The 122,489-nt window shown below is 40.0% G+C and overlaps 11 protein-coding genes across 11 annotated transcripts; 4 read left to right on the top strand and 7 right to left on the bottom strand.

Annotated features, from left to right (window-relative positions):
* Positions 1–5,494: 5,494 nt before the first annotated feature.
* Positions 5,495–16,847, top strand: LOC137273413 (uncharacterized). Its single transcript, XM_067806092.1, has 15 exons — positions 5,495–5,608; positions 7,055–7,199; positions 7,739–7,863; positions 8,100–8,196; positions 8,790–9,166; positions 9,688–9,820; positions 10,198–10,322; positions 10,816–10,909; positions 11,276–11,547; positions 12,465–12,573; positions 12,962–13,077; positions 13,638–13,752; positions 14,314–14,600; positions 15,471–15,635; positions 16,276–16,847. The coding sequence occupies exons 1-15, from the start codon at positions 5,545–5,547 to the stop codon at positions 16,419–16,421; spliced, it is 2,370 nt and encodes a 789-aa protein (XP_067662193.1). The 5' UTR covers positions 5,495–5,544; the 3' UTR covers positions 16,422–16,847.
* A 5,446-nt stretch (positions 16,848–22,293) lies between these two features.
* On the bottom strand, positions 22,294–25,667 carry LOC137272367 (uncharacterized). The gene is made up of 6 exons (XM_067804739.1): positions 25,591–25,667; positions 25,008–25,070; positions 24,546–24,694; positions 23,320–23,466; positions 23,034–23,071; positions 22,294–22,461 (listed from the first exon to the last, which is right to left on the bottom strand). The coding sequence occupies exons 2-6, from the start codon at positions 25,067–25,069 to the stop codon at positions 22,351–22,353; spliced, it is 507 nt and encodes a 168-aa protein (XP_067660840.1). The 5' UTR covers position 25,070; positions 25,591–25,667; the 3' UTR covers positions 22,294–22,350.
* Positions 25,668–26,378: 711 nt separating this feature from the next.
* LOC137272366 (uncharacterized) lies at positions 26,379–30,449 on the top strand. Its single transcript, XM_067804738.1, has 5 exons — positions 26,379–26,555; positions 27,673–27,818; positions 28,625–28,792; positions 29,143–29,228; positions 30,286–30,449. The coding sequence occupies exons 1-5, from the start codon at positions 26,434–26,436 to the stop codon at positions 30,352–30,354; spliced, it is 591 nt and encodes a 196-aa protein (XP_067660839.1). The 5' UTR covers positions 26,379–26,433; the 3' UTR covers positions 30,355–30,449.
* A 4,355-nt stretch (positions 30,450–34,804) lies between these two features.
* Positions 34,805–37,266, bottom strand: LOC137272365 (uncharacterized). Its single transcript, XM_067804737.1, has 5 exons — positions 37,205–37,266; positions 36,963–37,114; positions 35,975–36,103; positions 35,468–35,505; positions 34,805–34,969 (listed from the first exon to the last, which is right to left on the bottom strand). Exons 1-5 carry the CDS (start codon positions 37,264–37,266, stop codon positions 34,859–34,861), a joined length of 492 nt encoding a protein of 163 aa, XP_067660838.1. The 3' UTR covers positions 34,805–34,858.
* Positions 37,267–40,758: 3,492 nt separating this feature from the next.
* On the top strand, positions 40,759–44,988 carry LOC137272364 (uncharacterized). Its single transcript, XM_067804736.1, has 6 exons — positions 40,759–40,831; positions 41,232–41,353; positions 42,463–42,608; positions 43,011–43,178; positions 43,599–43,684; positions 44,824–44,988. The coding sequence occupies exons 2-6, from the start codon at positions 41,232–41,234 to the stop codon at positions 44,890–44,892; spliced, it is 591 nt and encodes a 196-aa protein (XP_067660837.1). The 5' UTR covers positions 40,759–40,831; the 3' UTR covers positions 44,893–44,988.
* Positions 44,989–59,372: 14,384 nt separating this feature from the next.
* On the bottom strand, positions 59,373–61,591 carry LOC137272363 (uncharacterized). Its single transcript, XM_067804734.1, has 5 exons — positions 61,530–61,591; positions 60,955–61,103; positions 60,309–60,455; positions 60,091–60,128; positions 59,373–59,483 (listed from the first exon to the last, which is right to left on the bottom strand). The coding sequence occupies exons 1-5, from the start codon at positions 61,589–61,591 to the stop codon at positions 59,373–59,375; spliced, it is 507 nt and encodes a 168-aa protein (XP_067660835.1).
* Positions 61,592–70,419: 8,828 nt separating this feature from the next.
* LOC137272362 (uncharacterized) lies at positions 70,420–74,429 on the bottom strand. Its single transcript, XM_067804733.1, has 5 exons — positions 74,329–74,429; positions 72,589–72,719; positions 71,561–71,707; positions 71,139–71,176; positions 70,420–70,603 (listed from the first exon to the last, which is right to left on the bottom strand). The coding sequence occupies exons 1-5, from the start codon at positions 74,427–74,429 to the stop codon at positions 70,493–70,495; spliced, it is 528 nt and encodes a 175-aa protein (XP_067660834.1). The 3' UTR covers positions 70,420–70,492.
* Positions 74,430–81,018: 6,589 nt separating this feature from the next.
* On the top strand, positions 81,019–85,421 carry LOC137272361 (uncharacterized). Its single transcript, XM_067804732.1, has 6 exons — positions 81,019–81,060; positions 81,501–81,622; positions 82,631–82,776; positions 83,384–83,551; positions 83,793–83,878; positions 85,246–85,421. The coding sequence occupies exons 2-6, from the start codon at positions 81,501–81,503 to the stop codon at positions 85,312–85,314; spliced, it is 591 nt and encodes a 196-aa protein (XP_067660833.1). The 5' UTR covers positions 81,019–81,060; the 3' UTR covers positions 85,315–85,421.
* A 2,869-nt stretch (positions 85,422–88,290) lies between these two features.
* Positions 88,291–90,914, bottom strand: LOC137272359 (uncharacterized). The gene is made up of 6 exons (XM_067804731.1): positions 90,832–90,914; positions 90,510–90,572; positions 89,965–90,113; positions 88,981–89,127; positions 88,678–88,715; positions 88,291–88,456 (listed from the first exon to the last, which is right to left on the bottom strand). The coding sequence occupies exons 2-6, from the start codon at positions 90,569–90,571 to the stop codon at positions 88,346–88,348; spliced, it is 507 nt and encodes a 168-aa protein (XP_067660832.1). The 5' UTR covers position 90,572; positions 90,832–90,914; the 3' UTR covers positions 88,291–88,345.
* A 5,245-nt stretch (positions 90,915–96,159) lies between these two features.
* LOC137271651 (uncharacterized) lies at positions 96,160–101,833 on the bottom strand. Its single transcript, XM_067804084.1, has 5 exons — positions 101,772–101,833; positions 98,410–98,558; positions 97,790–97,936; positions 97,138–97,175; positions 96,160–96,270 (listed from the first exon to the last, which is right to left on the bottom strand). Exons 1-5 carry the CDS (start codon positions 101,831–101,833, stop codon positions 96,160–96,162), a joined length of 507 nt encoding a protein of 168 aa, XP_067660185.1.
* An 8,185-nt stretch (positions 101,834–110,018) lies between these two features.
* Positions 110,019–114,465, bottom strand: LOC137272358 (uncharacterized). The gene is made up of 6 exons (XM_067804730.1): positions 114,427–114,465; positions 112,363–112,425; positions 111,898–112,046; positions 111,391–111,537; positions 110,678–110,715; positions 110,019–110,342 (listed from the first exon to the last, which is right to left on the bottom strand). Exons 2-6 carry the CDS (start codon positions 112,422–112,424, stop codon positions 110,232–110,234), a joined length of 507 nt encoding a protein of 168 aa, XP_067660831.1. The 5' UTR covers position 112,425; positions 114,427–114,465; the 3' UTR covers positions 110,019–110,231.
* Between the last annotated feature and the right edge of the window lie 8,024 nt (positions 114,466–122,489).

Raw genomic sequence — 122,489 nt, 5'->3', positions numbered from 1 at the left:
AGAGAGTTTTGTTTTACGCAGCTTTTAGCAATATTCCAGCAATATCACAGCGGGGGACACCAGAAAATGCGTCTTGTATGGGTTCCTTGTTGAATGCCCAAGAATATTTGATAGGTATGTACATCAGATTCAGAACAAAGCAGCTTTTAGCTAATTTTTTTAGTATTCTAAAATCAGCACCAGTAACCCACTCCACATCCCGTCGGACCAATCAATGCGAGATAAACAAAACACTGGGGTTATATATCAGCTAACACTGTACACACAGGCATAATATTCAGTATGTCACACATATTTCAAACGTCTTGAACTCATGAGTTATGTTGTATGACAGACAAACAACCCCAGCGCCATTTGTATGGAATATGTAATTATTAATCCTGTCATTAGCATCATCTTCAAAACCAATTGAAAAAATTGAGGCAGGATCGTTTATATTTCTGGTTTCAGATCTGTATGAGTGCGTGAATTAGTCCCATAGTCTCACATCGCTTTTAGCAAAATTCCAGCAATATCACAGCAATGGAATCGAACCCGGGTCTTCGGCGCGACGAGCGAACGCTTTAACCACTAGGCTACCCCACCGCCCCAATTCCTTTAAGGACATACATGGAATTCATGTTATGACCACTTTTTCTAAATATTTGAATACATGGAAATGTCCTATTTCATGCAAAGACACAGAGCGACCTGTAATATGTCTGACTGACATTTTAGAAGATGTTATTTGATTAACAGGGGAGATTTTTCTGGGTTACAGAATAAAAAAGAAGATGTAGTCGAGAGTAATCTCTCTGTTTGACCTGTAATATTCTGTCCCGTTTTACGTCACTTACAGTTACAGTGTAAGGCATATTTCGTAATGTATATATACAACACAACGTGTCTACATAGGAACAGCGGTACTTGATCAGTATCAATATACAATATATTTATTTCGTACTTAAGAGGCCTCAGGCCTGTACTGCCAATACAGTGGACAAATGATCACTTAATTTATGAGAATGTATATTTTTCTCTATTTAGTAGCGTAATAGATATGCATAGATACATTTTCTAAATGTACTTTACTAGGATTGGTTAAACAGGATATGAATTTGTAGATGTCAGGAAGCACGTAGTAATAGCTCATAAAATACCTATTTCCCAACATACAATAGGTTGGATATACACGTCTTCAATTACATTCAGATTACACATATTTCATATCCTCTGTTCTTTAATTGATCCTAAATGCCTGCCAGATTCTATTAGCAAATCATGATGAACGGCGGAATTGAGCATGGCTTATTCTGATTTTTTTAACGTTTAGCACAAACAGGTACTGTTCTTTGGTTACAGATTATTTAATCATATAGTAAAAACTTTTGCTACATACAGAAAAGTTTTCATTCCAGTTTAGTATACACATATCTTTAAGTCGTTGTTTACGAGATAGCAGGAATAACGAGTGAGATTTTATATGCCATTCATACCATGCATTACCAAATCCAATAGAAAATAATTATTTGCATCATATGAGTCATAGCTAGTCATGACTCATCAGGGTTAGAACTGGGTTTCAGCAACCTATGCTTGTCGTAAAAGAAGAGGTGATCGGGTGGGTCAGTCTCGTTGAATTTGACGTTTGCTTGAACCTCAGTTGCGTACATCGACGCCCATGTTGTTGATCACTGGATTGTTTGGTCCAGACTCGATTATTTACCGACCGCCGCCATATGACTGGAATAGTGCGGCGTTTAACAGCCAACCAACTCATGACTCACTTTTCCTTTTGGTATCATAAGACTTGGTCACCTCTTGCTGATCTTAACACGGATGTGGAAATTTACCCGAATATGTGCACTCGTGCGTACGTAAATCAGTGGAATAAATCCGTAGCATTATTTTCATGTAGAATAAATCAGATTTTTGTCAAGAATATTATTGTATTATCTCGTAAAAATATCAGTCACATTTACAGGGTTGATTCCAAATAAGGAGGAGATAAGTCACATGTAAGCATCATATCTTTTAAAATATGATTCAGTTTTTGGGGTTGTTTGAACGTAAACTATCTCTTTGGACAATGTGTCACAAACGCGTTATAGTGAAGCATGGTGGTAGTCTTTCTACATGTCCCGGAACGCCTCAGATTTGCGCGCATGCAAGTCATCATATACAGTAAACACACTTAAGTGCGAGTTTTAACCCCCTTTTCACCTATTCCTTAAAATGTAGCAGAGTTATTCAATGTCACATGAACATGTTTATCAGTACACAGTACAAACATTATTTAAGGATTGACTGTGTATTTCTTTCGTTGCACTGAAGTATGAAACTAAAAACCAATGTGCAAACTGTATGAATCCGCGTATATAACCATGACTAAATGCCATGCTTTGGGTGTACTTGGATGATGACCCGTGAAGATCGGGAGTAGAGTTGGCCTTCAGCAACCCGTGCTAGCAACAAAGGCGACAATGGGTTAGTTTAATTTTACGCCGCACTCAGCGATAATCCAGCTACATGGCGGCGATCTATAAATAATTGCGTTTCGACCAAACAATCCAGTGATCAACGGCATGAGCATCGATCTGCGAAATTGGGAACCGATGATATGTGTCAACCGAGCCTGACCACCCGATCCCGTTCGTCGCCTCTTACGACAAGCATTGATTGCTGAAGGCCTATTCTACTCCGGACCGTCACGGGTCAAACAATGATCAGATTTTTATTTAATTGGAAATCACTGGAAATCTATTACATGCTCATTATACATAGAGCACATTTAAATTGCACTAATATTTCCTGTCATACTCAATTGCTAATTGTCGGGTTTTTTTAAGAAAACGAATTTTATACTCAGTAAAAATGTGATAAAGTGTGAATAGGTACTTGACACGGTTGCTTAGTTTGGTTAAGATTTATAATACATACAGAGTCCTTAACTTCCCAAACAAAAGTTTATGTTTAAAGCATGTTAAGATTTTAACAATTGTGGGATATGTGAGTCATTTCTTAGTTTATCCGTCCTGTATACCAGAGTCAATAAGTCATGAAATGCTAGTCTTTAACCATTGAATCACATGTTTCTATATAATAAATAAACTTCAAAGCTGTCCAACCTAAAATGTCCATATTTTTCTGAATATTACATACCTTTTGATATGCTTACTCTTAAATGTTTTCTTTGTCATACAATTTCCAACAAGTTTAGGATTCAAACAATTTTAATCAATGACATGCGTGTTTGTTATCGGACAAGGATGAATATACATATCATAGAGTAGTAATAAACATGGCGATGATATTATTGTACGACTAATTAGTTGTGTTCATGATGAAGACCGGTTCAGTATATATTTTGAGTGAGTGAGTTCAGTTTTACGCCGCACTCAGCAATATTCCAGCTATATGGGACATCAGAAGTGGGCTTCACACACTGTACCAGGTTGGGAATGGAACCCAGGTCCTTCAGTGTAATCATTAGGCTACCAGCGGGAACTCAAAAAATGCTCTCGTTTTTATCACAGAAGAGAATCTTATTTTGCAGTGGGTGTGTTGGAGGATAAAACTATGTTACTTTGTGTAGTGTTGTTTAAACAAAAATATATATTTTATCCTGATAACTTCACTTACGAAATTTCTCGCCTCTTTCAAATAAGAACAGCGTCGCATGCAGTCATAAGAAAATGCCAGTTATTTTTCTCTTCTGATTTTTTATCACTATGTGGTTAGGCGTGGAGATTTTAAATTTATTTTACCATAAGGTCAGTACCTTAATGTGCAAATGTGTCTAACGAAAGAATGATACAATTACTAAGCAATAGAGACACCCTTGCGATGCCGATGCAACTTTTATGAAACTAAAAAAAATGCGAACAAAACCTGAGAAGCAAATGAAATTTTTAAAATCCGAAAAAAATGACAAACTTTATATAATCTTAAAAAGTGCACGGTGAAATATTACAAAATTGTATGCCTTACCCGTGCCCAAATATAGAAAAAAAACCTTCCTATTCATATTTCAAATATATATTTTTTAATATTGTTACAGCGGAAAAGAACACTGAATTTTCAAGAAAGTTGAAGAATTTATTTAAAATCATGAACAAAATAAATAGCCCACAATTATCCAATCTATTTATACTTCCTTTCCATTATTCACTGCAGGACAGTGGGGTAGTCTGGTGATTAAAGTGTTCGCTTGTCAGGCCGAATACCCGAGTTCGATTCCCCACATGGGTAGAATGTGGAAAGCCCATATCTTGTGTCACTATCATATGGCTGGAATGTAGCTAAGAAACACACTGTAATTTACAACCCGAGAAATCAGACACTGAATAACCGAGTGTGCACGTTAAATAAGTATAAACCGATTCAACAATACAATAAATGTGACAACAGTAATGCAAAGCCTAAGTGAATATCAAGGCAGGATAAGGCAGCTACCATCCCGACAGTGTTTTTCCGTTCTGGTACAGTCAGGTGTATATTTCACTTCCGTATATCTATGCCACGAGCGATGAGATCGGCCAAGTGAAATTGAGAGGTGCAGTACTGTTACTGTCATTGTCTCACATGGCTGCCACACCCCAGTGTCAACAAAGGCATGCGTTATCACGCACAGTCTAGGTAATAAGTGTCTAAGAGGGCTTCTCGGAAACCCATTCAGGTAAGTGCGCACCGGAACAGCGTCAAGTAATCTGAAGAAGAGGCCCTGTTTGGGTTTTATAGTGTTGTCGGATGTGTGAGTTCTTTTGGGTTTTTTTTTAACACAGCTGAAATATCAGTTTTCCCCGGCCCTGTTTTCGAATATAATAACTGTGCTTCAACGATCGTATCCCCTATACTTTAACAGACTTACAACTTCTGTATCATTAACAGACGTTCTATCGACGAGTATCCCAAAAAATAAAAAGGATGATGTTCATCTCAAGCCAAATTTCCTCGAAAGTTGACTTAAATGGATTGGTTGTCATAGACACGGATCGATGCTCATGCTCTCTTTCACTAGTTTAGTGGTACAGCTGGAATGTTTGTTGACTGGGACGTTTTTTCATTCACTCACTCATTCAACTCATAACCATATGATGACGCGGGGAAAAACAGCATTCAAGAATGACAAGCCATTAAAAGTATTCAGTTTAGTGCCGGTTTTCCTGTTCGGTAAAACGCAAACACTGAGCGTCTAAGAGCACGAAATACACGAACGTGTTTATCATTGCTCATCATATCAACCATTGGTTCAGCGGGTCTAAACTAGAACATTTACAGACCTAAATGTCAATGTGGTAACACTGTGGAGTGCTGCGGGTGATTACGTTACACAACCCAAAACGGGCCTCACTGATTACTTGTCCATCAGACACTCATAGTTTGTGTTGTCAAAGGAAAGGCTATGTTGAAATTCAGGATATATTAGTATCTGGCTGCATGATGTTGACAATAATTGAAATAATGACGTCACAGAGACCCGGATGGACACCAGGATGTATTGGTCTATATATACAAAGCTGTCTGTTCAATCTGCATTTATTCATAAAACGCTATCACTCAAAGATGCTTGTTTTTCAACACTCCTGGAAAGGCTTTCTTTTGTTAGCCAGTTTGTATACATGCTCAGGTAAGTTTGGTAACTTACAGATAAGTAGAAGTGGCCATTGTTTTTTTTTTCTTTTTTACTATTATTATTATTTTTTATTATTTTAGTAAATCATTTATTGTGATATGATTTCGTTTAATTCTCTACCTTTGAAGGATGAAAAGTGAGTGAGTGAGTTTAGATGTTTAGTCACTATCCTGAATAAGCAAATAATACACTGGTAACATATACAGTTATATAATAACATCTGTTAAAGAAACCAGAATATCTCAGAGATTAAATATTGGCATGTAACTTAAAAATTATATCACTATTTACTGTCAACATTAATAATCAACTTTAATAATAATTAGCTCTAGTCCTAATTTTAAAGACATAATCATATAGGAAATGAAACAATGCAAAATAATCAGTCGACAAATTTCATCTGTTTCAGTTTCAAACGTAAATTGCTAAGATTAATGCATGTATGTGCAGCTTTAAGTGCTGATCTATCAACCAAGAGTGCGTATTCAGTGTGCTATATAATTCTGACAATAGCTCTTTGTACGGTGTTTGTGCGGTTTATGATGCTCACTGTGATAAATGCAACAACATTCCTAAACTCATTGTCACGAACAATCCCTTCATTGTGATGTTTTCTATCATGTTTACCCTTTACTGCCCTATTCATCGCTTCTTTGTTATACCCAAATAATATGCACTGCCACCGAAAAATCCAATGTCGACATAAAGTAATGAAAATTAGAAATGATTGATAAAATATATTTTTATGTTAGAAGAGAAGTAAGGACTACACAATCAAAGGTAAAATATCAAACAATACATATTTTGATACAACTGTAATGTATTTTTGATGCCGTAATATTACAATGCTCTAATGGCATGATATTAAATATTTGTAAACAGGGGATGTTGGGTGTGCTCTTCCTTGTTGATAGGAGCGACCAAACAGATGAGATAGTCATTATAATCGGTATCCGAAGCATCAATACTCAGTTCCCGTGAAGAATATGCCTTCAGCAACTTATGCTTGCCCAAAAAGGCGACTATGCTTGTCGTAAGAGGCGACTAACGGGATCGGGTGGTCAGCCTCGCTGATTTAGTTGACACATGTCAACGGTTCCAAATTGCGCAGATCGATGCGCATGTTGTTGATCAATGGATTGTCTGGTCCAGACTCGATTATTTACAGACCGCCTCCTTGTAGCTGGGATATTGCTGAGTGAGGCGTAAAACTAAACTCACTCACTCACTCACTCAATACTCAATATGGCTATTAGGAGCGACTGAGTAGCCCAGTGGTTAAAGCGTTCGCTCGTCTCGCTGAAGACACGGGTTCGATTCCCCACGTGTTTGAAGCCCTACTGGTGTTCCGATACTAAAATATTGCCACAAATGCCATAAAACCATACTCACTTTCTCTTCCCATATGTGTCTGTAATTACTAATGTTTGTAATTTCCAGGTGCGCCATTGTCGTGCGACCCCGAAGGAAGCGCAGCATGTTTCTCCAGCTTTAGTCAAGAGATATTTAGGATGGCTTTGCCCCATCTGACACAGAATATCAGCGTCCAAAACGCAAACGTGTCCTTCGTCAGCCAGATATGCAGGTAAATAAACACAACAAAACGTAGACTAACGTCTTGTCCCTAAATATACCATTCCAAAACGTTGATGATGTTCCATTTTGCGAGCATACCATTAGTCAGTAGCCAATGTCAATGCGTATGGGAAAAAAATGAATTGTCACATTTTCCCTTATTTTCCCTTCGTCATCTGTTTCCTCCTTGGCTTCATCATTTGCATGTTATTAGTATCGTACATCCACTCTCCACCTTTTTAATGGCATATAATTATTGTTTTGATAGAAACAAACAGTAATATTACCGATGCCATTCAGACAGTATTACAATAATTTCTGTGAAACTGTAACATTTAATCGTGTGAAATATCTAATTTCGAGTTATTAAATCCAAATTTTCTTCTTTTTTTGAACTGAAGTGATAGTTTCCAGGAAAATATGAAACAGATGTGTTCGGAACAGTGAGATGGTATTACTGATATATGTTTCTCGGATCGCAAGTAACTTGCAAAACACAAAGTTTAAAAATTACTGTTAGACATAGCAGCGAATATTTCTATCATTCAGCGAGTACAACCGCACCTACTTGCCCTGCATTGGCCCAACCCTCGTCGGCTGCCCTGCATGGAGCTATATTACCTACGAGATGACCAGTGCTGCCGTGGAGTACATCTGTCGAATCAGTGAAACGAGTAAGCAGCACACAAGTATATACAAACTTTTAAAATACGTCACTCATTGCAATCATTGGTATTAATATCCACCATCTGTATATCATGTTCGAAATTAGATTCGAACCTGTTTTAAGGTTACGTAAACACTACAGTAGGAGTGCAACTGATCGGACATATTGGCCACCCAATATTCACAACAGTCACTCTTCAGAATCTATATATGAGTTCCAAGAAGTGTTTGTTATTGTTTTCAGTGGTACGGGATGTGCTAGCATGTCTGTCAGTGCCGTCAATCGCTCCCGCAATCATGGCCTGCAACGAGGCAGCCCTAGCGGCAACCAAACCGTGCCAGTAAGTACACCTATTCAACCCAGTCAATCAGCTTGAGAAGGTCACACGCTCCCAAATGATATCATTCAATAAGTCGAAGTTTCTTGTTGTTGTGTATTATTACTTCAAGTCTCAAGTATAATGATATATTTGATCATGCTCATGTGATATTTGGGATAACGACTCAAAATCATTGATGGGTCCGCATGCACAAAGCGATCTCAGCATTAGGATGTTCCTAACTCACATACTCTAACACTGACTTAAGATGAGCGCAGTACTAAGCTCGCTTTGTGCAAGTGGGCCCTGAACCGTTCCCCTTGGTGATTATACTCTCGTTATATACTCGAAAACAACGGAAATGTCTTTTTAACATTACCAGTTTTGGTCATTTATTGATTTAGTGTTACAGAATACTTAGTTGATCGGAAAATGTGCTGGTGATGAAGTGTACTTCACATTTACTTAAAATGTAAACAATCGTCTATTTCCCTTTAGTCTCTCCCCAACTGCGTAGATCTCGATTATTTAGACACGATATTTACAACATTGCTGAGTGCGGCGTAAAACTAAACTCAGTCACTCTCTCGCTCACCTTTCCTCTTTCCTTTCAGCCCTGCTTATACTTGGCAGAGATGCGTAGCTAACATCACATCCAACGTTTGTTCCGTATCTTCTAATGCAGCTTTAAATGACGTCATTGCTCACGGTCTGCAGCCCATGTTTGACTTGTTTCCTTGTAACGATGACGACAATACCACTGCAACGTCAGAACCTGAACCTGAGATCACGAGCGAAACAGGTACCCCTGAACCTGGACCTGAGATCACGAGCGAAACAGGTACCCCTGAACCTGAACCTGAGATCACGAGCGAAACAGGCACCTCTGAACCTGAACCTGAGATCACGAGAGTAACAGGTACCCCTGAACCTGGACCTGAGATCACGAGTGATACAGATACCTCTGGACAGGAACCGGAAGTGACAAGCGGTAAGCTGACTTATAGTTAATTATTTGTACTTACATTATGAAATGACGTTCACCCACAGCCATGCCACTGACCGGCGTGGAACAGATATGTGAGTATGGGTTTTTGTTAGCAATGTTCCAGCTATTTCACGGCATCACAGATCAGAAATGCGCATCAGATAGGGGAATCGAACCTGGGTCTTCGACCTACCACCCACCTACCATTCTGTTTAGAATACGTCCCCATCAACAGACGCTGGTGTTTAGGGAAAAATCTAAAATAATCACGACGTCAGCTCAGTACCCTTGAACCCATGACGGCGTAGACATCAGTCACTGGATTGCTTGATCCAGACTCGATGGTTTACAACCCGTAATCATAATTACGCAAGAGTGCTGTGCAAGACAACTAATATATGAGAACTGTATATAAGAACCTCTGAGCTTGCAGTGAAGCGCATGGGTATGAAAAATTGGTATGAAGGAATGTGTCCAATCATTTGTTTTTTCAAGCTAAACATATTGGAAGCTCCCTTTTTCAGCTCCAAGTGCTGGGTGTGACCTGATGTTCTTCAACACATGCAGCACAGAGCTGAACCAGGACCTTCAGTTGTGGGCGACGAAACTTATCGTCAGTGGACGCTTCAACGGCTCAGACCTCGATACACTTTGCAGGTACATATATTCTATATAATCCTTTTATTGATTCTCGTCTGTGAATCATTTACTTAAAACCAGAGTCCCGCTTCACAAAGTCATAATAGGTCTACGACAATCGTACGTCCTATGCTGGGCCTAGATTTTCGAAGCTCTCATAGCACTAAGATAGTCGTAAGTTAATCTTAATGTATGGCACTAGATTTACCACAGTCATATCGCTACGAAGGTTTGTGAAACTAGGCCCAGGACGGTGTATTTCAGCCTTTCACGGTATTTCTTAAAAATACAAAGGCATTATTTTGTGCTTCATCTGGAATTAAACAAAAGTGTGCAAACCGCCGTTAAACGCCACCTCACTATTTTGTAATTTTCTAACTTTTTCTATGTTTCAGAGTTCATTACAGAAAATACCAACAATGTGTTTTGTCGTCGACCTTGGGGTGTCGCACGGACGTGGTACTTGCTCGTGATATAATGATTGCTGCTTTCGACTTCATCTGCTCCGCCGACGTAGAAGGTACTGTCCGGCGTATTCCAACACTCAATGGAGCATTCGTAACTATTCGTCCCTTTCCGTAACCAACAACGAAACCTGGCTGGCCGGAATGGCACGAGTGGCTGCGTATGTCAACAGAGGTTACTCGTCCCTTCAGGGTACGGAAAGGGACGAGTAGTTACGAATGGAGGTGTTAAGATGATATCATTCTTATCCGTGTGACGTCAGACTGTGTGTCATAGTATTCGTTCACAAAATCGTGTCGTGGTATAATCTTATCTACTCTGCATGGATTTTATGTGTTATCAAACAAAAATCAATTTAGGAAACCTACTGCTACTAGAACATGCTGCGTAATGTGATTATGATTTGAGATGGTGAAACTAGATGGTCTATTGTTTTTTGCATAAACTTGTTTGAGGTAGTTTGCACTGTGCAAGTATTCCCAAATAGAACATATCCCATGTTTGGAAAAATAGAGGTTTTATTTGGAAACTCATCCTTCTTGTTGCAGATCTGAGTAGGATAATTCCCTGTATATCACAACCTGGCTTTGCACAGCAGCTGCGGACATGTGCTCTGACATCATCTAATTCAGGAATGTGCAGGTAAGTGACACTAGGACAGTTACTCCTGTTAAAATTCCGAGGCCGTCACAAACCCTTCAATAAATAATCACAAGTCATACACAATTCCGTGACCAGGCCTCTAGTCAAATAGTGAATATAAAAACAGTGGTTTTAAGTCGCATTTAGCAATATTAGCATTTATTTTAGCAATATTTAGCATTCCAGCAATATCACGGCTCGAGTAACCAAAAACACATATTGTTCGCATGTTGGGGCTCGAACCGGGATCTTCGACGTGACGAACGATCCCTTCAACCACGAGGCTATCCTACCGATCCATATGTGGAAAAGATACAAACTCAAAACGTGAAAACTTACAGAAACTTTGTTCCCGTCCGTTTTCAGTTTTGCAACGAACTACAAGACCTGTGTCACCAGCTTCACTTCCGGGTGCACCGATCCTGCGCAGCAGTTTATCAGTGACTTCGTGGACAGCCTACTGCAACCAGTGGAAGAGACCTCCCCCTGTGACCTCGACACCTCCACCGTCCTACCGGCGTTCTTCACCTCAACAACAGTGAAGACGACGGTGACGTCAACTTTGAAGACAACAACGTATAGTACTCCAACTCCAACTCCAACACCGGAAGTAGTCACTGGCGTTGTCGTTGGCGAAGGTGAGGAACCTTTGCTCATGTTTGGTATACAAGAAATCTGGTGTCGTTCACGACCGGTGGATGAGTGCATGGATGAATATGGTTTAACGTCGCCTTGAACAGTAGCCTATATCTGTTCGCCTAAGCTTGATGGAGGATGAAATGTTTACACGTCCACCTCTGTCGTGAAGGCACTGAAACGGGACGATGGGGTACCGAAATGGTTAAATCGACCTGAAGACCCTGGTTCGATTCCCCACATGGGTACAATGTGTGAGGCCCATTTCTGGTGTCTCCTGTCCTGATATTGCTGGAATATTGCTAAAAGCGGCGTAAAACTATACCCACTCACCCACTCTGTCATGAAACAACGAAGCAATGGTAATGACCAACCAGGAATAATGTGGCGACTCAAAGATCACATGACTCTTGTTCCCAAACCAAATTACCCAATATCTTCATGTGAATGGGAATGTGAATTACTAAGTGTTATTGTGCAACCATAGATTTACTGAACGTGCAACATTTCGCAGTTATCATTGTATCCGACTTAGAGTCGATATCTTTCCTGCCTGGGAGCAATTATCAGTTATATAATTTTAAGCAATGATTTACTGTCATTAGCTGCTAAACAATGGTTTCTCGACCCACGAATATCCGGATAAGAACCTGTCTTCAGCAGCCAATCATTGTCGTAAGAGGTGGCTGACGGGATCGGGTGGTCAAGCTCCCTGACTTCGTTAACATACATCGTATCCCAGATGCGTAGATCGATTCTCGTGGTGTTGAACACTGGCTTAGTCGGTTATTTACAGACCGCTGATATGTCGGTGAAATACTGCTGAGTGTGTCTTCAAACAACCTAAAACATGCTGATTTGTCATGAGAATTATTTTAAAAGAGTCGTGCCTCATTAGGAGTTATATCGATACTTCCAGGAACGTGTGGACGCAAGTGCCTGGATCTGCTGAGTTTGCCGATGTCACGTGTTGCCACTGCATCAATGGCTGGCAATTTTACTCTCACTATCTACACAGACGCATGCCCGTAAGTATAAAAATAAATTTCATTTTGAGGCTTATCATCGTCCAGATGAATAAATATCCGGATTAACGAACATTAGTCTCTTCGAAGGCAGGGTCGGTGTGATTTTACTGTATTTCGGCTAATTCTCTTGCCGTTTCTGTTGGTGTGAGATTTATCAACCATCATCTTCATTCACTGAGGTTCGTTCTAGAGCCTGTCGTCCTACCCTGACGCGGTGATCAGTTACTCATAACATCAATCACTGGATTTCCTGGTCCAGACTCTATTGTATCCTGGACCATTGCAGGAAGCGATATTTAACAAACGCGCATATACTAACAAATGTTTTACATAACCAGTTACACTTTAAGGAAATTTGTTCATCGGAATATTTCCATTCTGTTTTCAGTATTTTTGAAAGTTTCCGCGAGTGCATGGCCTCCCTTTCTGAGCCATGTGAAATTCCTGCTCTACAATATGGTATTGTCTCTCAGTTTGAGTACGCCTGTGGGAAAGCTTACAGTGGTAGGTATATCCTTGTTTTGGACTGGCAATGTTAACTACTGGTAAATTAGTTAAAGCACTGACTCGTCACGCACGTAGACCCGGGGTTTAATCCAAACATGGGTACAATGTTTGAAGCCCGTTGGGTGTCCACCGCCGTGATATTGATGGGACATTGCAAAAAGCGACGTAAAACTAAAATCACTCACTCACTGTAATGTCAGTCGCTTTCAGCCCGTTGGTGATGTATTGCCCTCGACATCTGGTTTAGTTTATTTTTTTTTCATTATTATACATAATGAATAAAATATTAAAATGAATCTTTTTACATGGACTTTCATCAATTTCAAAATATTTCTAAATGTGCAAAGGACAAGGATACCTTTCATCCACCTTCCAACTGGGTGAACTCAATGAGCAAATCATTATGCAGGTTAAATTAGCAAGTTAACCCATTTTCTTACCGCTAGGGTGTCTTTTAGACTCCCCAGGTTTATAGCATGAAACTGGATTCTATTCTAACAGGGTCATTGATACTTTTGTTGATGTATTGGGTCTAAAATTGTGATTGGTGTTTTCAGCCATTATAGAATACGAGGATTGCTGGGAGAGGGACGACATCCAAGCTTCATGGAATTCATGTATTACCGAGTTCACCGCAAGAATTTCCAACAGGACGCAGAATGGCATATGCAGGTAAGCACACCTTCAAATGTCGGAATGGTTTGGTTTCCATGGAAACTCAACCGAATCAGGAATCTCTGGCACTGTGAGACGCAGGTGGTTATAAAATGTCCAAAATGGCATATTTCTTTTCAAACATGAAAAGTTTTTTTTAACGATATAAACCTGAATAACTCGAATTTAGTTAAATAGATGTACGATGTACGATGGACCTGGATGAGTCAGTTGTCTGCTGACATGTCGACACATATTTCATATCTTCAAGTTAAACATGTTTATTGTTGCATTGGATGTATGAAAGGAATGGACTTTGTAAATTGACCAAACAGCCGAATTGATCACTTTCATTTGAGACAAGGATAATCAATTAAGAAAGGTCTGTAAATCGAACTCTTGAAACGCGGATGTTCAGACGAAATGTTGCTTATAAGATCAAATTCTTGTACATGATTTAATGACAAATGACAAAACACTTGTTTATTCATTGATTCTTCCTTTGGGTGTAGTTTCCTATTTAAATGTGTTAACAGTATAAGATTTGAGACCATGATGCATACATATTCTTTTCTTCAGACATCTTGACGCCTTTTCCGTCTGCATAAAGGAGAAGGTTGCAACATGTGGACAGGTTCCATTGGCTATAGTTACGGATTACCTAAACGCCTCAACGTATGGTATAAGGACTCTCTCCAACTGTACTCAGGGACAGTCGGCCACTGGACAAACCTCAGCTACCACCGCTGTCCCAAGCTCACACTCCAACTCCACCACCTCCACCCCTGCTGCAACAACAACATCGGCCTCCACGACTACCTCATTCGCCCCGACGTCCACCACATCTTCACAGCAAAATCAGACAGGTGAGTCGGAATGCTTCAAACCTGAAGGGAACGGTGCCTATCGTAGCAAATATAAATTTAGTTGGAGCTCTAGATTGAGTAATGATAGATTTGTTGATACAGAGATATGTTCAGGTGTAATTTGAAGAACCTTCTCAATCCTGAAAGACCCTTTCCCAATAAACGTGCGCATTTATCCATGCGTTTTGCATGATCAAAGCGCTGACATATTACCCCTGGCCATTTAGCAACAGAACACTCCATGTTGAGTATTCAATCTGTCGCCTGTCAGGCGCTCAACGTTCAAAGTCAGACTACCGTCGCAACCCACCATGTACCACTTTAACTGCTGGGTGAGCAGAGGCAGTTTTAAATGAACTCACTGGCCTAAGGTGGGACCACATATGCTTCGTTGTGGGGCAGGGCTGAAGTCCTTGAAATTCTCAGGAGTCAAGCTGCCGAACTCGGTCACCCACCCAAGGCCTCCAAGGCACCCAACGTTGCTTAACTTCAAATAACTGTGACTAAGTCTTAATCTCATAGCAACTACACAGCAGAGATACATGTTCATACCATCGCGCACGGGTTTAGATGTCTGTGACCATGTAACGGCATGCTTATCCTTCGTAAACGAAGACCCCGCAATACGTCCTTTCAGTGTTGGTGGTTCTCTTTCAAAGGAAACATGAGTAAGGTTCAAGATTGTAAGTTACTGTCGCCAGTCAACTAGAAAGTAGACGGATACCTATAATGGCACGGTGTACCCTCGTGGAGACCAGAATATCATCCACTCGGCTACCCATCCGGGAGCGATATGAACATAGAATCGGCGGATGCACTGATGCGTTGAAGGCACTATGTCTGATAATGTATGTGTATATTTTCTTGCAGTGATCAGTCCCAAGCGTTCTATTACCTGCTTCGACTGCAACAGTGGTCCCAAGAAATGGCCCAACACGCAATGCACCATCGACGGCCACATCGAAGAAGACCTTGTCGGCAAGACCACCTGCATGGACCGGTGTTTTGCTAAAACCAACAAATGGAATAAGGGAGGTAAGCATCGAATGTCAAGTTCAAGGTCACATTGTCACTCTATTTCCATCAATTTTACATCAGCTGCAACCACTATGCAAAATATGTACAAAACCGCATCTTTCACTACTGGTGAATGTATTCACACAGTCATTAATTATGACTATTGCAAGAAGTCCTTACTCAGCGCTCATGATATCGATCTCTTGAGTAGTAAACTATCGGTTAGTTGAAACATTCCAGCCAACAAAAAGAATACTTTGAAACAGGGGTGCATCAATTCACTTTGGAGAGTTATGTCCTTTCCACGTGCAAAGATCCGCTCAGCGATCGAATCAGAGATTTGCGAGATGGTTCTGTGTTGTTCGATATATAGTCTGGATTCCTCTCACAGCCCCGTAACGATCGCTGTTAGGAATGGCCTTCAACGGCCCCTGTTTGTTGTAATCCAGTCCGATGTGGAGACGATAAATGTCATCGTATCCCAACCGAACAGATCGATGTTCATTGTGTCAGTCACCTGATTTTCAGCTGAAATATTGCTGAGCCCATGCGGGGTTATGCTACATATACCACCATATTAACAAAACATGCTGCGACGCAACTGATTTCAATTTTTCACCTAAATGAAATTAATATCCATACTCTGTTTTCGTTGCAGTGATTTTCCGCGGTTGCTCAGCAGGATTCTGGATGCCGGAAGCCCGTCCCCTGCCTCGTTCTGGATGTCAAATGATCCGTGACGAAATGTGGTGTTTCTGTGACCATGACAACTGCAATGAAATGTCCATGGCGCGCTTTGTTTAAAACAAGGTTTTTTTCCTATACGATCTCAGCTGTCGCTTTTGTCAAACAGATGCCAAGGCTGTATTATATATCAGTATTGTACATACCAGTATGACCTTTTGGAACAATTTAGGTAATACACGTCGCAGTAGTCGTAGATGTGGTCCTCAGACAAGCTGTGATGATGTTTCCATATACTCAAATAATCCGCCTGGATATTCGTAATTTAACGAATTGAAAATTACGGAGATTAACATAATGTTGTTCTCAAAAGACGCCTCGACTGAAGCAGAGCGAGATATTACTGGCATGGCCTCTGACAGTTTACTTGTGAAGGAAATCCTCATGCATTATAAGTATGTACAAATTTTTGTATTTTCGATATTTTGTGAGATTTGTTTTTATGCATGTTTTACAATTAAACACCTGTTTCCTGTTTTACAGATATGTTTTTGTATTTACTTATTGACACGTTGCTCATTTTTTACCACCCGATTCCCATAGGACAGCTTTGTCTCTACTGACACCCTGACCGTTGCAAGGTGGTTAAAACAAACGCTAAAATAAACATGGCGATGGGTACATACTCCAAGGCCCTGATCCTCATACTAAACGTACGCTTACGAGCCATCAGCTCTTCACTTTCATGGGCTTACCAGTGTCGTTGTGCTACGAACGCTTTGCTCTTGGCAGCATTATGCAGAAATCTGCGGGAATCGGAAATTCTATAGCCGGAAAGTTCAGTTGAGATACAAACTGCTGGCTATTGTATCGACTCAATCGCGGGCAACAGGTAATATGTGAATCTTTTTAGGGCGCTTCTTCAGGTATCTTGCTGAACGATGATCTAGCTTACTAAATTTAAGCAAGAAATGGGCTTTCTTTCACACATGCGCTACTGTGCCCATAATGTGCCAGCATCTGTTACTTTGCAATTTAGATAAAGAGAAATTATAGATAAATAAACTTGAAAAAGGAGAAACTTGTCGAAACTGCGAAAATGTAATGGAACACACAAAAGCAAACGGAAACAATTAGATAACTATTGAAACAGAGAGGGTTTTGTAAGTGTGGCAGGCAGCATGACACCTTTAGACTTTTGCAGTATCACAATCAGTGTGTACAGTCATAACATGGAAGACACTGACTGGGACTTCATCTGTTTTCCCTACAGTAGTCTCTATCTACGGCCAAGTATCATTTGTCCTAAAGATCATTTGCTTCGACTTTTCTCCATGCTTCAGTCTATATATTTTGTGGCAAATGTTCGATTTCCTCATCAATTTGACTCAATTACTTAATTACTAAGAGAAATCCGACTGACAACAGGAACAGTCAGGATGATATCGACCATAGTCGAATGTTTTCACCATGGGGATGAGGAGGGGGTGGGTTATTTTCGACAAAACGATTTTTCTAAAAGCGTGTTGCCAAAGACGTCTGAACGAATTTGCAATCAAAACACTTTTCGAAATTCTGTCGTGTCGTTTCTTTTGTACATCAGTGTAAAAATAGTGATAAGGTGTGTGTTCAATGTGGAAACACACAGGACGTTTTCGTATTTTATGTGTTTTAGCGTTTCGTAAGTTTTATTTTTTGTTCTCATGTAACTGGCTATAACAGGGGAACATTAAGGGAAAGTGATACTCGTCTTGTACATGGTATCATATTGTTAACTGCAGGTGTATGAGCAAGTTAAACGCCAATCAGGTATGAACATCTGCATACAGGAAACGATTAATTTAACAAATTCAAAGGGACCACTAATTTTAGTTTGTAACATACCAAGTTGTTTTTGCACAGTTACACACAAGCCTGGTCAAAACAAATCCTACAAAGATTTACTGTTTGTGTCATTTTTTCATAAACATAGTTTACAGTAATGTCATGTAGGCATGAGTCGAATATCAGGTTGATGGATTGAGCTTTTAAGCGGATGGACCCACTATGGTTTGGTCGAATATCCCGATGCTGTATGCCGAATATTACTCGAATGGGTGGAATGTCTAAATCGGATGAACCGATACCATGTGGATCGTCTTGAACCGGGTACGATGAACCCACTCAACAATACCCCCAGTCTTCTACTTTGAAGGGATTAAATGTTTTACTACCCTACAGCTGCCTCTTTCTATTTTATCAGAACGAGTTTGTAGATCACGACGTTATCAGTGCAAACTTCACCTCTTCTCTTCCTTCTCCTCCTGCTCAATCTCTTCTTTGCCTTCTTCTTCTTCTTCTTCTTCGCCTTCTTCTTCTTCTTCTCTAGAGCAAGTAATTTCTGCTTCCGCTACTGTAACGAGGAGGGAGTGAGCAACCCCACTCCTACTCCTACCCCCAGACTCAAACGTCAAACGTTTTTTTGACCGAACAAAGAAGTTTTAGACTAATTTAAAGAAACTGGACACTTGCCTCTCCTACCTGACCTTAGTATAGGAAACTGATTGCACTAAAACCTAGACCCTATATTTTAGCTTAGTAACACCGGGAGTAGTCTGAACAAGATAAAAATCATCATTGTAATGTCTATTACAAAACTTCGACCTGGCATTAAGCGTACGACTAGGACCATCAATGCCTGACGCCAATTTGAATTGAAAAAAATATATATCAAGGTTTTTATGCACCCGACGCAAATACTGACACGCAGGGACCGTAAATGTTCTAAAGGGTTAACCAATATTATGATGGCTAAAATAAGGACGAGATTAGAAAACTAACAACTAAAGGACATACGCTTTCCAGTGGTAACTATAAACACTTACAACCAAACATGTACAATACTTAGGGTGTCAAGTTCCGTGATACTGGGCCATGGTGACACAGTTTCTTTTATGCCCGATCAAGGTCATGCCGGCGCCGAGTCGTGCTCAGTGACACATGGGGTATTGGTGAGCAACACTTCGCACTCCTATCAACAGTTTTGCACGTGCTGGAATAAATCGCCCATCTGCTGAGCACACGCATTTGTAAGTTGCTAGTAAGTCAGTTACAGTCCCTTGGCGTCCTAGTAAATGACTTGCAGGTTCAAGAATGTACAAGGACAAACTCAAGCATTAGCAGCAAGAAAATGTCAGGTTAAAACCTGTACAGATTCCTAGGTTGAAATGACAAGACAATATTCGGAAAAGTTTCGTTGCGTATCAATTCTAAGAATAGTATGTACCTTTACTAAGAGATGACCTAAATGTGTTGTAACTAGTGGTGTGACGAAGGGATCCAAGGTTGAGATGACAAGACAAAATTTTGTAAGGTTGTTTGCGTATCAGTTCTAAGAATAGTTCGTACTTTTTACTAGTTGGTCTAACATTGCTGGAACCAGTGGTATGATGACGATTTAATCATATTTTCCAGTTGCACTGAAAAGATCAATACTATAACGGATAAAATGAATAAATGAGTGAGTTCTATGCCGCTTTTAGCAATATTCCAGCAATATCAAGGTGGGGAACACCAGAAAGGAACAGTGCACATTGTACCTATGTTGGGACTCGAACCCGGGCGTTCGGTGTGACGAGCGAACGCATTAAACTCTAGGATACCCCACCACCCATTACGGAAAATGCAGACTTTATCTTTTTCTACACTCTTTGAATCTGTAAAGAGTCTAAGTATGGTATACATCAGGTTCGAAACCCAGGTTGAAATCCCTGAATTGTCGTACCGTTTCCCATGCAGTGAACAGCCTGGCCTAATTCTTTTTCTTATAAGCTGTCAATCCATATTCCATGTACAAATGAACTTTTGTTTAAATCTGTGAGTTTAGTTGTAAAAATATTCCGAGGACACCCGAAGTGGGCTTGATACATTATACTCATTTAAGGAATCGAAATTTTGTTAATTGCATCTTCAAACTCAACCAATTCGCCTCAGAACGAAAACTTTACACATTACATTTTCTCGTAGATGTTACATTTTCAACCAAGTCTGAGAACTGCTTTCTCTTACCTCACCTTTCTCTACTCACCGCCGATACAGCATTATAAATGTTTATTTGTAATACAAACACCTTTTTCGAACTTTGATGTGTCGAACTGATTTGTATTTCGTTATTCATGTAATTTCTCCATTCTGAAACTTTGTATAGAGTGAAGAATTTACGTAATTTTCTTCAACTTCGACACAAAGGTATTTGACTGACTGTACAGTGTATATGACTGTGACTTACGAGATTGGAAAAATGTTTGTCAGATATATCTCACCAGGAAATACATGTTAAACATCACATCACGTGATCCACCAATTTTCACCCAGCTCTGGTCAGGACGCTTGTTGTTTGATTCCCGTATTCCTACATTCGGTTTTAGAAGATACTTTGCTACTAACAGGCGTGGAATCTTTGCAAGGAACAATATGGTCCAATGCCCCAGAGGTGACGGCGTATTCAATGTGAAAACTGCTGGGAAGTTTGCTTACCCTGTAACGAAAATGAGCAGTGAAATATGGATGCATATAAAACAACACTTAAAACAGATTCCATTTAGACATCCTATGAACGGCCTAGTACTATTACCAGTTTTAAAACAAAAAATTAAAAAAAAACAAAACATTTTAACCCCTCTGGGCTTTCGTAGGCCTGGCAGTCATCGACGTGTTTAGTATTACATAACCAACAACTGTGATGACGTTCAGTAAGTGCCACTTGGGTACTTGTGCTCACACAGACAGTCAGCTTGTGGCAGGTGTGACGCAACTCAAAACATCTGACTGACACGTGTCATGACAAGTAACAGACACAGCAGTAAGTTAGACATGATGGCTTCATTTACCAAAGTGTGGTCACAATCACAGGTTTTCTCAACCATGAACAACGCGCTTACAAAGGAGGGATGCGAAACAAAAGCAATGTATGATCGTATCTGTAAAAATGATGGGAAAAGATGCCCCTGACTATTCCACAGTTTGACGCTGTCTCTACAATTTGAAAGTGGGAGATAATCTAAGGTCAGGGTGGCCTTCACATGTCACCCAAGCGGAAATTATCCACCCTACACATCGAACCCCTTCTACGACTAGTTCCCGTTTTGGAAAATATATTCTGCCATCAGTGGAAGACGCTTCTAGGATGACGAGGACGTAAAAGCTGCCGTGATGTATGGCTGGAGGACCAGTCTGAGGGTTTCTATAAAAGTGGTATTAAAAGTTCGAAGGTCAAATGGAGTGTATTGATGTGAATGTTAAAAAAAATGCGGAACCATTTTCTGCGACTTGGCCTCATGTTGAAATTACTAAGTATATTGAACACCTCTCGTGTTTTTCTGTCTTATCCATACCAGATTTGATTGCAACACACCTTGAAGGTGCAGTTTTCATGATTGTTATTTGTTTTTCATCTCTTGTTTCAAGAGTTAGTGAGTGAGTTCAAATTTAACATCAGCATACTGTCATATGACTAACTTCAGGAGCTATCTGTTAGCCTACATGTGTGTGTGCACGCGTGTTATAACCACGTTATAGTGTAGATCATACAGACAAATAACTTTGTTTTGGGGGTTGTTTACGGAACTTGTAATTTAATCACGTTAACATTAAATTATTTTGAGATTCCAAGTATTTTTCGAACTATGCTACGCTTTCTGTTAACCTGACATAATGAGTATAGCAAAATAACAATATATTTCCCTATACTTTCAGTATGTTTGGCTGTGATATCTACACACCTTGTACAATGAGTGCTTGTCTGTATGTATTCACCGTTGCCAGTGAGTGCGAAACAATGGTTTTAGCCCGGTTTGGAGAATACTGGAATAATCCTAACCTCGAGGTTGCCTTACCATCGTCAATCATCACCATGAAAACGACCAAAAACAAAACAAAACCAAGAAGAGAAAGAAGAAGAAAACACCCTTAAATCACTGCAAGGAAACTAGACGACGATGGAGTACAAACCAGCTGCAATTATCAACATTTTTATTGCCGTTACTACATCGCAGGTGAATCAAGATTCTGCTTATGCACACTTGATGTCCGCTGGCTTCAGCTTGTCCACCTCGTCACATTGAAGCATGTCAATGGGGCTCTCCCTGTTTTTGGGGTCACCACAGTAGGCGTTCTTGAAGCGCTGTGGACAGGAGAGTGATTGATATGAAGATCGACATTTAATCAAGGTAACCTATCGACGGGATAATACTGGGTGACTAAATGCTGTTTTATGCCGCTTTGGAAATATTCATGTCCAACTGGAACAGGATACACGATCAAGGGACTTTCTACAAATGACATGGAAAGACGATTTGGCCTACGGGCACTTCGGTGTGTTATGGACGTTTCTGATAAACTAATCTTAGGCATTAATCACACATCATTGAAATGCAACCAGTATTGGAGAGGTATGCTGAGAAGAAGCGGGAGCACTACGTTCTAACGGACAATATGTAATGACCTTCAATATCAGTCCAATACAACTAAGATTTGATTTGTAACTTAACTAGGTTCGTTCGAGAGGTACTCGCGTTATAGACCTTCGCAATAGCAAGACATGTCTATCTATTTACTGATGAACTCTGATAATTTTTTATGGATATACGGCTTCATTTGTTCTGTGAAAGGCGACGTAGATTCTTGACAACGACATTTTAATCTGTGTCACCATCCTTCATCACCTCATCTTCTACAGTAAAATTATTTACTTACGCTGTATTGCGCCATAAGGAAGTCGGCATTGGTAAAATCTGAAAAGATACCATTATACGTTTTATCCCAGTTATTCAGTTCAGTCATTTCTGAACAGAAATGTTATTGTGATGTGCATTCCACGATTGATAAATTACACTTAATCTGTAAATCAACCCCGATGAAAAAAACCACTAACACCTTCTTTAGAAAAGGAGGTTAACTGACTGTTAGGGTCAGATATCTCCCCTGCGTAGGAAAAGAGAGCCACTGACGGAAGGACACACAATTTGAAAGTTCCTCTTACTGAATGTAACGAAGTCGTCTGGAGTTGCACGGCCATCCTGGTTGACGTCAAAACTATTGTACATATATCTGCCGTACTCTTCGGAAAATCCATACCGACACGTCCACCTGTTCACGACCTCCCATTCATCCATGAGACAAAGGTCACCTGTAAGTTGAAAATGAAAAATACAATGTTTCTTGGTTCTTCAAGTTCTCCTACCACCATCTTTAACTCCACCGCTATCAACAATCCCACCAGTCTTCATATTCTCTGGATTATCAGATACATAATAAAGAAACGTTGTTTTAAATAGACATATAAAATCTTGATCTTACATCAGTCCTCAAGCTACCAACATGTGCTAAGAGGCAATCTTTTCAATGCAATATTTGTTTCAAAATGAAATGAAATGCAAAATCTAACTCTGCATATTCGTTTTTGGAAATAGATTCGCTAAACGTGGTTTATCAAATCGTTTCTTGTACATGGTCAGAAGTAAAACATAGTCTTGTCATACTCCTTTTCATGATGTTATTATGTTTTAAAGATGTTCATCTTAGCTGGTTAGAAGTTAAACTTTGATACATTCACAAGGTCTACACAGTGCAGACGATCTCTATACCAAAATCAAAATGTAGACAGTGCAGGAACACCAGGAATGGTAACTTGGGAAACTTACCAGTCCTTCCCAAAAGTTTCCAGACGAACTTTAATTTCACATTTCAGCTCAGTAATAATAAAAAGCTATTGTGCATATTTGTTTTCATATTTATTGAAATGTCCAACAAAAGAAACAATTTCATCACAGTGCTTTTGCTCCGCTTTCGTTGCTTCTTTGGTGCTACTAGAAGTAATATGATTGATAAAACATGCTATGAGACTGATTTTAGACGTTTCAAGGAAAATTCACCTGATTATTTAACATGAAGGGGTGTTTAGTTTTACTCCAGAAATGGAATTCATATTTTGTAATTATATGAGGAATCGATCCTAGGACTTCGGGATGGCAAGTGAACGCGTTTACCACTGGGCTGCCCCACCGCCCTTATTTAGCACGAGCTTCAATATAATAATATAGTTTATTGATCATGTCATAAATTACGTCATATCAGGTAACTTTTCACTTTCCGGAGGACGAAAGGTTACACTGACATAGTTATTTTAAGGAGTGTTTTAATTTAAATGAGTTCCCCTCCTCCTGTTGTATCCCTTTCGGTTTCGGTCGGTGGCTAAAGAGTGCTTACCGTCATAGTTGTATTTTAGGACATCTTTGCCGATGTCACTGCCGTCCACCCTGCCGTCACCGTTGACGTCGTTGTCTAGCACAGCAGCACAGAATTTCCCCACCAGCTCCTCGGGAGGGTCGCAGTCGTTTAACAGGTAAAACAGGAACCTTCAGTAAGAGACAGTGAATGGTGGAGTGAGCCAAAATAGGTTTCAACTTATGGGATGTTTAATATAAAATAAATTGTAACAATATGTTTTGATCGTTTGTTTGCTGTTGAAGGCTACACTTGGCAATATTGCAGCTCTGTGGTGGCGGCCTGTAAATAATCGAAATTGGACCTGCCAATCCAGTGATCAACAGCATGAACATCGATCAACGTAACTTGACTACACAAGGATCCTGACCGCCCCATTCCGTTAGCCGCCTTGAGGAACATACATGGGTGGCCCGGATCGTGTTTGGTGATGTGGTGATGTACCTGGAAAAACCACAGGTCCCACAGAAGAGGATGGCGAAAACTGCAAGTCGGAGGGCAAGCATTCTGCAAAGGAAAACCAGACTCACGTAGTTGTCATAAAAATTTCAAAATATCAAAAGTGTTATTGTGCATACGATAAACAAAAATCAGTGGTTGATGACACGACCACCAGTCATGTCAGTACACATTACACATCTGTCAGGAAGCATATTCACCTCGCACTAAGGGTGTCAATTTTTTATGCCCTAAGACTGAAAGGGAAAGGAATTAGTAATTAGTAATTAAGCAATGATAATTGATTGACTGATTGAATAATTGATTGTTGCTGATAGAGTAATTGATTGTTGTTTAACACAGCGCCCTGCAATATTCAAGACAATTCAGTGATCAACATCGTGAGCACCGATATATGGATATTTGGATACAATGACGTGTCAGTAAGCTTGACCCAATCCCGTTAGTCGCCTCTTACAACAACCATGGGCTCCTGGACGAACAATTCTACATCGAATCTTAAACGGGTTCAGCACTGATGAATAAAGATCAAATTGAATATTGTAATAACACTAGGAAGAATACAAACCTGTCTCAATGTACTGGATAACGACTTTGATGTGCTCAGGTGTGAGACGATATGTTTCCCACCGCTGAGTCTGTGTTATAGCTCCGCCCCAAGGGGAGGCTGACCCAAAGAGCTTTGGAAGGTGAGGGTGCCGACGAGGGGTAATCCAATTTTGTTAACTGAATTTTAAAATCGTCACCGTTTGTGGATATATTGCACGTGAGTAGTACAAGTAACAATATAATGAATCGGTATTTAGCCTAGATGCACAAGGTATTGCCTGACAACCACGGCCCTAAATATTGCAAATAGGTACCAGCGTACGTCCTGTCTAGAGCCCTACTTTGAGTGACAATTTGTTTGCTGACTCTGTGAGTAGTTGCAATACGGTATCAGGTATACGCTCCGAGAAACAAAGCCACCCGGCGAAGTTGTGTAGTTGAGCGGTATAAGAGAGGACAGTGAACTTCAAGGTAAGCTTTTGCCGATGGTCAGAAGGTAGGAGCGAAGCTCGAGTAAACGCCTTATTGAATGTTATCTAACATAAAATGCTATACATAATTTCTCATGTTTGGCTGTAGATGTTTGTTGACTTTTACTCTCACTTTGTAGAAAGTCCTGTTTATGAATGGTCTAAGATCCCATTCTGGGTTTATAAAATTATGTACAGATTTATTTAATTATCTATATCATCTACACCCTGACGTAAGTTTGTTCGTTGCACTAAGTATGCAATAAATGTTTATGTGGATATTCTTGTATTATTCTGTTGTGAATACTGTTTATATGTGTTTTTTGTTATTGTGCAGTTAAAGGAGCAATCATTTGGAGTGAATATCCAACATACTGTACACCTATCCACAGATGATGTACAGACCGTTGTTGTGTCTGGCCCTATTCGTGGCCTCTGCATCAGCCTTAGGAAAGAGGTTCAGCAGCAACAAGAATACAGAATGTGGTTCCTTTCAAATTCAACAGGCTGGCCGGTGAGAAATACAAAATAGTATTTCTGTCTTTCAGTCTCTGCCTCCGTTGACGTAGTCGTACACTCATAATTTAGTTTATAAGAACAACGATACCTTAATAATTTAAGTACAATTGCTTCAGCCTTTAATAATTGCAACTACGATAACCTGTAAGTAGAACACTACCATAATCAGTGCAACTACTGCTACGTGTAAGTCCAAAAATATCTCAATAATTAAAAGTAATACAACCTGCTAGTACAACAATAACTTAATAAGTACAACTACTCCAACTTTTAAGTACACCTTTAATAACTGCAACTATCACAACATGTAAGTAGAACACTACATTAATCAGTGCAACTACTGCAGACTGTAAGTCCAACAATATCTTAATAATTACAACTAATACAAAATGCATGTACAACAATGTCTTAATAAGTACATATACAGACACTTCAGCCTTGAAGTACAAACATACCGCGTCAACCTAATGGAAAAGGAACAAGGCACAAATATCAGGGCCCAGATTTTCGAAGCTCTCTTAGCGCTAAGATAGTCGTAAGTGCCATACATTAACATTAACTTACGACTATCTTAGCGCTAAGAGCGCTTCGAAAATCTGGGCCCTGATGCACATTTGGACGTAGTGGTCAACAGAGCGACTGAAACCCCGATCGTGCGTAGAAGTAGTCATGTATTTATATTTGGTGGTCGTGTATCGGTTCATTCAATAATATTCCAGCTATAAGTTATATAGGGATGGTCAGTAAATGATCAAGTAGCCAATCCGTTGATTGACATCATGTGCATCGAACTAAGAAACTGCGATACGGTAGCATCAACAACAAAACCAGCCAGCTTGACCACCCTTTCCCAAGAGTCGTCTCATACAACAGACATAGGTTGCTGAAGACCTATTCAAACCCGTGTCGAACACCGCTAATGGTGGCTTTACATCATTTTCAGACAGGCATACCTCCAACCCATAAATAAGATTTCAGGAGCAGTTTGAAGCAACAACATTCGGCATTAATTCGATATCTTATATTGTTCTATGTTTTGAGGAGACTGTTGTGCGTATTACATAGGCAATATTACACGTCACTTCTGAGCCTGTGACTCTGTATTCACTCAGACCCACCAACCAGTCCATGACTGATGTTGACACACGTCAAGTTCTGGATGACCTCAAAGCTCTGGACGCTGACAACGATGGCAGCCTGACTTCCGCCGAGATGAACGACCGTACATTTGCAGGCACATTCGACAGTTCCCTCACACGTAAATAATAGTTTTAGTATTGATACAAAAGTTATTCATAATCACCGTGTTGAAATTGTAGGACAGCTATGTTTGTGGTAAGTTCTTGTCCTTCTTAACTATCAGTTTGGTCGAGCGTTGCGTTTAACACTGGAGCGGATGGTTTCACCTACATAAAGGATGTTTTTATTGGGTATAGTTTTAGTACTGATACAGAAGTTATTCAGAATCACTGTGTTGAAATTGCTAGACAGCTGTGTTTGTGGAACGGTTTTGTCCATCACAGCTATGAGCCTGGTCGAGCGTTGCGTCTAACCCTGGAGTCGATGGTTTAACCCACATTTGGGATGTGTTTATTGGGTATTTCTTAACGTTGGAGTTGCACCTACATTTCTCATGTTCTTGTCCTGTGAGGTTAACGATGGAGTCGACGGCTGCTGTTACATTTGGCATGTTCCTGTTCTTGGCACTGAACGCCATAGTTTTTCTTGTCCTGTACCGTTAATGAGTGAGTGAGTGAGTTTAGTTTTACGCCGCCGCAAAATTCCATCTATATGGCGGCGGTCTGTAAATAATTGAGTCTGGACCAGACAATCCAGTGATCAACAACATGAGCATCGATCTGCACAATTGGGAACCGATGACATTTGTCAACCAAGTCAGCGAGCCTGACCACCCGATCCCGTTAGTCGCCTCTTACGCCAAGCATAGTCGCCCAGGCAAGCATGGGTTGCTGAAGGCCTATTCTACCCCGTGGCCTTCACGGGTTTGTACCGTTAATAGGTCCATAATTGCAAATACATTTACCATGTCCTTGTTTTGTGCAGAAAATGCCGGGGTCGACCGTTGCACCTACGCGATGCTGGAGAAGAAGCGGTATGACATCAGCAGGGGCGTAGCAGGCCGTGTCTTCGACGTTGTCGACGTCAACAACGATCTCAAACTCAGTGCAGCGGACAAGGACGATGCTGCATTCAAGTTGCTCGATAAGGATGGTGGGATATATGATGCTTTACACAGATTTTCCTGTACAAGATTACAAAACCCAAAAGCATTCAACTTCACCTGTTAGTATTATTTAACGTTATTGCGCGATCCACCAGACTGATGTGCATTAGTTCGTTGAAGAGACGATCTGTCTGTTAAAGGTACAAGAGATGCATGATCGAGGGCTCAAATTCCAGAGTCGTTATCATTTTTGGTTATCAGCACAACATCCGAACTCCTGGATTTCACAAAACAGCCTCAACCTGTATAATTCCTAAAAGTCAGTGATATGAAGCTTTCTTTCGGGTCATCATTTGTAATAACGATGTCACAACAGAATGAATGTTTCTATCTGTAGGTGATGGCAAAGTGTCTGTGTGTGAAGCCTTCCAGGAGTTCATGGCCGTGCTGCAAGATGCGGAAGAAAAGGCCTACATGCAAGAGGTATTTATGACGTTTCGACAATATCGAACACAATCGGGAAACTGTAGCTATGTACTTCTGTGCATTGGCTATTCTGTATCCACTGTAATAGATAGCAAGGATTTGTTCCACACACTGAATGGCAAAGTGTACTGAGAGGACACGGAAATCCCCAATATGGTCGTCGGTTTAAATTAGTTGACGAAAACTAAAACAGTGGATTTTGGTAGAACTGACCGGACTGACGTCAGTTTAACGTCCTTCCACATTCTGATGCTACATTTAGTGATGCTTGTTTCGACAGGTGTCGAATTTGCTTCCTCGGCAAAGAATCATAAAAGCAAACTCGACAAAAACGTACTTACAAAGTCACGTTCATTGGTCTTTTTGAATACCGGAAAAAGAATAGGGTTGACTTAATCAAAAGTACATTGTACGGTAACAGTGGGGTTTAAAATTTCACTTTCCATAAAGTTGTGTGGTTTGCTTTCTGAACTAGCTCGGACAGGAGAGTGCAATGAGTACCGAACGTGGAGCAATATTGGCCCCCGATTCCCCATGTAATTTTAGCTCTGGACCTTCTACACACTCACATCAGAATCCTTGCATCTGCAATAATCAGTGATGGTAATAATGCGGGCTGTGGTTCGGGGATGTTGGGTGTAGAATGTATGGCGTTGGGTGTTGGGTGTTGGGTGTTGGGTGTTGAGGTTTAGGATGTTGGTTACAGTGTTTACAGTATTCTGTCAGAATTTTGAAAAGCACGTGCATTTCACGATTTATTATAATATAGAGTCGCAGATGTCCCAACCATAATGGGTTTTATATAATGAGATCCCTATCACAATGGATCACTCATTCATTCAAAGCTATGTTTTCACATTTTTCGTGTGGTTTTAGTGGGGCACGTTTCTAGTGTTGTTCAGTATATATCTTTTGCATATCATTCGCATGGTAGGTAAGTAAGTATAAATTCTGTACACTAGGAGATCATCTGTATCAGTCAGTTAACGAAAAACAGAGCCAGAATTACTGGATTTCGTAGAACTGAAAACCCAACCTTTGCCTCTTTTCTCAGGTGAAGTACACGGACATCGTCTACAAGTACAGGAAACGGTCCCCCATATATTTCCCAGGGTCCGATTAAACCAACATGTTTGTCCTGGCAGGGCAAGGGGCAACGATGACCTGACTGCAGGGACGTTAACCGTAATGTTTTGTCAATAAAACAAGTGGAAAATACTGATCTTGTCTCTTTCATTGTTATTGGCTGAGCACATTGTCTAGGGTGAATTGCACAGACACGACTAGCGTTGCATTATATACTCTTCAAAAAAAGTAGGGGATCTTCATTTTTTTTATTTACGATTAACATATTTAGGAGATTTATCGGAGTCAATCAATGTTGATATGATATTATTGAATGTTTTGAGAGTACATCGCCATTTGCATATCTTTACAACCATTGTTATTTGGAATGTAGTCGCTTTTGAAAGATGATTGGTGTATGACATGTAATTTGCATGTATAGGAAACAAACACTAACAAATGTGTGATGCAAGATGGGTGTCAAAATTAAAGTTCTAAGTGATTTCTCGACCTTCTTGAAAAATGTCAAAATCAAGAATGGGACCCTATACACGTGTATAGGGCTACTGCGTTGTGTACGTGCATATAACGCGTTGTGTTTAGGGGTGGTAATAGAGGGAAATGTTGGTGCGTTCATTAGATGTTTGTCCTTGAAACGTTTGTTGACGTTTACACTTCCTATCCAAATTGAAAGTTCATTATCCCCTACATTTTTATGAGTATATATTCGTAATAAGGCCCTGTGATGGTAGGTTCGAATGCTAGTTGGTTGGTTTGTTGTTTAACGGCCCACTCGACTATATCCGTAGGCCTCCTTTCACAAAGCACCAAGGTGATAGTAGATAACCAAGGTAACCCTCGTCCAATGTTCAGAAATGGGAGTTAATCTTAGTAAAGGTTTGCGTCTTGAAACAGCGCCGGACTGCAAGGACAATAATGCTTTGTTAATCAAGTGCTACATACTGTTTGGAAGAGTCAAATATCACCTCACAAGGGTGGTCTCATATATTGTTGGATTAATTGAAAAACACACACTCAACAATTACCTCCATTCTTCAGCTTCAAATGTCAAACTACAAAATAGTTGTCTCTTTCTGTTCTGTTAGAACGAGTTTGTAGGTCATGACGTTATCAATACAGATCTCTCCTCTTTTTCCTTCTTTTTTCTTTTATCTTCTTTCCTCTTCTTCTCTTATCCTAATTCATCTCCTCCTTCTAAGGAGCAGCTAACCTCTGTTGTTGTAAGAAGGAAGAGAATTTGACTCCTGGACAACTGCATACTTCTTTGTAACATACCAGAACGTGTTTGTAGTTCATGATGTTATCAGTACAGAATTCTACTCCTCCTTGATCCTTGACTCTCAACAATGAAAAGGGAACTGTTTGTTAACACACAGCTCAAAAATAGGGTATGGGGTACTGGTGACCTACTCTTCGCAGGGATTCCTGTCAACGGTTTTCACGTGATGTAATAAATGCGCGCCATTTGCTGAGTGCACATTTGTAAGGTGATGACAAGACAGTTGCAGTCCTTTGGTATTCTAAATGACTTGCAATCTCAAGAAGGTACAAGGACAAGCTTTACTGTCATTGACAACAAGGAAATTTCAGGTCGAAAACTGTGCACACTCCAGTCTTGTGATGACAGGGCAATGTTTTGAAAAGTTTCCTTGCATCTCGTTTCTAAGAATAGTATTTAATTTTACTAAGCGCTTGACATTGATGGGACCATTCAGATCAATATCATAACGACAAAAAGAATGAGTGAGTTTAGCATTAAGCCGCGTCTTAGCAACATTCCAGCAGTATCGTGGCGGGGTACACCAGGGGTACATGCTGGGAAGAAACGAATCCGACAACAAATTCGCTTCAAAACGATGTTAAATTTACATACTATTAGCATTTATCAATATTTAATTGTATTACAAACCTCGTTGTGTCGAACTTTCAGGTGTCGAAGTTGTGCGGACGAAAAATGTGCCGTATTCTTTCGTTGTTCTTTATATTTTGTTTTCTCCAACTGTTTTCTTGAAGTTTGGATAACACGAAGTATGTACACAGTTCTCTTCAACTTCGCCACAAAGGCATGTGATTGAATTTTCGGACGTTAGAGTGTAAAGAAAAGCTTATAAAATATATCTCATTAAATACATATTGTACAAGGAGTTGTCTCGAAGCACCAGTTTACTCTCAACTCGGGTCATTTTCATCAGGACCTTTTTGAAACTTGCAAGAGCGACATAAGTAAATCATTGAGTTCAAAGTTAACTTAGAATCGACATTATGCCAACTATACAGGCACGTGACCAAATGTAAGTATGTTTGATTATATGTGCGCGCGCGCGCGCGTGTGTGTGTGTTTGTTTGTTTTTGGTTTATTTTTTTTGTTAATGTTTAGACTTAAAACAAGTTTCCTAAGTTTAAATTGCGAGTAACATAAATAAACTGATGGAAGATTTGTTGCCAGAAGTCAGAGAAAACTAATTGCACACCATAATTGTTCTTTGAGATATTCATAATGTCAAGACTTAACAAGGTAAGCAGTGTTATTTTTCTAGAAAGGGCAGTTCCTGATATGTCTTTGCAGCTACTTGGTATCACAAAGTTGTCAACTATACCCACAAGAAGCTTAAAGTTTGGAGGTCGTTCCTGGAGCTTGTGATTTCATCACGTTGACATTTAGAAACTTTATGGTTTAAATATCTTTCTACGCATTACGCAGCTATTGCTCTCCAGTACTGACATGACATAAACTGTCTTTGAAAAATTAGTTTTGCAACCAAATAAGAATAATGTTTTCTTTCACTTTTACTATGCTTGAATATGAACATCGTAGATCTCTGTGAATCTTCTGGTAATGGGTTTCTAGATTTACTCTTCTTTAAGGATAAGTGATCTACTGTTACCCCTGGGTGATTGAAAAACTATGTTTTTTTAATCTCTGTTGGGTTTTTCCCAGACAGGCCATTCTGTTTATTACGCCATGACCAAATTCAGGGTCCACTCCGGGACTGTTAATGGAAGTTTCTGTAAATATGTACCTTTAATTTTCTTGTTTTCCGAAGCTGTTAGCTGATTCCTGTGTAAGCTGAGGAGGAAGTGGTTGTAATAATTCATCTATATTTTTTGTGTTTATTCTCTATTGTATTTTTGCTATAAGTAGACATCTGGGTTAATGCTGGTCATATCAACCACGGCTCAAAAGGGAAAGATTGTACGTGGTCGAAAGAATGTATTTGATGTTTTGATGAAGGGATGCAGGTGTAACAAGAAGCAAAGCAGAAATGGCACATTGGCTGTGACAGGTTGCCAGACAACTATGACTAATGGTTCTCTTCACATAAGTGAGTGAATATGGTTTTACGCCATTTTAGCAGTATTCTAGCTATACAACGGCGGGGGACACCAGAAATGGGCTTCACACTTTTTAACAATTCAAACCCGGTTCTTGGCGCGACGAGCGAACGCATTATCCATTAGGCTACACACCACCTCCTCTTCATTTCAGAGGGAAGGGCCACACCCATTAGTCTGATTATTGAAATGACTGCTGCCCACGTGATCACAGCTCCTATGATGAGGATCTCATCAGCGTCCTTTAGATATATGAACACGAGGGAGAGAAACTATTTGCAGATTCAGCCGACTCAACACTACTATAGCATGTTTGCAGTGGAAACGTATCGATGAATTACGCTTTAGACAAATAAATAAATCAATTAAAGTGAAATTAAGATTATTTGTAATACAAAGTAGTAACAGCTCTTTGAAACGATGATTCTTCCTTAAACAACTGTTCTCCTAAGTTGAATTAAAATCTGAGATTTACATGTTCAGTTAGCAAGGTAAAATTATGAGAATTCGCAATTCTAATTTCACTTTATTTGATTTACATGTGCATTTAAATTGAAATTCATCGGTATGTGAAGTCTTGGACTTGAATTTGTGATGTGTGGGAAGAAACATATATTGATATTTCTATTTCCACGTGAAATTTAAGGCTCATTTAATGAGCAAGTGTTCATTTTTAATATCATGGACATAAATAATGTAAATATATATATCGTAAAACAGTCTTTTTTGTTCTGCTTCTTTTTCATCATGGTATTCAGAGCTGTTCCAAACTACTATGCTTTCGTAATTAGTCCAGCTGCTGGTAATTCAGCCGATTGGAGAGAGAGTAGCCAGTGCGCGAACACTTAAGTGTCCATGGCGTGAAAACTCTTTGACCACAGTGGGAAAGGTAACTCTGGGCATATATCTGAGGAGGTGTATGACCCAAAACTCCAGGGTGCCTTACCATACGTTAGTCATCTTCATAAAGCGACAACACAAACAAGAAGATTTAGAGTAGGAAGAAGAAGAAGGAGGAGGAGGAGATGAAGGGGGAGGAAGAGAAGATGAAGGGGGGAAGCAGAAGGGGAGAAGAAGAAGAAAATAGCAAAATCACTGCTAAGAAACTGAGCCACGATGGTAACCAGCTTCTCCAATGAGAACAACATTATTGATATTACCAACAGGTTTATTGGCGTTTCTACATCACAGATGAATGTAGATTCTGCTTATGCACACTTGATGTCCTCTGGCTTCATTTTGTCCACCTCGTCACACTGGCGTTTGTCCACAGGATTCACCCTGTTTTTAGGGTCACCGCAGTAGGCGTTCTTGAACCGCTGTGGACAAGAGATTGTGGGAGTCAAATGGATATCCTGAGTCATTAAGGTAGTAATCAAAATATATAATACTCACAGATTGTGATGTAATAATATGTTAAAGTCACGCCGATTATCAGCGTGATTATCGGCTAAAGGGATAGAGCACAGTGAGTGAATGTTGTTTTACGCAGCTTTAAGAAAGGTCACGTTCACCCGGACGAAAACTGCCTTTTTTACAAATGAAATGGACCGATGTTATGAATGAGCACTTTAACTTTTGGCCTGTAAGAAGGTTTTTGATATGGACGTTTGTGACAGTATCACGCATCATGAAATGCAACTCTAGTACTGGAGTTGTTGGCAAGAAGCGTGAGAATAACACTGCTTTTAATATTCTACATGTAATGACTTCCGGTATCAGTTCCTAATAACTGTCACTAGATTTGTAAATTAACTCAAATTTGTTACACGTATTCGCGATATCGAATGGCAACAGTTGTCTGTCCATTTACTTACAGTGTACTGCATCATTAGGAAGTCGGCATTGCTCATATCTGAAAGAGATACAAATATATGAGAAGGCTGTTGTAAGTTTTAATCCTAGTTTACATTCCATTCTGCCTTTTCTCTATTGGAAGTTATTGTTATTGTGATAAGCATCCTATACACTGTAACTGATTCATTGATTCAAATGTCAAATGTCCCCTGCTGGATGCATCAACATTTTCTTGGGGCAAAGAGACTGATGACTGTTAAAGTGGAAACTGGGAATTTATAGTCAGTCATCATCTTGTCTCACGTACATCAAACCACCAACACCTTCCTGGGGCAAGATGGTTGACAGACTTTAAAGTGGAAACTGGGCATTTAGTCAGTCATCATCTGATCCCGGATACAACAATCTGACAACATGTTCCTGGGGCAAGAAGGTTGACTGACTTTAAAGTGGAAACAAGACAGTTATTGTTAACTCAGAAATTGAGCCACAAACAGAAGGACACCCATTTTGAAAATCTATCTTACTGAATGAAGCAAATCCGCCTTGGCTGCCAGAAAACGATGTGGCCATGTATATACCGTACTCTTCGGAGTAGCCGTACCGACACGAGAACCTGGTCACGAACTCCCACTGTTTACCGACACAAAGGTCACCTGTATATATAACATGAAAAATATATGTTTTTTTTTTTAAAAATAAACAAACAAATAAAAAACACAACAAACCGTATGCCACAGTTGTTCTCCGGGTTCACTTAACATCATCCCCATTACTATCATCATTAGTATCAACTTCACGTTTTTAACATTATCAAATATAAAATAAAGAAATGTTATAATAGATACATGATATATTCAAATTACATCTGTTCTTTAGCTATCAAGATGCGCTGTGAGTCAAGCTGTTTTCAAAATGAACTTGAACTTGATATTTATGATGTTACAATTTTTTTAGCCAAACTATGTAATGAAGTACTATGAAAATACACGTTCCCCTATAAGCGGGATACATTCACAAGGTCTGTACAATTTGAGAAAGTATAGCTATATCTTTACCAAACACAAAATGTAGTAGTAACGGTTTTCATATTTATTTCAAGGTATGTTTTCCTCATTATTTAACATGTGTGAGGAAGTGAGTGAGTGAGTTTAGTTTTACTCCAGAAATCAACTTCATACATTGTGAGGAATCAAACTGGGGTCTTCGGCATGACTTTGCCACCTTATTTAATATAATAAATAATAATAAATTGATAAGTAAAGACGGTACAAAGTAAAGGCGCATCATTAACATCGTTAGATCTCAGCTTTAACTGAATTCACCATTGTTTGAAATTCACATTTTTGGTACTTGATCACGTCATAAGTCACGTCATATCCGGCAGCTTCCTCACTTTCCGAAGGGGTAAAAGGTATAATACTGATATATAGTTATTTTATGGAATGATTTTATTGAAATGGGTCCACCTGCCCCCATAGGTTTTCCTTTCGGTTTTGGCTAAAAGGCACCTACCGTCGTAGTTGTAATTCAGAAGATCTTTGCCGATGTCACTGCCGTCCACCCTGCCGTCACCGTTGACGTCGTTGTCCATGGTCGCAGCACAGAATTTTCCCAACAGCTCCTCGGGAGGGTTGCAGCGGACAAGCAAAGGATTGAAAAAGAACCTTCAAGAAGAGACAGGCAGTGGATGAGTAAAAGTCAAAAAAGGTTTCTGAGGTTCTAACTTGAAACGTTAACACTTTGTTTTGGTTTACCTGGAGAAACCACAGGTCCCATAGACGAAGATGGCGAACACGGCAAGTCGGAGGGCAAGCATTCTGCAAAACAAAACCAGACTAATGTGATGGGGGGTTGAATGTGCCACTACAATTTCAAAATATCAAAAGTGCCATTACGCATGCGCTAAACGCCAAAGTAGCGGTTGATGTCTTACCAATGAAAACGAAAAGCGCCATTAATCAGTACTGATGAAAAAAGACCAAGTTAAATATTGAAAATATATAAAATATGGAAAATATAAATATGGAAAATTCGGAAAAGTACGCACCTGTCTGAATGTGCTGGATAACGACTCGAGCTATGACCAGATCTGTCTCCGACTATTTAGTCTGTGTTACAGCTCCGCCTCGTGTAGGTGGACGCAAGGAGCTTTGGTAGTGAGGGTGCCGACGAGGGGTAACCATATTTTGTAAACTGAATTTTAGAATCGACCACGTTTGTGGATACGGTAGTGAATGGTACAGGTATCACTATTGTCATTTCTTTGTAATATTTTTTTTGTGATTTTAAATGGCACATTCAAGATCCTATAAGTACCTGATTACATAAGGTGCGTGAGCATGTACGGGTGAGTGGGTGGGTGTTCGGACCCTGAAGTCTCCAGTCGTTGTTCATACTATCAATCAGTGGATGATTTGACCAAGACCAATCATAGGAACCGAGATTACCTCTCGTTGCCCTGATATAATCTGTTTCTAGACTGGTTCTGAATCAGATGACATCGTCCTCGTTGAGCAGTAAACACAACCACCCGCCTGTTCAGAATGATATAAATATAGTGTCCATGAAAATGGAATAAAATAAAATTCACTCTCTACCAACGTGGGATTTCGAATTTGGGTCTTGGTATGACGAACGAACGCTTCTACCCCAGCTTCCCATAAAACACACTGATAAATCACACTAACACCATAAATATATATATATATATATAGATATGTTAATTGTTGCAGATGTTTATATACTGTGAATGGCATGCAACCCAAGATTCGGTAATGCACGATGATAATAATTCGGTGTGATTAGGTAATTATTTCAAATACTATTGTAATCGTAATTTATTAATTGACGATTAAGTAGACTGTGCTGGACATCAAAATCAATAGCACCAAGTGTTCTCAGAGTGCAATATATGAAAGGCACCGAATCATAATTTTGACTTTGTCGCGTCTCGATCATCCATTTGTCCGCTATAAGAATGACTGTCTGTAAGAAGAGTGTGAGTGAATCTACACCTCATTAACACGTGCTAAACTTTCCAAGCTGTATTTCTGAGAGAAAAAAGACAGAAAAAAATGTGCCCGAGAAACATTGACTTGTTTTTATTCAGCCTTACATGCAGTGGTACCGACGGGGGATTCTTGTACAATTTGTCGTAGTTTTCACACATGATACACATGTGGCATCACGACATTTATGTATGCCACTAAACATGTTTACTCACAGTAAGCACATACATATTAACAGTGATAAGGAGGCGGACCCACTGTTCACGTGCCCTGAATGACTTGCAGTTTAAATTAATTAGGGCACTCGAACAGAATATACAGGTTAAAATGTGGTGACAAAACTTTTTTTCTTATTATTTTCACTTCGTTTCTAAGAATAAGATATGTTTTCACGAAGAGTGCAGCTGACCTTGCTAAGCATGACAGTTGTCTCATTAAATGTTCCTTCAGATAAGCACTGGTACAAGTCTTATGACAAGTTGAAATGTGGAATGGTAATACATGTAACCCAGAAATATATCTGCAGAAACCAAAAGCAAAAAATGTATTTTCCTTACTGTTTGAATAACTGTATTAATGGTTCAATGATGTAACAACCCTTGAATACCTACAAACTGTTACAGAAGGGTTCAAATCCGAGGACTGCATCGATTACGATCATTGATGTTTCAGCGCCTCACATGTGCAACTGGCGGGAAGGACCTGATCTAACTCTTCAGATTCAAAGCAGTTGAACCAACTTAACTCACTATGAACAAAACAATATTAATTTTCAAGCTGAATTTATTGATGATATGCATATCTTCATTTAAGCCCATAATCGTCGCCATGCTAATTTATTTTCAGCTTGACATGTGCATGTGTAGAACGTGGCATAAGTAATTGGAAGTAATTGTCAATTCATGAAGTTTGGTTCATGTGTATCCTGCGTTCATAAAGTGTGTTTTCACACAGTTTGGTTAGTGTTAGTGTTCAGTATATTTTATCCTGCACGGGCCTTGCTGGGAGTTAGTCAGTCTACCTAGCAAGAACACAGTTACAATGTTAAGGAAACATGTAAATCCCAGGCTTGATAAGAAGATGCCATGACTGCCTTCTAGACGTGTGTTTTAATCGGATTAGGTGATTATCCCTTGTTATAAGGATCATTTCAGTGTTAGGATTCTAACAGTGTTCTAAGAGTGTTCTTATCCTGTTAGCTTGTTATATTTTCACACGTTTTCAATTATTGTTGTGTTCCTGTTGGTATTAAACAGCCTAATATGTAACCTTGGCAAAATAAATGATTTTACGCAACTACACGAGAGCGTAAATAGGACACATGAACCACTAAAGATCATCACTTCAGTCGGTACACTTAACCAATGTATGTAGTTGGCTTTGTTGAGGACACATAAACCACTAAAGATCATCACTTCAGACGGTACACTTAACCAATGTATGTAGTTGGCTTAGTTGAGGACACTGGAACCACTAAAGATCATCACTTCAGTCGGTACACTTAACCAATGTATGTAGTTGGCTTAGTTGAGGACACTGGAACCACTAAAGATCATCACTTCAGTCGGTACACTTAACCAATGTATGTAGTTGGCTTAGTTGAGGACACTGGAACCACTAAAGATCATCACTTCAGTCGGTACACTTAACCAATGTATGTAGTTGGTTTGTTGAGGACGCAGAAGCCACTAAAGATCATCACTTCAGTCGGTACACTTAACCAATGTATGTAGTTGGCTTAGTTGAGGATACATGAACCACTAAAGATCATCACTTCAGTCGGTTCACTTAACCAATGTATGTAGTTGGTTTGTTGAGGACGCAGGAACCACTAAAGATCATCACTTCAGTCGGTACACTTAACCAATGTATGTAGTTGGTTTGTTGAGGACGCAGGAACCACTAAAGATCATCACTTCAGTCGGTTCACTTAACCAATGTATGTAGTTGGTTTGTTGAGGACGCAGGAACCACTAAAGATCATCTCTTCAGTCGGTACACTTAACCAATGTATGTAGTTGGTTTGTTGAGGACGCAGGAACCACTAAAGATCATCACTTCAGTCGGTTCACTTAACCAATGTATGTAGTTGGTTTGTTGAGGACGCAGGAACCACTAAAGATCATCACTTCAGTCGGTACACTTAACCAATGTATGTAGTTGGCGTAGTTGTACAAGACATCGCCTGACAACCACGACACTGAATATTGCAAATACGATGAGATGGGCGTCCTGTCTAGAGCCCCGATTTGAGTGACAGGCGGAGTTTGCTGACTCGGGAAGCAGTTGCAAGTAGCTTCATGTTCCGAGCAACGAAACCACCCGGAGAAGTTGTGCATTTGAGGAGTAGACGAGTCGAGAGTGAACTTCAAGGTAAGCTGTTCGCGATAATCCAAATGAATTGAAAAGTTATTCAGCGTAAAACAGTCATTGAGTTATACAAAATTTCCTATGTTTTACTGTTGATGTTTGTTGGTCGGCATTTACTTTTTTTCTCGTGGATAGTCCTCTTTGCAAACGGTATATAAACTCATTCTCATTATGTACTGTCAGAATGTATATTAGTAATTTTAAATCATCCATATCATCACCGTTTAAATGTTAAGAATTTGCTTTTTGACGAAAATAATGTGTCCTATAATAGCGTGATTACTATTTTCGCGATAGAGTTATTGTTCATATCATAGTTTGTTATTGTGCAGTAAGATATATACTAGCTATGTGGAGTAAATACGTAACTCGTGTATATCTATTCACGCCTATCTACCCGCAGATGATGTACAGAGCGTTGTTGTGTCTGGTCCTATTCGTGGCCTCTGCATCAGCCTTAGGAAAGAGATTCAGCAGCAACAAGAATACAGAATGCGGTTCCTTTCAAATTCAACAGGCTGGCCGGTGAGAACTACGAAATAGTATTTCTGTCTTTATGTCTCGACTTGCCTTGACGTGGTCGCACATGCATAATTACTTCATCTTATAAGTGCAACTATGCCTTACTAGCTATAACTACTACAACCTTTTAATGTCACACATTGTCGACAATATTATATCTATTTTCGGGCATATGCGCTTACTTTAAGTTCATGTTGATGCTATACAAGATTTACTATCTTGTCTGAGACCGATTACTGAAACGAATAGCTTCCAAACACTTGACATATATGGAACTGCTTTGTACATCAAAAGCTGTCATTTACCGAGCTGGTTTTAAATCATAGACTGGGCGTTGGACATTTGTAAAGAGCGCTCCATGGTAGCGCAACTCTATGTGATTATGGAAATCTGAACTTAGTAATGTTTAGGCCTCAGGTTGATTAAGAACAAAGTGACGTATTACATGTTTCACTCTGGAATTACACTGGAATATTCTTATTGTGCTGAGTCACCAAAGGTGATGACTGAGGGTAAGCTAGGATTCGCACCCATGATAACGAGGTCCCGACACAAACATCAGAGTGTGGGAGACATCCACTGGAAAACCACTCGAGTTCTGATTCCGCGTAGAAGTAACGGTGTATTTAGGTTTGTTGTATTTGCTCCAGTCAGCAGTACTCCAGCTATATGGCGGCCTCTGTAGATAATCGAGTTACAAATCCAGTGGTTGACATCATGAGCATCGAACTACAAAACTGGGATGCAGTGACATGTGGCCACAACCAAGTCTGACCCCCTAGTCTCGTAGTCTCTTACGACAAGCATGGGTTGCTGCAAGTAAAGTTTAACCCGTATCTCCACGTGTCCTGTCATTAATAACGATTTGTCCGTACTTTTTACTTAGGTATGGCCTAAGGGATATACCCGAAGAAAGAGAAGCATATGTTCTGGATGCTTAGCCGAATTAGAAATTATGATCTTTGGGGCGCGACCACCATGTGCGTGCTTATGGAATTCAGTAAAATTCGGCATTTATTTGATTTTGTGTTTATGTTGTACTATTATATTTATGACTGTTCTGTTCTGTCATTAGACGTGACCTCTACCTGTATGACTCTGTATTCACTCAGACCCACCAACCAGTCCATGACTGATGTTGACACACGTCAAGTTCTGGATGACCTCAAAGCTCTCGACGCTGACAAGGATGGCAGCCTGACTTCCGCCGAGATGAACGACCGTACATTTGCAGGCACATTCGATAGTTCACTCACACGTAAATGATAGTTTAAGTATTTAGTTATTCAAAATCACATTGTTGAAATTGTAGGACAGCTATGTTTTTGGTAAATTCTTGTCCTTCTTAACTATGAGTTTGGTCGAGCGGTGCGTCTAACCCTGGAGGGGATAGTTTCACCTACATAAATGATGTTTTTATTGGGTTCTTTTAACGCTGGAGTTCATTTCTCATGTCCTTGTCCTGTAACGTGTACATGGCTGCAGTTTCATTTTGGTTGTTCTTGTTCTTGGGACTAAATGTCATACTCATTTCACATGTTCTTATCCTGCACAGGTAACCTTGAAGTCGATGTTTGCACTTAATTTGGGATTTCCTTGTATTGAACAGTTTCTATGTCCTCGGTTGCAAATACATTTACAATGCCCTTCTTTTGAGCAGAAAATGCCGGGGTCGACCGTTGCACCTACGCGATGTTGGAGAAGAAGCGGTATGACATCAGCAGGGGCGTAGCAGGCCGTGTCTTCGACGTTGTCGACGTCAACAACGACCTCAAACTCAGTGCTGCGGACAAGGACGATGCTGCATTCAAGTTGCTCGATAAGGATGGTAGGATATACCTTGCATAGATATTTTTGCACAAGATCACCCAACCCGAAAAGCATTCACCTTCTGTTGCTGGTAATCATATAGTTTAGACATTATTGCACGATCCACTAGTCTGATAAGCATTAGTTCGTTGAAGAGACCATCTATCTCTTAGGGGAACTAGGGGAACGAGTTACATGAGCACGGGTATAAATCATAAAGTCGTTATTCAAACTCCTGGATTTCACAAACAGCCTCTACAGTTTCTTTCAATGAGTTTCACCAAAGATTTGAATGGAGAAAATGCATAATTCATATATATAAGTCAGTTACATTTTCTTTGTGGTCATTAATTATAATAGTTTGGAGAGTGGCGTTAAAAGCAAATCAACAAATCCAAAGATGAGAAGTCACAATATAAGGAATGATTTTTATCTGCAGGTGATGGCAAAGTGTCTGTGTGTGAAGCTTTCCAGGAGTTCATGGCCGTGCTGCAAGATGCGGAAGAAAAGGCCTACATGCAAGAGGTATTTGTGACGTTTCGCCAGTATCGAACCCTATCGGGAAACTGTAGCTATGTACTTCTATGCATTGGCTATTCTACATCCATTGATGTCTAATAGATAGCAAGGATTTATTCCACACAAGTTTATTGGTCCCATAGAATGCTAGGAAAAAGAATAAGCTTGGCTTATACAAAGTACATATTAACTGTACAAAGTAGAATAAGATTTCAACTTCCACAAAGTCTCTGTGTGGTTTGCTTTCTGACAGAGCTCTTACAGGTCGATGCAAAACTCAGTAACGGACGTACGTTGAACGATATAAGGGAATGTATCGCAGGTAAGGGCTTGGGTACTGGATGTTAGAGTGTAAAAGTGGAGCAATACTGACAGACAAGTTCCCATTTTAGCTCTAGTCCTTCAGCACACTCACAACAGAACCTCTGCATCTGCTATAATCAGTGATGGGGATGACACCAGCGGGATGAGGTGTGGGGTGTAGGGTGTAGAGTGTTGAATGTTGGGGTTGAAGATGTGGGTTACAGTGCAATAATCAGTGATGGCAATGACACCAGTGAGATGGAGTTTCGGATGTAGGATGAAGGATGCAGAGTGTTGGGTGTTGGGTGGTAGGGTTGAAGATGTGGGTTATAGTGCAATCTTCAGTGGTGGCAATGACACCAGTTGGATGAGGTTTGGAGTGTAGGTTTTTAAGGGAGGGTGCTGGTTTTGGGTGTTGGGTGTAACAGGATGTGGGTCACAGTGCGTCGACGTCGAAAAAGAAGGGTTGCTAAAGTCATCTGACAAACTGTTCAAGCACACTGCTATCTCGTGCTTTGAAGGTTTGCCTCAGGACATGGCAGTTGTTACCCTAGACTTTGTGACAAAACGTTTGGAGCTCCTTATAAAATGTTCGGGCAATGTGTATTGAAAGACTTTCTCCGAGAGGTAGTTTAAGCGCACAGACCCTTTGGCCTTGGAATATGTTTGGTATTAAACATCTTATTATTTTGCACATCATTTGCATGTAAGATATGTCGTTATGAATTCCGTGTGCAGATTGTATCACACTCGAAGATCCTCTCGAAGATCAGTCAGTCAACCAAAACCAGAATTACTGGATTTTGTAGAACTAAAACCCCAACCTTTGACTCTTTTCTCAGGTGAAGTACACGGACATCGTCTACAAGTACAGGAAACGCTCACCCATATATTTCCCTGGGTCCGACTAAACCAACATGTTTGTCCTGGAAAGGCAAGGGACAAAAGTCACTTGACCGCAAGGATGATAACTCTAATACGTTGTCAATAAAAATGTGGAAACCACTGATCTTGCCTCTTTCATAGTTAATAGTTAAGTACATTCTCTAGGGTGGATTGCACGGATACGGGTGATTTAGTCGATTAAAGTTGCGTTACACATTTGTACTAGCATCCTGCAACGGTGAGTTCGAATCCTAGCTGGTTGGTTGGTTGGTTGGTTGGTTGGTTTGGTGTTTAACGCGGCACTTGCCTATATACCCGACTTCAAGAACGATACTGATTATTTAACAAAGAGGTATGTACTGTTTGGAAGAGTCAAATATTATGTTGATGAATCGAATATTTCATCGGGTGAAACGATCACAAGGATTTTCTTATATAATGTTGGATTAACTGAAAAACATATCCCCACTCAACAATAAACTTCAGTCATGATTTTTGAAAAATTTGAAATTTGAAATTTGAAATTTACAAGACAGTTGCCTCGATCTGTTCTCTTAGAACGAGTTTGTAGTTCTCCAAGCCCCCTTCCTCCTTCAATAGAACAACTAACGTCTGCTATTGTAACGAGGAAGGAAGGAGCACCCGTAAAATATGTCTTATGGACAACTGCTTCTTTCTATTTTCCCAGAACGTGTTTGTAGTTGATGACGTTATCAGTACAAAATTCCACTCCTATTCCTACTCCCCCTTCCACCTCCCCACCCCCACCCTTGTTTTCTTCTCCGACCTTCTTCACCTTATTCTGTGGAGTTGAAGAAGTGAGCCCAAATTAGGTCTCCCGGACAATTGAGATGAGATCAAGTGAACTCGTCTAAGTAAAATCTTTGTCTGACTGACTAGAAAAAGCTTGAGCTAAACGAAGACTTTCTAGCAAAAAATACAGTTGACTCGCAACAATAAAACTGTTTGTTAACAGGTCATACATGGGGTATTGCTGACCTACTCTTCGCAGGAATACCTATCAACATTTTTGCACGTGCTATAATAAATAAATAAATAATGCACCCCATCTGCGTGAGGTGATGATAAAACAGTTGCAATCCCTTTGTGTCCTCGGTGACTTGCAGTTTCAAGATGGCACAAGGACATACTCATGTACAGGCAGCAAGGAAAGCTCAGGTTGAAAACTGTGCACAATCCAGGTTGAGATGACAGGGCAATACTTTGAAAGGTTTCGTTGCAGAGAATAGCCTGTACTTTTATCTATCGCTTGACACTGCTTGAACCTATGGTGTGATGAAGGGTTTAGTTATAGTTTTTCAGATCAATGTCATCACACCAAAGTGAGTGAGTGAGTGAAGGATTATGCCGCTCTTAGCAATATTTCAGGAATATTATGGGTGCGGAACACAAGAAATGAACTTTGCTCATTGTACCTATTATGAGAATCGAATTAAAGAAGTTAAATTTGTACGTATTTGATTGCTGACATTACATTTTCTACCTAATCTGAGAAGTGTTTTCTCTGAACTGCACGCCGTCGATAAGTATAAATATTTAATTCTAGTACAGTCTAAAACCCCTGTGTCGAACTTTGATAAGGGTTCTCAGGGCGAAAATGAGTTGTATTCTTATTTATTTAATTCATGTTTTCTCGAATTTTGGATGGCTCGAAGTATTATTTAAGTGGGTTACGAGAGGCTAAAGAAATACTTCTAAAATATATCTCATCAGAAAATACAAGCATAACAAATTGTCGTGAAGCACCAATTATCACTCCGTTCTGGTCATACTCATCGCGTGTTTATGCATAAAACCCATAGTCATCCACCACGTGTATGGTGTATTGTATAACCGAAAACTACCTGGCTGATTTCTTACGTCAGCATAAGTCCAAATCTGAAACACCTTGAGCGTGTAATTTTTATGTATGTGCTTGCGTGTTTTGTTTTTGGGGTTTTTTGGTTCATGTAAGACTAAGGTTTGATACTGAGTAACATTAAATACTGATTGCAAATTTGTTGCCAATAGTCAGTGGAGGCTAACTGAACACAATAATTGTTCTTTGGGTTATTCATAACGTCAAGACGAAAAGGTCGTTCACACACTTAACAAAGTAAGTGTTATTATTTTAGATCGACAGTTCCTGATCTGCCTGTGGTTTTGCTGCTTGGCATAACACCTTATTGCAGAACATACCGAAAAATACTTTTGTTATGGAAGTTGTATGTGATTTCGTCAAGTTGACGTTGAAAATCGTTCAGATTTAAATGCTTTCTACGAATTATGCCACGGTTTTTTCTTCCGGAATTGAGATGACATAATGTCTTGATAACTAGGTTTCGCAGCCAAATCAGAATAATGTTTTTCGAGCCACTTTCACGTTAAGTATGGTTGAAAGAACATTGTAGATCTCTTTGAACAGTCTGGTGTGAGTGTATGAGTATTAATCTGGACTTTCTGGGGCCTAGATGAGGGAGGAAGAAGGACAGCAAAACGCCCCGAAATCATTTCCTGGAAACTGGACGATGACTTGCATGGCCACTTTGTAGTGGATGACAACCATTTACAGCTTCCCAAATAAGATGACAAGAAAACACTTGTTATTACCTACATTTTTATTGCCGTGTCTTCATCACGGGTGAATGTAGATTCTACTTATGCACACTTGATGTCCGCCGGCTTCAGTTTGTCCACCTCGTCGCACTGGAGTTTGTCCACAGGACTTACCCTGTTTTGGGGATCACTGCAGTAGGTATTCTTGAAACGCTGTGGACAGGAGAGTGAGTGAGTGAAGTGGGTACTGAGCGTTATTTGGGTTGTAGTCAAATGTCTAATATATGCATATCATAATTTAGGCAAATCTGAAAGTCACATAGACCATTAGAGACTCCAACCCTCGACTAAGTGGATAAAGCAGAGTGAGTGACTATTGTTTTAAGAACGCTCTTAAAGTCACGTATATCGTGAAGGCGAACAGATACAAACGAAGTAGGCCGACGTGGGCACTTGGGAAGTTTTTGATATGGACGTTTGTCTGCGTCAAATCTGTGACAGTTTCACACTTCATGGAAATGCTAGTACTGGACAGGGACGTTGGCAAGAAGTGTCAGGATAACTCAGGTTTTAACGGGCTACACGTAATGACTTCCACTATCAGTTTCTAATAGCTATGACTTGATTGTAAATTAATTTGGTTTGTTCAAAATGTTTACGGGATATCGAAAAGCAAGAGTTGTCTGTTTACTTACAGTGTACTGCAGCATTAGGAAGTCAGCAGTACTAACATCTGAAAAGAGATACAAGATGCAAGAGATTGTTGTTGTACTCTACAGAAATGCTGTTGTCATAAGCATCATATGATTGTTTCCCCAGCGGGATCCACCAACATTAAGAAGGCTGACTGATTGTTAAAGTGGAAACTAGACATTGACAGTCAGTCATCATCTTGTCTCGGGTACATCAAACTATCAACATCTTTCTGACTGAGTGGCAAGAAGGTTAACTGCCTGCTTAGGTGGAAACTAGACATTTATAGCCAGCCATCATCTTGTCTCGGATAAACCAAACTATCAACATGTTCCTGAGGCAAGAAGATCAACTGGCTGTTAAAGTGGAAACTTGGCATTTGTCGTCAGTCATCTCGGGAAGTAAACTACAAACCGAAGGATACACATTTTGAAAATACATCTTACTGAATGAAACAAATCCGCCTGGGGTTGCGTCAAAGGATCTGGCCATAAACCTGCAGTACTCCTCGGAGAAGCCGTACCGACACATAAGTCTGGTCACGACCTCCCACTCGTCCCGAGCACAAATGTCATCTGTTGGTTAAATTGAAAAATACGTTTTTCACAAGAACGTATGCCACAATTTTTCTGTTCTGCGGGTTATCTTATCGCCTCCAAGATCATTATCGTAACCATTAATAGCATGAGTCGTCATATTCTTAAGATCATATTCAGTTATTAAAGAAAGAAATATTCAAATTTCAAACATGAACTAAATATTGCATCTGTTACAAAGCAAGATAGTAAGGAAATTAAATGAAACATTATACTTACAGGACATTTATATAGCGCATATATCCATGCATGTATCAATATCAACTCCCTGGGGAGTATACATAAGATATTTTACTTTTCTACGTGTACCTTGGGGAAATTTAAGATGTGACAATATTTTAGCCGAATTGTATTATAAACTGGTATGAAAACGCAAGCTGTTTGTTCCAACAAAAGTTTATAAATTGAGCAATATATCAAGTCTTTACTTTAACGCGGAATACGTTCACAAAGCCTGTACAATTGAGAAATCTCTGCAATATCTATACCAAACACAAAATGTAGAAGTAACAATAAAACATACTATCAAACTTATTTCAAACGTTTCGAGGAATGTTTTCTGATTATTTAACATGAGTGAGTAAGTGAGCTTAGCTTTACTGCCGAAATGAACCTGACACAATGTGCCTGGAAATTAAACCAGGGTCTTCGGAATGACTGAGCCACCGTCTCTATTTAACACGTGCTTCCATATTCCATCATACATTATTAAGAAAAGATAGTACAAAGTAAAGACAAAACATCAACATTGTTAGATATCAGCATCAAATGGCTTTACTATTTGTTTACGCCACCTTTGGTATTTGATCACGTCATAAGTCACCTTCCGGAGTGAAAAATTGACACTGACATACAGTTATTCTACGGAATGATCTATTTAAAGGTGTTCCTCTACCCTCATCGTTCCCCTTTTGGTTTAGGTCCGTGGTTGAATGGAGCTTACCGTCGTAGTTGTAATTCAGGTAATCTTTGTTCAGGTCACCGTAGTCCACTCTGCCGTCACCGTTTAGGTCATTGTCCATCGTAGCAGCACAGAATTTCCCCACCAGCTGCTCAGGAGGGTTGCAGCGGAGAAACAGATATAAAAGGTTCCTTCAAGAAGAGATGAACAGTGAATTAATGAGAGAGTCAAATTAGGTTTCTAACTTGATGTTTAGTGTCATTAAATGAAATTGTTACACTTTGCTATGCTTCTTGGTTGTTTAATGGTGCATTCAGCAATATTTCAGCTATAGGTCTGTAAATAATCGAGACAAGCCAAGCCCTGATCGTGTCTGCTAAATTGCTTGATACCTGGGTAAACCACAGGCCCCACAGAAGAGGATGGCGATCAGGGTATGTCGGAGGGAAAGCATTCTGCAAAAGAAATCCAAACGGTTCAATTTGCCATTACAATTTCAAAACTTCAAAAGTGTCATTACGCATACGCTAAACCACAAAGTAGTGATTGATAACATGATGGTAAGTCAACATCAGAAGTTACATTCAGCTGCCAGTGAGGGTCGCAAACATACATGTACACGACTGAAAACGAAAGGAATCATTAATCAGCACTGATGAATAAAGACCAAGTTAAGTATTGTAGTAAAATTCGGAGAGTACGAACCTGTCTCAATATACTGGATAACGACTCCAGATGTGGCCAGATCTGTCTCCGACTGTTCAGCCTGTGTCATAGCTCCTCCTCATGCGTAGGCGGTCTCAAGAGGCTTTGGCCGGTGAGGGTGCGCACTAGGGTTAACCATATTTTCTAAACAAAATTTTAAAAGCGTCTCCGTTTGTGGATACTGTAAATGAATGGTACAGGTAACACTATTATCAATTGCTTGCAATACTTTTTATATTGTTTAAAATGGAACATTCAAGATACTCAAACTGATTAGTTGCTGTGCGTGCGAGTGTGCGTTATGTACAAGCAGCCGCTGTACACCTGGAGTTTTGTTGAGGGAAACATTAAACCAACAATGTTCGAATATCGGTACAGCCCTGCTCGTCGTGGTTTTAAATATCTGTAAGACGTTTTAAACACATACATAGTCCGAGGAAACTAGATTTCCTGCAATGTCCTGACAAAGTCTGTAAAAGGATGACATCATCTTAATAGTGGGCTGTAATCACAACCATCTGCCTGAACAGAATTACGAATAAAATAAAATTCGTTGTGTGAGTGAGTGAGTTTAGTCTTAACGCAGTGCTTAGCAATATTTCATCAGTATCATGGCTCGGGACTCCAGAAATGTGATTCACACATTGTCTTGGCATGACAAGCCAATTCTTTAACTACACAGCTACACCATAAAATGAACTGATTAAATACATTAACACCATAGCACAAATTATACAATATTATAATATTAATGGGTTGCACGTGTTTACACACTGTAAATGACGTGACCCAAGGTTTTGTAAATGCATAGTGCTAATAACTGGACGTGGTGGGCGAGATGTCTCAGGCGCCAAGTTTGATTCTTGGGGTTCGAGCCCATCTGTGACAGGTCGTTAAAACCTTGGAGTCAACTTCGTGCACAAAGTCTTTCAGTATTGTCACAACTAGGGTTCAGTACTCAACCCTGTGCACATATAAGTACCCACGAATCCGCTGGTACATGACCAGGTACATGCACACACCTACTTGCGGGTATAGCCACTTGCTGTACAACTGGACGACGGACTTTGACTATATGTCCCAGTCCACCCAGCTGTGAATGGGCGCCTAGTAAGGATGAGAAAACCGCGATATTTCGGTGCGCCTATAGACCCTTTAATTTGTTTACATTTTCAGTGATCCTCAGTACGGATGGTTTAGTGAAGAGGAAGTTGATTTTAAAGTACAAGTGATTTCAAGTAGAACAGGCATCCCTGTGTCTACTGTTCATCGTGTTTTGAAAACTGTTGCAAGTGGATATGGCACTGAGGGAGGCGCAGGCATCCCCAGAAAATTGACTGTCTGTGACAGGATGCGGCGGCTTGGTATTCTTGATTCTAAAAACAAAAGAAGACTGGATTTACAGGTACCTGTTTGAAATCCCAGCTTAAATTAAATGAGATGTTTTTGACACTTGCTGAAAGTGGACAGACCGTAGTCCTCTTGAACCCATGCTTCTTCTGAAACCTACGATTGTCGTTTGATTCTCAACGTTTGACACTAACGAGATCGAGTGGTCAGACTCGCTGAATTGGTTGACACTAGTCAAAGTATCCAAACTGCGTTAGTCGATGCTCATGATGTCGATCACTGGGTTGTGCTTAGTGGGGCGTTAAACAACGATCAGACAATTTGTGACGGAGAAATCACTCGACGTTGTTGATTTTGTGTACGGGGACGCATGGGTAGCTTAGTGGTTAAAGCGTTCGCTCGTAACGCTGAAATCCCGGCTTCGAATAGACACGTATGTACAATGTGTGAAGCCCATTTCTGTGTGCATGTTATTGGGCTAGGCTTAACACTACATGTACGTTGATCAATGTTTTGAAGGATATCGATGTATTATGTCAGGTAATGCAGATTTCAGATGGTTGCTGTATCAAACATAACAGGGAAACCCTGGACTCGAACCCCCGTTTGGAATCCGGCATACGCAAGGGACAAAACTCTGAACAGCTAATAGCGCTCAACAGTGAGGCGTTCATTAACTAACAAACAAGGAAACAAACGTAAAAGGTTAAACAAAATAACAATTTTATCCCAATATGAACTACATAGCTTATATACTGACAGCAGGAACTTATCGCCCTTAATTCAAAATGTAATCTGTTTTGCATACTAGCCAATATGTACAGACTATTCGTGAATATTCAAGAGAATGCTTTTGGCGTTTATAAGTACTGTTATGAGAATGTTTCGTTATTTAAAAAAATGTTCTGATGGGTCACAAAAGCTTATTTTCAAAACGCTAAGTGTTATGTGAATTCACATCTTGAACTTGAGTTACCTGCCTTCTTTGATATACTCCCGCTGGAAGAATTCGTTCCAGTTATTTCTATATGATTCTGTTGTGGGGTAGAGTTTACTTGGCATCTCCAGAACTGTATTATAGGTATGGGTTTTAGATGAACGGGGCACTACTAAATTGGATTTATGCTCGTCTGTCTCCTTGCATCGACATTTTAAAGTCTCATCTACATTGATGTGATCTACCATTCCTCTACACTTATTTTAACGACTGTCAATAATCACCACGCCATCGTCATTCAACTGCTGCACATCTGTTTGTGTACCTGAAATATCCAAACTTTGGCGAATTAATATGCTAGATTTGTGTCCCAATATTTCAGTGGACGCCACCATTTATTGTGCTATCATTCGTTGTAATCTTGTTTATTGTTGCAAATCTTATTCCCTTTTTATGTTATTGAATATCATATACTTGTCTGTGGTCTGTTTTGTTCGGTTAAAGGGGAATCATAAGATAATTTCACCGTACACATATTTTACACATATATTTCACCGTAGGAGTAGACAGTGTGTATCTGAGTTTGTGAGCCCATGACTGATGTTGACACGCGTCAAGTTCTGGATGACATCACCGCTCTCGTCACCGACAAAGATGACAGCCTCACTTCCGCCAAAATGAAAAAGCGTACTTTCGCAGCCACTTCAACAGTTAACCAGCACTAAAATAGATATTTTAGTATTGATGTCGAGGTTATTAAGAATCCCCCTGTCGACCATGCATCACAACTAATTGTTCTTGTCTTGATGGTGGACCGTTGCACTCAAGGTGGGTTTGGTCGTCTACATTTGGGATGTTCTTGTCCTGAACAGTTCACGTTAAGAGTCGATGGCTGCACCTTCATTTCGGATGTTCTAGTTCTTGGCAGTTAACACTGAGGTCGATGGTGTGGTTAGTAAAGTGCTTATGGATGATCAGCGTCATGATTGTACAATTTCGGTAGATACTTACACTGCTGTCAGGCATGACAATTGCCTCTTTCTACTTCTCCAAAACGCACTGTTAGATCATGACGGTATCAACACACGTTTCTTCTTCTTCTATGGAGCAAGTAAATACGGTTATTGTAACAAGGCAGTAAAGAGCACTCTTAAAATGTCTCCTTGACACTTAAGGTCAAACGAAAGGCATAAGTAAGAGCCTAGTGTAGCTGAAGTGAACTGTACCGGAGAAAGAATTTCTAGACTTGACAAAAAAAACGATACTTGACTCGCAACACTGAAAAAGAATAACTTGATACCACACAGCTCAGACATGAGGTATTGGAGACCTACTCTTCGCAGGAATTCCTCTCAACATTTTTTGCACCTGCTCCAATAATTGTGTGTCATGTATGCGAGTACTGTGTAAACACATTATTTAAGTTGAAAGTAAGGCAGTTGCAGACCCTTGGTGTCCTAAATGACTTGCAGTTTTAAAAAACACAAGGGCAAGCCTTAGTATTGACATCAAGGTTAAAAGCTGGGCCTCCTTCCAAGGTTGCACTTGCAGGGCACTAGTGTATATGCTACATCTAACATCAAGACATTTTGGAAGGTTTCTGGGGGCGATTATTGTCAAAACACAAGAATGACACAAGGCAAAGTTGTAACCAAAATAATTTATTACAAAATTCTAAACGGAAAGAATAATCCCCCAAATACCCATTCTAACCCACATCTATGCCACATCCACAATCATACCACTGCACAGACATACCACCAATCTACTTTCATCCTCATCACAAATAACCCACTCGTAATATGTCATTGGTTCTATCCTTCTTCAAGCAGTCTGCGTTCTGCTGTTTATTTTGTTGACCGTTACATAAACAGATTCTCTCGTACAAATGCATAAAATCGGTGATTTACAATGTGATTAGGTTGTCTGACAAAACACCCACTTGCAAAATTTGAGATCGATTGGATCATTGGATGAAGAGCTATTTACAACAAAACCGGATCCACATGCATTTTATGTCAAACTATACACTCAGCAGTCCGCAGTTCAAACACACTAACATCTTGCACACAGAGTTAAACCAAATTAATGTGATCTTGACAAAAATACAGAAAACGTGTTCAAATATTTTCACTTTATTTCATGACCGAACATGCTACTATTAAGTTATATATATAGAAAGGCACAAAAGCTGATACATTTGTTCAGAATGTAATAGCCAAATAGTTATTGCAGTTGTGGTACAGATAGTCACATTAATTGTTCTATTGGTTATTCATAACGGGCCGTTCGCGTACTCCAGATATTCTCAAGTAATAAGAATAAAGAACAATAAAGAAAACAGATGTACAAAACAACCTCCATGAATGTAGGTAACCATTTAAGGTTTCACTGGGGAGTTAGTCCAGTCATCCTAACTCATATACAGCCCAACCTTGGACAAAATGCAATAAAAGCTGACTCTTCTGTTTTGTAATCCATATAATGTGTATTTTAAGATACAAAAAGTATAGGACTGTATAATGAACGAAAATTGTATTTTTCCCGCCAAAACGCACGTGCATGTTTGTTGTCACAAGACGATTGAATGAGCACACTATACAGAGATTTGTCACGAAAAAGGGCATTTATCACTGAAATTAAATTTAAGTGCACAGCCTATTTGTGATATATATATATATATATATATATATACATACACGCACGTGTAATATAAAACTTCCAATTTACCGACTGTTGTAATTGGTGAGGACACAGATCTGCTGGTACTTCTATGCTACCAATTTACCGTATTTAACATAAATACAAGCAACAAGGTCATAATTCTGTGTATAACGCACTAGTTCATAGATACATATAACAGCAGGTTGATCCATGTGTCTGTTACCGAGGGATTTCTAATCATCATTTCATTTTATGTGTATGTTGAACACCAGACAGTATGAACTAAACGTATGTAAGTATTTACCGTATTTACAATATTACCCGAACTTAAATCAGTATAATAACATTGTCAGAAAATGCAGAAGGTACAGTCACGTCACATAAACTTTGATAAGACAGGATGTAGTTAGTGAACGGAATCAAATGTTTTTAAACAAACCTCACATGATGATATGAAGCCAATAGTGATGCATCGTGTGACTCTAATATTATATTAGATGTCATCTTCAACATGCATTGAGTTGCTGCAGCTGACTCCACTACATTCACCACATCCTGGAGAGCATTCCAAACCATGTTTCTTACAGCTGCACTGTGCTGAGCCGCAGTCAGTCTTACAGTTACATCTGATAATTCTAAGCAGGTGCTCGGGGGCTGGTGGCAGATCTGTGAGAATGGGATATAGACGACCATTTCGTAGTTCCCATCCCCAGTTCTCAGGCAACATGTCCGACGACCTCTGTCCCATCCACTCCTGAACTTGATAGTAGACACGCATTGAATGATATTTTGCTGCAGCTGCAGTTGGAGGCAATTGTTTCGGCTCGACGAATGTTGAATATGCTCCCACTTTTTCACAAAAGCGGACATGGCGCAATTTGTCCAGACCTATGTCTGTGTCATCATTGAGCGGTTGTATCGAGTGTTCAAAGCCTCAATTATCAAAGGGATAATGGAGAGTGATTGACTTTTGGGTTTCGTCGCTTTAAGAATATTTATGTCCAAATGGATATGGGTACACAGCAGGCAAACTGTAGCGCAAGTCTCCTTATATGCAAGCAAAAGCGAGCAAAGATTGGCAACGTAGTTCCCTCGTTTTGATTCGAAAAATATTTTTCATGTCAAAATAAAATATATCCATCGTCAAAGGTACACCCCAATTTCCCCGCTGGTTGTGCTCTCAGATGTCCAACCCCATATGTAATAATCACTCACGTGAAATATGTTTTCTTCAACACTGTAAACGTCACTCGTGGTATTCAGATCGTTCTTCGCCTCCATTCCCCCCTGCCAGCTTCCGATTCAACAGAATAAAGGAATAGAAGGTTATTATTGCATATGGAATACCTACAGAGTTACCTCTTTTGCTTCATTCGCCCACTACGCCAGAAGTGTTTTTATTGTAGAATAAAACTTACGAAAATTCTAACAGTAACCACAACAGTTAAGACAAATAAACTCCAACAGGCCCATGATAAAATTATTCAATGTAGTATTTCTCTTTAATTTCCTCTTATTCTTGTTCCTTCACTCCTATGAACCGGAAGCTGGCAGGGGAATGGAGGTGAAGAACGATCTGAATACCACGATGTTGAAGAAAACACATTTCACGTGAGTTATTATCAGATATGGGGTTGGAAATCTGACAGCACAACCAAGTGGGGAAATTGGAGTGTCCCTTTGACGATGACAGTAGATTTTACACAATGCCCTGACAATGCAATGGTGACGTCACAATGTCATGATATCGTTGCACTGAAAATATAATACCAGTGCTGTGTCCAGAAATGTATATTTGTAATTGAAAACAAATGAAGAATGATGTTTGGATGATAAATAAAATCTCACCCTCGTGTCTATTGATATCAATTCTAGCAACACTCGTTAATAACGGTAACAATATCCTCGGCAAGCCGCTGATATTTGTTTCTTTATGAACTCGTGTTGATATATTTGATATCAGTAGACACTTGGGTGAGATTCTCTATTTATTTTGAAGAAGCATGAAATATTTAAAAAATATGTTCTAAAAGATATGTAAAACACCCATACTACATTTGTTCTTATAATATTAACATATAACGAAAGGGAACCTTTACAACGCAAGATCTTTTCCGAATTAATTGAAATAACTTGCAAAATCGAATTCATTATATTCAGTTTAGAAAACATTTGTAATAGTGTTTTTATGGAATCGTTTTTTGTACTTGGTCACAGGTACAATAGAGTCTTGTCATTTTATGACGTTATAATGTTTAAAAGCTGTTCATCTTTGTTAGTTAGAACGTAAACAAATTCTACACTTTTAAATTCTCTTGTGTTTTCTATTTTCATTTTCTATGTTACAGTCGAAATCTTGAGATAAAGTGTATGTAAGATGTGACGAATTCTGTAAACTACTATGAAAATGCACCTTGTCTGTCACAAAAGTTTTAAAATGGACCAGTAAATGAAGTACAAACAGGACAAACTGTTATGGATAACGACTTCTTTATTGCGTCAGTGCGACGTTTCGATACAGTATACGCAATAAAGAAGTCGTTATCCATAACAATTTGTCCTATTTGTACACATCAACTTCTAAATGCCACTCAAACAATAAATAAAGCCTTCAACTGAAGATTTACGGTCCCGACAAATATCTTGATATATCTGAAGAAACCACAGGTCCCACAGAAGAAGAGGACAAACATAGTAAGTCGGAGGGCAAGCATTCTGCAAATGAAAACCAGGTGATGAAGGATGAATCTGACACCAGAATTTCGAAATCTTTAACGTGTTTTTGCGCATGCGGTAAACGACAAAGTTGTGATTGACGACATAAACACCAGTCAAACCACTCACACATCATCCGGGTGCAATCATTGGATAGGGAGGGTGGCAACGTTATATATGCCCAAAGATTGAAAAGGGAAAGAGTCATTAATCAACACTGATGATGACCAAGTAAAGTACTTTAGTAAGTTCGTGCGTTCGATCCTTGGGAATGCACTACATAACGACTCGAGTTGTGGCCAGAAAGCTTTCGGACTATTCAGTCTGTGCAATAGCTCCTGTGCAGAAACGTGCATGTGTGGGTCCTATCTATAGCCCTACTTTGATTGACAGATTTAATTTGCTGACTCAAGAAACCCTTCAAATTAGTGATTTGCTCCAAAAAACAAAACCATCCGGTGAAGTTATGGAATTGAGCTGTAGAAGTAACGAACTTTGCTGTCCTTTACTGAATGGTAATCAACATAAAATATTCAGAGTCAATTACACATAATTTCTATTGGTTTGTTACTGGTATTTGTTGGCCGACCTTTAGTCTTTTATAACAGAATGCTCTGTTAATATACAATACTGCAAGAGAAACGCCAATAGAGGTTTCTTAGAGCACACACTTTAACTCATTCTAATCAACAATCAAAATTTAGGACAGAGTTCAAACTTGTTCAACACATGCTGTCAAACTCGACGTTGAGAGAGTGAGCATTCCAACAACTCGTCACCAACACTATTTTCAGAGTTGTCAAAATGTTGTTGAGAAATAAGATCGGTTTCTATTCTTGTCAACCTTTCTATAAATCTTTCGGTGTTGAAAGACTCAAGTTTGACATGTGAAGTGTTGTCAAATTCGTGTTGTTCAATAATATCCAATCGCAGTCAACGAAGCCGTCACCATCCAACAAAGGCCGGACCAACAAAGACATTTAGAAACATGTGTTGTCAAACTTTAGTTTATCGTGTGAAGGCCGCTTTAATCTGGACTTTTCTATTTAGCTCTGTTACAGAAATTATAATCAGATATACAAAAGACTATAGTTTCATCCCTGTATGGTGAATACTGGAATTACCCGAACGTGTAGGATGCCTTATAGCCCGTCAGTCATCACCATACAGAAAGTCCCTACACAAAACGAAAACCTAACGAAAAGAAGTGGAGGTAGACGGAGAAGAGAAACAAGAACAATACCAAGAAAACAGCAAAACACCCAAAAATTACAGATGATAGGTTAGGATACGATGGTAACCATTCAGTTTCCCCACTGAGAACAAAACACTTCTCATTTCAAACAGTTTTAATGCCGTTTCTGCATCACAGGTGAATGTAGATTCTGCTTATGAACACTTGATGTCCTCTGGCTTCAGCTTGTCCACCTCGTCACACTGGAGTTTGTCAAGGGGGCTCGCCCTGTTCTTTGGGTCACCACAGTAGGCGTTCTTGAAACGCTGTGGACAGGAGAGAGAATGACATAGGGTTGGGGCGTCATTTTGGGTAGCATATCGTGTGATATCACTTCGGTCAGTATCTTTATTGGAGGAATTATGAACAACCATTGACAATTTGTATGATTTCATCCTTGTTTGATGAATACTGGAATAACTCAAATGTAATTAAATCTAGACGTTACACGGGGTTTCGATGCTTAATTAGGAATTCGATCCAACGCCATAAGGGATAATGCAGAGTTAGTGAATCTTATTTTACGCCGCTTTAAGAATATTCCTGTCAGGTTAGAACACGGTACATGGCTTCCAACATATGACGTGAACTGCAGGGAAGGTGAACCATTTTACGTTTAGCCTATGGACACATGATAATGTTTTCGATATGGACGTTAGTGTTAACCAAATTTTTGGCATTGTCACATATAGCGAAAATGTAACTCTAATATTAGAGAATGGTGTTGACAAGAAGTTTGAGCATAACTCAAAGACTAGATTTAATGATTTTCATAATAGCTATTCCTGGATTTGTAAATCAGTTTGCTCGAGATGAATTCAGGATATCCACCTGACATTCGTTCTATCAAGACTTGTGTGCTTGTTTACTTACCGTGTATTGCATCATTAAGAAGTAGGCATCGCTAATATCTGAAGAGAAATTAAAATGTAAGAGAATGTTGCTGAACGTTTCGAACTTAGTTTTAATTCAATTCAGACATTTCTCTACAGATATGTCATCGTGATAAGCATTTTATGACCAGTTATCGCCTTTGCCTCTGGAAAATGAACCTCTTGTGGAAGGGCACACATTTTCAAAATTCATCTTACTGACTGGACCCAAGTCGGCTGCCGTCGCAAGGCCATCTCCGTTGAAGTCAAAGAATTGGTACATGTATCTGGCGTAACGTTCGGAGAAGCCATACCGACACGTCCATCTCGTCACTACTTCCCACTTGTTTGTGATACACAGGTCTCCTGTAGGTTAAAATACAAAAACACAATGTTTACAAGAAAAGTGTGTTAAAGCATGTTGCCTCTTCTGGTTCTGCCACTTAATGAAGTCTTCTGGTTCTCTTTATCAGCACCACGAACGTCTAAGCCATTATCATTAGCATCCAAGAGTTGCTATTCCGGTGATTACCAAGTATAAAATGCACAAAAATATGTTATAATACATATATCAAATGTCCATATTATATCTGTTCTTAAGATGTTAACATGTGGGAAGATGCAATCTGTAAAGCGTATGATCTTTCTGAAATGAATTGAAATGCAAAATGGATTTCAACAAAATCACTTCTGTAAACATTGGTAAAATAAAGTCTTGTCAAAATCCCCTCTTTGTTTAGAACTGAAAGAAATTGTAACTTGAAATTTATTACACTACGTCTTATTTGAAGTGCCGTTTTTATTCATATCAGTCTCTTTACACCCACCTTATTCCTTCCTCGGATAGGTCGGTAGCTGAACTTACCGTCGTAGTTGTAAAGCATGGTGTCTGTGGCGATGTCACTACCGTCCACTATGCCGTTACCGTTGATGTCATTGTCCAACATAGCAGCACAGAATTTCCCCACTAGCATATCAGGAGGGTTGCAGTGGTTGACCAGATTGAAAAGGGACCTTCAAGAAGAGATAGATAGGGAATGAATGAGAAAGTCAAAATAAGTTTCTGGGGTTCTAATTTTGGGATGTTTTGTATGAATTAAAGTTGTAGTGGTTTGTTGTGTTTCTTTTCTTGCTTAACGCCTCACTCATAAAAATCCAGCTATATTGCAACTGTCTGATTGATCAATAGCATGAGCACCGATCTATGCAGCTTGGATACGATGACATATGTCTACCATGTCAGGGTGCCTGACCACCCGATGTTGATGGCCAATTCCAAACCAGATCGTTACGGGTGAGTAGTAGCAGTAGTAGCAGTAGTAGTAGCAGTAGTAGTAGCAGTAGTAGCAGCAGTAGTAGTAGTAGTAGCAGCAGTAGTAGCAGCAGTAGTAGCAATAACAGTAGTAATGTTACGGTTTTAGTGAAAGTTTTTTTATATACCTGGAGAAACCATAGGTCCCACTGACGACGAGGATAAACACGATAAGTCGGAGGACAAGCATTCTGCAAAAGAATCAGACTCAGGTGAGGAAGGTTGTATTGGCCGTTAGTAGTTCAACATTTCTTGGGTGTAACAGCGCATGCGCTAAACGACAGAGTAGTGGTTGATGACACGAACTTAGGACAGATCAGTTCATACTACATTTGTCAGGAAGCATACTCGGCAGTCAGTGAGAATGACAACTTTATGTGCACTATGACTCAAAAACAGAGTCATTAATCAGCACTGATGAGTAAAAACAAATAAAATGTTGTAGGAAAATTCGGAAGCATACAAACCTATCTCAGTGCACTGGATAAACTACTCGATATGTGACCAGATCTGTCGTTCACCCTGTTATAGCTCCCCCATGGGGAGGCTGACGCAAGGAGTTTGTGAGGGTACCAAGGAGGGGTATCCATGCTTTGTAAACTGAATATCATATATAATCGTCTTCGTTTGTGGATACTGCAAGTGAATGGTATTAGTAACACTGTTTTCAATCTTTTGTAATGTTTTGTGTGATTAGAAATGAAACTCAAAATAATTTATCATGTAGGGTGCGTGCAAGTGCACTTGTGTGTGACGTTACCCTGAGGGCTGTAGTCGTTGCTCACAATATCAATCCCTCTGTGTTCTTTCGAAACACGTGGAATATTGCTGAGGGCGACATTCAACCACAATTGAAGGTAAAACATGCAAAGGCTGTTGTCCAGTAAATAGTTGTGGAATGGGTGAATGGCAGATGTAGTTACCCCATCTCAACATGTCGTTTATTACATCTTAATTTCGTTGCCCATAAAAATAGTTTACATGGGTAAATTCCTGGTATATTAATGTGTGCATGAGGCCTTAAGCATATACATAGTCGAAGGAAACGGGATTGAATGTATTGCCGCTGCCCTGGCAAAAACTGTCACTAGCAAAAACATATCTGAAAGAAGCAACGATAAATGTATTGTTTCACTGTTTCAATAGATGCATTGATGCTTCAATAGTGTATTGCCCCTGAATACTTACAAGCTACTACAACAGGGTTCTAATCCAAGGTTTGTATCGATTATAATCTTAGGTGTGTTATCCTCACACGTGCCCTGCAAGGCAGGACCAGATCTGATTCAGGCTCTTTTTAAACATCAAGCTGACACACCATTAAATTAACTAGATTAACTCACACTGAATAGAACATTTTAAATTCGCGTGGAATTTGCTAATGACTTCGCTTCTTTATGTAATCTCACGCCACCTCCAGTATATAGAAATGTTGCTAAACAGGACGCTGGAACCACAAAAGATCACCACTTCAGACGGTACACTTAAAGGAGAATATCGACGTAAAGCTGATATATGGAAAAGGGCATCCTAAAGATCACTTTCCGTATCAAAATGTCTCAAAAAGTTTGTAAAATCGCAATAAAAACATGAAAACGACCACGGATTTCCGCTTATTACGGAAACGCCCGACAGTTAATGAGCAGAGGTGGTTTCACGTGACATGACGTCAAATGTGACTATAGCCGGTGGCATCCTCTTTGGTTGTATACCAAATACCAGCTGATTTTACATCGTGCAGCAGAAACTTCCAATTTATGTAATCGGTAGTTTAATCTTGTGACCCAAAGTACAATTGATTGTGACGACATAGCCATAACACGTGACAGGAAGAACATATGTACATCTTCGTGAAAAGGAAAACACATGTTTCATGAAAATGGCGACAGAAGTTATGGTCAAAATCCTTTAACTAAGGACAAGACGTTATTCTCCTTGTTTACCAGATTTTGAACTGATTAAGACCAAGAAAGTCTATATGAAACAATAAAACCAAATAATTATAATATGTAGAAACGGCTACCTTTTGATCTCCAAGGTAACAGGATTCCTTACCGCCTTAATTTACCACCATTATATAAAGAGTAACACCTCGATTTTCTCAAAATTTACAGACAACCCCCATTCTTTACAAAACAGAAATAATACAGTGATCTTCATCGGCAGACTAATGGCAGAATCTGCTAACAAACATAAATCGTCTCCATACAGTAGCAAATACCACACTACAAACCCTTTCTCAATAAAGTAATTATTACCGTGTACATAAACTCTGGATAAGTAAATACCCCACAAGTAATTATTGCCGTGTACAACTGATAAACAAACAATGCAAATGCACTAGCACTTAAAATGCAGCCCTGCCAAACCCCACTCTAAAAATCAAACTATTCCAACACATTTAAATTATTTAACCTAACACTAGACATTGTTTATATAATATGTTTATATGTTTGTATATATACAATACACATCTCTGTTGATGTTGAACTTGGAACCATGGATACTATTTGACACCAGGACAAGCCAAAGAAGATCTCTGTTTACTGAATCAACAAACAAACAATAGAATCTACCTTCTGTTTTTGACAAATATTTCTGTATAACACTTTTGAGTGTATATGTGTTCGACCGTAGCCCTTACGGAATCCTTCTTGACACTCATGGTGTAGATCTAACACGTCAACAACCTTTCAAACGCCTGTCCTAAATGGAAGTAACACCTTTGCCACAAATATCCATGAGAGAGAGTTTTATTTTCGTTGAGGTGGAGTACCATATGGACCAGGACTTATATTAGGCTGTGCACAAGAGCAAAATCGACCTCTTCATATTATTTATATCATCATAATTACAGATTTCACTCGCTCATACTGATTTACAATGAAATCCTTTCTAAAGGTTAAAAAATCTCTATCAGTATGTGTATCTTGAAGATTTAAAACATCCTTGAAATATTTAACACACGAAAAACAGTCACTAAATACTACAGATGAAATGAAGCGCTTCTAAAATATCTTATATGAGACAAAACATTTTACCCTTTTACCCCACGAAAAATCTGATAATATTGAGTTGGTTATATATGTTGTATAGTCCTTCGTCTTCTGAAAGTCCTCTGAATTTGTTTCGTTTTTATGAAACCTTTGAAAGTAAGAAAAGTCCCAATACAGGCGACATCTATCCAAAAGATCATATTTATCATATTTTAAATGTTCGCAGTTTTATCAAGCCTTGGATGTTTATGATTCTGACTTTTGGATTATGTCAGTCAGCAGTTTGGCACCCAGAGACAGATTATCCATAGTAATCAGATGAAACACATCAAAAGGCAATTAGTGTAAGTTTACTTCTAAGGTAGAATCAAGCTTTTCTGCATGGGAAGGTCTCCACTTACTCCTCTACCGCAATTGTATTATAACACTCCGTCCTCTGTAAGAAGCATTTCAGCTGAGACACAATAGGCAAATGATCTGATGCTACTGATGTACACATACTAACCACCAACTGAATTGAATACATTAGCAGAACACAATCCATAGTCAGCTAGATTATGTCCTTTGCAGTACATTCATATGCTCTATGTGGATCACTCTTTGATCTACCATTGAGAATGTGTATTCCATATCTGAAACATAGACCAATAAGCTCCTTGCTATAAATATTTATCTCGAAGTCCCTTGAAAAGCGTGGAGTATCGAATGTATCAATGATGTCACTAGCACCGTCTACCTCTCGAATAAGGTCTGCTTTACCAGGAATGATATAATCTGCTAGGCAACCTGTCCTGTCATTAAGGTCCCCACAAATGATGATATGTGTGTCCTTATAGTGGCATTTCAGATCTTGTATAGTGCTTTCCAGGTATTCAACACCCTCCTTATCTCTAGTATCAGTCACAACAGAGGAGGCCTCGGGATGATTATAAACAAATCATAACATGACAGAAAATGTTGCATCCAAAATATGAAAAATGCAGTCTTTGTATGTAGTTATAACCTTTTCACATCTTCATACAAATAATTCATAATCACAACGAGGACTCCACCCTCTATTATTGTAAACTTTCAAGTTGCAATGACTACTGAAAGTTCCAGCTGGAAAACTGTTCTTAAGAACTCCCTGTTTGCTCAAAATCTCTAGAAATCCAATATCAAATTGTAAACAGTATGTACCAAGGTCAAGCTTGGACAGTTTAGACTGTATGATCCATGTGAAAAGGGAGGTAACTTCAGCATGATATATTACTACCTGACGCCTGTAATTTGTATTGCTTGGTGAATGTTTTCTGCCTCTGTACTGGAAAGCATAATAACAGGACTACGTAAATACACAACTGTACCCACACAGCATTCTACCTATTGGATTATTAATTGCCGTCTACATATGTCAGCTTGTCCTAATTAAAGCAGACACTGCACTCGGTGCATTAGTATTGCTATCTTGTTTGAACTGTAGTCACTCAACAATATTCCAGCTAAATGACGGCGGTCTGTTACTATCCGAGGCTGGACTAGACAATTCAGGGATAAACCGCATGAGCACCGATCTACACAATTGGGTACCGATGGCATGTGTCAACCAAGTCAGCAAGCCTGACCACCCGATCCCGTCAATCGCTTCTAACGAAAAGCATGGGTTACCGAAGGCCAGTATTCTAACCCGGACCTTCTGCTGTTCGAACCTGTAACTTCAGCATGGTGAGCCAGGCTCCTGTTCTGGGTCAGTGGGGAGTGTTCATCGCGAGGACTGCTACCACTCCTGGAGAACACATTTTAATATTTCTCGTTGTTCCAGTTCACAACCTCTCCGTCATCAACGATTCATCAAATCTATGTCTTAATCTTCGATTCTTTTCTCTTTCAGAATCCATGATAGTTTTCATCATTATCTTTTTTTTGCATGAGTCGAACTCTAAAGGAAACCTCCTCTGAGATGTAAATAGCTGTATCCATGAGTTATCGTGCATTTTGCAGACTCTCATGGTAATCCGGCAACTTAACGATAATGATTTACCACGACTGACTTTGTGCGATCTCTCAGTAGTGATAGTGAAGTCGCCAATGTCCATCACCTCACGCAGTACCTTCCGCACTGAATCTTCACAGTCACTACAGTTTTCATTAGAATAAGACTTCGGGATACCACGGATAAGGAGATTGTTTCTCCTACCTTAGTTTACCTGGTAGTCTAACCTCTCTGAGAGATGTGGAACGTTGGTCAGATGTAACATAATCTTATATTTGAGAAACGTTAGTTCAAAGTACAGTTTTCTTCGAGTTTACACATTCTGTTGATAAATCCTTGACTGACTCCTTCATTCTAAATATAGAATCTGAGAATTCATCAACTAGTTCAGAGAGATCCATCTGGACATGATCGACTTTGGTCATTATCTTGTGTAGTTCCTCCATGAGTCTCTCGAACTCAGACTTGATATCGGTGTCACTGTTGGTTGCTTCTGCTAGTTTAAGTTGTTTCTGATGCTCGTCAGGGCATGGATTTGACCCAACACCAGCACAAAACAGTGGATTAGTGATCAAAGTCATCGACACAGTGTACACAAAGCCTCCGTTGTTGTTGGTATCTGTTGATATTGTACGAATGCTTCTTCCGATCAATACGAACGGGACAAGTGACGAACACATTTCCTGCTCACGTGTCAAATTATGTATTTAGGAGATAAACATCATGTGTTGGCCAATTTCCGGGTCTTACTGAGTATTTGAAGCACGGGAATGCATTTGGAGCCGACGGCATGATGTTTATCGACATTGTAAACACAAACGTAAACCAAAGGGTTTGGCAGTGAATAAGAAATCAGAATTCTAACACGTTAACAAAATCTTACGGTTTTATTGAGGTTGTCGCATATAATGGCGGGGAAAGCTGCTTCGTTTGAGAATTAAAACATTCTCAATAATTTCAGTATTTTCTGGGAATACTTTATATTATATATCTTTTCAAATCATTTACATCGTTAATATGTCAGTTTTAGTTGGTTCGGCACGCTCTGTTCTGTACACTCGAAGATCATCTGTATCAGTGTTATGAGTAGGCATAAAACAAGAATTATGGGATTTTGCAGAACAGAAAATCCAACTCTGTGAAGAAACCTGAACAAATATAAAGGACCACGAGTTCTTTGTCTCTTTTCTCAGGTGTTTTCCCATGTATGTCCTGGCAAGACAAGGGGCAAAGGTCACCTGACTGCATAGACGATAATGCTTTGTTAATAAAGTGGCACATGTTGTTTTGAAGAGTCGAATATTTAATCGTGTGAACCCACTATCGTCTTGTTTGGTCAGTTATCATGAAGCGATGGGTCGACTATCACGCTAATGAATCGAATAACTAAACCGGGTGAAACGAATATGACCTGCATGGTCTTATATAGACTTGGATGAATGGAAACTCATGATCCATTCAACAGTTACATTCATTCCCCTGATTTGAAATGACGAATGCTTCAATGCTCAAAAACTGCAGCTTTCTAGTTTGCCAGCGTCTTTAGGTCATGACCTTATAAGCACAAACTCTCTCTTCTTGATCTTCTCCCCTTTTCTACCTTTTGTTCTTCTCCGCCTTCTACTTCTCATCTATTCCATCTCCTTCTACCCCCCCACCCCTTCTTCTCCACAGCCCTCGCCTTCTATAGAACAAGTAACCCCGGCTATTGTCAGAGTAAGGGGCACTCCCATTTGTCTCTGGACAGTTAAAGGCTGGCAAACATGTTTTAAATTAAGTAAATGCCTAGTCTCACTGAAAAAGTCGTTTGGATTGGACAAAACAATGTAGACTGAAAAAGAATAGCCTATTAGCCTAGAATTACCTATCAACACACAGCTCACATTTGTGTATTGTGACCAACTCTCTGCACTCTACTCTATCTACATTTTTGCAAGTGCTGTAATAAACGGGTGCAATCTACTGAGTACTATGGAAACACATTTTTAAGCTGATAATAAGATAGTTGGTGTTCAAGGACAAGCCTAGGTACTAGCAGTAAGGAAATACCAGGTTAAAGGCTGGTCACGTTCCAAGGTTGAGATGACAAGGCTATTCTGAAACGATCCCTTACATAGCATTTCTAAGAATAGTACTCACGTTTACTGAGACTGTGCTTGCCATTGTTGGGACCAGTGGTGTGATGATCAGTTTAATTGTTTATTCTCAGTCTCAATGAAAATATCAATATTATTACCGAAAAAGCCAAACATATTTTTCTAGATGCTTTGATTACTAAGTAAAATGTATCAGTACAGAAAAAGATTGTGCGGTTCGAATTCTTCTTCAAAATGAAGCTGACTTTCCATGTACAAAACCACTACTGTTAACTAACTCATTTGAGATGACGTTATTCCACATACTTTCTGTTGCTGTCATTGCATTTTCAATGACATTTGATAGGTGCTTTCACTGAACTACATACTGTTGAAACAACATTTATTAATATTCTGTTTATATACTGAGGGAAAAACAAAGGATCACATGAAAGCACAAATGTTCCCATATTTCCTTCCATTTTTTCTTCGTCTTTCTATGCGATACCAAGCTTGTGAAGAAACCTGAAAAAATAAAGGAACACTAGTACCTGTCTTTTCATGTGATCCCTTATATTTTTCTCTAAGTATATCTACAAACTACGTTGTGTCGCACGTTGATGTATCGAACCTGTATGGAAGAAACTGTGTCTTATTCTTCCGCTACTCATTTACTTTCTGATTTCTTGGACTTTGGATAAGTGGAACTATTTTCGCAGTCCCCTTTAACTTCGATGCAACTGTGTTTGAGTGTACATATGTGGGTTGTAAAGAAATGCTTGTCAAATATCTCACCAGGAAACCCATGCAAGAGGTGATAGTCCTCCTGAACGACCAGCTCTGATCAGGGTTTGTGGTAAGATTCCCCATTAACGTTATGCATAAGAAAACAACTCACTTCATTTATTCCATTTCAGAAACACTAAATCCAAACGTCATTCCAGGAACGCATCACATTAGGGTTGAGTCTTTTTTTAACAACAATCACAGGCCTGGTGTCTGGTAAAGATTAGTGTGGTTAAGTAACTTGAGACAATGAGACACGCCCTGGATGCATATAAAAACCAAGCGCTTGAAACAGGCTGCATTCACACATCCGCTGAAAGACCTTATCACCGACGTATGTCATGTTACGTGATCAGTAACTGTCCCGCTGGTTCTGAAGTCAGCTTTCTCTGTTCTTTGAAGATGAAGTTTTCGAGTTTTTCGAAAGTATGTATGCGTGCGTGCATGTATGTATGTGTGCGTACGTGCCGCTCGTGCGTGCGTGTTTGGTTTGTTTTTTATGTTGTTTTTACGTCTGGCAAAATTTTAAACTTAAATGCGAGTAACATAAAAATGATAACTCATGGCATAAATAGTCAGGGAAAGCTAATTGCTCTCTAATTGTTCTTTGAGTTATTCATAATGTCAGGACGAAAGGGTCATTCACAAACTCAACAAAGAACATAATGTTATTCTTTTAATTATAAAAGAAACAGCGACCCATCCTGATGTGCCGATATAACTGCTTGGTACCACAAAGATTGTATACCATACAGACAAATAGATTTGTTTTGGAAGTTGTTTACAGTCTTTGTGATTTCATTACATTGACGGTTAAATGCCTTGAGATTTAACCTCTATTTATTATGCCACGTTTGACCTGACATAATGAGTATTTGAAAATTTAGTTTTGCAAGCAAATCAGAACAAAGCTTTTCGCGACACTTTCATTTAAATTATGTGTGGATCGAGATGAACATTATGAATCTCTATGAACATTTTTGCCTCAATTCACCTTTCTTTGAATAATGATGATCAACCGTTACCAAACTATGGTTTTATCTCGGTTGAGGAATATTGTGTGCTCAACCGGAACCTTTAAGTCTTTCCGCCAGTCAGTCACCAACATTGAACAACACACAAGCAAGAAGAAGAGGAAGAGGAAGAGGAAGAAGAAGAACAACAATAACAAAACAGACAGCTACCCAAATCAGAGCAAATCACTTTTTTATTACCAACAGTTTTATTGCCGTTACTACATCACAGATGAATGTAGATTCTGCTTATGTACATTTGATATCTGCTGGCTTCAATTTGTCCACCTCGTCACACTGCATTTTGTCAACGGGGCTCTCCCTGTTCTTTGGGTCACCGCAGTAGGCGTTCTTGAAACGCTGTGGACAGACGAGTGAGTGAGTGAATTGATATCTATTCTTATTTCGGTAGCATATCGTGTGATATCACTTCGGTTATATTAATGTTTATTGTGTAATCAGATCTAAAAGTTACGACGTAACGACGTTGAATCAGAAGTTCGAACAGAACACAGAAGGGCTAATGCAGAGTAAAACAGTCGTGGTTTTCACCCCAATAAGAAAATTCATGTCAGAATAGAACGGTTTACACGAACAAAGGACGTCCAACAAATGAAGTTAATAGAAGTGGTGAGTGACCCCTTGAACTCTTGGCCCTATATGGACATGACGTGTACGCTCATGAAATATCTGACCGTATCACGTGTCATGAAAATTCAGCTCTAATACTGGAGAGGGTAGTTGACAACAATCATGAACATAACTCAGGTTTTAATGACGTCCAATATCAGGTCATATAACTATAAGTAGATGCCTTGTTTTGTTTGAGATGTACTCCGGATATCGACCTTCGTTATATCAAGATTTGTTTATTTACTAGTATGTATTTACTTACAGTGTATTGCGCCATTAGGAAGTCAGCATTGGTGAAATCTGAAAAGAGATACAAATATAAGTGATTGTTGGTATACGTTTTAATGCCAGATTCCATTCAACAATTTCCCTGCAGAAATGCTTCTGTGATAAAGATCCCATGACTGATGAATTATTCAAATTGTAAATCTCACGCTCCCCACTGCATCCACCAACATGTTCCCGAGGAAAGAAGGTAGACTGCCTGATAAATGCCAAGGTGAAACTAGACATTTATAGTCAGTCATCATCTCGTCTCGGGTAAAACAAACTATCAACATCTTCCCGAGGCAAGAAGGTTGAGTGACCGTTAAAGTAGAAATTAGTCATTTATAGTCAGCCATCATCTTGTCTTGAGATGTGAACCACAAACTGGAAGACACACATTTTGAAAATATATCTTACTCAATGTAATGAAGTCGCCTGCCGTCACACGGCCATTTTGGTTGACGTCGAACTGTTTGTACATATAAGCGCCATACTCTTTAGAGTAGCCGTACCGACACGTCCACCGAGCCACGACCTCCCACTCTTCTACGATACAAGGGTCATCTGTAGGGTAAATAGAAAAATGAAAAATGAAATGGTTTTCAAAAAAATTCATACCACAACTGTGTGGTTCTTCGGGTTGTCTTTATCACCATCATCACCACCACCACCGCTCATCATTATCATCATCATCAGCAGCAGCAGCAGCAGCATCTTCTTCATCTTAAGATTATCAAATATGAAGTAAAGAAATGTCATAGGAGATGTCCATGATGATTGTTGTCAGTTTCATTTAGGTACAGTCAAACGAATGGATGGGTTTAGAGTAATAGTAATAGTCCACACTGCCTGCTTATCGCGCTACGTACATTGCTATACAGCAGGCATAGGACATTATCTTACTTTCCGATACTTTATTTCAGCTCTCTGGTGATCATACATCCTTATTGGCTGTTAGGCGCAATGAAAAGAAGACTAACATTGCCAGGACATCCTAACGGGTACCCATCTTACGGCGTGGTGATCTAAGTATGTTGTGGACAAGTATTTTGTATCTAAGAGAGTGTGGGTCTAAATATCTTGTCAAAGGATACAACGCAGATGTGACCTAGTTGCCTCAATCGGGGATCGAACCCGGGCCTTCAGCGTGATAGGCAAACGTTGTACCATTGTACTACTGCCATCCAGTATACTATCATAGATTATTAAGAAAAGTCGGTACAAAATAAAGGCAAAACATCAACGTTGTTAGATATCGGCCTCAAATGACTTCACCATTGTTTCACATTTCCGCCATTTTCGGTACTTGATCACGTCATAAGTCATTTAATAACCGGTACATTCTCACTTTCGCAAGGGCTAAATTGTTTTATGGGGTGATTTTATTCAAAGGAATTCTCCTGCCCCATCCTTTTCCTTTCAGTCGGTGACTAAACGGAACTTACCGTCGAAGTTGTAATTCAGGAGATCTGCGCCTATGTCAGTGCCATCCACTCTGCCGTCACCGTTGACGTCGTTGTCTTCCATAGCAGCACAGAATTTCCCCACCAGCATCTCAGGGGGGTTGCAGGGGAGCCTTCAAAAGAGACATTGTGAAAGAATGGGACAGTCAAAACAGAATTCTGGGGATCTAATGTGAGTACACTCTTCCAAAAAAGAAACGGATATGTGTTCCCAGCAGTTCATTTCGATATATTTTGACAGCAATCCTCATTAAGACCATTCCTATTGAAACCCTTTAATTATGTCATGGGTGTTGTGTATTTCTCGCAAACATATTCCAAAGCAAACGTTTGCCATAAAAAATGAAATCGACAGCTGATCAGTGCATGCAGGAAACGTTTTCCACGTTTCCATGTGTTGGACAAGAGTAAAGCCGTCGACTATAAAAGGCAAACCAAATTCATTATTTCGTCACCACATTTACGACGTAAACGAAGATTTAAAAGGCTGAATGGCTACTTACTGGGCTATCGCCACTGGACGTTTGGAATCATCGGAGTCTTAGTCTGCCCTAGCAAGATACTTCAACATCAACAACAGCACCAAATCTCGATTATGACAGCGACATACCCGCTTCAGTTCGCCCAGAAATCGTCCCAAAAGTGGAAGGTCATGACTGACCACTCGTGCTCAGGGCGCATTCATCCGGGTGTTTCACCTACGTATTTCACCGATTTGCTAAAGGAACAGACACTTCCGGACAGGTGTCTGGTCTTCGAACAATTTCCGACCAAATCATCACAACGCGTCTGAGAGAAGTAGGAATTCCAGCCAAACCAAAAGCTGGGCCTCTCCTGACAACGACGTGTCTAATGGTGTAACAGAGTACAGGCATGTGCAGCACGTTTTGTTCAGAGATGAATCACGTTTCTGCGGGATGGGGGACAACGTATCTATGAACGTCAGCAAGAACGTTCTGCGCCGACCTGTGTTCCACAGTTGGACGGATTTGGTAGAGAAACACTTCCGGACAGGTGCCTGGTCTTCGAACAATTTCCGACCATATCATCACAACGCGTCTGAGAGAAGTAGGAATTCCAGCCAAACCAAAAGCTGGGCCTCTCCTGACAACGACGTGTCTAATGGTGTAACAGAGTACAGGCATGTGCAGCACGTTTGGTTCAGAGATGAATCACGTTTCTGCGGGATGGGGGACAACGTATCTATGAACGTCAGCAAGAACGTTCTGCGCCGACCTGTGTTCCACAGTTGGACGGATTTGGTAGAGAAAACGTCCTGATGTATGCAGCCATGTTCTACACGGGTAGATCAGAGCTAGTGGCAGTCTTACAGCAAATCGCAACATCGACCAAATCCTGCAACCTCTTCTCTTCCCTCTTCTTAACAACCAGAGGGAGCTATTTTTAAGAGAAAGAGGTATGTAGCAGGTGCAGATCTCAACAATGCAAACGTCTGTTTCCTTCCCAAAGGGTCTGACCTTAACCCGTTCTATTGGACGAACTTTATCAACATGTCCGTAAACGTCACTATCGTCCTCAGACACCTGACGAGCGGATGTTTTAATGTTTTAACATTAGGTCACCCCACCGCCCATAGTAGTAGTAGTAGTAGTAGTAGTAGTAGTAGTAGTAGTAGTAGTAGTAGTAGTAGTAGTAGTAGTAGTAGTAGTAGTAGTAGGAGGAGGAGGAGGAGGAGGAGTATAGTTACAATGTATGTAGAACATTTTACAAATCAGATTTACAGTCTGAGTTTCAATATACCTGGAAAAACCACAGGTCACACAGAGGAGGATGGCGAACACGACAAGTCGGATGGAATACATTCTGAAAAAGAAAATAGACTCAGGTGCCATGTGTATGCCATAAACGACAAAGTTGTGGTTGATGAAACAAACACCAGTCAATTTCAGTACACATTAGAGCTATCGGGAAACATAGTATGACAACTTTATAGGCACTTTGACTGAAAATGAAAAGTCGTTAAATCAGCACTGATGAATAAGGACCTAGTAAAGTCTTGTAGGAAAATTCGGATAAGAACGAACCTGTCTCAGTGCACTTGGTAGAGACTCTAAATGTGGCCAGATGTGTCTTCGACTATTCAGTTTGTGTTATAGCTCCGCCCCATGGAGAGGCTGACGCAAGGAGCTTTGGTAGGTGAGGGTACAGACGAGAGGTATATATGTTTTGTAAACTGAATTTTAGAATCGTCTTCGCTTGTAGATACTACAAGTGAATAGTGCGGTTAACAGTATTATCACTCTTTTATAATATTTTTGTATAATTTGAAATGTAACATTCAAAATTCAAGGTAACTGATTACGTAAGGCGATGTATGTGCGTGAGTGCATGCGTGTTATAGTACCCTGAATGCGACAATGGCTGCTCACAATATCAACCCCTGTGATGTGGATGAATTGCACATGTAGAACATTTACCCTTTGAGTTTACTTGTTCATCAGTAAATTCCTGTTCCTGTTCGTCGCGGTATACATCAGTGTGTATGAGGTTTTAAGCACATATATAGTCGGGGGAAGGGAGACTTGATTCCCTGTCCCAGGATTGGATTTCTTGCTCCTAACAAAAAATGTCAAAAGACGGCTTCCGCATCAGATGACTTCGTGAGCTGTAGCCATAACTACCTGCCTGTTCAGAATGACTTGAAGGTAGTGTCAATAAAAAAGAGTCAGGGAGTTAGTTTAATTTTAGAAAACGTTTAGCAATATTCCAGCAACAGAAGGGCCGAAGAAACAAGAATGATCTTCAGACATTGTACCCACGTGGAGAATCGAACCCGAGCGAATGCTTTAACCATTAATAATCGCCTTCCCCATCGCCCCAGAAAATGCACTGATAATATGCACTAGCACAAACACATATAGAGCATTAATAGATCCGTTGAAATGGTTTTGAAGACGTTTAAAGAATTTGGATACCAAGGTTCTGTTATGCATAGAAATAATAATTCGGTGTTACGTGATTTTCCTCAGTGCTGTTGTAATTGTAGCATATGTATTTATGTTTAAGGGGGTTGTTTGCTAAATCATCCCACAGTCGGGAGAGAATGTAAAATAAACAATTTATTCCAACGTTGTAAGAATGCGTGTGCCAAATGCTAACTGGCGTTTCAGTGACAGGTGGCCACGGTTTTATGCGATTCGGCGGTTTTCTGATGACGCCAGGACTCATTTGAAGAGCATTCGGGGCGTACTGGCTGCCTTTGTATTTTTAGTACATTCGAGCTGTATTCCAGTCTCAGTTGAAATATTTCGACTCATTCGAAGAATATTCCACCTGAGGTCCAGCAGCAATCGAAGTACATTCCGAGCATTCGAGGCGCATTCGAGACATCCTGACTGGATTTGAAGTAGCTTGTCTCTTCAGTTCTCCTTCGTACATGTTCAGAATACTTAGAATGCAGTTAGAATACACCTCAAATGTCTTTCGATATTTTTCCTTAAAGTCAGTACCGGGCGTCACCTCCGTCTTTGTATCGATGGCGGCGTTGAGTCGTCTGTAACATGAGTTAGCCGCTTGATGAAGGTCATAGGCACCTAGGCCCACACTCTGCGAAATGATAGATTGAGTCCAACCGCAGTTGCCGGCCTTGGTCGGAGGTAATTCAGTCTTCTCAATCCTGACTGAAGGCAGGCCATTGTATAGGTATGATGCCATGTTGTCTTAGGAAGTCCAGTGTTTCCCTGCTGGAGGATGTGATTTCCGTGACGTTCAAAATGTGGTGCAAAGTGGGCTCTTATGACTTGGTCAGGTTTCAAACCATTCCTCGTCCTGGACCGATCTTCTAGAACACCACGGGGCCAACTCTCTGGTTCAAACCCAATGCAACCCACACCATGATGCTTGGAGCACCTCACGAACCTCTTGCAAGAATACACTCAGGAGAAAACCATTCCCTGCGCCTTGTGTCATCAGCTGTCGGAACAAAATACTGAAAAAAGCACAGTTCTACGTATACATTGTTGAAAAAGCCAATTATGATGGTGAGTTGAACATTAACGAGCGGTGAGGATAGTACCACGATATGGCCTGTGACAGCAGAGGTTCCTTTCGCGCAAACGTCGACGCACTGTATCGGCACTATTGGGTCTCGTGTGCGTCCCAATGGTCTGGTGAGATGTTTCTGTGGCTCTAGTGAAGCGATCCTGAAGGTGGTTGTCCGGTGTGATGTTACAACAGGTAGTCTTGGGTGCTGTTAGTGGTTCCCCGTAGGAGTACGCATGTGACTGCTTGGTTGCCTGAAGAAGTACAAACGTGACTGATTGGTTGCCCGTAGAAATACAAATGTGACTGCTTAGTTGCCTGCGGAGGTGCACATGTGACTGTTTGGTTGCCTGTAGGAGTGCACATGAGACTGATTGGTTGCCTGTAGGTGTACATATGTGATCGCTTCATGTACACATCATTGTGGAATGTTCTCTATAGGAGTACAAATGTGTCTGAATGGTTCTCTGCAGGAAAACAGGGGTAACTGAATGGTTGACTGTAGGAAAGCACATGCAACTGAATAGTTATCTGTAGGAGCACGCATGTGTTTGAATGGATGTCTGCAGGAAAACACATTCAAGTGAATGGTTGTCCGTAGAATTGCACATGTGTCTGAATGGTTGTCTGCTGGGAGACACATGTAAGTGAATGTTTGACTGCAGGAAAGTACGTGTGTCTGAATGGTTGTCTGCAGCAAAACACATGTAACTGAAAGGTTGACTGTAGGAGTATGTATGTATCCGAATGGTTTTCAGCGGGAAAACACACGCAACTGAATGGCTGGTTGTGGAGTACACGTGTGTCAGAATGGTTGTATGTAAGAGAATACATGCAAGTGGACGGTTGTCTGTAGGAACACACATGTGTCCCAATGGTTGTTTGGTGGAAAACATACGCAGCTGAATGGTTGTCGGCAGTAGTACACGTGTCTCTGAATGGCTGTCTGCAGGAAAGCACATGTAGCTGAAAGGTTGACTATAGGAGTACACATGTCTCTCAATGGTTATCTGCAGAAAAAAAGCACACGCATTTGAATGCTTGATGGTAGGAGTACACATGTGTCCGATTGTTTCATTTGCAGGAAAACAAAAGCAACTGAACGGTTGTCTGCAGCAAACACATGGAACTGAATGGTTGTCTGCAGGAAAACACTCGCAACTGAATGGTTGTCTGTGGAGTACACATGTGTCAGAATGATTGTATGTAGGAGAACACACGCAAATGAACGCTTGTCTGTAGGAGTACGCATGTGTCTGAATGGTTGTTTGGAACAAAACACACGCAGCTGAATGGTTGACTGTAGGATTGGACATTTTTCTGAATGGTTGTCTGCTAGAAGACACATGTACCTGAATGGTTGCCTACAGTAAAGTACACGTGTCTGAATGGTTGTCTGCCGCAAAACACGTGTACCTGAATGGTTGACTGTAGGAAAACATATGCAACTGACTGGTTGACTCTAGGAGTGCACATGTGTCCGAATGGTTGTTTGCAGAGAAACACACGCAACTGAATAATTGTCTGTAGGAGTACACATGTGTCTGAATGGTTGTTTGCAGGAAAACATACGCAACTTAACGTTTGTCTGCAGGAAAACACATGCATCTGAATGGTTGTCTGTGGAGTACGCATGTGTCAGAATGGTGGTATGTAGGAGAACACATGCGACTTAACGGTTGTCTGTAGGAATACACATGTGTCCGAATGGTTGTTTGGAGGAAAACACTCGCAACTGAATGGTTGTATGTAGGAGAACCCATGTAACTGAATGGTTGTCTGTGGAGCACACATGTGTCAGAATGGTTGTATGTAGGAGAACCCATGTAACTGAATGGTTGTCTGTGGAGCACACATGTGTCAGAATGGTGGTATGTAGGAGAACACATGTAACTGAATGGTTGTCTGTGGAGCACACATGTGTCAGAATGGTTGTATGTAGGAGAACACATGTAACTGAATGGTTGTCTGTGGAGCACACATGTGTCAGAATGGTTGTATGTAGGAGAACACATGTAACTGAATGGTTGTCTGTGGAGTACACATGTGTCAGAATGGTGGTATGTAGGAGAACACATGTAACTGAATGGTTGTCTGTGGAGCACACATGTGTCAGAATGGTTGTATGTAGGAGAACACATGTAACTGAATGGTTGTCTGTGGAGCAAACGTGTGTCAGAATGGTTGTATGTAGGAGAACACATGTAACTGAATGGTTGTCTGTGGAGCACACATGTGTCAGAATGGTTGTATGTAGGAGAACACATGTAACTGAATGGTTGTCTGTGGAGCACACGTGTGTCAGAATGGTTGTATGTAGGAGAACACATGTAACTGAATGGTTGTCTGTGGAGTACACATGTGTCAGAATGGTTGTATGTAGGAGAACACATGTAACTGAATGGTCGTCTGTGGAGCACACATGTGTCAAAATGGTGGTATGTAGGAGAACACATGTAACTGAATGGTTGTCTGTGGAGGTACACATGTGTCAGAATGGTTGTATGTAGGAGAACACATGTAACTGAATGGTAGTCTGTGGAGGTACACATGTGTCAGAATGGTTGTATGTAGGAGAACACATGTAACTGAATGGTTTCTGTGGAGGTACACATGTGTCAAAATGGTTGTCTGTAGGAGAACACATGTAACTGAATGGTTGTCTGTGGAGCACACATGTGTCAGAATGGTTGTATGTAGGAGAACACATTAACTGAATGGTTGTCTGTGGAGGTACACATGTGTCAAAATGGTTGTATGTAGGAGAACACATGTAAATGAATGGTTGCCTGACTGCACTGTTTCTTCTTGATAGTGTGCATGGCCGTCTATAGCACTACATGTGTGTCTGCATGACTACATTGCTAATTGTGATTTCTTGTAAGACAGAATCCATGTTTATTAATGGATAACGGTCTTTGTCTGGATGGGTGGGCGGGTTATGTGACACCTAGTGACAATGTGGGAATGAATTAGCCCATGTGTAAGCGATGCGTAACGCACAAGTGATGCAATGATCAATATGGCACTACAATCATCTCAATAACACAGATCAGAATCTAGCATGACTTTCCTTAACAGTTCCGAATAGCGTGTCCTAACGTGTGTCACATATAGTGAACCGACGGAAGATTCACTACAATCTGTCGTATTTCCCGCACCCGCCACACCTTTCTCGTCACGACATTCATTCATGCAGCTACACATGTGATCAAATTTCATTTCTTATTCACATTACGTAGACATGCGCTGATAGGAAGACTGACCTCTGAATGACTTGCAGATTACAACTAACCAGGAATGTCGAACATAATACATGTTTTAAGGGTTAAGTTGACGAAACACCTATCAAAAAACTCGTTTTGCACTACATTTCTAAAGATAAGATACGTTTTCCCAAAGAGTGCAAGTCAAGTGTATTAATGTTATGTCAGACAAACAGTGGCACACGTGTTTTGAAATGATGAGAAAAAGAATGGTTAATGATTTGGCATGCCACGATACATCGATGCATAGGTACTTTTTCCAAGACGATACAATTATCGATACCTTCAATATCGATAATTTATAATGTATCGATATTTAATCGGTTTAGATATGCGTATGTCTCGTTTACTTTTTGCATTTTTATCGTGTATTTTTTATGTCATGAGAGTTATAAATGACCATGTTTAATGTACAAAGAAATTTTAACTTTTAATCTCTGAGAATAAAAAAAAAATCTTTTCATGAACAATCATAAAATATGAACTATTAATGTTCAAAATGAACTAAATTTACGCAATAATGACGCGAAATTAGATATCGTCAGACGTGTCGATTCATGAGACATGTGTATCGTGACACCCCTATTAATTATGTAATACAAACAGATGCCTGCATAAACAAAGAAAGAAAAATAAATGTATTTTCTTTACTGTTTGAATTGATGCATTAGTGGTTGAATGCTTACAAACTGCCTCTGTACAGTAACAATTACCTTGGATTTTCAACGTCAAACCTATGTCCCATGTTGGAAACGACATGATATAATTTCTGCTGTTTTTTTGGGAAATAGATCTGACATTTAACTAAATCATAGTCAAACCAGTAGAACCCAATTAAATCACTTTGACAGGAACTTGATTAATGCACGCAGATTTTATTAATGAGGTGCATAGTTTCTCAGAAACTCCTGTCTTCATGCACTATAACAGACATGTTGCTAATTAGGACAGAACACCATCAACAGATCACCCCTACGACGGTACACTAAACGAATTTCAAGCTATATGGCAGAATGTTGCAAATACGTACAGGTGTGTGTCCTGTCTAGAGCCCCATTTTGATTGACAGACTGCGTTTGCTGACTCAGCAAGTAATTAAAATTAGTGATTTGTTCCAAGAAACAAAGTCACCCGGCGAAGATTTGCAGTTGAGCGGGCGACAGTTGAGACGAGAGTGAAGTGCAAGGTAAGCTGCTCGCCATAGTCTTAATGTCAAAGGAACATATCCTGGGTAAAAGTATTATTGAATATTATCAAACACTAAATACTAATTAATGTGAGTTATACAAAATTTCTTATTGACGTTTGTTGGTTGACTTTTACTCTTTTCTAGTGGAAAGTCCTGTTTTCAAATGGCATAAGACATCATTTTGTGCATGTTTGGGAAACTTATCTACTTCTGCCAAAATATATAACTGTTACAGAAATTTTAAAAGTCTATATAATCAGCACTTTGACGTTAAGAATTTGTTTAATGGCGAAAATAATGTTATTTATTAATTTATTTAATTATATTATTCATTATGTTTTACATGATTATTTTTTTACAATTATTTATTTTATTATTTGATAATCCTTTTAATCAAATAACTAAGTTCGTGTAAATGTATTTACACCTATCCACAGATGATGTTCAGAGCATTGTTGTGTGTGGCCCTATTTGTGGCCTCTGCATCAGCCGGAGGCATCAGGTTCAGCACCAACAGGAATACAGAATGCGGCTCCTTTCAAATTAAACAAACTGGCCGGTGAGGAACAACAGATACAGTATTTCTATCTTTAAATCTCTACTGGTGTTGACGTTGTCCCACATTCAGAATTATTTCAGGTCATACCTTAATACCTAATAGCTTAATAAGAACAGCTACTACAGCCTTTAAGTACAATACCTTAGTACAGCTACTACAGCCTTAAAGTACAACAATACCTTGGTAAATGCAGCTACTACAGCATTTAAGCACAATAATGCTTTGGCATGTGCAGCTACCTCGGCTTTCAGTATACCAAACCTGATATTTAGACATCAGGCTGATTATTCGAAATGGAAGAGAGTCGTGTTTCAGATGCTTTGACTCTGGATTAACACCTTCATATCAATATAGTGCTGAAAAAAAACAATGTTGATGATTGAGGGGAAGCTGGGATTCACACCCAGGGTTAATAAGATCCCGTTACAAATATTTAAAAACATCACTAGATGTGGTAGACAACCGATCCCACGTAGATGTAGTCGTGCATTGATGTTGGCTTGTTTACCGCCCCAGCAGTATGAAGCTATTCTTATATTGCGGTCTGTGAATCATCGAGTATCCAGTGACAGACATTATGAGTATCAGGTACGAAATTCGGCTTCGGCGACATGAGTCAACCACCAAGTCAGTGAACCTGACCTCTCGATCACGTAACCGCCTCTTAAGACTAGCACTGGCTGCTGAGAATCTCCATGAGTACGTACATTGATTAGGTCATGTTATTTAAACACACAGCCGTGACAGGTTTACTTCCGTATGAAGGACCTCAAGTGCATATCTAAAGAAATGAACCTGTAAGTAACGGGTGCTTAGTCGAACCATTATTGATTGTGATTGGAGTATGATCTTTGGAGTGTAAGCACTATTTGTGTGATTGGGGAATATAGGAAACATCAGCATGAAGTCGATTTCTAGTTCCTGCTGTTTTATGATGTTTATGATGGGATTGTTGTGTGGGGTGAATAGGCAATATTACATGTGAAGTCTCACTCTGTATTCACTCAGATCATCCAACAAGTCCATGACTGATGTTGACACACGTCAAGTTCTGGATGACATCAAAGCTCTCGACGCTGACAAGGATGGCAGTCTGACTTCCGCCGAGATGGACAAGCGTACTTTTGCAGGCACATTCGACAGTTCCCTCAGAAGTAAGTAATAGTTTTAGTATTTATGCCGTAGTTATTTAGACTCACCTTGTCAACCTTGTGCGACAACTATGTTTGTGATGAGATTTTGTCTTAAACAGAGATAAGTTGGGCTGGTCATCGCACCTAACGCCGGGACAGATGGCTGCACCTCTATTTGGGATGTTCTTGCTCTCCATTGTAACACTGGGTTGTTCTACATTTGGATGTTCTTGTCCTGTATAGTTAACGCTGAAATCGAAGGATGCTCTACATTTTGATGTTCTTGTCCTGAATACTTGTCCTACATTTGGGACTTGCCCTGCATAGTTAACGTTGGACTCGATGATTGTCCTACATTTGGAATGTTCATGTTCTGTATAGATATCGCTGGGATCGATGGTTCTTGTCCTGTATAGTTAACTTTGGCGTCGATGCTGTCCTACCTTTTGATGTTCTTGTCCTGTATATTCGACTCTGGAGTCGATGGTTGCCCTACTTTTTGATGTTCTTGTCCTGTATATTCAACTCTGGAATTGATGGTTGCCCTACCTTTTGATGTTCATGTCCTGTATAGTTAACGCTAAAATCGATGACTGATCTACATTTGGCATTTTCTTGCTTTTTGCAGCCCCCACAGGATCCTATCGTTGCGACTACGCAATGATGTTGAAGACGCGGTATGACATCAGCAAGGGCGTCGCAGGCCGCCTCTTTGACACTGTCGACGTAAACCATGACTTCAAGGTCACCGCTGCGGACGAAGACGAGGCTGCATACAAGCTGCTCGATAAGGATGGTGAGTGGTGGAGAAAGGATATATAGTACGTTCCACAGATGCTGTTGCACACGATTACACAACCCAAAAGTATTCAGCCTCTGCTTTTGATAGTCATATTGTTTAAAGATTAATACACTGGATTGTCTCGTTCTTATTCATTTATTTGCATGACGTTTTAATATTGTGGAGTGTGACGTTAATAAAACAAATAAATAAACACGACAATGAGTAGTCACAACATGAATGTTTTGTGTCTAAGGTAACGGAAAAGTGTCTGTGTGTGAAGCTTTCCGGGAGTTCATGTCCGCGCTAGAAGACATGGAGGAGATGGCCTACATGCAAGAGGTATTTATGATGATTCACAAATATTTTATTCACTTGGGAAACTGTAGCCATGAACATCTGTGCAGTGGCTATCCCACACTCATTGATCACTAATGCATAGCAAGGATTTGTATGCATAGTTTATTAAGAGCACACTGAAATTCTCGATATGGGTGTAGTATTGAATCAGTATGAATCAGAATGGCGGGATAAATAACATCCTACCGCATTCCGGTGCTGCAATTCTCCTTCAGTATTTCAAAGAGATGATTATGGCCTTTGGTGGATGGTGTCGTGTTTCCTTCCTTGCCAAAGAACTATAACAATAAACTCGGCCTAAATGTAGTTACATGTCCATTGGTGTTATTGGACCCTTGAGAAAGAAAAGGACTGGCGCATTCACCATTTACATTGTACATTAACAGTGGGTGTGCAACTTCAATTTCCATAAGGTTCCTGTGTGATCTGTTTTCGGACAGAGCTCGTACTGGCTAGTGCAAAAATGAGTACCTAACTTGGCAACGCTATGCATCGTGATTAATGGATGTTGGATTTTAAACGTGGGGCAATGTGGAGTGATGGTGATGACACCAGTGGGTTGGGGTGTTGGGTTTAGGGTTTGGAGTGTATGGTGCGTGGTGTGGCATATATGGTGTAGTGTAGGGTAGGGTCGTGTAGGGTAGGGTAGGGTTGATTATACATAGGATAGGGTAGGGTATATTGTTGGGTAGGGTAAGGTATTGGGTATAAGGTAGGGTAGGGTAGGATTTACGAAGAGTAGGGTAGTGTATGGTAGGTTATATTGTAGGGTAGGGTTTAGGGTAGGGTAGGGTAGGGTATTGTAGAGTAAGGAAGGGTAGGTTATACGTAGGGTAGGGTATATTGTAGGGTAGGGTATGGGGTAGGGTATACGTAGAGTAGGGTAGGGCATTTTGTACGGTAGGGTAGGAATTAGGGGAGGGCAGGTTAGGTTAGAGTGGTGTGTAGGGTGTGAGGGCGTTTCGGATGTCGGCTACAGTACGTCGACGTGACCAAGGAAAGGTCTTCTGACAAACCTCAAACTATTCAAGGAAACTTAGCTCAGGACAGTTGTCACGCTAGGTTTTGTGACAAAATAATGTTTGAATCTCATTGTAAAATATATTGGTAATGTATGCTGAAAGAGATAGATCTCATGGAGATAGTTTAAGCGCACATACTTTTCGGCCTTTGATAATATTTGGGAATGAATCATATCTATATAACATATATATTTTATAGTGTTTATATTGTTAATTTGTCTGTGTATGTTGGCTTTGCACACTGTATCAGTGTTATACGTCAATCAAAAAAAATAGAGTCACTGCATTTTGTAGAACTAAAATCCCAACCTTTGCCTCTTTTCTCAGGTGAAGTACGCGGACATCGTCTACAAGTACAGAGCACGCTCACCCATATTTTTCCCTGGGTCCGACTAAACCAACATGTTTGTCCTGGTAGCTAGACAAGGGACAACAATTACCTGAATGCAAGGACGATATTGCTTTGTTAATAAAGTGGCACATGCTGTCGAATATCAAAGAAAGAGTCGAATATCACTTTGATGAGTCGAATATTTCATCAGCTTATTATCATTATCATTTGCATTGGAGGTATATCATGCACAGATGTGCCGAATATTACGTGGATTGGTCGAATATCGAAATCGGGTGAGACGAATATGATGTGGATGGTCTTGTATACTGTTGGATGATCCGAAAATCATGTTCCACCATTCTTCTACTTTGTCAGATAGTAAAGCCTCAAATGAGTGAAAGCCTGGTCTCACTGAAAAAGGAGTCGTTTAGACTGAACAAAGTATTTCAAGTCTTAACAAAATTTCTCTGGCTCGCAACAGTGAAATGGAATTACTCGAAGTTATAAAATCTAAAGCATTGGCCAATATAATTAGATCAATTTCACCACACGTAGTCAATAGAAGATCATAACCGCTCTTTTAATGCCAACTACAAGTAAGAGTACGACCCGTAATGGACGAGCGGTGGCTGATGTTAATTACGGTTGAGACAAAACCCAGGTAGTAAACGGCCATTGCGCACGAGCAGAAACCCTTAAGTGCCCGTTAAGATTAAACATAATTCTGTTGTCTAAACTAAGGAAACCAAGATTAGAAAACTAAGTATAAAACGATAGCATAGCACAAGCTACACAAAGGTAACTCGAATTATTTACAACCAAATGTGTACGTCAAGGTGTGTCAAGCTCAGTGATACCGTTTCATGCCAACACACAATACATCAGGGGGTATTGGTGAACAAATCTTCGCAGGAATTCTTGTCACCATTTCTCTGTAATAAATGCGTGTCATCTGCTGAGTACAATGGAAACGCATTTTAGCCTACAGTATGACAGTTGCAGGCCCTTGGTGTTCTAGATGACCTGCAGCTTGAAGAAGGTACAAAGACATGCTTAAGTACCATCAGCGGGGAAAGGTCAGGTTGGTGGGTGGCGGTGTTAAAGTCGGGTATATCCATCCGTTTGTCCGCCATCTTGGATCTAAAATTGGTCATTTGAGCGTCGGTATAGCAACAAAGGATAAACTGCGAGTGTTTTCGACAATCTCTCGCCCTCATTTATACCAGTAGGAGTTTGCTGATAATTTGTTTTCATCTGAGGCACGTCAAAGGCATGACTGTTTGGTGCTTAGATGTATTTTTAAGCATTCATTGAGCTAGCTGAAAGAAGTACCTTGTATATCCGCCAACAACGCCAGCTCGCTCGCTTTCCTCAAGTTAGAAACATTGTAACGTTAACTGATACGGACTAAAGAAATACAGCGCTGAGCGTCAACATTGCGACTGCTGTTGACGTATAAGCTGAAATGGTACAGTGTCTACAAACAGGTAAATCTTGATCACGGCATATCAAGTACCTCTATCAGTAGTCTATACGATTTCTTTCAGTCATCACCCTTCTAAGTGTTTTACCGTATCAGTCTCACCTGTACCGTATCGGTCTCAATCTCCATAGGAATTTTTGGAGGCCGACTGTAGTGATGTGTTATCAATGTCGGTTAAAGCTGTTGACATTGGTGGTTGAGTTCGCGCCTTTTATCAAACAGGCAAACAGAGTTACCTCCCTTTAATATATCCCTTTTTTCACCCGACACACATATTCTTGTGTCCAGATACAAGAATGTACGCTTTGCAATAAACTGATCTAAACTGACAGGACGCCCAGTACTTCCGATTGAAAACTATTCAGCTGAGCAGCATGAAAACATAACAAAACTGGCGGTTATTTCATCTATGCAGATAAAAGAAATCAATAAGGTGAACGTACAGCCATATTCTTTTTCCATTAAAGTTCCAATAAAATCAGCTTCTTTTTCCAAAACCACAAGTGCCATTATTTACACCATACTGCACAATCCTCAGTATGTAACTTTGGACCATAAGAATTCAACGAATGAAGGATTTCTCATTACTGGCAGTGATATGGTCCATATTAAGTGTACACGCTACTACTTTCAACAGCCACGTGACAGATACGTTTATCTAGATAGTATTGGAGCCAGTGACCTACATCGTTGCTTGCAACTGTAGTTGTATATTACCGTTTTGTCGAACTTGAGGTCTGTGTCGATGAAAATCTTTACTGTTCATTTCTTTTCTGTCTTCTCAACTTTAACTCAAAGTATTTATGTAGTTCAACTTCGACACATCTTCACCAACTGTACAGGTGTGGGATACGAGTAAAGAATACTTATAAGGTATACTAGTATTTCATCAGGAAATACGAGCAAAACAAGTTGTCGTGATCCACCAATTTTGAGCCCAGCTCTGGTCATGCTCATCTGGGTGTTTGTGATTCGATTCACCTGAAACTGTACATGTATGAGGGAAAGGAAAAAATCCACTCTCATGTTCATTTTAGGAACACCCTGCCCAATCGTCTTACCAGAAAAGCATTTCATTTGGATTGGGGTCTTGTATCTTCAGTCAGAAGTATATGCAAAGACTCGTGCTGTGCAATACATTAGAGGTCACTATGCGTCAGCGTACTCAATGTAAACAACTGCCGAGGGGTTTGATTTACCGTGTAAACAAACATGCTGTGTAGTGAAAGACGCCCTTGGTGTATGTCAACCAAACGCCTAAAATAGACTGCATTCAGACATCCTCTCTGAATGGCCTATATTAACTATGGTACAAAACCAATAACTATCTTGCTGAATTTTGAGTCAGCTTACTCTGTCCTAATTTGATTACGACACGCTTTGAAGTTTGAAGTTTTCGTGTTCCGTATAGACGTTCCCATTACTTGTTTAAATAGTTACCTGCATGAGTGAATGGGTTCAGCGTGTGCTTGTACGTGTGCGTGTGCGTGTGCGTGTGCGTGTGTGTAAAACATAGCTACCATTTACAGGTTCCCAAGTGAGAACAAAACACTTCTCATTACCAACAGTTGTATTGCCGTTACTACATCACAGATGAATGTAGATTCTGCTTATGGACACTTGATGTCCTCTGGCTTCAGTTTGTCCACCTCGTCACACTGGAGTTTGTCAACGGGGCTCACTCTGTTCTTCGGATCACTGCAGTAGACGTTCTTGAAACGCTGTGCAAGGAGGGGGAGTGGGTGAAATTGATAGGTAATTTTATTTTGGGTAGCGTGTGGTGTGATATCACGTCGATCAGTGTTTATTATATAATTAAATGGAAGAGTTAGAACTCAAGTTCAGTAACCACTTCTGAATTTGTAACCTAACTCAGCTTGTTCGAAATGAATTCGGGATATCGACCTCCGTTCTGTCAAGATTTGTCTGTTTATTTACTTACCGTATATTGCATCATTAAGAAGTCGGGACTGGTCATATCTGAAAAAACATAAGTAAGAAAATGTTAGCATACGCTTTAATTTCATTTAAAATTCCATTAAGCCTGATCTCTATTGAAATATCAGTGTGTGATTAAATGATTCCATGATTAAGTAATTCTTTAAATGGTACACCAAATATCTCCGGCTGGGTTCATCAGTATTTTCCTGAGGTTGTCTGATTGGACATTTATAATCAATTATCTCCCTTGTCTAGAGAAAGTGCACCCTATCGGATGGACACGCGTTTTGAAAGCTCCTCTTACTGAATGCACCGAAGTCGTCCGCCGTCGCACGACCATCTCCGTTGACATCAAAGAATCTGTACATGTATCTACCGTACTCTTCAGAGTAGCCGTACCGACACGTCCACCATGACACGACCTCCCACAAGTCCGTGACACAAAGGTCTTCTGTAGGTTAAAATAAAAAATATATTGGTTTTCAGAAAATAAACCGTATTCCACAGTTGTTTGGTTCTCCTGGACATCAGTAGCATCAATCTGCATTATTCTGAAGATTATCAAGAATAAACTGCACAAATATGGCTTGTTATAATAGATGGATTATAACCCCCTTATTTAATTTACATGTAAAGCATTTCTTGACGGTCCTTTCAGCGTGAACCGGAAAAGCTTAAATCTTGCCAAGTCTTTACAACATTATCAACTGAAATTTATTTCACGTATCGTGCATTTTAGGCTAAGTGTGTCAAGATTCTAGCTTCTCTCTCTCTCTCTCTCTCTCTCTTTCTCTCTCTCTCTCTCTAATGTTATAATCCACTGCCATTTAGCTTATAAGACAAATGGATTTCATAAACATTTACGACTTGCAATTTAATTCTTACCAAATTATGGTCTCTAAACGGGTGTCCTGCCTATTCGGGAAATTACTGCCTATTGGGGAAATGGTAGTTGATGACGGTCAGCTTCCGGCTGAGCATGGACAGGGCTTACCCCTAGTGAACATTTTAGCTGGATCATAAACTACTAATATGAAATTGTACCTTGCTTGCCTCAAAAACAAAAATTATAAGAGGGCCAGTAAATTAAGTCTTCACTTACAGGCGGGATACGATCTCAAGATGTTACAACTTAATAAATTATAGCATATCTAAATGTGAATTTGTAGAGCATGTGTTTTCCTGATCATTGAACACGAGCGATATCAAAGCCTCGGTTGACTTGGTACTTGATCACAAACCCCTATCTTAATTTTTCTTTTCCGTGTAGGTCCGTGGCTAAACTTACCGTCATAGTTGTAAGGCAAGGTATCGATGGCGATTTCTCTGGCGTCCACTATACCGTCATCGTTGACGTCGTTATCCAGGAGAGTAGCACAGAATTTACCCACCAGTTTCTCGGGAGGGTTGCAGTGGTTGAACAGATAGAAGAAGGGCCTTCAAGACGAGACAAATAGTGAATTTATGAGGCCAAACCATAATAGGTTTCTGCGGTTCTAATTCTGGTGATGTTTAGCATGAAATAAAATTGTAGAGGTTCCTTTTGTTCGGATATGTAACGCCGCACTCAAATTCCAGCGGTATTGCGGAAATTGCGTCTAAAAATAATCCAGTACGTAGTAGTAGAAGCAGCAGTAGTAGTAGTAGTAACAGTAGCAGCAGCAGCAGCAGCAGCAGTAGTAGTAGTAGTAGTTGTAGTTGTAGTAGTAGTAGTAGTAACAGCAGTACTTGTTTTTGCTAGTGGTATCGGTATGGTTGATATAGTTATACATAGTGATATATATATATAGTTTACACATCAGATTTACGGTTTTAGTGAAAGCTCTGATATACCTGGAGAAACCACAGGCCCCACAGGTGAGGAGGATAAACACGATAAGTCGGAGGGCAAGCATTCTGCAAAAGAATCAGACTCAGGTGAGGAAGTTTGAATCAGTAGTTAAAAATCTCATGGGTGTATAGCGCATGCGCTAAACGATAGAGTAGTGACATTAAACTTCAGTCCAGTCAGTGCATAGAACTGAAGCATATTCAGCGAACAGTGAGGGTTGTAAATGTACATGTCCCTGCCAATGAAAAGGAAAAGGATCAATAACCAGCACTGATAAGTAAAGACCAAGTAAAATACTCAGGTAAACTTCGGAAAAGCACAAACCTGTCAGAATGCTCTGGATAACGACTCTAAATGTGGCTAGGTCTCTCTCCGACTGTTCCCTTTTTGTTATAGCTCCGCCCCATGTGAAGGCGGGACAGGAAGCTTTGGCGGATGAGGGTGACGAGGGGTATCTGTGCTTTGTAAACTGAAATTTATAATCGTCTTCGTTTGTCGATACTTCAAGTGAATGGTACAGGTAACATTATTTTCCATCTTTTGTGAGGTGAAGTATGGTTTTCAGACATACATGATAAGTCGAAACATTTTTTTTCAATTACGAACGGTGGTTGGTAAATTGTTCCGAGAGCATACTGTAGATGGAAAAAGGATTCTTTTGAATGTTTAAATCTTGCAATAGGAATCGATATATTTAGAGAACTGTGTAGATTATTCTTTTATTTAGAACCAACATTCAAGGGAAGCAAATTTCATTTTAAATTTTATACGTCAAACATAGTTGTCGTCTTCTTCGATGATCTTGTAATGTTTCCTATCCAGTGTCAAAATAAAGAAATCCACAGGATGTATTCTTTAGTAAACCAGTAACTATTCTCGCTGCTTGTAAATGTAGCTGTTCTAATTATTTATTTGTTCAAAGATACACACGTTCCACATGTGTATTCAAGATGCGGTCTGATGAACATGATATAGATATTATTAAGAATACCCCAACACAATACATACTTCAATAGTAGCATGGAGGTAACCATTTCGGAAACCATTGGTTGTTCAATAATATAATATAATGCGCCTTGAATACTTACAAACTACCATAGCAGGGTTTAAATTCAAGGTTTGTATTGATTATAATTATTGTTCTGTTAACGTCATACATGTGGCCCTACGGTGAAGGACCTGATGTAATTCGGACGCTTTTTTAATTATTAAACTGATACAGTCAAAATTACAGTCAAAGAAGCTAAGCAAAGTTAACTAACATTGAACAGCACATGTTGATTTCATGTAGAATATATAAACGGCATGCACGTCTTCTTATAATCTCATGTCACCTCCAGTATAATATATTTTGTTATGTAATGCTGCCAGTAGGACGCAGGAGCCAGAAAAGATCACCACTTCATACGGTACACTTAACGAACGTAAGATTTTAGGTTAGTTAAACAAGGTATTGCCTGAAGTACTTTAGCCACTGCACTAAATATTGCAAATACGTACAGGTGTGTTCTGTCTAGAGCCCCTCTTTGTGACAGACTGCGTTTGCTGACTCGATACGGAATTGCAATTATCTGTATGCTCCGAGAAACAAAACCATCCGGTCGAGTGTGAGGTTGAGTGGCAGGTAAGCTGTTCGCAGTAGTGGAAATATATAAGGACAATTTCTAGCGCAAACGCCTTATTGGATGTTATTTAACACAAATACTCATTATTGTGAGTTACACATAATTCCTTATGTTTTGCTATTGGTGTTTGTTGGTAAACGCTTAGTCTTTTCTAATAGAATGTTCTGTTTAGAAATGGATCGAGGCATCATTTTGTGAATGTTCGGGAATTTTATGCACAGACTCTTAAATTGATTGCCGGAAATAATGTGCCCAAAATATTCAATAAATATTTATTTTTCGCGACAGATGTTTTGTTAATATTATCATTATTTTTTTGTTTTTGGTTTTGCTGGCTTGCTGTAAAAGGAACCTCAGTTAGAGTAAATAAGTAAGTTCATGTATACCTATTGACATCTATCTTCCCACAGATGATGCACTGAGCCTTGTTGTGCCTGGTCCAGACAGTTGGCTCTGCATCGGCATTGGGAGTCAGGTTCAGCAGCAGCAAGAATTCTGCAGAATGTGGTTCTGCCCAAATTCAACAGGCCGGCCTGTGGGCTTTCAAGAGTAAGCCTGACACGAGACGTGAGTAATCGTGACCAGGGACTTGAGGAAGCGTGACAAGGGACTTGAATAAGAGTGACCCGGAACTTGTGCAAGCGTGGCACGGGACTTGTGCAAGCTCGACCTGGAACATGTTCAAGCGTAACCTGGGACGTGAATAAACGTGATCCGTCACTTGAGTAAGCGTGACCAGAGACTTTTGAAAGCATCATTTGGACTTTGGGTAACTGGAGCCCCATTCTCTTCCTGCTGTGGTTACTTGCCATATCTTCCGACGTAACCTCTGTTCTAATACGACCCTTTCATGATGCGTGTGTTCAGGACTTGTGATTGGAGGCAATCAGATTTAGTAGTGCATTCAGCGACCTTGTTTCAAAAGTGATCGTTCGCAACATCTCGGTAATTTCCGGATGCATGGTGAAAACTAGAACCTCTTCTCGTGCGCGATACTCCGATGTTTCTTCTAGAAAGAACTCAGTCATGTCATATTTGTTTCTCCACATTGCTTGCATTTGTCAAGTTGAATCTAGGTCGATGTAACACGTGTTCTGATTGGACAGAAAAAAGGGAGATAAATCTGCTGCCAGTTTTTGCCGCTAGGGGATTTTATGAGAACGGCAAAATATGGCCGTATTAGAACAGAGGTTCGTAGGAAGATATGACAAATAACCTCTGTAGGAAGAGAATGCTGGAACCCGGGACGCCTTGCATCTGCAAGGACTTGTGTGTGCGTCGCCGTGCCCTCTCAAAAATGACCAGGCCATTTGGGAAGGACAAGACAATTGAATTAGCGTGCCCGGGCCCTGTGTGTAGTCGCGAAAATAACCTGAGGCTCCTTTCATAAAGCAACCTTTACTAACGTTAACCTCTACTCCCATTCTTTAACACTGCCCTAACGTTACCTTAGACTTAGGTAACCGTAGGGCAATGTTAAAGAATGAGAGTTGAGGTTAACCTTAGTAACGGTTGTTTTGTCAAAGGAGCCCCTGGGCCTTATGTAAGCATGACATTGGCCTTATATATGTGTAAGCATTACCTGGGCCTTGTGTAAGTTTAACCTTGGCCTTTGATAAGCGAGACCGGACATGGTGGAAAGTAAGCGCTCTGTGTAAGAATGAATGTGGCCTTGTATATGATATGCACCACCCAGGCCTTGTGGAAGCCTGCCCGGGTCCTGGTCACACAAGGTCCAGGTCATGAACACACGCACAGAGAAAGTTATAAACCTCTTTGCATAATGCGGAAGTAAATTCGTGAACTTACGATTGTCTTAGGGCTAGACACTGTCTTAGGACTAGATACTGTCTTAGGGCTAGATACTTGATCAACGCCTGTCACTGAACTATTTCAACAGGGTATCCAGTACAGGCATGTTGTTTGACTCGCCTCAAAACCACTTCTCAGCAGGGAAACCCAACCTGGATCGATGTTTACTGAGACGCTTGTGTGAGCAAACGCTTAGAAATGACGGCATTCAAACACCGCCTTGAAAGCTGAGGTCACTGACATGTTTGGGATTGTATGACATGTAGTTATCGTTACGACATGACATTCCATTAGCCACTTGATTACATTTGGACGCACTTTGAAAACGTACTTTTCTGATTCTTTTTACATTTGGAGGTATTTTGTTTCTGTGAAACGAAATAGCATGGTGAAGTTGTCTCTAACAGCATAGGACAAAATATTATGTATGTATAACTTCTTTTTTTGCATACACACAATTTCTTGGCCTTTCCTTGCTCCTTCTTCATGTGAATGGAAAAGGAAAATACCAGAGACGTTGTGAATACAATATAGAAGAAACTGAGGCCTAAACTAAACTAAAATCCATAATATTTTGTATTATACTTGAATACCAACTTCTGAATACTTCTCAAGAAACCGGTCTATGTCCCCAACGCCATATTCAACGTGAAACTAAAATAGGTGTACCAACTTGAAGTATAATCATTATTAATCTTGGCATCTTAGGTGCTTCCTTATCATCAATACGTGCACGTGTTCTTCCTGTCACGTACGCGTGGTACGGCTATGTCGTGACAATTAATTGTAATCAATTGTCACATGGCCAACGTACCGAAATTAATTGAATTGAATCAAGTGGTGCCTCCGTTGCGAGACATTCTTCTTTCATCGTCACTAGAAGTTTCTCTCATGATGTAAAATCTGCTCGTACTGGTACAGTCTCTAACATCCAGTTCAAAAATGACATCGGGAACATCTTCTATTGCTTCAGGATTCATGAACACTGTTAAGTTGTTAAATATAACGAAAGCAGAAGCCATCGGCAAAAGGCACATCTGACGTCATGTCATGTGATACCCGCCTCTGCTCATTAACTGTCGTGTGCTTCCGTAATAGGCGGAAATTCGAGGGCGTTTTTCAAGGCTTTTTGTTAATTTCAATAACGGAACTGGAAGGTGACTATTAGGATGCTTTTTTTTCATTTGTATATAAAAAGTGCTTTATATTCAGACAATCTCCTTTAGAATATGTTTAGGATTGGTGGTGGTATATGATCCTATGCACAGAGCTCAGTTCACAAATGAGTTATAGTAAAGCAACGTTTGGCACGGAGAGTCCTTGGATGGGTTACGGCGTATGGCAGCTTGACTCCCGAGAATTCCTAGGACTTCAGGCCTGTCCCATAACGAAGTACATGTGATACGTATGGTTTCACTTAAGGAACTCAGTTTGTTCACACTTGCATCGTTTCACAAAGCAGACAATGGGTACCCTGTGGGATGACTATTGACCTTCCTCACAATCAGCTTGACTTATCCGGTTCGTAACAACCCTGCGCTATGAGCATGCTGTCGGTGTGGATTTAGCGCAGTATAAGGGGACTTACTGTTATGTTATGATGTTATTATAAATAGTATGTGTGAAAGAATCTGCTATTTAAACTAGTACAGTTGTAAGTTTTAAAAATTACGATAACTGAAGTGAATGAGAGAGTGAATATAGTTTTACGCGGCTTGACGACGTATTCCAGCTCTTACACAGTGGGGACGCCAGTGTGGGCGTCACACATCGTCATCATGTGGAGCACAGACTTCGATGTGAAGATTTAACCCCCACTTCTCGTCTACTAAAACACAACACACACAGACAGACAGACAGACACACACGCGTGCGCGCACACACACACACATTTCTCAGAATTTCTCACGCAGATTTCTCAGAATGTACAAAACACTAATTATTACACTACGTTTTATTAAAGTTTCTCATTAGGGACCAACCATTCGTTATTCTAGATCTGTTGAGATTTTGTAGGAAGAACAGAAATTTGGTAACTGAAGCAATGACATTCATACTGTTTCACCAGAGCATGTGGCTTCAATAATGTTTTATAGCCATACAATGTCTTAGTTGTTCTACAAGACTATTTTTCGGATATTTTCGTATTTATTAATATGTTTCCTTTCCCAAGAAAAACAGATGGGCGTCCCTTAAAGATCAGTGGGGATCATCCTTATGGACACTTGATGTCCTCTGGCTTCAGTTTGTCCACCTCGTCACACTGTACTTTGTCAAGGGGGCTCACCCTGTTTTTCGGGTCTCTGCAGTAGAGGTCCTTGAAGCGCTGTGAACAGGAGAGTGAGTGAGTGAAATGGATGTCAGCCCTATTTGGGTAATATTTGGATTTTTTCTTTGGTTTTTTTTTTTTTTCAAGCAACTCTAATCAATATTCAAGTAAATATTCGACACTGGACCAGACAATCAAGTGATACCATCATCATTGATCAACGCAATTGGGATACGATGACATTATCATTATGTTCATTATCCGTCCATCTTAGTTGCCTCCTTCATGTAACACATTGGACCGCCACAGATGGTGTGATACCAGCTAACACGCATTGTTTCCACAAAACTGTGATGCTTTTGTAGATTGGTAACGTCATGACAAAGCGGCGCCACAACGGCAGTATTACGTCATTTTATAGCCTTATTCCGCAACATTACAGTATAGACATGTATACGTTGTCAAAACGTTATGTATCGACTATTACACAGCGTTATGTTGCGTCATAATATATTACTCGGCATAATAATGATACTATAATCATACTGTGACGTCATAGAAACGTAATTTCTTTTCTTACCGAAAACGTTAGCATGTTGCACTGTGCAACGTCACGTCACAACGTTGTGACGACGTATATGGGAATCTACAGAACAACGTTGTAGCTACGAAAGGATAACGTTGTGGGAACATGGTATTGAATTGTTTGCTGGGATATCACTTCGGTTAGGGTTTATGTGTGAACCGATGTGGAATTATTCGATCTGCTGATGTCCGGACAAATGCTTCCAACATTATCAAAACTTCATTTGTACTCTAACCAAATCATGGTAATTGCACTTTCAAAATTTCGGTAGGCATGGTCGAGATATATACATGGCATCGACCTTAACTATATCTGGACTAAACTGTGCATTTACTTACAATGTATTGAAACGATAAGAACTGCGCCTTGGTAAAATCTGGAAAAGATAAACATGTGAGTTTTCAGTTATTCCCAGGTAAATGAAGGTTGCTTGTAATTATTTATGTTAATATCCGATAAACATGGTATCAGAATATCTAGGAGTGACTCTAGCCTGCGGGGTACGTCAACACGTCACCAGCATGTCTCCATCACTCCTCGCCATAAGGCTCTCATAGCATACATGGTGTTTGAAGCACCTGTTCTTAATCCAAACTGGGCACTGATGAGAACAGAGAATGGGTAATTCTGTCGATGAGTGCCTTGACTATTACACTGTTAACTGATATCATGCACCAACTCTTCAGATCACAGTGTTCATATGCTTTCATTGCGTCCTTCTAGTTCTTCAGGGACTGTGGGGTAGCGTTGGTTAAGCGTTCGCTCGTCACGCTGAAGCCCCGGGTTCGAATCCCCACATGGGTACAATGTCTCCCGCCCTCATATTGCTGGAATATTGCTAAATGTGGCGTAAAACTAAACTCACTCACTCTTAGTTCCTCATTCCTGGGTCATTGTGATCGCTTAAGTCTGAAATGTATATTCCTTGATGAATTAGTTGATGGATCTGTGCACTAAATGTCCCCGCTATAACCGTCAGTTGATGCTTACTGAATGTGCTGAAGTCGTCTGCGTTCACAACGCCATTGTCGTCGCTGTCGAAAAGACCGTACATGAATCGACCGTACTCCTCGGAGTAACCGTACCGACATGTCCACCTTGTCACGACCTCCCACTGTTGCAGGGTGCAAGGGTCATCTGTAGGATCACCATCATCATCATCATCATCATCATCATCACCACCACTACCACCACTACCACTACCACCACCACCAGCAGCAGCAGCAGCAGCAGCAGCACCATCATCCTTAATCGTATTACAATTGTGTTTCTTGAAAGTAAATCTTTACAAAGCAATCATTTTTCCATATTGAAAAACCATTACTTTAACAGAATAGTGTAATTTACAGCTATACATATACACTAAGTTACCCTTGTGTGTTTTGACCAGAGTGTTTAGAATGGCCATGCTATGGAACCTTCCTACAAGTAATTCATTTCTCCTCGATCATTATCAAGATTTTTACTCTTGGTCCATTAGTCTCCGATAACTAAGAAATTATAATAATGACCATCAATAAGCAATAATCGGTAGCCATGCAAAATGCGAGGCAAAATATGACAATTAACGTTTTCAGGAATGGGTCGGTGGCTAAGAGATCTAGACTTACCGTCATAGTTGAAAAACAGGATCTGTTTGTGGACGTCTCTGAAGTCCACCCTTCCGTCGTTGTCGAAGTCGTTGTCCACCACAGCAGCGCAGAACTTCCCCAACAGTTTCTCAGGGGGGTTGCAGTTGTTAAACATGTTAAACCAGTACCTTCAGAAGAGAGTGAGTGAGTAAATTAGTGAAATACCAACACCGACCTTTAACCTCTATTGCCATGGGGTGTTTTATATTGTTGTTTAAAAGTCACTTTTAAATGATTTAGAGCATTTATCAGATCCTTTTCTCTGAATGTAAGTTATAGCCAACATTTATGAAATTGTCACGACACTATGAGGAGAAATTAGAAATCACATCTCAAGTTCTAAATCTTTTTAAACTTTGTTAGACCTGCTTCATCAACGACTGTAGGATCATCATCATCATCATCATCATCATCACCATCATCATCATCATCACCACCACCACCACCACCATTAGTAAGACAGTACATTCACCGGCAGTCATTTGTACTGGAAATAAAGTTGGCAGACAACCATGTGGAACACAAGTGACTGTAGCGGTAACTGAACGGATATGTACACAATTTGTCATCGATCTAAGAAATGTTCAACATCATCCCCGTTCTCTGATTATAAGATTTTAACTTTTGTTCGTCGTTTGGAAACTCCGGTAGCAAGAACAAACCGATCCCTACCAGTCTTTGGTGCAAGCTAACTTTCTCATCAAAGTAGTATTTAGATTAACCCTTAAAAGTTCTCCAACTTCACTAAATGGATTTCCTGTTGATATTGTTCTCAAATATGGCTTCTGTTTGTTGAGTTCTACTTGTTACATTGTACACTGTTCACTGGTCCCTCAGGGCCCATGGGTTGATATACTCTCGATGTTTGTTTTGTTCTCTGAGTTCGGTATTTATCCTACTTTCTTAATTTTGAACTGTTTCAGTTAAGCATGGGTATCGGATGGTATAGTATTCCCAGAAATTATTGAGAATCATGTTGCGTCATGTAACTCATTACGTTTATTAACTTCTGACGTTTTACTTACATACACATGTTAAAACATCATCCTTTTACAGTCTCGGTCTTGCTTTAGTATTTTGTTAGACCTCCTCGCTCAGCAATGCATGCCTGAATACGCCTAGGCACACTACCCATCAAAGTTTGTAGGTAATCGTGTGACAGGGTATCCCAATATTGGACCACCTCGGCCTTCATATCTTCAATATTTCTCAGTCCCTTTTGGTTTATTCTGTCTTTCATGACTCCCCACACATTCTCAATTGGGTTTAGGTCTGGGCTGTAACTGGGCCAGTCTAAAACTTGAACATTTTCGCCCGACAACCACTGTTTTGTGTAGCGCGCAGTGTGTTTTGGGTCATTATCATGCTGGAAAATCCAATCATCTTCATACAATGTTTGTGCTGTCGGAAGACGGTGACCATTTAGAATGTCAACGTATCTTTCTTTTGTCAAGTTTCCCGTGAAAACACACAATGGCGTCACTCCGCGAGCCGATATGCCACCCCACATGTGAAACTTCGGGCTATGTTTTGGTCGCTGGTAGATAGGTTTGACAGTATCTTTGGTCCAAATTTTCACACAATTAGGGAAAAGCCAAACAGAACTTTCATCCGAAAAGAAAACATTATCCCAATCTTGATTTTCATGAGCCCGACACCAGTTTAAACGTTTTTCCTTTTGTGCATCTTTCATCAACGGCGAGGGAATTCCACGTTTTTTCACCCAATTAAGTCTCTGTAATTCCTGCCTAACTGTTTCATTGCATACCTGAGGACTTCCTCTGCTAATCATTTCATTTCTGATGTTCTCAACACGTTTCAATTTGCCCCTACTCACAATCTGCCCAAGTCTTCGGCGATCCACAACACTGAATTTCCTAGGCTGACCTGCCCCTGCTTTGTGCTCTATCCCGGTTCCTGTTTGAATATTCTTCAAAATTCTGTATACTGTAGACAGAGGAATACCATGTCTACAAGCTAACACTTTAGCATCAGCCTCACCCCTTTCAAAATCATCTAGAATGAGCTTTCTTTTCTCTCTTGCTGTAAATTTTGCCATGTCAACACAGGAAGCCGTCTGCTCAGATAAGGGAGATAACTCTTGACGTAATGAGCTGCCGTCTAAGCCTTCAAGAGTTGTCTCCCTTATCTAGTATGCTCAGTGCATAGTGAAAGCCCTTTTTCCAATCTTACCATCATTAGAAAAAAAACAAAGATTTTCTCAATAATTTCTGGGAACACTGTACACTTCAGCCAACCTGTGTGAATCAAACGATTCCAATGTGGCATCTTGCTGTTTTTCCCTCGCCTATTGTCTTAATGAAGTCCCCACGGTGTAATTCCCCTTCTTAATATTCACAGGGAGTACATTTGAACGTTTTGTCGAAATTTATTTATTGGAGAGAGAGTCAAATGTTTAGGTGGCCATCGTTATAGTTTGCAGACGACACAAGAAGACACATTGGTGTAATCTCCCTTCCAGCGATTTCCATTCGCAAAACATCGGTAATTTCTGTGCATCATGCGTCGTTTAATGTTATTCAAGATAAAAAAAAGTAACTACCACGAACTACCGAATGCGTAGCAGTGGGGTGTATTGCAATGCAACGGAGTGCTCAGCCAATCAGACAGCGACATTTATGTGTGAAGTAAGATAAAACGTTTTCTAGCCATTTAGTTCAAAAAGAATTTGAGTTGTCTCCCTCCCTTCCCTTGCTATTTGCATTCGAAAAACATCGGTAATTTCCGTACACCATACGTGATTCAGTCATATTCGAGATAAAAGATTACTACCACGAAGTACCTGATGAGTTCGACATTCCCAGCAGGGTACATGAAAATGTTACTCGCTCAACGCTCTGCCAATCAAAAAACGACATATATGCGTGGCGGTAGGTAAATAGGTATGTGTTCCTTATCATGTAACACAAATTCACTCCAAACAAGAAGATCAACTGAGACAAATATCAAGACGAGAATCGATTTCTAGGGAAACTGTAGCAGTAATGGCACCATCTTAAGAATATTCTATAGTGTTTGGACCGGGGAATATCTTATGCCTGGTTCATCAGTAGCCCATTCCAGTGCGGTCGTCGTGTGGCGTGTACCGTGGAATCACCACACAATCACCGATCACCGTAAGATCTCTGTACGATTTCCGTGCAGCCTCCATGTAGGTTTGCCTTGGCCTGTCCCCAAGGAAATCGCACGATGCCCGGGCACAACATGAACACAATGTGGCATCCTGCGGTCACCCATGATACCTAAATATTCGTACGGAAAACCGTACGCTACTTTATCGAACGGCGTCCATGGGAAATGTAGCGCATGTGTTACTGTACCTGGAGAAGCCACAAGTCCCGCAGAAAAGAAGAGCAAACAAGCCAAGTCGGAGGGCGAGCATCCTGCGAAAAAGGCATAAACTGTGTCTTTCATTGATGAGTGCTCAAAAAAGGCACAACACAAAGCATTCAAATTTGACACAAGGATAGTTCGGTAATTACTCTAAATATTGGTGTATTTTGTTTTTCGTTTATACAGCAATGATAACTTAAACTTTGATCTGTGTGTGCATCTTTAAGAACACAGGCTCATGTACTTGTATGATGACGGAAGGGAGAGATATTTGGTGGAACTACGCACATATGTCCTCTATTTTACAGAATGAATCAAGGGACGATGTGGCCTATACAAATATAGACACTGACAATTTCTATACACCGAAAAATTATGAACGTGACAATTAGTAATAAGAACATGTGTTCATAGTGACAGTATAAACACATTTTATTGATTCAGCGTGTTCTGCTTGACCTGAACTACTCTGCATATGACCCGAGAGGTCAAATGGCACGAGTTAAGGTCGAGTTAAATTTATTATATAGGGGAGAAGAGAATGTTAAACGGCGACCTTGTCTCGGGTGTTCGGACATATTGACAATCAACTCACAAGGGTGCACACCTTCACAATAACAGACCCAACCAGTTGTAATGCATTCGTATTCACTTGATCAGGTCAAGCTGACGAAGCTGTAGTTATACCGGGCTTACACAAGTAACATTTTAAACTAACCGGACTTAAAATACAGTCTACACTGACACTATTAGTAGGAAAAATGTAAACGTACTGTACCAATAGAATTAATAGGTCAGTCATAAAATAAGTAATTATAGTAACCGTATAAACTAAATGTATTAATAACCACAGCATAGCAGTTTCACTATAACTTAACTATATAATTAATATGAACAGTAAACTGTACAAAAGTACATATTGTTACAGTATGAGCGAACTCTAAAAAAGAGTGACGGTGTAGTTCAACTGTATCAATATTTCTTGTATAAAATAACATATTAACAGTGTAGAAATCAACAGCACAAATGTCAAAAGTATAAACTAACTATTGATATTAATTACATAACTAACTTATTTACAACCCCAATAGTAGACCAACTGTGTTAATGATCACAGTGTAAACTAACCACATAGATAAGATGGAATAAAAAACATTTCAGTCAACAAAATTCATAGGTCCTGAGCACTATCTTACAACCCGCAACAAATGTCGATTAAACTTAAATCAATTCGACAAGACAGTCGACACGATGATTGTCTTTCAGTACCAAAACATGCACATTAACAACACAGACAGTTTCATAGCTACCTCAGTACTACATTTTCAGCGGAGAGTACTGCTTTCTATTGAAAAGTGACAGTCATAAATTCTAATGAACATAGATATAGTGAAATATTCTAGCAACATTTCTATAAGTACGAACCTGTCTCAATACACTGGATAGTGACTGGAAATATGACCAGATCTCTCTCCAACTGTTCAACTTGTGCTATAGCTCCGCCCCAAATCGAGGAAAAAAGCTTTAACAAGCAAGTGTGTCGGCCAGGGACATCTACATAAACTGTGTGTATGTCTGCATGAATTACCCCCAAAAAAGGTATGACTGCCTGTATACCTGCATGAATTACCTAAATGAACGTATGGCTGACTGTATGAGTGCATGGTCCCCAGCCTCACTAGTAAATCCGTATGGATACATGTGTGCCTGCATTATTACCTGAATGAATAGCTCTCTGTATGTATGCATGGTTACCTAAATGAACGTAGACTGTATGTATGTCTGCAGGGTAACCACAATGAACGTATGACAGTATGTATGTCTGCAGGGTAACCACAATGAACGTATGACAGTATATATGTCTGCAGGGTAACCACAATGAACGTATGGCAGTATGTGTGTCTGCAGGGTAGCCTGAATGAACTTACGACTGTATGTATGTCTGCAGGGTAACCACAATGAACGTATGACAGTATGTATGTCTGCAGGGTAACCTGAATGAACGAATGATTGTATGTATGTCTGCAGGGTAACATGAATGAAGGTATGACTGTATGTATGTCTGCAGGGTAACCACAATGAACGTATGACAGTATGTATGTCTGCAGGGTAAGTTGAATGAACGTATGACAGTATGTATGTCTGCAGGGTAACCACAATGGAAGTATGACAGTATGTATGTCTGCAGGGTAAGTTGAATGAACGTATGACAGTATGTATGTCTGCAGGGTAAGCTGAAAGAAGGTATGACAGTATGTATGTCTGCAGGATAACCTTTAATGAAGGTATGACAGTATGTATGTCTGCAGGGTAACTACAATGAACGTATGACAGTATGTATGTCTGCAGGGTAACATGAATGAAGGTATGACAGTATGTATGTCTGCAGGGTAACCACAATGAACGTATTACAGTATGTATGTCTGCAGGGTAGCCTGAATGAACTTACGACTGTATGTATGTCTGCAGGGTAAGTTGAATGAACGTATGACTGTATGTATGTATGCAGGGTAATCTGAATGAACGCATGACATGACAACAAACTGCACCGCTGTAAACCGTGACTATGCATCACGATAAAACCACAGCCAAGCCCTCACGTTCTCTGTTTACGTAGAGTATTTATTCACAGTACATTTACTCAGGGCATATTCACAATGACAGGAATACAGGTCCAGAGTGACTTGCAATTTGCAAAGTTTATGTATTGAAGGAAGGCATGTCGCATTGGGGAGAGAGTGTGTGCTAATTCCGTTTTGTTGCATGTTATATATGCTATTAAACCGGAAACGCATAACCCCAAAATCTTCTGTGAAATGTATTTTCAAACATATAACTATTTTTATATAGAACAGATTTTTTAATGAATGGTTCCAGTCGAACCAAATAGTCAATAGTGCTTATATTTGTACGGACACCACACTGAATGTTGGAAATCAGGTTATTGGTCTCCAAATAGCATACTGAACAATTATTTTCATTTTCCATAGCTTTACAGACGCAGCGAGTTAACGATATAGGTCGATAATTAGATGCATTTGAAGGGTCTTTACCAGGCTTAGGTATAACGGCGAGGGTATAGCAACAACAATAGAAGAAAGAGGATATGTCCCTGAAGTTTGTACCATATTACACACTTGTGATATAGGTTTGCAGGAATTAATCTTGGAGACGTAGGTTCTCCATGGCTGACGTTTACTTTGCTTGAATGTACGTCGAGCTTTACCTCTGGTTATCTTAACATTATTCAAATTATTTACAGTTGGATATTTGCGAAATTACTTTTTCTACCTTCTTCTTCTTTTTCCTAACCTGTTTGCAATCGCCATCAAATCGTGGCTTACGAATGTGTGGGATTTACAGCGGGCTTTGGAATTGTGTCAGTAGCTATAGTATTCAGCGTATCTGAAAACAACTGAATGGGGTCAGCCATATTCTGTAAGGTTTCGTGTTTGAATTTCTCAGTACACAATGACGTCAACTTAGACCGGCTAGACTTTGAAAAATTCCATCTTGATAAGGGTGCAAGATCAGATGAGTGTGGTTATTGATCCATAAATCGTCATGAACTGACCATGAAAATCCATTTAGAAGATTTTTGCATCTGTGAGTGTAATGTTCATGGTAGAATAACTACCTGTAGCAGAATGTAAGTATGGATGGGTACCATCATTAAATATACAGAGACTGTTATCAGAAAGAAAATCTTCTAATATTTTACTATTGGTTTTGATAACACGACCTCCCTATAAAGGATTATGTCCATTCCAATCGCCAACGAGAATGCAGGGTTGAGGGAGATGATCATATGGATCTTGAAGGTCAGATTTCTGGAGATTTGAAGATGGAAGGACATACAAAGAACATAAAGCAAATGCAATGTGTAAAGATGTACGGTCTGCAACGGCTTGAATGTCAGTAATAATGTGAACTGAGCTATGTATAATGCCCTGCCTCAGCAAGATAGAGGAGCCTCCAATGGCTTTGTCGCCCGTAGGAGAAAAGGAATGGTTAGAGCTGTACTGACTCATTTGTCTGTCAAACTCATCTGTCTGTTTGAGGTATGTTTCTTGGCGAGAGAAAACCGATGGCTGAAAATCGTGTACTAGTAACTGTATTTCATTTAAGTTGGTCCTAAGGCCTCTGCAGTTCCACTGAATAGGTGCATTACGTGTATTCATGTTGCTTTAGGTGGTAGTACAGGGGATCTGTTCCTGGACCGTGGCGAACGACTTTTTGGCGCACATGGTGGTGAGGGGTGACATTAATATCCTCCAGAAGTTGATATTTTTGCCGGATTCCATTGGCCAGATTTTTTAAATAGTTCACTGTCTTATTAGCAATTACTATAACAGGTGATGGTGAATAAGATTGTTGACAGGATTGCGATGTTGTTTGCGTTGAAGCAACAGTTTGCATTTCACATGCAGAATATTTCTCAGTATTCACTCATGTGATTTCAGTCAGGCATTCAGTTGACTTAGTAGACTGACGGGTAACAGCTGCAGAGTGTGACACAGTTGCAATTGGGGTGTTATCATGTGTAACAAAATTTTTAGTCTCTTCAAAAGAAATAGTTTTTCACTGTTTCCGTTTCACAATCTGATGTTGTAGCTGCCAAACGGGGTCGCCACAGCAATTAACGTACATTTTATAGGGCTGTTTGGACTGTCTAAAATGGCATGTGCACGTTCTCCACAGCGATGTCATGTCTCCTTGATTGGTAAGCGATTGGGCACCATGACCAAACGTTTGACATGCGTACACCAAAGCGGGTTCGGTATGTACTTATCTACATTGATATTGTAGTAGCCCGCTCTGATGGATGACTGTGTAACAGGAACAGAAAAGTTGAGCAGATAAGTGTTCAACTTTACAAACTGACCATTTTGTCGACTTGTAAAATGTTTAACACCTGCTACACCCTGGTCGTTTGGTTCAAAGGCCATATCATCTTCAGACATGTCTAACAGACAACATTCTCTGTCTCTGACAACGCCCCTTGAATTGTTGAGAGAGAGCGTAGGGACACGGTAGCAGGTACAGATACGGGATTTTTAACAGCTTGAAGTGTCGATGATTGAAATGCGTATTTGCATTCAAGTAATAGGAAACCAGATCGCATCTTTTTCATTGAGACAACGTCACCAGCAATGCCATAAACCGCTTCAGAGCAAACGGATTCAGTTTCATCATCCGAAGACGACATCACCCAATAACGAGACCGATCAGATTTGCCTTTAGAGACTGTGTCATCATCAAAAGACGAACTATTCCCTACAGAACGTTTGGTTGTTTTCCATAGAACTCCATCATCCCAGCTCCCCAGCTCCCCACCTCCCCACCTCCCCACCTCCCCACCCAACACGGAGTATCATTAAGACAATGCTGTATGCCAGTGGGTTTCCAGTTGGCAGCATCAAGGATACTGGGGCAAAATACCCCTGCAGAAGTATAAATTCAAGATCAATAAATCCACCAGACTGACCCATGACCCATAGCCTTCTTGACATTAAGACTGTAAGTAATGACAGATTGATTAATGTATTATCAATAGATATTACAGGTCTTTAACCTACATGATCAAGACCCATTTGAAGACAATTGAAAAAAATCAAAGTTGAGCAAGAACAAGTAGTATGCTCAGAGCTCGGCATGACCAGGCAATTTGTTAGAATGGGGCCCATTCGACCAACCCGTCTAGGTGAAGTCAGGGGCAAAGTGGCGTTTTGAGCAAAAACAGCGCTAATCCTGGAACCAATGCCCTCAACCACCATACACCCTTCCTCCACCGACATTGGGGCGCAACCTAAGGCAAACAGGTTGCCTTGCGACCATCAATGGGGTGCTATGGACCTAGTTGACTCCAGATTCATACCTGGAGACCTGACAATTAAACCCCCTTCTTTACTTTCATGACATTACGAGTCTGGCCGAACAAAATACTGTCTGACTTACATGCAAATATTCCCAGCATTAATATTTGATGTAGGTAGAAATGTGCACCCTGACTAGCTTACGTTTTGATTATCCAAGAGATAAAACCGCATCGCCTTAATGTGAAGAGAGACGAGTTCTTAATGAAGATAACTATTTTATGCAACAATCGATATAGCTCCGAGTCAAGCCTTATTTGGTATAATGTAATGAAACTACTGAAGAATATTGTGTATATATACTGAACAGCTAAAGAAACGCAACTCAGTTTCTTTCCAGTTTTTTAAAAGAAGACATAAACATGAACACTTACTTTTGTGGAATTTCATCTTTTAGAAACTTGCGTTTCTTTAGCTGTTCAGTACATAACACGTAAGGATTTGCTATTGGTATTTATTTTCATGTGGTCCAAGTAGAATGCGCTATTGATCAGTCAGCATCTGTCTGTGCGTGTTGGGTGCTGTTACAATGTGATTCTTATCCAAGCAACATGTCATAAGTTACATATTACTCTGATATGCAATTCAGATCTCATTTCAAACGATTCAGGAGTTTCAAAGACTTGTTTCCAGATGTACACACTGCATAGATTAAATGCATCGTGATGAAAATTGTGACACTGTCTCTCAAACACCCATAGTTCTATTCAAACCTGGAGCCCCGAAGAAGAAAGTCCAAAACATGTTGGAAAATGACATTGTTGAACAAACTGATAGTGAGTGGAGTTCATTTTGCGTTCTAGTGCTGAAGCTTGAAGGTAATCACAGATGCTGTAAAGAGATAGAACAGGTGAACGATTTTTCTCCAGCCGAATCTTAACCAGTGCCATTAAATGATTCAAAGGAACACCCATGAATGAGTCTTGGCAAGTTCCAGTGGGATCGCCAAATTGGGCCTGTGTGACTCCAGATGGATTTACATATTCCATAGTTATCATTTGTACATTTACTATTATGTATTGTATTTATTACGTTTTATTAGTATAGAACAGGTCTGTTTGGAGAGTTTTGAATGACAGGCCAGTTGAATGTTTTACATTGTTTGTTTTCAGAAGGTTCTTGCCCTTGAAAGTGTCAGCAACTGCATGAAGCGAACGTAATAGGCTGCATAAAATATTCGTAATAGGCACTATTAACTTCTTGACTTGTTAACACTCTGATACCACAGAAAATTATTATAGCATACAGTTAATTCCGTGTGCGATCTGTGTGTAATCTTATATGTACGATACAAATGTTTTATTCATTCAACGCTGTTAAAGTGAATCCATTAATGTCTTCACCTTATGTTAGGGTAATTATGACCCAAGGGATGTATATTTATCATATCAATTTCATTTTAAAATATACAGCTCTGTAGATAGTCAGGACTACAGTGCAAAATTTAAGTCCCTGCTTTTGATGTTTTGAATGCGATGTTTTTCAATAGCCTTTTTGTCTCTCCGTGTCTGCCAAGTTGGACCTATCAAAGCGGTTTGCACACAAAAGAAAATGTTTATACTATGAACAGTTATAGAGAGCGAAAGGAAACCACACCGATTGATTGATTGATTGATTGATTGATTGATTGGTTGGTTGGTTGGTTGGTTGGTTGGTTGGTTGGCATTCTTAACATACGCTTGTCGTCATGGCAATGATTGTCCCAATGTCTGAAGCAGAATTCGAAATAATCACCGGCTCGGAGGCCCAGGGCCAGTTGTTATAGTATCGGGCCGGCATTTTCATATTTGCCCTTTTGGCCTTTAGTGAATTATCTGCCAATATCTTTTTGAAACAGAATCTTTCCTGTATTTGTTTTATTAACTTTACAGAACCACCCACGATTCATCATGTTACGATAGCAGTTCCACTTCCTGGTATTTCAGCTTTGTGCACAGGAATGGCAACACCGTACCAGTCTTGACTAAAGTACAAATTTCTCTCTGCGCCATGGTCTTTGCTAATTGATTTTGTAGAAACAGTGTGAAATTGTCTACAGAGTAGTATATTTTGTTTTGTATTGGTTTGACTTTAACAAAATGGGTGGATCCGGGGTTAGGATTGGCTCTCAGTAGCCCATGCTTGTCGTAAGAGGCGGCTAGCTGGATGTGGTCAGCATAGCTCGCTGACATGGTTGACACGTGATTGTGTGCCAGTTGAAAGATGGCCTTAAACAAAAAACAGAACTACAGTCTAAACAGAAACATGTACCCTCGGGCACAGTGTTCGCTGACAATGTCCCCAGTGAGTTCAAAACACATGCTATAATGATTGCCAAATGCTTTATTGACTTCTCTATATCAGGCACATTGTGCTGGGATTTAGTCTGAAGACGAGGTACTTTTTTCACCTACATCTACACAAATAGATATGTTTTTTTTCGAAGATATTAACGAAAAAGGTTACCTTTCATAACAAAGCATTTACTCTGGCAGACAATGTCAGAAGTATATTGATTAATGACTCCGCGTATTCTTCGACAATTTATTAGGCTTAGAGAGTCGATCCTTTACTGATGAGAGTGGGTCATCCTTATGTACACTTGATGTCCTCTGGCTTCAGTTCGTCCACCTCGGCACAATGGATTTTGTCAAGGGGGCTCACCCTATTTTTCGGGTTGCCGCAGTACATGTCCTTAAAACGCTGTAAAGAGAAGAGTGAGTGAGTGAGATGACTATTCAGTGTAATTTCGTAGTATGTGGTGGCAGTACTTAATGTGTGATTAAATCCGACATCAACACAGGTTATAAACTTTTGGTCAATGAGTAACTTAAAAAATTGTGAAGGTCATTAAAATATGTGTCACTCCGGCCTAGACGTACATATGACGCCCACTATCAGTTTAATAGAACTATAATGTAATTTGCATATGATCAATAACACTGGTAACCGCTATATAAAATCATATTTTTCGTTTGAAATCTATTCGTATTGTTAACCTTTGATAGATCCGGAATCTACGTTTCTAATTTACTTACAATGTACTGAATCGACAGGAAGTCAATAGTGCTAAAATCTGGAAAAAACCATTGTTAAAAAAATAAGTGATTTTTAAAAAATGGATGTTTTAAATCGCTTTGTATCAACCTGCTGATGATTGATGGCAATACGTTTTCCGATAAACACGCGATTAATTGCATAAGCATGGTTTAGAGATGGCACATAATGAGGCAGCTCCCAAGTAGTTCCTTTCACCTCATTGTACAGCACTTGTGACATGCATAATGTTTCTGGCGACTTTTCAGATTCCAAACGGAACTAATAGGTTTAGATCGTTATTCTGACTCTGTCAGACGGGACAATGCCATCCACTAATATTACTCTGTATATAGCTGTGAATGTGATAGGTATTTCATGATTCAGTAATTCTTTAAACTGTACACCAAACAGCCACACCCTAACATCCGGTAGCACTGGACAGACATATAAGACGTTTCTGGTATGGTGAACTGCTTTCAGTTGCATTTGATCTACAGTCTACGTGTACTCTGTTTTCACTTAAAAGTTTATATGTCCCTTAACTAATACTAGTTATACTGTCATTTAGCGACAGGAGATGAAAACCGTTGAATGTATTTCATACCCTGTATAAGGTTCTCTCGTCACGATATGACTCAAATATTGCCGATGTGACGATACATTTTAACTCACCCACCCACTCACTATCATATATAAGATAAATGTATCTTACTGAATCCATTAAAGTCGTCCGCATTCACAACGCCGTTTTTGTCACTGTCATAGAGACTGTACATGAATTTGCCATACTGCTCCGAATAGCCGTACCGACATACCCACCTGATCATGACTTCCCATTCTTTCAAGGTGCAAAGGTCATCTGTTGATTAATCATCATAACTGTTAGTGTGTTCGAAGATTTTCAATTTCTAGAAAATTTGAACATTCAGAATGTGAACAAAAGTGTCATTTTTCCATTACCTATTATAATTGTACAACCTTTTTATACTTCTGTGTGTGTGTGTGCGTGTGTGTGTGTGTGTGTGTGTGTGTGTTTTGCACTTGATTACGTCATGACTAAAAAACGCATTTAAATGTTTTCCATAGCTTCATTATTTTTTCCAAAAGGATCTCAGGTATGCTTACATTTGGCTGTTCCTTCTTTGATTCTCAAAACTTGGGGTTTTTGGAGGGTTTTTGTCATGAGTATCAAATGATTTCGTCTCTGAACAAAGCTTACCGTCGTAGCTGAAATCTAGGATTTGTTTGTGGACGTCTCTGAAGTCCACTCTTCCGTCTTCGTCGTAGTCGTTGTCCACCACAGCAGCACAGAACTTCCCTACTAACTTGTCAGGAGGGTTGCACTTGTTCATCAAGTTGAACCAGTAACTTCAAGACACAGCAGTGAGTGAGTGAGTGAGTGAGTGAAAGAAGGAATACCAGTGAAGACAACATATGCTACATGATTTCATATTTAGTTGTTAATGTTTATTAATATTGCAGCAGCATCCCCGCCTTGACCAGAATTCCAGTGACTGATATCATGAACATTGATCCATGGGAGTTTATTGGTCTGCAGTCAGTGTACTATGCTAACACCCCAATCCAGATGATGAACGAAGTCGCCTTTCCCGAATAAATTTTGGATAAAAGTTCTTCAAGAATATTTTACAAATTGAAAGCCCCCTTGAATGTCTTGATATACCTAGATAAACCATATGTCCCACAGAAGAGGATGGTGAACGCCGTAAGCCTGTGGGCAAGCATCCTGCAAACCAAACCGACGGAGTCAAAGATATGCTATCAATAGGCTGCCTGTTGATGATGACAGCCTGTATGATTTCGAAGTTGCCAGACCAAATTTGTAGGAAACTAATCACGGTGTCCTTAGACTGAAATCTCATTAATCAAACTAAGTATATCATTATTGATATTGACAGACTACAAGGGAGAATGTAAGGATGTAAACCTCAGTGAAAAGATGCCGTATTGTATTCACAGTACAAATTGTATTTGTATGAAAAGTTACTGTCTGTGTGAGTTTAGTTTTATGCCGCTTACAGCAATATTCCAGCAATTTTCCAGTGGGGTACAACAGGAATGGTTTTCGATACTGAGTATATAGTATGACCAGAAATTACTGGGAACTTAAAGATAGTAATTTTTTCACTCATTACTAACGTATTAAATGTGACCATTATCAGAACACAACTCCAGATTCAAAGACAGGCGAACAGTTAGTATTTGGTCAAGTGACCATGGGCAGCAAGACAGGCTACTACTGATCAAAGAAGTTCTGGTCAGTGCTGTCCCAATATCGGACCACTTCCTCTTTCATTTCAGCAATATTTGTCAGGTTTTTCTAACTGACATTTTCCTTCATAAGTCCACACACATTTTCTGTTGGATTTAGGTCAGGTCTACAGCGTGGCAAGTTTGGGTCCGAAACCTGGTGAAAGCTTTGAACGATGTTTTGGGTCGTCGTCCTTCTGAGCAGATGGAAGTAAATGTCCCTCGAGAATATCTGTGCACCGGTCACTGTTCATATTCCCTTCAAATACACAGAAGGGTGTTGCCCCTAACACCTCACATGTTAAATTTGGGACTGTACTTTGGACGCTGATACAAAATGTTTTTCAATTTGTTAGGTCCCAAATTTTAGTGCATTAGTAAACAGCCACACAGAACTTGCATCTGAGAAAATCACAATGTCCCTGATAACATGTCTATGCTGTAAGCACCAGTTCAACTTACGCTCCTTTTGTTCAGGTTTCATGATCGGTGGTGGAATTCCTCGACAGTGCTGCCAACCCACTGCATGCAGTGGAATTCCTCGACAGTCTTGCCAACCCACTGCATGCAGTGGAATTCCTCGACAGTCCTGCCAACCCACTGCATGCAGTGGAATTCCTCGACAGTCCTGCCAACCCACTGCATGCAGCTCAGTTCTAATTGTCTCTTTACAGACAGCCACAGTTTCAACCATGTCCTGCCTTAAGTTTTCTAAACATCGTTTGTTTTTAGAAACAAGAATACCAAGCCGTTTCCTGTCACTGACAGTCAGTGTTCTGTGCCTACCTTCGCCTCCATGGTGCTCAGTGCCCTATCCATTTGTAATATTTTTCTCAACACGATAAACGGTGGACAAAGGGATGCCTGCTCTACTTGAAATCACTTTAGCCAATCTGATGTCCTTGTTATAATACTCTAAAATCAACTTCCTCTAAATCATCCATACTGAGGATTACTGAAAATGTTGTTTGCTAGCAAGTAAACAAAGGGGGATAACTCTTCATAAACTAATGAGAAAGGATTAACGGAATTGTCTCTCATGAATGAAACCAAGCACTTGATAGCTGGTCTGGGCTGTTTATATCAGAAATACAATTAAACATTATTCCTAAAATTCTCAATAATTTCTCGTAATTCTATACTAATAAAATATATGTACACTGTAAACTCACGGTTTTAATATTAAAAACATTAATGATTTGTATGGAATATGTCTCCTTTTAATCGTGAAAAATGCACAACACTGCTTTTGAACAAAATCTCCTGCTCTCTAAATCGATTTGAGTACCCGACATGTTATTTGGTTGTGAGTATCCATACAACAATAACTGAGACTGTGTCATGCTAAAAAATACTCAGCAAATAGTCAGGGTGACAACAATCTATGTTCTACAAATGAAAATCCAAATAGTTATTTATCAATACTACTGAAACAGGATTAGTAACACACTTCAGTACAATGCGAAAAAGTACGAACCTGTGTGAATGCTGTGGATAACGATGTGGCCAGATTCGTTTCCCACTGTTCAGTTTGTGTGATAGCTCCGCCCCAGTAGGACGGATGCACTAGGGGCTTTACAGATGAGGGTGCCAAAGAGGGGTAACCATCTTTTGAAAACTTTTTTGAAATAGCGTACTTTTGTAGACAGAAGATGCAATGCCTTGCTGTGGTTACTTTTTTGGGAACTATATTTATGAGACAAAATAGACACATACTACTCAAGATACGAGACAAAATAATGTCACTGTGTGTGTTTACATGCCTGCCTGCGTATAGGTGATCTTACCACGACTGGGTCAGTTGATTAATTGATTAATCCGGCTGGCTTATTTTTCTTATTTCCAATCAGTGTGTGTATACATCCAAGCATTCATGTAACTGATGAATGTGCAAGTACACCATTAAAAAGGGGGGATATTGGATTTACAAGACTGATTTAACACAAATGATGAAGCAAACGAGGAAACACATGATGAAAATGCGACAATTTATTCCACTGCTTTGCAAATGTTTCATCTGTAAGGGTATATATTACTTTCTCTCACATGCACTGACATTGGCTAGGGGTATGCTCGGAAAATGGAATATCCCCTACTTTTTTGGAATGGTATATATACTTTTTGTCCTCTACAAAATAAAGTTGACAACCAATATATCTGAAGCTGCCTACAGCTGGGCCTTCTTGCACAAAGCACTAAGGTGATTGTGAGTGCCTAAGGTACACTGTGTGCAATATCAAAAAATGGGAGTTAACCTTAGTGAAGGTTGCTTCGTGAAAGAAGACCCTGGACAGACTTGTTCTTGAGTTCCTTTCTGTTCCTTCCAAGCACTGTGAGGGCGGTGGTGTAGTCTGATGGTTAATGCGTCCGCTCGTCACCCCGAAAAGCCGAGTCTGATTCACCATGTGGGCACAATGTGTGAAGCTCATTTGTGGAGTCCCCCGTCGTGATATTGCTGGAATATTGCTAAACGTGTCGTAACACCAACCTCACCCCAACCACTGTGCTGTCATGAACATGGTCCTCCCGCTCTACGCCCCCCTCTCCCACCCCAACCCCTTCCACCCCATCCCATGCCTTAAACACACACACATGAACAAATGGTTGTCTGTATAACCGCATGTTTGTATGACCGAATGCTTGTCTGTGTGACTGCATGTCGGTTTGACCCAGTGGTTGTGTGACTGCATGTTTGAAGGACCAAATGGTTGTGTGTATGACCGAATAGTTGTCTGTGTGCCTGCATGTTGGTATGACCGAATGGTTGTCTGTGTGCCTGCATGTTGGTATGACCGAATAGTTGTCTGTGTGCCTGCATGTTGGTATGACCGAATAGTTGTCTGTGTGACTGCATGTTGGTATGACCGAATAGTTGTCTGTGTGCCTGCATGTTGGTATGACCAAATGGTTGTCTTTGTGACTGCATGTTTGCATTGTACACATATGACTACACAATGTACTGCATGACTTCATGCATTCCTGGATGCTTGAATTGCGGTCGGCCATATAGCTATCTATATTACTGCATGTTTCTTCTGTGTGACCTCATTGTGCTTGCATAAGCTCAAGGCTGTGTCTATTACGGCACAATCATCCAAGTTTAAGCACATTCTTGTCTGCACGGATGCAGAGGTATTTGTACGATTGTATCAGTCGCTGTTTAACGTCACGATAGATCATTCGTGTGTAAGTGTTTGTGACCGTATAGTTTCAGTGACTATGAGTGTGTGCCTTAGAATGAGTGAGTTTAGTTTTACGCCGCTTTTATCAATATGCTAGCAATATCACGACAGGGGACACCAGAAATGGACTTCAAACATTTTATCCATGTGGGGAATCGAACTCAGGAGTTCGGTGTGACAAGCGAATGCTTTAACCCCACCGCCAAGTATGTCTTAGAACTATACAGCCCATCAAAGGTTTAGCCTCACTCAAAAACACTAATTATATGTTATGCAGATAAATATGATTACATCGAAGATGAAGTTCTCTCATTAACTTGAAGGAACCAACTGCAAACTTCATATAGATGAACTCTAAGGGGATCTTGCCTCAAATAACTGAAAAGCATGTGCAAATATCGTGCATGTGAACAACTGCGTTTTGGTGTAAAGGTTTCGCCAATTTTCACTGAGTCTCAACTTGGAACGATACGATTTTGTTTTAGAACATATCAGATGATGTGTAAACATACACAGTATTGAATATTTTGCAAAATTAGTTTAGAACAGTTAACTGAAGTAATTGACTACATTTAGACCAGTGAGTCTAAATTTTTGACGGGTAGTATATAGTGTGTATTGCATTGTTGTTATCTAATAAACATGTGCTTCAGCACAATGATGGTTACAAAGTGTAAATTGCACACGTGTATTTCTGAATTAATGCTTTACATTTCAAGTAATGACTAGCAAGACTGATCAAACAATGTATATACCGTGATTCATGAGAGCTTTTGTACACTGAATCTAGCATGCATCATGAGTACATCGTGGTCACAAACTGTGTTAGTGTTTATCGTCACGACATGGATGCATGCATGCCCCTCTTAGGAACGAAACATATAATCATGCCCCGTTTTTACTAACAAAGCAAACAAATATTTACGTTGAAGGAAAGAAAGGTCTGTTGTTCTGATGCCCTAAATGACTTGCAGTTTAGAAGAAGTGCGAAGGGCGAGAAAAATGCTGACAGCGAACCAATTATCCGGGTTAGTGCTGGTCGTGTTCACCTAAATCAAAGATAAAGATGCGTGTTTACAAAGACTACCATTGTCTCCTCAGATCAACACTAATTGTTACGAACAGGTTTCATCGCAGTATGTCAGTGGCATTCAAAATCTCAAGCTATTATAAGTGCAATACAATAAGGACCCTGAATTGCAATAAACATTTCAAATTACATACGAATACGCGACCGTCAAGACCCCCAATTTGATTGGCGTGTTGAGCTGGCTGACTAAAAGTGTCAACATGCTGAATACAAAGTCACTTCTGGGTAAATAACGAAGGCTATTAACACCTATTGACCAACAGATGATGGACAGCACGCTGAAGTGTCTGGTCCTACTATTGCTTCAGCATCAGCCTCTTTAATCATGTCCAGCAATTGGTCCAGTGGATACTACAAATATACAAATATAGTATTTCAATCTTTAAGTAGTAGTACACTATAATTACTACAGCATTTCAGTTAGGGTACTACATCGCCCTCAGTGGTAGTTTTTGGCTTATCAGCCTGATATTGGAGAAAGGAAAAAGATTACTTCCTTATATATGTACAGTGTGATTAAGGAAATCCGTGAGCAGTTATACTTAGTCTACAATTATATTATGGAAACATTTACAGAACAGGATACCAGCAGGTAATAACAGGAGCAGCTGGTCCCATGATGACAATTTGCAATAGCAGCAGTGTAATCACGAAGTGGAAGAGTGGCAATTGGGACGACTTTGTGCAGAAAACAATATGTTTCTCGGCCTCAAGGCCAGATTCCATATAGACCTTTTTTGAAGGCTTGTCCTTTCAAAATTGGTGGGTGCATTTAATAATACAATACTTAAAAATTATGATTAAAAGAGGCGCCTGACTCGTTGACTCTGTATTCACTTAGGCCCACCAACGAGTCCATGACTGATGTTGACACACGTCAAGTTCAGGATGACACCAACTTCTCGACACCAACAGAGATGGCAGCCTCACTTCCGCTAAGATGAACGACCGTACGTTTGCTGCCGTCTTCTACAGTTACCTCATACGTAGTTAATTCTTTCAGTATCGATGCAACAACTATTCAGGATCACATCATACCATGCCACAACTAGTCTTGTAACACCAGTTTGACACAGGTCCAAGCGGTATAGTGGATACACATAGGTGTACCTGGAAACACTCCCCTTTCTTGTACAAGTCTGAGACATGAAACAAAATTGCCGCTGTCTCTCAAGTTTCTTTTGCGTCGGGGGTGTATCTCCAACATCATCGTTGGTGTTTATCGGAAGAAATATCTATCCATGACTAAGCTATGTTGTATGTTAACGTTCTAGTCTCAAGCACTTCACACTGGCGTCGATGGTTTCGCCTTCATTTATCATGCTCTAGTCATTGAACTGGACTGAACAGGAACTGCTGGGGTCGACCGTTGCACCTACACGATGTTGGAGAAGAAGCGGTATGACATCAGACGTCGAGGGCGCCTCTTCGACATTGTTGACGTGAACAGGACGTCAAACTCAGCGGTGCAGACCAGGACGAGGTTGCATTCAAGGCGCTCGATAAGGATGCTGGGTACTGGATGATGATGAAGGTTACCTTGCATAGATTACAGACCTTTGCTTTCTGCATTTACACTCAAATGGTTACTTTGTCTTTTGAAATGAATGCCATTTCAATATAAAAATATAAAAACAAAACATTACAAAAGTTTTCTAGAGTTGAAAACACGTTGGGCGAAAATCATGTTTATAATATAACGAGAAATGTTATAATAGCATGTGCAGGAATTACTTGAAATATGTTTAGTCATCCAACATACACCACACGCCAAAAGAAATAGTACCCTCCTACCTCTTTGAATTACTGCACTCATACCTAGGTGAAGTGCATCTTTTCCAAGAGAATTAAATTGTCCTATTTTCGACCATGCCGCAATATAACCAGTAACAATTATTTACATGTATAAAAGAAAGGTAGGAATAACATTCTGCTTTCAGACAAAAGTAGTCATCATTTAAAGTCATCATTTTCAACTACATGTATTAAAACAAGAAACACCTCGTGTAGAGTGTGTAAACTTGTGAAAGAATCATCCTTATGATTTCAGTCATTTAAAACAATGTCATTTTCTGATGATTTGTAACAATGGAAACACGTACAGCGTGACTTTGATGCTGTGAAAAAGTATTTAGGAACTTGCATATTGACCTTTGTTAACATTTGTGCTTGAAAAGTAACATTTTCTATTTTCTGTTTACACAGAGCAACATCAGTTACACAAACGTAGCAAAATTCATGTAGTATTTGCATAGAATTTGCATAGAATAATAATACAGGGTGTAAACAGAGACTAGAATGCATGATTTGATACATAAATAGAGAAATATTCCCCGAAAAGAAAGGGAAAGCCATTGGGATGGTGCAGATGGGTTCGACATACAATGCTCACGGATGCCACCGGGGGTCACTGTGTACAGACCAAGAAGTGGACATCCACGCATCACAACGCCAGCTGAAAACATGTCATTTAGGAATGAGGGTATCGTTTCTTTGGGCGTGTAGTAAATATTGAAGCAATCGTTAATTATTGTTAATTATTGACGTCTTAGTGGTCCTCAGATATTTGCCTTGACTTCACCCAGGCACAAGAAAATCAACCGTGAACATTCTGCTCAGCAGTTAACTCCTCGCTCATGATATCAATGACTGGACTGTCTATTCCAGATACAATTATTGAAAGACCGCCTTCATATATTGCTGAGTGTGGTGGTAAACTACAAACATACATTCGCGACCCACTCGTGTTATTCCGGGACAACCCGTGAAGGTCCCGGGGTAGAATAGGCCTTCAGCAACCCATGCTTGCCATAAAAGGCAACTACGCTTGTCGTAAGAGGCGACTAACGGGATCGGGTGGTCAGACTCGCTGACTTGGTTGACACATGTCATCGGTTCCCATTTGCGCAGATCGATGCACATGTTGTTGATCACTGACTCGATTATTTACAGGCCGCCGCCATATAGCTGGAATATTGCTGAGTGCGGCCTAAATCTAAATTCGCTCACTCACTATTCCGGGAGAAGCCTTCTTGGAGGTTGCGGAAGAGGTGAGTGGTAATGAATGACATACAACCACAGAGTTATTTGCTCTTGGCCATGTCAAACGGACAATGGCATGAGCAACTGAATGAAACGGACGTAAAATACTAGGGACGTTGTCATTTTGAAACTACTACTACAACTCTTCGCCATCAGCAGGAAATTACCATTATTACAATATTGCAAGTGTATTTTCTGTATATTTTTGTTATTAATTAAGTAATAATTTTTATTGGGTCACGACATTTAGTGTTTTGAATAATAAATATGATGGGTCACAATTCGTTTTAATAGCTGGTCAACACTTTTAGGTTCTGGTTTTCCGGAATTTATCTGCTCCTAGTTTTCTACGTGTCTACTTCCGGGAGACTTATTCGAGGGCATTGACGATGTGATGACGATGTTAGTTTGTGCCCGAACTTTCGGGGAATGACTTAGTAAATATATATAACGGCTGGTTGCCGTGCGGAGGGGACACTCATTCATATTTGCTGGAGTTACATCACTGCCACGCTTGATCATCAAAACCCGTCAACGCCCGATGTACATTATCTTCTGTAACACTGATCGTTGTGTTGACATTCTGCATAGTTGATTACCTCCCGTACTGCGACTTTGGTGAGTTTGATATATTGTATTTTTTGTGACCCATTGACTTAGATTTTGTCTCATTTGCATTGAATTTGTAACCAGCATTGTTATATTGACTTGTGACTTTGTATACCTTGCTCTCGTTGCATAATAATACAATTTGAAGGTTTACGACTTGTCATTGTTCTGTTTTGCTGGTTCACAGGGGGATTTCTTAAATCGTTTGTCACGGTAAATTCTTAGCCGTAACACAAGTTGTTTTGTAATGTTACATGTACCACAAAATCCCAACGTTGTTTAAAGGTAATTTGTTTGGTAATTAAATTACTTAATGAAGGGATCTGGAATGACCCCGAAACGTTATGTGTAAAAAATTAAAGAAAATTTATCCATAAAAGATCTTGGTAATATATAACAACTTCTAAATGCCGCTAAAATACAGTTCCCTTCGCTGTACACGCCTTGTACATTACCATGCCAAAACAACGATGTAGAACACATCTGTATATCAACTCTACATAGATGGACCGTTTGGATCATGTAAGTAATTATTCATTCAAACAAACATATATACAATGCATACACTCTTACATTCGCATGGGCGTTGAGGTAGACCAGTGGTCAAAGCGTTCGCTTGTCACGTCGAAAACACGGGTGCGATTTCCCTTCTGGGCACCACATGTGAAGCCCATTTCAGGTATTCCTCCCCTTTATATTGCTGGAATATTGCTAAAAGCGTTGTAAAACCAAAACTCGCGCACTCTCGCATGCGTGGGATCATAATATCGCTATATGAATGATATTGTATTTACCTTCAACATCTTAAACTTCATCTAAACGTATTTAGCTGAATGACATTGAAGATTGTATATAACAAGAGTCCAGTGTCTGTATGTGTTAGTATATCTCCACTAGCAAACTCCGAAAAAAACAGGGTGTTATACGGGCGCGTGAATGAAAACCTTTCAAATCAACGTTCAAGCACAACACCCCTTCCCATAAGATATATTTAAACCCCAATAACTGTACTAAATCGAACCTAATTCTAAAAGTTTAGTTCATGAGTTAAAGAAAGTGAACACTTTTTATTTTTTTACTTTTGGCAAAGGTGTTCAAGTTAGCAAACGGTCCGCCCAGACACATACTAATCGTTCTCCCAAACGTAGCATGTTGGCTGTGTAGAAATGTGAATTTGCGAAAAATGGCTAAACGTACAACTCTAAAGTTTTGCAAAATGCTTGTCAAGAACTGGTGCAATAAGGCAGCGAATCGGTGGCCATACATCTCAGCTGACGGAAAACCACAGAAGTTATGCCACGGTTAACAGCGCAAGAGAGAGGGCAAATACCATAGGTATTGCCAGGACCCTGGGCTGTAAACGTGGTACTATCGTCAAGCCGTTCCAACGCTACAGGCAGCACCCAAGACAGGTCACAATCAGGCAGACGGCGTGTGACGACCCCACAGAAGACCGCCCCCTGCATACTAGTCATCTGCTCAACCGGTTCATCGCGGCAACGGAAATGGCGACAACGGCATTAGACGACGTACTGTGCTACGACGTGGAAACCAGGAACGTCGTGGTGAGCCAGGCATAACGTCGTCGTACAGTGGGCAAAGACTTACGTCACCGCC

This window comes from Haliotis asinina, chromosome 2 (assembly GCF_037392515.1).
Source record: "Haliotis asinina isolate JCU_RB_2024 chromosome 2, JCU_Hal_asi_v2, whole genome shotgun sequence".
In the NCBI taxonomy this organism is placed as follows: Eukaryota; Metazoa; Mollusca; class Gastropoda; order Lepetellida; family Haliotidae; genus Haliotis; species Haliotis asinina.
The sequence above is the reverse complement of the archived record's forward strand: the minus strand, read 5'-3'. Positions and strand labels throughout refer to the sequence as shown.

What these genes read in the sequence shown, in the direction of transcription:
- LOC137272359 (XM_067804731.1), bottom strand. Translation starts at nt 90,571, where the DNA reads ATGCTTGCCCTCCGACTTATCGTGTTTATCCTCCTCACCTGTGGGGCC. An exon ending in GGACGACTTCGGTGCATTCA is followed by an intron (nt 88,716 to 88,980) that starts GTAAGAGGAGCT and finishes ATGTTTTTTCAG; the next exon opens with ATATGACCAGTCCCGACTTC. An exon ending in TCTTAATGATGCAATATACG is followed by an intron (nt 88,457 to 88,677) that starts GTAAGTAAATAA and finishes CTCCTTGCACAG; the next exon opens with CGTTTCAAGAACGTCTACTG.
- LOC137272367 (XM_067804739.1), bottom strand. Translation starts at nt 25,069, where the DNA reads ATGCTTGCCCTCCGACTTGCAGTTTTCGCCATCCTCTTCTGTGGGACC. An exon ending in CCTAAAATACAACTATGACG is followed by an intron (nt 23,467 to 24,545) that starts GTAAGCACTCTT and finishes TTCAACTTACAG; the next exon opens with GTGACCTTTGTCTCATGGAT. An exon ending in AGACGACTTCGTTACATTCA is followed by an intron (nt 23,072 to 23,319) that starts GTAAGAGGAACT and finishes GTATCTTTTCAG; the next exon opens with ATTTTACCAATGCCGACTTC.
- LOC137272364 (XM_067804736.1), top strand. Translation starts at nt 41,232, where the DNA reads ATGATGTACAGAGCGTTGTTGTGTCTGGTCCTATTCGTGGCCTCTGCA. An exon ending in ATTCGATAGTTCACTCACAC is followed by an intron (nt 42,609 to 43,010) that starts GTAAATGATAGT and finishes TCTTTTGAGCAG; the next exon opens with AAAATGCCGGGGTCGACCGT. An exon ending in CAAGTTGCTCGATAAGGATG is followed by an intron (nt 43,179 to 43,598) that starts GTAGGATATACC and finishes TTTTATCTGCAG; the next exon opens with GTGATGGCAAAGTGTCTGTG.
- LOC137272358 (XM_067804730.1), bottom strand. Translation starts at nt 112,424, where the DNA reads ATGCTTGCCCACAGGCTTACGGCGTTCACCATCCTCTTCTGTGGGACA. An exon ending in GGACGACTTTAATGGATTCA is followed by an intron (nt 110,716 to 111,390) that starts GTAAGATACATT and finishes GGTTTTTTCCAG; the next exon opens with ATTTTAGCACTATTGACTTC. An exon ending in TCCTGTCGATTCAGTACATT is followed by an intron (nt 110,343 to 110,677) that starts GTAAGTAAATTA and finishes TTCTCTTTACAG; the next exon opens with CGTTTTAAGGACATGTACTG.
- LOC137273413 (XM_067806092.1), top strand. Translation starts at nt 5,545, where the DNA reads ATGCTTGTTTTTCAACACTCCTGGAAAGGCTTTCTTTTGTTAGCCAGT. An exon ending in CTGCTCCGCCGACGTAGAAG is followed by an intron (nt 10,323 to 10,815) that starts GTACTGTCCGGC and finishes TTCTTGTTGCAG; the next exon opens with ATCTGAGTAGGATAATTCCC. An exon ending in CAACAAATGGAATAAGGGAG is followed by an intron (nt 15,636 to 16,275) that starts GTAAGCATCGAA and finishes TTTTCGTTGCAG; the next exon opens with TGATTTTCCGCGGTTGCTCA.
- LOC137272362 (XM_067804733.1), bottom strand. Translation starts at nt 74,429, where the DNA reads ATGTATTCCATCCGACTTGTCGTGTTCGCCATCCTCCTCTGTGTGACC. An exon ending in CCTGAATTACAACTTCGACG is followed by an intron (nt 71,708 to 72,588) that starts GTAAGTTCCGTT and finishes TTTACCCTACAG; the next exon opens with ATGACCCTTGTATCGTAGAA. An exon ending in TCCTAATGGCGCAATACACT is followed by an intron (nt 70,604 to 71,138) that starts GTAAGTAAATAC and finishes GTCTGTCCACAG; the next exon opens with CGTTTCAAGAACGCCTACTG.
- LOC137271651 (XM_067804084.1), bottom strand. Translation starts at nt 101,833, where the DNA reads ATGCTCGCCCTCCGACTTGGCTTGTTTGCTCTTCTTTTCTGCGGGACT. An exon ending in CCTGTTTTTCAACTATGACG is followed by an intron (nt 97,937 to 98,409) that starts GTAAGTCTAGAT and finishes GTGATCCTACAG; the next exon opens with ATGACCCTTGCACCCTGCAA. An exon ending in AGACGACTTCAGCACATTCA is followed by an intron (nt 97,176 to 97,789) that starts GTAAGCATCAAC and finishes TATCTTTTCCAG; the next exon opens with ATTTTACCAAGGCGCAGTTC.
- LOC137272363 (XM_067804734.1), bottom strand. Translation starts at nt 61,591, where the DNA reads ATGCTTGTCCTCCGACTTATCGTGTTTATCCTCGTCGTCAGTGGGACC. An exon ending in GGGACCTATGGTTTCTCCAG is followed by an intron (nt 61,104 to 61,529) that starts GTATATAAAAAA and finishes CTCTTCTTGAAG; the next exon opens with GTCCCTTTTCAATCTGGTCA. An exon ending in AGCCGACTTGGGTCCAGTCA is followed by an intron (nt 60,129 to 60,308) that starts GTAAGATGAATT and finishes ATTTCTCTTCAG; the next exon opens with ATATTAGCGATGCCTACTTC.
- LOC137272365 (XM_067804737.1), bottom strand. Translation starts at nt 37,266, where the DNA reads ATGCTTGCCCTCCGACTTGCCGTGTTCGCCATCTTCGTCTATGGGACC. An exon ending in GGGACCTGTGGTTTCTCCAG is followed by an intron (nt 37,115 to 37,204) that starts GTAAACCAAAAC and finishes CTCTTCTTGAAG; the next exon opens with GTTCTTTTTCAATCCTTTGC. An exon ending in TCTGAATTACAACTACGACG is followed by an intron (nt 36,104 to 36,962) that starts GTAGGTGCCTTT and finishes TTATATATACAG; the next exon opens with GTGACCTTTGTGTCGGTAAA.
- LOC137272366 (XM_067804738.1), top strand. Translation starts at nt 26,434, where the DNA reads ATGATGTACAGACCGTTGTTGTGTCTGGCCCTATTCGTGGCCTCTGCA. An exon ending in CAAGTTGCTCGATAAGGATG is followed by an intron (nt 28,793 to 29,142) that starts GTGGGATATATG and finishes TTCTATCTGTAG; the next exon opens with GTGATGGCAAAGTGTCTGTG. An exon ending in AAAAGGCCTACATGCAAGAG is followed by an intron (nt 29,229 to 30,285) that starts GTATTTATGACG and finishes CTCTTTTCTCAG; the next exon opens with GTGAAGTACACGGACATCGT.
- LOC137272361 (XM_067804732.1), top strand. Translation starts at nt 81,501, where the DNA reads ATGATGTTCAGAGCATTGTTGTGTGTGGCCCTATTTGTGGCCTCTGCA. An exon ending in CAAGCTGCTCGATAAGGATG is followed by an intron (nt 83,552 to 83,792) that starts GTGAGTGGTGGA and finishes TTTGTGTCTAAG; the next exon opens with GTAACGGAAAAGTGTCTGTG. An exon ending in AGATGGCCTACATGCAAGAG is followed by an intron (nt 83,879 to 85,245) that starts GTATTTATGATG and finishes CTCTTTTCTCAG; the next exon opens with GTGAAGTACGCGGACATCGT.